The sequence below is a fragment of the Anabrus simplex genome, chromosome 12, assembly GCF_040414725.1.
Source record: "Anabrus simplex isolate iqAnaSimp1 chromosome 12, ASM4041472v1, whole genome shotgun sequence".
In the NCBI taxonomy this organism is placed as follows: Eukaryota; Metazoa; Arthropoda; class Insecta; order Orthoptera; family Tettigoniidae; genus Anabrus; species Anabrus simplex.
In genome coordinates, this window is record NC_090276.1 from 96,731,694 (window position 1) to 96,853,589 (window position 121,896).

The 121,896-nt window shown below is 39.0% G+C and overlaps 1 protein-coding gene across 1 annotated transcript; it reads right to left on the bottom strand.

The window, feature by feature from the left end:
• Nucleotides 1–5,279: 5,279 nt before the first annotated feature.
• Nucleotides 5,280–117,998, bottom strand: LOC136884542 (leucine-rich repeat and WD repeat-containing protein 1). The gene is made up of 6 exons (XM_067156793.2): nucleotides 117,598–117,998; nucleotides 99,636–99,778; nucleotides 94,155–94,372; nucleotides 68,462–68,687; nucleotides 22,560–22,810; nucleotides 5,280–9,415 (listed from the first exon to the last, which is right to left on the bottom strand). The coding sequence occupies exons 1-6, from the start codon at nucleotides 117,781–117,783 to the stop codon at nucleotides 9,126–9,128; spliced, it is 1,314 nt and encodes a 437-aa protein (XP_067012894.1). The 5' UTR covers nucleotides 117,784–117,998; the 3' UTR covers nucleotides 5,280–9,125.
• Between the last annotated feature and the right edge of the window lie 3,898 nt (nucleotides 117,999–121,896).

The following is a 121,896-nucleotide window of genomic DNA, read 5'->3' on the forward strand; positions in this document are numbered from 1 at the left end:
ATTCATCTTTCGGACTTGTAGTTAGACCCATTCCAGCCTGCACCTTCTTTCACCTCTGCTGTTCCACAGATACCTCAGAACATGTATAATTATAATCTTGCAAACACTCTTAACCCACCCGCTTACCTAACCATCAAATCGACGGGATGCGTGAGCCTGTGCCCGGCTTACCTAACCGTCGAATGTATGGAGTAATGCAGCGACCTGCTTTATTGATGTTAAAGGGAAGGCAGTACATTAAAAACTCAACAGATGGCATTACAATCATTCTTTATATCAGAAGGAAATTTCTTCAGCTGTATTTGAGGGGAGTAACTCCATAAATTGAAGATAGCATTGAGCTGATGTCACGGGTATTCAGTGACTAAAGATGAGCACGCACGAGGCTATTACCTGAATAGTGATTGTGAAGAAGATTATAATATATCTGAAAGTTCTTCCTGTGAATCTAGTGATGTGGATACGTTATCTGTGCTTAGTGAAGTTAATGATAGTAATACGAGTGAAGAAGCAGATGTAAATATTGCAAATGTAAATGTTCCGACGCACCGTAAGAAAAAACAAAGTTGAAGAGTGAAAATGGGAATCTGCTTGTCCATTGCAAGGTATTCCTACCAAAATACCATTCACTGGAATTCCGGGGGTAAATCCTGTTTTTCAAAATATCAAAATTATGCCTAAACATGGGAGTGCGAGGTCTGCAAAGTAGCTCTTCACATGCCTGAATCCTTCATGATATTCCACACTAACAAGAATTACTAGGTGAATGAATATTGAATTTTCATGACCGCATTGTAATCGAAACCGACTTTCAACCTATTAGGTCGTGTTACTGCAGTTCAGACATAGTTCAGGATATTTGCTAAATACTGTTTTGAATTGTTGTAGACCCCAACGAACAATGTAGATAGCGAGCGCGTGTTGTCTCATTACAACACAGTGGTTACAGACAGACGGTGAAATTTGAAAAAAAGCAATGCCAAAGTACTGACAATGCTTTCGTTGGAACAATGAATTTGTACTGTGAGTGAACAAAGGACAATAACTGCATTTCATAAACTTGGAATCGTTAAAGTTATTAATACTGTGCAATTATTTTAACTTTGTAAATACAGTAGATGCTAATTTTGAAACAAATAGATGCTAATTTTTCAGGTCCCTACCTATTGATCATTACTAAAGCTGCCAAGCGGAATACTTTATTTTAAAAAAATTTTTTTTTGCTAGTTGCTTTACGTCGCACCAACACAGATAGGTCTTATGGCGACGATGGGACAGGGAAGGGCTGGGAGTGGGAAGGAAGCGGCCGTGGCCTTAATTAAGGTACAGCCCCAGCATTTGCCTGGTGTGAAAATGGGAAACCACGGAAAACCATTTTCAGGGCTGCCGACAGTGAGGTTGGAACCTCAAGGGGAACACTACCGTCATTATGGAAAAATCTGAATACATTTCAAAAATTAAAAACTTTTTTAGATATGGTACATTTTCAATGATCAACCAAGACCCTACCCAATGTAACAACTGAAACAAACACTGAAAAACACATCTTTTCTTTTAACTAAAAGAGAAAAACAAAACTTATCAACATGAATCCAAGCTTACCGACCCTGAAGACACTGCCAAAAATCCATAAGACTGGTGCCCCTATACACCCCATAATAAATTATAGGCCAAGTTCCTTATACAAGCTGTCCCATTTTACACAACAATTCCTTAAAAAACATTATACATTCCTCTCGAACAAATCCATTCAGAATGCACTTCAGTTGTTAAGAAACTAGACAGTTTCAAACTCCTAACTTACCACACTTTACACTCATTTGACATAATTAATAAGTATCCTAGAATAAAAATCGGAAAGCTTTTTTCTGTTATCTAGAAGAATTTAAATTCCAATGCTCTTTTAAGTTAACTAGAAATATCTGATTTTATGTCCATTTTAAAATTGTTAGTTGACAATAACTATTTCATCTTTGATAATGTAATTTATGTCCGACTCGTTGGCTGAACGGTCAGCGTACTGGCCTTCGGTTCAGAGGGTCCCGGGTTCGATTCCCGGCCGGGTCGGGGATTTTAACCTTAACTGGTTAATTCCAGTGGCACGGGGGCTGGGTGTATGTGTTGTCTTCATCATCATTTCATCCTCATCACGACGCGCAGGTAGCCTACGGGAGTCAAATAGAAAGACCTGCACCTGGCGAGCCGAACCCATCCCGGGATATCCCGGCACTAAAAGCCATACGACATTTCATTTCATTTCAATGTAATTTATAAACAGAACGGTTTGGCTATAGGATCACCAGCCTCCGGCATTTTGGCCGAAATATACCTGGATTTCTTGGAACACACGGCAATTGATAATGATGTGAGATTCAACAATATTCAGATGTGGGCCAGATATGTGGATGACACATTTATCATCTTAGATGAACGCTCTACTGATGCGCTGATAACGCTAATAAATCTCAATAACACTGATTCTAATATTGGGCCCGATGACCTTCGATGTTAGGCCCCTTAAAACAAGCATCATCATCATCAACAGCAGATTCTAATATTAACTTTACATTGGAATCAGAAATTAATAGCTCCATCAATTTTTTAGATTTAACAATCACCAGACTTTTTTCTTCTTTCTTATATAGAATTTTTAGAAAACACACCCACACAACAAAAATAAAACAACTCAATGCATCCTCAGACTCAAAAATGCGCCACTTACAACACCTTAGTGGACCGCGCATTTGAAGTCCCCATGTCTGAAACAGATCTGAATAAGGAATTGAATATTATCCGTGCTATTGCCAAGTTCAATGGTTATAACAATACTTTTATTGAACGCATAATTAATAAATTTAAGCATCCCTCTAAATCAAACTTAACAAAGGATAAATCAAAATTGTTTTCCACTTTCACTTTTGATAAAACCATATATAACGTTACCAATATATTTAAAAGAAACATAATGTTAACATCTCTTTCGGAACTAAAAATAGAAATTCGGACGTTCTACACAATTCCAACCTGATCAATAGATCTAACCCTTTCTCAAAATCAGGTGTATACAGATTTCGAAGCAATGACGGCAGCAGCTAATAGACCCGTATTGAAATTTGCTATAATATGCTTACAATATAGTGGGTTTTTTTAATTCCACCTTTTCAATATAATTGATTTTATAAGGATGCTTGAAATCAAGTGAAACAAGTGTTGGAGCATTATGATTTTCTAACAACATAAAATCAATTGTATTGAAAAGATGGAATAAATCTTATAGCAGCTCATATCTCGGGCAAACTGGTCGGAGCATAAAAATCAGGTATACAGAACGTACGAATGCATTTAGGTATAATAGATTTTCCGCGGTAGGCCAGCATATACATGAAGTTGAGCACAAATTTTACGGAATAGACCAGGATATTGAAATCCTTGACAGGGTTAGCTTACTACTGAAAACTGCTACATTCACTTAGACCAACTTTTAATCCAAACTTTATTTTAAATGACATCTCTGAGAAACCGAAAATTCTGTTTGATGTCCTCATTGCAGTGTTTAATATGTTTAAAATTCAGGTAGGACTAACACTTTTGATGCTCCCTGACCCTCACCTCCCTAACACACTCCTTCCCTAGCCGGTCCACACAACTTCCTCTTCAGCTCTGCAGCACACGCAACCAGCCTACCGAGGCGAGTCTCTTCATAAGTTTTACTTTCTTGCCCCATTAGTCCACAGATGTTGAAACCGGTACAATAAATAAATGAGGTTGTAATTTTAACCAACAACACATCTTGTATTGATAAGGTGGATCTTGTACAATCTGATTCATTTCTTTGTAATCTCTATTCAATAATGAAATTCTCGACTTTAAATCTCAATGTTCTCGAATGCATTATATTCAATTCTGCCCGTCACTAATCACAATAAAATTGAAATAGCATCAAAACTTTAGAAATTACAGTTATTCGTGACTTTGAACTCAGCTGGAAAGCACACTCTTTGCACAAGTCGGTACTAGTGGGAAATGATACAAACTTTTTAAATGCAACACTGCGCAAATAAAATGACTGCGGTTTTTATGACATTTTAACACAAAAATGTAAAATTCCCAGTCTTATATTAGGACCTAAACAATAATACACAATCTCAAGACCTTCCATGACTTTATGTATGAAAGGTGCTACATCTGATCTGGTCTTGATAACATAATCGTATATGATAATATTAAAATACTACATTTGTGTTAAGAAGGAACAGTTTTGATTCTTGCCTGAAAGCCCAGTGAATATACAGTGCCCTGAGGAAAGTGCCGAAAACCTGTTCGGCAATACATCGAAAAAATTTTTAAAATTAACTCTAACCCTGGACATAATACAGGCGTTTTACAAGTACGAATATTTGATGAAACTCGTCCCGTGTTCAAGTAGAGCTGTCGAAATGTGTTCTATCTCCTTTCAAATGTTGTGGCCATACACTGCTTTGATTTCCGAGGACTCGCTAAACAACCTGAATGCGATGGTAAGATGGTGCCTTATATTGCTTTTCTAGTACAGTACTTGCTCGAATTATCACAATGACAGACGCCAACATCCACAGGTATGTCGTAGCCGTCCTTTTGTGAGATACAGTTTATCAAGGATTTATCATTGATGGGACAGAATTTCTCAACGGTTGATCAGGGAAATCGCTTCTTCGAGGAACGGACAATGCAGGATTTTAGAATATGTTTTAATTAGGATGCTCGCGAGACCACGTAATCCGAATTAATAATCCGGGAAAATGTAATTTCCGGGAGCGAATAATTAAGGTTCCACTGTACTTAGTGAAGAGACTTCGTTCATCCATGGTGCACACAAGTTGCCGGTTCACCATCCTATTGCCCTATAACTATCCAAAAAGCTTTGGATCTTTACTGGGCTTGGGAATTGGTATTACAGTTACAAGGAAAGAAATGGCACTACGAATCAGCCAGTTTGTGGAAATGTAACATCTGAATGGTAGGATATGATTAACATGAGTGCTATCGTGGGACACACACAGTCAATTCACAAAAATCTTCACTGATTAAAATTTAGGGCTGTCACCCAAGTGGCAGTTGTTATTACAATTCCTAATTCTTCTTCCTATAAATGAATATGAATCTTTCCTACCTTTTAAAGCTTCACTCAAGCTCATTCATGTCTCAGCTCAGCTGTTTGTCTCAAAGTCTTCCAAACGTGTATCAGATGATAAGCAGAGAGGATATCAAAGAATCAGGTTGAGAACTAACTTTTCAAGTGCTTGCAGTTACAACTAATTGTATTAACATGAAATAAATTAACACTGAATCTGTAACATGAACATAACATGTGAATACGTATGCCACACAGAAAGGAGAGCCAATCACGTTCTTTTATGTGAATCCAGGATCGTCCAAAATTATGGGTACAATCTGAAGAGGACAATGAAACAAAGATATGATGCGACTGTCACAGCACCTAACGGTGCACATATATGTAGCAGTTGTCATGGCACCTCACGGGATGGCCTAGAGCTCTACAGGGCAGACTTAACACTTTGAAGGTCAGGCTTTTGGCTCATATCAATATTCAGAATCCTAGGGCTGTTTCAAGATTTTGGAATTGATGGAGCTTATATTTACTAACAGATCCTTTTTACTCACTCTATGAGGAAAGGCAAAAAAGAAAAGATAGCACAGTTACCTGATGATTATGGATCTTACAATGAGGAGTGTTTTTCACATGGAAAACTTCTACATATAATTTTTTTTCAGAAGTAAGTTCAATTGTTGCAAAGTCAGGATAGTTTTATTTATAGGGACTTCACCCTTCGACATACAAGTGCTCCACCTAAAATACCTGCTTCACTAAGTGTGCGGCGGAAATTTTGGGAGAGGAACAACATCTAAGAGTTCGCTCGAAGATGTACGAACAATTACATATATACACCAAGACCAATCGGTACATAGCAGTTCTTTGATAAGTTGTACATTCATAATACACGTCGTTAACAAATTACTATGGAATTAAATCTGGCAGCCCGACTAACACTCGGGCATAGATTTCTAAATATTAATGGTTGTATGTATTTCCATTTTTCTACAACACGAGCTGCGTGACCTCCTGGGGAAAGGCAACGTTCCCAGTACATACACGACAGAGGACCGGCGCACTTCCAAGTCAATGTTTGATACTTCTTGCTCACCACAGGTGTATTCACCGTGGCTTACCAACACCATGGCTGCCTTCATGCGTTGCCATTAGAAATAACGTGTGAGGTGCCGCAACTCTTGACATCCTCCCCCCCTGTGGGCGGGGGCGGTAGAATAACACCCACGGTATCCCCTGCCTGTCGTAAGAGGCGACTAAAAGGGGCCCCAAGGGCTCTGAACTTTGGAGCGTGGGTTGGCAACCGCGGGGCCCTTAGCTGAGTCCTGGCATTGCTTCCACTTGCTTGTGCCAGGCTCCTCACTTTCATCTATCCTGTCTGACCTCTCTTGGTCAACTCTTGTTCTTTTCCGACCCCGACGCTATTAGGTTTGCGAGGGCTAGGGAGTCTTTCATTTTCACGCCCTTCGTGGCCCTTGTCTTTCTTTGGCCGATATCTTCATTTTTCGAAGTGTCGGACCCCTTCCATTTTTCCCTCTGATTAGTGTTATATAGAGGACGGTTGCCTAGTTGTACTTCCTCTTAAAACAATAATAATCACCACCTTGACATCCTACATGGAGCATAAAGCATCAACGACAACGTTCATTTCTCTCCTGGTTTTATTGCCCTCAACAGGTTGCACCTACAATTGAATCAGTCATTGTTAAAAGGAACCAAGTCCATTTTTTTTTTCTGTATCAAAATAAATTCTTTTTTAATTTGAAGATTTGTTACTATCCCGTGTGTAAGCTTATTCTAGAAAGTTCTATTTGTTGCATTGCTTCTTGAAAAAAATACTTAGTTCTTTGTAACAATGAATCACAAGTGGAAGGTTTATCCTTTTTGTCAAAATAAGAGTTGACGTTGAGGCTGACTTGACATCGCTGCCCATCGCATGAAATACATCAAGTAGAACTTGACACTAAATTCGTTTTTATCGTACTCATTTTATATGTGTACCTCTCATCTACCGGCTAATATATGAACTCTTGATCATTAGACAAGGTATCTTCAAAATTCTCTTGGACTAGATTAATGCTACCACTTAAAATCACTTGGACTGCAAAGGGTTAATACATGCAACGCCATACAACAATGGACATGTGGCAGACAGCACACTTAGTTCTTTGATAAGTATCAATCAAGAAAGCAACCTAGTGCCTTCTAACAATGACTGATTCAATTTTGCAAAACCCTGTATTATAATATTTCTGAGTTACGTATTGGCTGCACTCTTAAAGTCTACTATCTAATGAGACTCCGAGTTTGCAAGATATTACTTTCTTAGCTCTGTATATGCAGTTCTCAGCTGTTAGGAATTAACTTTCTTAGTGTTTATTTTAACATTTCACTGGTCACATAAACTATACTTTGTACTGAACTAACTTCAAACAAATCACTTCTACAAAACAAACGTCTCGATGAAACTTAACCCTCTCCTGTCCATAGTGTACGTCCAATGTTACTTCATTTTTACTTTTATGGCAACACACTTTTACCACCAGATAGGACAACTGCTGTGGGATGAGCAAGTACTGTCATGTATAGGTTGGAAACTATGAGCAGTAAAAGTACACCATGGTCCAGAAAACCAGGAAAGACACAATTAAGAACAACAACAAAAATTGAGAAGAGGTGGTAATAGATCCAGAAAGCAGAAAGGGAGTGTGTCAACAGGACTGCAAGAAGGGAATACAGATGAGAAATACAGAGAAGAACAGAAGGGCGTAGACAATACTGGGAGAGGGCTGTTGAAGAGACGGACAACAATAACAATGATGTGTAGGGCACTTCTTACATGTGTCATGTAATATGAAATATACAAGACAGTAACAAATGGTTGTGTGACATCAGCATGGGATGGAAATATTTTACTGATAAGACGAATGGTGAAAGAAAAATGAGGTTGTGTGAGTGTAAAAATTAGTTAAGTGCACTCAGCAAAGTGGAAAGTGACAGCACAGGTTATAACGAGACTAGTTTCATGACCCACATTACTCTCTTCTTGTGGATAGTATGGACTGGAGTGGGACATATGATGATGGATAGTATGGAATTATATTATTTCTCCCTTATATTTTTACAAGAAGAATCACTGATTACAAAACCCCAGTAAGACCCACCTGAAAAAAGGCAGCTGAGGGTAAACGACTGGTGCAGCATTTTTATTCTTTTTTTTTAAGTATTTGGGACTTACCCTCGACCGAGCTTTAACAAGCAAGAAGCTATGTGTCAACCCACATCCTTCATGAGCTAAGCACTACGAAACATCCAATTGTGCTCTTGCTCTTGGTTTCTCTGTGGCAGTCTGCAAGTCCTGCAGAGTGGTCCAATGAGAAACTTTACTGCATAACTGGTATTACTCCATCTGGCATAAGGCAAGGTACGAGGACATCGACATCACTTAAGAGACTGAAATCAATATCAGCACTGCCCTATTCACCAAGAAAGTTGTCGAGATCTGAGGCGAGCTAGAACAGAACGTCTCTCTGAATCTCCACCTCCTGGACATCACCTGGACTGGTGGTGATGATTGTTGTTTACATCATCAGCTCCACTGAGTAACATGGAGATGGCAATACAAACTGTCCCACACGTCAGCTCTACCCTGCCAACTGCACACTTGAAGACATTAAAGACAAAAGTGATGCCGCTCACTTTTGGGAGCAGAGTGTCATCTGAATGCTCTGACATGAAATAATCACTTAACGATAATACCTGGCCGACTGAAGTGGGACATTGATGATGATGATATTCAAACTAATTGCAGCATAAACGAATAATCAGCCAGCTGAAATGTTCTGGAGAGAACATCATTTAATTATATCAGGAGAGGGTTAACAGACAACCTTACTATGCTACACTGGACTGAACTTTTGATGATGTAGCCTATTCTGTCTTAGACATTCAAGTCCTGTAACCTTTTCTCTACCTATAACAGATTAACAACTGATGTCCACAATTCTCAACACATGCGTCAAACTGGTGATGAGGTTCTCTTCCAGATGCACACCATATTATTGCTGGTCACAGCTACAATATACTCGCCCTCGTGGTGGATGGCCACCTTGTCCACCACAATGTCGTACACGTCGAGGCTCAACTTCCGCTTCTTGTCGATGTAGGTGTCTGTGAGCGCAGGCCATGCCAGGATCAGGTCGGGGTCCACTTCTACGCCCTCGGAGCCCTCTCCTCCTCGCAACAGATCGTGGATGTTGTAAAGCCAGAGAGCACCTTTGTCATCACCACACGCCAGAAGACCAGCGCCTACAAAGTTAACATTGAGTCATTACATTTCACCTCGTTTAAAGGGCTGCTTCACACATAAAACATTGTTATTCAATCAAAAACCTTTTAAGCAAATTAAAAATAGGGAATTCAAGAACTACAAGGACAAGTAAATATGTATTTGCAATCAATTTTCATAATATATTACAAAGAGAGTACACACTTTTTATTGATATCATTTTTCAACATAGTCACCCTGCACATGGTCCACTGTTTCATAAGCGTTGATACCCTCTGTGCAAAAAAAAAGGTTGCGCAACAAGCCAAGTATGCACTGCTTCCTTCACCTGTTGATTGGAGCTGAATCGATGGCCTCTTAGAAAACCTTTAAGTGGACCAAACAGATGGTGATCCAACGGGGTGAGATCAGGACTGTACGCAGGATGCTTCAACATCTCGAAACGCAGTGTCTGAAGAGTTTGAGCGGTATGGGTGACGGTATGTGGACGCACATTGTCATGCAACTAAAGAACTCCTTCCGACAACAGACCTCTGCATTTGTTGCGAATTGCAGGTTTCAGCTTGTTTATCAGCGCATCACTGTAAGGCAGAGCACACACTAATTGGACAAGGGACATAACACATGGGATGCGACAAAAAGGACACATTCCAAGTGGATGCAGCAGGTGTAATAAAGAGGAAGCCAGCACACTTATCGGTCAAGGACTGTCCCATGTGTCAGCGGGCATGTTTCGTTGAGGTATAGCCAGTTGCATTTCGTAGGACATGTTACAACAGTTCGCATGTGAGTTTAGTATAGTGATTTAAATATATGCAGCTCAAGAGGAAACTACTATAAATTTTACAGCAGAAGTGGAGTATCTTTATCCCAAATTTAAAAAAGGACCTATACTAATGGGAAAACATGACAGAGTGAAGTTATTTTTTCTTGTAAGTTAACAATTTAATTAGGTAGCTAAATGAATGTTGAACGCTTCTTGGCATGGAAGTGCATTTTCTGGCTTCATGAAATATGTACAGAGTTGATCTCTTATTTCTTGAGCTCCTGTTGTTGTTGGACGAATGCAGGACGGCCAAGTCGGGAATAATGTTGTGCATCGATTTTCACCTTCTACTGACGCAGATGGATTGGTGAAATGTCCTCCTTTCAATCTGATGAAATTGTGTAAAATGGATGCAGCTTTAATGCAGAACTTTGGAGACTTTTATTGAAATTGGTGATTCAAAAAGCCTAAATTTTGACACTTGCATGCCAAAAGCACATTTGACACTGCGCCATGCTCTACTGAGTGTATAATTAAACACACTCCTTTCACCGTCAAAGATCCTAACTGCATAGGGTCGCTTGAGCTTAGTTTTGAGTGGGAATGCTTCATCACCCACCAGATATTAAGGACATGCAAATGATGCATCATTTTGGAGCCCAGAAGGTGGGGGTAACTTTAATTTATCATCTATCAGAAGTCTGCCTATGTCTGAATTATAATTTCGTGTGGCTGTTTCTAGCCGGGGCCAGCCCCAGACCCTCCGACGAGGGTGGGCGGCATCTGCCACGCGTAGATAACTGCGTGTTAATGTGGTGGAGGATAGCGTTATGTGTGGTGTGTTAGTTGCAGGGTTGTTGAGGACAGCACAAACACCCAGCCCCCGAGCCACTGGAATTAACCAATTAAGGTTAAAATCCCCGACCCTGCCAGGAATCGAACCCGGGACCCGCTGAACTGAAGTCCAGTACGCTGACCATTCAGCCAACGAGTCGGACATACGTTTGAATTATGAAACACGGACCCATCACTATTTCTTCCAAACTCTCTGAAGTCTATAGCATAACAAACCATCAGCATCACCGAGAGCTAGAAGTACAACTGAAAAATATCCTTTGTAATTTGTGTCAATACCGGCAACACAATCATAGAATCTAGCTGCTGTTTGTAACTGTATCTGGTGTAGGGCGTCCCAAATGGCAACGAGAGTTGTTGTTTCCCCTCGTTTAATCTGGAAGGCAAGTGATTTAAAACTGCCTCCGTTTCCAAGAAACCTGAAAAAGAAACAAACTAACCAATAATAATAATAATAATAATAATAATAATAATAATAATAATAATAATAATAATAATAATAATAATAATAATAATAATAATAATAATCTGCAGTAGAAGAAAGAGATGGAAAGAGCATATGGTATCACAAAGAATTTTTATAACAAAAAGTGTCTATCTAAAAATCTTAAAATAAGGCACTACACTACAGTGGTGAAACCAGAATGCTTATATGCAAGTGAATGCCTGGTACTAAACTATAGATTAGATAAACTTGAGGTACTAAAAAGGAGAATCATGAGAAAAATCTTAGGCCCTTTAAAAACAACATAAGTATGGAAATTAAGATCTAATGATGAAATATACAGGAGCATAGAAAACATAACAGAAACCATAAGAAAAAGGAGATTGCAATTTTTGGACATATTTACAGAATGGATGATTCCAGATTAACAAAAAGGATTTGCAAGTACCTTTGGGACAGAAAGGCAACAACTAGCTGGATTCAAGAAGTAAAGAAAGATTCAGAAAGAAATAACATAAGAGAAGAAGAAACTATGGACACAGAAATTTTAAGAAAGAGGGTAGTAAGTATGGAAGGATTCCAAGGAAGATTGAACAAGAAGCCTGGTGCGAAGTGGTCTGAGGACAGAAGGAAAGAGCATAGTGAAAGGATGAAAGAATATTGGAAGGAGCGGAAGAGAAAACAACAAAGTATGAAGAACTGAATTGAAATTGCCACGTGGTCCTCAGCACGCCTCATCGGAAATAATAATAATAATAATAATAATAATAATAATGGAGATCATTTTTCTTTCATGAAGCTAAGGATAAATGGAAGAACATGACATTTAAGGCAACTACCAACAAGTGGTTCTGAAGGTGGAAAAAGGAAGACTATCTTGCCGAGTATTTGCCATACTCAAGATCCAACATAAGAATAATAATGAAGCCTCCACCTTATCAATACATTTATTTATATACTATTAGTTACAGTAATCACAGTACCGGTTTCGACCCCTCGAGGGTCATCCTCAGCTGTCATATACAAATATAGTTATTAAAACATCACATAAAAAGGTGTTGTACATACATGAAAATTGACCAATTTGACAGGTCGTTTAAAATAAATTATATGTTAAAATGGTAAAATGAGTCCTTTCTTCTTCAATTATAAAAAGATTACGTAATGTAAAAGACAAGTCCTTATAATGTTCTTAAAGTGATCACTATTTTAAGTTAAATCTTATAATTAATTATTAAAAACATTTCGAAATTTTATTCTTCTGGTGATTATGTTGCTTATTTCACGATGTCCTTCAGTTGGTAGTATGTGTAACTTGAAGTGATCTGGACACTGTCTATGAAGAACTAGGTCGTGGTTTAGTGTTCGGTTCGATGCATTGTCTATGCTGAGTTAATAGTAATGCATATTGTACGTATAAAAATGTGTTTAGTTTGCGACGTGCACCTTAATATGACGTTATATACTATGTCAAATGGTTTACATTTTTTAATGTCTAAATGATAGCGTGTGGGCTGTGATGTGCATTGCACGGCAGCACATCGAGTTCTGTGGCTGCTGCTCGCGGCTGTTGGGGGAGTGCGATTAGAGTGGGAGGTATCTTTGGGCGGTTCTTTTGTATGTATCGGATGTTGTTTCTTAACCCTTTTTAGATAATTACTTTTTAGGAGGGGAATAACTGTGTCAAAAAGGATGTTGGTTTTTTCTGTAATTTCATTCAACTTAAAATTTAGATCGACGTATTGGTCTAGGTCTATGTAAAATTCTTCCATGATACTGAACAAGGGGCTCTTGGGGTTGGTACTTAGGATTTGCATGTCATTATCACTATTTGTAAATTTGTGTTTATGGTCTTCGATATGTTGTCCTATGGCTGAAAATTGTGTATGTTTTATTGCATTTATGTGTTCGTTGTATCGTATTTGGAAGTTCCTCCCAGTATGTCCTATGTAACTGGCCTCGCAGTCGTTACATTTCATGCGATAGACTCCTGAGTGGTTGTATCGATTTATATTGTTAACAGATTTAGAATTATGTAAGATATTGGCATTGCTGCATGTGGTTTTATAAGCTATTTTTAGGCCTCATTTTTTAAAGATGTTCGTTACGGGATGTATATAGCTGTTGTTATTGGTGAATATTACGTAGTCCTTTTTGGTTTTTTCAGTTCTGATTAATTTGGATTTGGGTTGATTTTTTATTTTTTTATATCCATTCTGTCTGGCTATTTCATGGATTAAATTAAGTTCTTTATTTAGTTCTTTTTTTTTTTTTTTGTTAGTGATATGTTGTAAGCTCTATATATCATACTATAATATTTAGCTTTCTTGTGTGCGTTAGGGTGGGTAGAGTTTATTTTTATTGTATTGGATGTGTGAGTGGGCTTTCTATATATTTTATATGTTAAATGGTCATCGTGCCTGGTTATAGATATGTCTAGATAGTTTATGGTGTAATTGTTTTCTGTTTCCATTGTGAATTTTATATGGGGGTCTATTCCATTTAATTGCTCTAAGATTTTGGTTTCATTAGTGTGTCTATTGTTTATTATAACAAATACATCATCTACAAATCTGCACCAGAAGAGGATATTATCTAGTTTTTGGATTTCTTGGTGTTCCATGTGATCTATATAGATTTCAGCTAATATACCTGATGTTGGGGATCCCATTGGTAAGCCTTTTTGGTGATATATAGTGTCATGAAATTTAAAAGAGTTGTTGATAGCAAAGTGAAGTAATTTTATGAACTCTTCTATTTCTCGAGTACTAATTTTGCTGTAGTTTTTAAGATTAGATTCTATAATTTTTATGGTTTTTTGTGTAGGTATGTTGGGGTACATGTTTATTATGTCATATGATGCTAGTCTATGGTGTTGTTCTATTTTTATTTCTTTAGTGATATTGCAGAATTCTATTTTCTTATTGTTTTTTTGGCTAAAAATATATAATGTTTTTTGAGAAATGTTTGAATAAATTGTGACAATTTATAGGTAGGACTTGGTTTATAGTTTATTATGGGCCTCATTGGAATGTTGTCTTTATGAATCTTTGGGTATGCTTTAGCAGTGGGTAGTCCTGGGTTCATTGTGATGAGTTTCATAGTTTCTTGTTCGTTTAAAAGAAAATGGGTGTTCTTTAGTAAAGTTTTTAGATTTCTTTGGATGTTGTTAGTAGGGTCTTTGTTTTTGACTTGAAAAGTTTCACCTTGGAAACAAGTTTTGGTTTTGGTTATGTATTCGTTTTTATCCATGATGACAGTTGTATTGCCTTTATCTGCTTTAGTTATTAGTAAATTGTTCTGTTTGATTTTGTTTTTGAGTTTTTTAAGTTGTGTATAGTTTTTGGTATCTTGATTGTTGTTCTCCTTACTGATACTATTCATGTACTGTAGTAATCTTTTCTTAATTTCATATCTGATTTTGTCGCGGTGTTCATGGGGTATTTTGTTTATGGCGTTCTCGGTTTCAGTAATGATAGTGGTGATATTTTGAAATACTGAATTATTTCCCCAATTATGTTTGGGTCCCTTACTCAGTATAATGGATTCTGTTTCACTGAATGTTGTGTTTGTTAGATTTTTCATTGGTGGATGAAATTCATGTTGATTGTTTCGTTAGGTTTGGTCAAATGTTGTCTGTTGAGTGCATTATTCTGCGTGTCCTGGCTATGTGATTGTTTTAATGCATTTAACTTCTTATTTAATGTGTTCTGCTTTTGGATGGCTATATTAGTTATTTTTTCATTAGTTATTTGCTGCAAGCTGTCCCAATAACTGTCTGGTAGGTCATTGTATTGTATTGTGTATTGAGGTGGTGTTTTTTCTTGTACAAGAATTTAATTTCTTCTTTTAGCCAAATTCGGTTTGTCCTTTTCTGTGTATTACGGGTTTGGTTAGTGTTCCTGCGTTTGTTGTTGTATTTTTTGAGAAATTTTGTATTAGATCGTTTAATAGGCATTCTTTTAAAAAGGTGATGCTTTTGACTACATTTGTGATTTTGATTTTTAAATTTTGATATTTATACACCGTTCTTTTTGCCTGGTTGGCTGTCCTATCATAATCATACAATCAATACGGAAATGAAGCTCATAGTATGGGACCGGGAATCAAACTCAGACTCCCGAGAATGGCAGCTAATTGTGCTAACCATTACACTGGCGGACATTCTGAACTACAAAAACAAAACAGACATATAGCACGACTGATGCATGCTTGCAATGCGCGGGTCAGACACAAAACTATTCACAAATGTGCGCGATGTCATCAGAGCTGTGATAAGACTTGTACTCACTTCACAGCTTCTTCTCTAATGAATTACGGTGGGGGGGGGTGTTTTATGTGAGATGTACCGTATTTACGCGAATAATCCCCGCATAATTTTAAAAAAAATTGAGGCTTGAAATTGGGGTGCGGGTTTTATTTGCGTCAAGGATGTCAATATGCTCCTGGTTCTCATAGTTTTTGATGTTGGGTGTACAGTTATGCTTTGTGTAACTGCAGGTGGATGAAAACTGCCCCTATGTGTTATAATTAAATGGTAAACAATTCACGCTTTTAATTTAAAACTGCCTTCACGTTTTTAGAAAGCAGTATTTTACATAGTAATTTCAATTCAAATTTTCTCGGCATCACGATAGAACGCGTCTTCCGGAACGTGCAGGGGTAGCTTTCCACACTTCGGTGTGTCTACAATGTGTTTCACAGTTGCTAAATTTGAGTGAAATCTTAATTCGTTTGTATTCAGTGTTTTAAGGGCGCCACAATATCACGTAATGACCGTGAACACTGGCGATGCCAACAGCTGGCGAAAAACCGTGGCTCATAATTAAAATAAATTTGTGTGCACCGAACAATAATGTCGATCTGATGAAACCACATTTTTTTTTCACACCGAGAACAACGTACTAATGGTTTTAAAGGAGATGGGGTCAATGTACTGTGTTGCAATGCAGACGGAAGCAAAAGGCACCCTCCCCTCGTCATACGAAAGTTCAATAAGCCACGAAGTTACGGTGCAAGTACAAGGCAGGTAAAAATGCAAACATTACAGTAATCCAAAAAATTAGGCACTTGCACAGGGGAGCCAACATAATTTGCCCTCGTCTTTGAATACTTTTCTTTTTCTTTTTTTTTTTTTTTTCTTTTCTTGTTTGCAGTTAAGTTTGCCGGTGATTTATCCAAGTGCTTTATTTGAATAATGTAAATTCACCTTGTTGGATACATTTCGGAAATAGCCTTTCCATGGCATTTAAAGGGTTTAAACTGTGAATCAATGTTAATTGCTTGCAGTAATGCGTCTTAGAATATTTTCTGACGCAGCAAGGGTTGGCATTTCTGCATTACAAGTTGACAATTAATTTGAAATCACGCAATTCAAAGTCACATTTTTGCGTCCTTACAACTTCGAATTAACAAGTTTTACTTCTATCGCAAAACTAACAAACGAGTTCGCAGGTGTGTCTGTTAAAAGTGTTTACAGTGCACGTAAAGAATTATCCACCACTGGCCGTGTTATTATCCGAGTAAAAGGAGATTGCGTGTGAGAAGTGTTTTAGACGTGGAGTGTGACAAATTTTTAAGTAATTTAGGAGAGGATTCTAGTGATGCAAGAGACAAAGTATCTTCTAATCTACAGAGAATCGAGCCTATTGCAAGTTCAGATTAATGAAATATCTGTCACGTAAGAAGGCCTACTACCTGCTAGGCAAATATATTTTATAGCAGTGATAATGCATTTTTATCATCTCAGATATGTTCAAGCAAAGTAGCTATATCCGTCGTGTTCATATTTGCGTAAATACCGCGTGGAGCTCGAGGAACGATGTGAAATGTTTGTTTGTGCCTACGTTACTGTTTCGATGGAAGGAATTCTGGTTCATTTCATTTTTCTCAAAATGGTGTTTCCTAAAGTTAGGGTGCGGGAAATATTCGCGTAAATACAGTATTTTTTCAGAAGCCAAGGAGATCTAATACGCGAGTAAATACGGAATTGCCCACACTGAACACAGTGTTGTAAAGGATCGCTGGAAAGCGCGGGGAGTTTTACACTACTCGACAGCCAGCGGAAGCGAGTGCACTCGTGCATGCAGGTGGGCGCATTTTACTTCTGCGATGACTAAAAGAGGCCTGAGTGACTATTGTAACACTGTACATGAATTAGGCTTATTGTATTTATGTGTATAACAAGTAACAACGTACATAAATTAGGCCTACTGTACTTACGCATTCAGCTGACATGTGTATGCTTAATTTTACATTCATAAGTGAACAAGTCCATAAATAATACTGTACTTACGCATTGTGGTTTGCAGGACATTGTTATGGAGAAGAAAGTTAGACAGTTTATAGATGTTGGAAAATTAATAAAGTTTAGTGAGAAAGTGGATGCTAATCTACACATAAAATATGTGCAAAAAGCTCAGATATTAGACTTACCTATGACAACTTTAAACAGACGCGACGTGTATAGTTCGCGTTTCTAAGAAAATTTCTCCTTGTTGGTGTTTTTAAAATGTAATTTTTTTTTTTTTACACCACAACCTCGATTATACGTTGCCACAAATTATGTTTTCCCGTATTATTCGTTGAAATTTCATGGTCCTGCGAGCATCCTAATTAAATCACGTTGTAAAAATCCCACATTATCCCTTCCTCGAAGAAACGATTTACCGGATCAACCGTCCAGAAATTTCACTCCCATCAAAGCTAAATCCTGCATCTCACGCAAGGACAGCTACGGCATTCTTACAAATCTTAGTGTTAATGTCCCGCCATTGCAGTCATTTGAGGAAGCGATCAGCGGTGAACTTGCATAAGGGACCATCTTAGCATTGCATTCGGGTGGTAATGTTCAGAGAATTATCAAAAATCATTAAGCAGAGAGTGGCCACAATTGGAAGGAGCCAGAACATTTTGACAGCTCTACTAGAACACAGAACGATTTTCATCAAATGTTCGTACTTGGAAAATGTATACTATGTCCAGAGTTAGATGTTTATTTTTTTTTTTACTTTTTTCGATGTCATCACCGATCAGGTTTATGGCATTTCCCTAAGGGCACTGTACAGTCACTGGGCTTTCAGGCAGAAATCAAAACTACTCCTTTGAACACAAATTTAGTATTTTAACATTATCATATATGATTATGCTATCAAGACCAGAACAGATGTTGCACCTTACATACATAAAGCCATGGAGCGTGGGTTGGCGACCACGGGCCCCTCAGCTGAGTCCTGGCATTGCTTCCACTTACTTGTGCCAGGCTCCTCACTTTCATCTATCCTATCCGACCTACCTTGGTCAACTTTTGTTCTTTTCCGACCCCGACGCTATTAGGTTTGCGAGGGCTAGGGAGTCTATCATTTTCACGCCCTTCGTGGCCCTTGTCTTTCTTTGACCGATATCTTCATTTTTCGAAGTGTCGGATCCCTTCCCTTTTTCCCTCTGATTAATGTTATATAGAGGATGGTTGCATAGTTGTACTTCCTCTTAAAACAATAATCACCACCAATCACCACCATCTGGCATTGCTTCCAGTTACTTGTGCCAGGCTCCTCACTTGCATCTATCCTATGTGGGATTGCCCACATAGCGAGCCTGCCATCTACTGGCAGAAGTACAGCGTACGTTGATAGTGGCAAATGTGAAATCTTTCCGCACAGCCTAGTCTTGTAACTAGTTCCTAAGTCGGCTTTGCTCAAGCCACTGTGACATCATTTGAGACGTGCCGCGTTGAATTTGCACTCGAAATATGCTTTTACATTATTCCCCAGAGATTTCAAAGAAATACACAGCAATTGAAGACATTTCAACTTGGGAATTGATGAAGAGCCAAACGTACAGATAATTAAAAAGAAAATGCACGATCAGGAATATGAAGCCTGGGCAACCCCACCCCATCGCAGCTTTCCTCGCAGTGGAAGAAATCTAACCAGTCCGATGTCCATAAAGAATGGACTATCTTCTTCCCAATGGACAAAGGTCATAAAGATGAATTATTGCAATGTTGTCGTAGTTCGAAGGGTTCATAGCAGAAGCCAAGATGACCGTTGCCATGAATGCAATGAAAGTGAAATCCTCACTGAAGTTCTTGTGGTTTCTCTCGGAAATAGGATCTCTTAAGAAACAATAGGCTAAGAACAAGCGTGGCTGACTGCTTTAAAAAACACAATACGAACTGTATGAAGACATAACAGGTACGTGTGTTCGATTGAACAAGTAGACAATTTAACTACTGATCCAAAAGTGCAAAGAAAACCAGTCCAAGGAGACTTAACACTAGAACGGCCAGAGCGGTCATTTTGACCGTTAGCGAATTTCAAGGTATTTCCACGCTCGTAATTTTTTACGCATGAGGTTGTTCTTTTGTGACTTTTAATCTTTTAGGGTTTCGTACATTCACATCAAAAATTACATCCATAGATAATAAGGGAACACCGATATTGTCCCTTATACCCAGGAAGGCCATAAGTGGTCATTTTGACCGCTTCACTTCCTTGATACGGAGAGCTCTATTCTGCTCACTGTTTGCTTGCTGTGATATATTTACAAGTGACGCTATAGGGGCGTATGATGTAACTAAATAGTATGCCTCTAGCAGTGGTTGCGAGTGGACGAGTTAGTGCCTGTCCCTTGTGTCGTATAGTGCGTAATAATGGCTCGGCGGCAAAAACTTACTCTTGTTCAATTATTAGCAGAACCGCGCATTGCAAGCTAGGAGAAGACAAATAAGGTGACGAAGATACATTATCAGATATAGACGCAATGAGTGACGATGAGGATTTTATACCTCAACAGTGTGATAATATGTCGGATAGTGATGGTGATTCGGATGATGAAAATATGCACACAGTGGACTTCGCACCTACGATAGACACAGTTACTCCTTCAACCAGTCGTGATCAATCTTGCAGCAAAGGACGATCTCTTAGCAGCAGGCATCCTGTTCGAAGTGGAAGGGGACGAGATGGGAGAGGTCATGAACTGGTAAAGTCTTCTTCATTTGCACCCGGGGATCAGTTATGTGGTAATGATGGAACAACTATTTGGACTGTTGTAGACAGTAGTGGGAACCCCCCTGGAAGGTTGGCTGCTCAGAATGTACTGAAAGAGGCAGCAGGGCCTACTCACGCTAAGCGTAACATAGAGACTAACAGCAACGTTAGTGCCTGGCGTTTATTCATTGACGCATCCATGTTGAAGCATATAAAGATGTGCACAGAGACCGAAGCTCGTAGACAGACAACGGATAATAATTGGTCTATATCTTTGAGAGAATTAGATGCTTTTATTGCTTTGTTATACGCCCGTGGAGCTTATAAACTCACTAGTCTAGCTGTAGATCATATGGGGTCTTTATGGGGTCCCCCTGTTTTCACTAACGCTCTGGCAAGAAACAGGTTCAAAGAAATTCTAAGGTATTTGCACTTTGATCTCTGTAAAACTAGATCCACTCGTTTGCAGACAGATAAATTTGCTTTGGATTCGGCTATTTGTAATAGATTTATTGAGAATTGTTATGCGTGCTATAAACCAGGAGCAAATGTCACAGCTGATGAACAACTCTTCCCCAGCAAAGCTCGGTGCAGGTTCACGCAGTACATGGCCAACAAGCCAGATAAATTTGGCATAAAATTCTGGCTACTGGTAGACGTTGATTCTAAGTATGTGTGCAATGGATTTCCTTATCTTGGGAAAGACTAAATTCGACCTGCGAATGAGTCACTGCCTGAAAATGTTGTCATGAAACTTATGGACCCATACCTCATGAAAGGACGTAAACTTCTTTACATCAGTAAAGTTGGCTGAGAGACTGAAAGAGAAGAAAACTAGTATTGTTGGAACAATCAATCGAGTGAGGAAGGAAATTCCGGTGTCAATCAAAGCACTACGTATGAATCTGTACGAGACTGTCGTTTGGAAGATCACACTACTCTCACAGTATATCAAGGAAAAGTGAACAAGAATGTGCTTCTGCTAAGCACTCTACACCCAAGCGTTCAAGTCAGTGAAGATAACAAGAAGCTCCCTAGTACTACCAAATTTTATAACGGAATTAAGTATGGTGTGGATGTAGCAGATCAAATGGCGTGTAAATACTCCACTAGAGCTGGATGCCGAAGGTGGCCTGTACATGTATTTTACAACGTACTTGATCTAGCAGCAATAAATTCATGGATAGTCTACAAGGAACTTAGGGACAGAGAATCTCTCGACATGATTATATTCTTAAAGTAATACAAGAACTAAGATCTGAATTTGTGAAGACAAGATCCCGGTTGATTGAACTCCTTACACTTCAGCCTGAGCCTCAGATTCAGGTTCAATGTGCCAGTCGTAAGCGACGACAATGTCAAGTGAACTCCAATTGTAAACAGAACAAAACCTCTGACACATGTTCTTCGTGCAACAAAGTAGTCTGTGGAAAATGTTCGTTTAAAGTAATAACTTGCATAAATTGCTTGTCAAGTGCCTAAATAGGCTTGTAAACAAACAGAGACTGTTATTTTTATCATAATTTTTCACAAAGGCATTCAATAGCAAGTCCGCCGAAATATTCCATTGTTACCTATTAGAAGTGAGAGAATATGAACAATTATTAATATTTAAGAATGGATTGATCTTTATACAATTCATCATAATGGTTAACTGTTGTTTTAAAATAAATTATTTAACATTCTCATGTTTCCCAGATCCTGCATCCTAGGTATATGTCAGTAAGCGGCAGCGGTCAAAATGACCGCCTGCGGCCTTTATAGGTATGAGGAATGTTTGGCCGTTCTAGTGTTAAGGAGATGTCCAAGTCTCATAGTGCAAGTGCTGTTTGGTGCATGTGGAGCAATTACAAACCTTCCGTAAATATTTTCAAATGGTTTGAACTCATACGAATATTCTGAAAGATATGCCAATTGCTATTCTAAACGATTCTCTCTAAATTGTTTATAACAAAGTCTTTGCTACTGAAATAAATAGAATTCATCTGCAGGATAGCTCCCAAAAATTTCAATGAAAATTAATTTAATTTATTTTAATTTCCATCAGAAGGCTGATAATAAGGGAAGCTATTTTCTCTCACTAGTAGCAAAGGACAGACACTTACTGCGGTGGTATCCCATGTACATGAAGTAGTTGTCCGTGTCGCTCCACCTCAACACGTGCGTGGGCTCCACGTTGTAATTCCCCTTGCTGAGGCTCTCCTTTATGTTCCAGATGTAGATGTTCCCACTCAGGGCGCACTTGGTAGCCACCAGCCCCTCCTCCAACACCTCCACAGAGTCTACCAGCTTCGTTGTTTGTTCTCCCATCGCTTTACTCTTGGTGTTAGGCATCGTAAACTCGACGAGTTCAAACCTGCCAACAGAGAGGACATATCATCATCATCATCATCATCATCATCATCACATTAAAATACAGCCTTCCATGTATTTAGGCTAACCTTCATGCTTTTATCTAGCGCACCATCTACTTGCAAACTCAAGAATTCCATGCTCCTGTGATTCGGACTGTTCCATCGGCTCCTCCAACACTGTACTGGATGCCATGTAATTGTGATTCTTGGAACCCTGTATCTGTTTTGATGGGTTGTTTTCGAGGCAGGTACACCTTTTCCTTGGACTATTAAGGTGGCAGTAATTTTGCCAAATCAGCAACCAGCTTACCACCTATAAAATGGGCAGCCAGTACCACAGTCTTCTTCACATGAAACAGAACCTTTAAATATCATGTGGCTCACTGCAGGTAAGGTAAAAGTAATACAGTAGGAGTCCGCTATAGCGAGTACAGCATATAACGAGAACCCCGTTATAGTGACAGTTTTTGCCTGTCCCTTCAAAATTCCTACATTAAAATGTGTATTATCCTTCGGTTATAGCGAGAGCCCTATTGCTCTCGCATCCGTTGTTACGTGCAATTAAGCGTGCGCAATTATTTCCGTCACCGATATATATGCACCCAATATAAATGGTTCGTTATTGGACATTATAAATTTTCCAGCTAACTCATTCCTGGTTGCCAGCGTTTCGCCCCCGTGTGCTAGGCTGGGCTCATCAGTTGGTACCTAGCACACCTACCAAGACGCATGGCTAGTGCATACCGTGGAGGCCACTGCGTAGGCTAATTGTAGCCACCGGCAGTGCCAATGCACTATGAAAGACTTCGTCTCACTACTAAAGATTGATGCCTGTTTGGCCATCAGATGCTATAGATGTTGATTCCCATAGGGAATCAGAAATATTTGTTCCGAATGAGTAAATTTATAATACCAATATAAATGGTCCGTTATTGGACATTATAAATTGGTAGGTGTGCTAGGTACCAACTGATGAGCCCAGCCTAGCACACGGGGGCGAAACGCTGGCAACCAGGAATGAGTTAGCTGGAAAATTTATAATGTCCAATAACGGACCATTTATATTGGTATTATAAATTTACTCATTCGGAACAAATATTTCTGATTCTCTATGGGAATCAACATCTATAGCACATATGCACCCAGCGATTATATTGCATGCGATCAATCATCTACAGTATCGTTCCTCACTATGTCCACTAGCGAGCTCTCTCGTCGACATTCGAAAGTGATAATGAAATTGAAATAATAAATAAGGTAGTTCAACCTATTCAATACAAATAAATACGAAATGTAGTGTTACATTCATATTTAATTATAAGTGGAAGCGGTACCGGTTTCGACCCCAATCCAAGTCATCATCAGCCGAATAAAACGCAAAAAACAATGCATTAGTAAGAAAGAAATTAAAGATCAAATCCCCACAAAAACAGTTGAAGAGGCATAATAAAACAACGGGGATAGGCACTGTAAAATTCAGAAGTAGAAGGTAAGTCACTTAAAAGAAGTAAGGCGCGATCTTCTGAACAGCAGCATAGCACACGCAAAGTTCGGCACTATCTCAAAATGTATACGAGAAGCGGAGAAGAGTTAAATGAGCCAGCTTTCATACAATATCAGGCGCGAAGTCACAACACAATCGAACAAATGTAAAGATGAAAAATCGTGCAGAAGCCGAAGACGAGTAGCTCAGTTGAAGTAAATTGCCAGCTCCCAAAGGTCAGCGCAACATATTCAACGTCAGGCACTATGCTTTCAAACGCCGACTGAACTTGATGAATAGCTTAATGATCCAGTATTTGCTTCAGTCGCGAAAATGTACATAAATTTACATATATATATACATACAGTACATACATTTAATACAATTCAATATAATTGAAATATGTAACTAGGATCTTGTAGATTTTTTAGAACAGTTGACGTAAAAAACAATTGTGAACAGAAAAATGGTAAAAAGCACAATACCGGAAACAAATGAAAAACTTATATGCACAGTGTGCTATTTCTTGAAGATAAAAATTCAGGTCGTAATTGAAGTAGTCAAAGTCAGCGCAAGGCACGAGTTTAAATTTGAATGTGAAAACCCAAAATGCAGGTGGCAATATAGTACATTAGTATACAGTTCAATTTGGAAAGTAGGATTTTTAATCACAGCAATAGAACCAGCTTTTGGGTGGTTAGATTTAAATTAGAAGGTGATGTCGGAGTCAATTAGTAACACCCATCGATTGCTGTTCTGTAAAGAAAAATCACAATGAAACAGGGGAACATGTTTTCGTAATAAATGCATAAATAACGTGTCCGACAGCAGTTTGATCTGCGGCCGTGAAAGCCTTTTTTGATGTAGGATTTTTAATTTATTTTTTTTTCTAGAGGAGGGGTGAAAAGAAAAGATGGGATAAGTTAATAAAGGAAGAAGGTTAGTAGATAAGAGAAGATTAAAAGGATTTGAAGTTAAAAGATGATGGGAAAGGATAAGATAGGGAAATAAAGGAGGGGTAGTTTAGGGTGGGTTAGGAGGGTGGGTTATTGGAAGTAGAAAATTTTTGAGAATTTTTGAGAAGAATTAGGAAGTCAAATAGGATATTGGGTTTTTCAGAAATGTCATTTAAATTGAAATTAGGGTTGAAGTATTGGTCAAGGTGAATAAAACAATTTTCAGTAGTGTTAACGATTTTAAGTATTTTTATATCTTTTTGAATGTTAGTGAAATTATGCTTGGAGTCCTGTGTGTATTGTCCTATAGCAGAGGATCTGTTGTATTTAATGGCGTTGACATGTTCGGAGTATCTGATGTTGAAGTTGCGGCCAGTTTGTCCGATGTACGAGGAGCTGCAGTTGTTACATTTGAATCTGTATACTCCAGATTTAGATTTAAATTAGAAGGTGATGTCGGAGTCAATTAGTAACACCCATCGATTGCTGTTCTGTAAAGAAAAATCAAAATGAAACAGGGGAACATGTTTTCGTAATAAATGCATAAATAACGTGTCCGACAGCAGTTTGAAATAAAGGCTAAAGTAAACAATCACTTAATTTTAATGCTATATACTGAAATAAAGTAAGAATGGGATACACCTCAAGATATGGCAGAGTGCATCATTGCTTTCTGAGGTTAGTTTATATTTTCTCGTGTCTGGTTAAATTTCGGAAAGGCTATTATGTAAATTTATAGCAAGCAGGTTATCTTTTCTCTACTTACCCCTGAAATATGTTTTCATGATACATATAGTATGATTAGGTTAGGTGATGCTGTTTGAATGATAAAACTCAAACATTTGCCACAAAATGTGACAGATCATCTTCGGTATCATTTTCTCGCTATGTGCACTTGTGAGCCCTCTCGCCGTCATTTCAAAGGCGATGTTGAAGTCGATTAGTAATACCCGTCAACTGCTGTTAGGTGAAGAAAATCAGAAATGAAAGAGGAGAACATGTTTCCGTAATAAATACATAAATAACGTGGTCGATAGCAGTTGTTAATTCGTTAGAAATAAAGGCTAAGTAAACGATCGCTTAATTTTAATTCTCTACATTGAAATTAAATAAGAATGCGATACCTCTCAAGTCATTCAAGTCACTCATGTCAATTGTGTGTTTTTACATTTGTTTACTTATTAGATGTATTACATTAAGGCTGAAGATGGCAAGCCAAGGCCGAAACTAGTCCCTAGTTTAGTAATGTAATTCAATTATCTTGCATAATATAGTATTGAAAAAGGTGGACCATACGATATTAATTTAATAATTATTATTGTGATCACAATTCAATATGGATCAAAAACATGTAGTTTATATCCTATGATTACGTAGCCGACCATGCAAAACAGAAAGCCCATTTATATTTAGGTCACAAAGTCAATATATTAAAATTGGGCAAAGATTTCAAATTTCTCAAACAGTGTATCGCTCACAATTTGACACTCAACTTCCTTAAAAGCAAGTTTAAGAATCATCGTTCTTATTTTCAAATTACTAAAAACCAAACTGGAACAAGTAAGATTTGGCTGAGAGAGGAGACCAAAAATTTTTGTACAAGATAGTCCTTTTTTAAATCATACATTATATGAGAGACATCTCGAAACTACACGTTTACTTTTGGGTGCTTAATGGAACCTATTTCCAGCCCAAGTTGATATATCAACTCTAGAGAAAAAGCTGCATACTTTAATGAACTCTAAACTAAACAATAACTATGCCAAAGAAACCAACAAAAACACTAGACCTACATGCCCAACCAATTTCCGATCATAAATTTGTCCAAAGTACCATTGAATTAAGACGAAAGTTCCATTTCAGCCAATTTGGCCTAATTTTAACACTCTGAACACAGCCATCACTACAACAGTAGAAGCAGAATTAGCCATTAGCAAATTGCCAGCAGATAAACAAGACGAAGTAAGAATTGAAGTAAAATGAAAATTAAACTCCATTCTTAACCCAAGAAACGATATTAACTCCCGTAATTCACCCCTTACTACTCATGACGACAATAGCTACAAGGATTCGATTCAATTCAAAAGCAAATACATGCTCTCAAAAAAAAAAATCAATGATAATAATCTTATAATTATGAAAGCAGATAAAGGTAACACTACTGTCATAATGGACAAAAACGAATACGGTATGCAAGCAAAAAAAAAAAATCAATTTTTTAAAGATAGCTGATTCTCTCCAGTAAAGAAGGGCCCTACCTGCAAAGATACTAGGACCTTCTTTACGAATAAACATCGAAGGCACATCCAGATCAAAGAGTGAACATCTTTCTAGAATCCTTCTTGAAAACAACTCATACTGCGGCTGAGGAACAGCTAAGATCCCTGGTTATATCGCTATTGGGGCAACTTACCACCAGACGTATGGGGCAGCAACCTATGCTCGTTCGAATCTACGAGACGTTCGGCTCATTTCAGCATCAAAGTGGTAAATGTGTATAAACCACCATCTGTGGCTTGGCCAAATGAAGTGCTCCTCACCCAGAATCATCCACCAATATATGTCGATAATCATCGTTCGAACTGGAAATATGATGATACAGATGAATGTGGCTCTCAACTAGTCACCTGGGCCGAAGCTAATAATCTACACTTGGTTTTCGATGTGAAAGATAGAGGAACCTTTAAGTCAGCCCGTTGGAAGAGAGAATATAATCCTGATCTTTACTTCGTCACTGAAGATGTAAATGGTATTGTCCTGCCTACTACAAGGAAAGTAACGGAAAACTTTCCCCACAGTCAACACAGACCTATCATGATAACTACAAGAATACAAATACCTTTGGTTAAAAGCACACCTTGACCACACTGGAATTACAAAAAAGCCAAGTGGGATTGCTTTTCAGAAGATCTTGACAAATGTGTCCGATTCATACTGCCTATTCAGTCTTAACTACGAACGTTTTCCTGGACTTATTATCTCAATTGCCAAGAAATATATTCCAAGAGGGCTACAGAAAGAGTATATCCCTGGATGGAATAAAACTTGTGAGACTCTATGAGGAGTATTTACAGGGTAGAGATCCTGAAATAGCAAGTGCTCTGTTACAGAGTTTAGATGAATCTCGCCAGCAGAAGTGGAACAATACAGTCGAGACTAAGGACTTCGAACTAGTGATGGGTCGAACTAGCTCGTTTGAGGGAGCTAGCTCATTCGCTCCCGCTCCTAACTGAGAGTCGTTCAAAAGAGTCGACTCTTGGAAGCGGGAAGGTAGGAGCGAGCCAGGAAGTCAGAGGCCGCTCTCCGCTCCAGGTTCGTTCATTCATTCATCCGGTTTAGGGCAGACGGCTCTTTATGACTTCCGGTCACTCTTCATGACTTCCGGTCGCTCTGTATGACTTCCGGGAACGAACGATATAGCGCAAATAGTTTATATTTTCCACAACAAATGGCAACACAATGTCCAGTTCAGAAAGCTACTCTTGAAATAAAACAAATAAACAACTCCTGGCAACATTGGCAAATAATCTAACGATAAAGCTTTATATACAGTGTAACCGTACGTATGTACGATCCCCGAGTTTTTAGGCTAGGAAATTTTCGTATATAGTTTGTTAGGTTAAAATCATGTAATTTTGTTTATTTACCATGTAAAAACGTAATATTATAAGAAGAATGTATAGTTAGGGAATATTGCATATGTTCATCATTATATTTTGTATAAATTTCCGTTTGGGTAAGAGTCGGTAAATATGGCCTAGCCGTAAGGATTGTGCAACTGGGAAAACTGCGACTATATCGGGAAGGACGGTTAAAGTCAGTTGGATGTGTTGCAACAGGTGGCTTGAAAACACGGGATACGGCAGGTTGTATCGGTTGAAGAATTGGAGTGAATCAATGTGGACATACATGAGTGGACGGTCTATGTCACATCATATACTCGATAGCCAATGCGAGGGCTTTGTTTTGAGCGAGGTTTGTGTTGACAGAGTGACGCGGGAAGAAGTGCCGGTGTGAGCGTTGCTACCACTAAACTTTTCAGGACGCGATTACCACGTGTAGCAAGCACATATAAGTGGGTACGCGTGTGCGGCGAGTCATTCTGATTCTGATTCTGATTCTCATTGTGTTTCTGACTCTGATGCTGATACTGTGTGTTTCTCATTTGTACTGGTCTGCGGGAGCGACGTATTTGCGCAGTTTGCTATACGATCTGCTATTGTTTGGAGTATCTGTTACGGAGTGAACATGGTATAATCTCAACGACTTACCGGCTTTGCAGTGGACTTTCTGTAAAAGAAAGTGTTTGTTTGGAACTTGTCACCCAAGTATGCAGCTTCAGTTGGTGGAGAATTTTGCTGTTTGCTTGCCTCCGGACATGTAACGCTTTCTGTCCAGCCAGCAATTGTAAAGAATTCAAGACGACGAAGAAGTGTAAATAAGGTTAGGGATGCTGTTAGTAAAGAAGGTTGCATCCATGTGTAGAGAAATAGTCGTCGTACTTTTCTTTACCAGATTAGGATTCACGGTAACAGTGGAGTGCAGTGGGGCTCTTACCTGGAGGTATGTTAAAAGTATTGTGTATATTAGCTCTATGTAAACGGCCAGCACTAAGTGGGTTGCATTAGTGTTGATTTTGTTGGTGTTTGTCACATATTAGTTCTTATTCGATGTTCGATTTTTAGTGATGATTTTAATGATGTGTAATTTGCCTTTGTAGACGGCAAACGAATAAATCTCGTGAAGAGATGATTTTGTTGGGTAGTATTGTGTATATTAGCTCTATGTAAACAGCAAGCACTACGTGGGTTGCATAAGTGTTTATTTTGTTGGTGTTTGTCACATATTAGTTCTTATTCTGGGAGTAAAGTCATAGAATCAAACTTTAAGTGAGTCTTTTGTCAGTGGAGTGAGGCTGAACCTGGCATGTTACCCAAATTTAATTTCAGGGGTTATATAGCAACAGGTAAGGTTACAAAGCAAGTCTGGAGCCTCGTCAGCCTGATGACCGTCGCCTTGGGAGAGGGAGGGGCTCGTTGCTCTACATAATTAGATATTCCTGCAATTGTTTTGCAGGTGGCGCCCATTATCCTTGTTATTTACACTTATTTGAGTCAACGTTTATCTGTTCAGTATTTCAATAAGCTTGCAGTAGTTACAATTGGCGCCGCCAACGTGAGGCAGAATGATATCCAGACTTGCTATATGACCTTGGTAGGCACATTTGGTCCAGTGTTTTAGTGGGCTTGTGTCAGGAGTTATGTATCGGTGTCGTCATGTTTGGAGTGCTATGTTTATCAGTGGAGCATGAATATTAGTGAGAATAATAGTAATCCTATAAATTTGAGAAGTGTAGTGCATAAAGGAAGCATGTCTGTTAATGATCAGGAGAGCAGCTCTGACACAAGCATACAAAGTTTTGATGAAAGTAGTTGTCTGAGTGAAAATATGTCTATGGAAAAAGTGTATGGAATTGTAATGGGGGGTGAAGGGGAAGTTAGTGAGCAAAATCAAAGTAACATGGGGGGTAATAATGAGTTTATGAAGTTAGTATTAGAGCAGTTGGCTAAATTAAGTGATCAAGCGGATAATTTGAGTAGTAAAATTAGTAATCAGGGGAAGGAATTAAGTGATAAAATTGAGAGTCAACAGAAGGAGTTGCATAGTTTTGGCAAGATGCTTACAGAGAAAATGGAAGAGAAATTTTCAAGCATTAACAGAGAACTGCAGAGTGTTAAGATTAATACAGAAAGGAGGTTTGAACTGGTGGAAGAGAAGTTTATGAAGGTGGATGAGATTAAAATGAGGCAGGATGTTATAGAGAGTAAAGTTGAAGGCCAAATCACTCAATTCCAAAACCAACATGTTCAGATGGAGAAGGACAAAAGTGAACTTAGATCTATTCTTGAGGAGAAAGTGGAGAGCGTGAAGTCTAGTTTTTTTTGCTAGTTGCTTTACGTCGCACCGACACAGATAGGTCTTACGGCGACGATGGGACAGGGAAGGGCTAGGAGTGGGAAGGAAGCGTCCGTGGCCTTAATTAAGGTACAGCCCCAGCATTTGCCTGGTGTGAAAATGGGAAACCACGGAAAACCATTTTCAGGGCTGCCGACAGTGGGATTCGAACCTACTATCTCCCGAATACTGGATACTGGCCGCAATTAAGCGACTGCAGCTATCGAGCTCGGTGTGAAGTCTAGTGTGACAGAAGAAATTCGAGGAATGAGAATTAATGTGGACACTAGAATTAAGGAAACAAAAGAGAAAACTGAAAAGTTAGAGTGGGAATTTACTAATTTAAAGTCGAAGGGGTTAAACATGATTGAGGTAGCACAGCAGATTGAGGTGGTCAAGGAAGTAGAGTTACCACGGTTCAATAATAGGCAATTAGGTCCTATGGAATTTCTCAAGGTAGTTAAACAAAGATTTGGGAAAGGGCTGTCAGATGGTATCACCCAGTGGGATACCATAGAGGTTAAGATTTCTGAGGCTCTTATGGGGGAGGCTAAACTCTGGTATGATGTATACAGGGAAACGATTACTTGCTTGAGTGAATTTGAGGTAGCCTTTAAAGCCAAATTTTGGAACAATAGTATTCAAGGGAAAGCTAAAGACAAAATTAATTTTGGCAGATATAGGACTCAGGGAGGGGGTAGCATGACTCAGTACTTCTTGGAGCATGTGTTACTAAATCAGAGCCTGAACTTAAATTCATCAGAACAGGATATAGTGAGAAGGATGTTGGGACATTTTTCTGAAGAGGTTCAGTTGGCAGCATGCATGCAGAGAATTGAAACTATTAAGGACATGGAACAGCTGTTAGAGAGGTTCGATTCCTTAAGTTCTGCTAGGAATAGTGACAGTCATTCCAATATCCGCCAGAATGGTGGACAGAGACAGAATGGTCCAGGAGAGTACCATCGGTACCCTGACCAAAACAATCGAGGTGGCAACCACAGAGGGCAAGACCCAGGGAGGAATAACCGTGGTTATGGCAGAGGTTCTGAGTCCCGCAGATATGTGGAAAATCGGGACAGGGATGAACAAGGATCGAATGGGAATCATAATCCAAATCAAGATGATCAGCCACCAAGAAGAAATTTAAACGCTTAAGGGGCGGGCGAGATAGGTCAGGCGACTTGTCCCTAAATGAAGATGCTGTTGTAACATGTGCTATGAAGGAAATTAACTATCAAATAGATGTTCAAGAGGATCTGATTAATGACCACATTGCTGACAAGGGTAATTTAAGTAACATGCCCATTAATCCTATTATTGAATTCTTTATTGTAGGGAGGGAAGGTGATGATTTGAGGGATTTTGGGGGTAAGGGGTGTGAAGAAAAGGAGGAGGATTTGTCGGAGGACCTACTATGTGCTAAAATTGATGGTGATAACACTGTGGTAATTGATGCTCTTTCGGAAGTTGCAGAAATTGAAAAGGAAGTTACTTGTAAAGGTGATGAAGATTATTTTGTGGAGGAGGAGTCTTTGAGGAAGACATATCATGTTGTAGAGGATGGTGTAATTGAGGAGATTAATGTTACGTCGATAATGTGTCAAAGTAGTGATGATTTTGAGATTAATGAAACTTCCGTTAAGAGGGTCAAGAGCAACAGTGTTGATGGCATGAATGATGTGCGAGTGGGAACAGCGATGAAAGATATGGAAGTGGGAGAATTTAGTAGTAATGGTCGGGATCTCGAGTTCAGTGATAGTAGTGATTTCAGGAAGAGAGAGAGTGTGAGTGAAGGAAAGTGTGAGAAGGGTTGTGTGAATGAGATTGAGGTGGTTGAAGCTGGTATGTCCGATAAGGATGAGTGGAGGAAAACTGTCGATGCTGTGGGTGAAATTCTTTGTGAAGTGGAGGTTAGGTCACATTTTGTGCATAATGAGAATCATAAGAGTGGTTGTGAATATTATGGGGATGCAGGGTTTGAAGATTTTATGAGGAGTAATTGTGTTGGAAAGCTTTTTGGTATTGGGAGAAAGTTCAAAGAAATTGAGAGTGACAATGTGTATGAGAGAACAGGAGGTCGATTCAAACGTATGTTGAGTGGAATATCTGATGCTGAAGATCGTACGAATGATTTCATTGAAGTGTGGAAGAGTATTGATGAAAGAGGTGCGATTGTGGTGTGTTTTCAGAACAGGAGGGATGTTTTGATTGTGAAATGTATATGTGTTCCGAATGAAAGTCTGTGTAAGTTGTGTGTGAAAGAATGGGAAGAGAGTTTTTGTGTGAGATTGGCAACCAGGGTAGATCTACCCTCAGCAGAAGTGGCATCTTCAATGGTGATTGATTTAGCAAGGCAGAATTTAAGGAAGTCAGCTGATAGGAGAATGATGCAGCAGGGGAGGCATCATGGAGATAGTTTTAAAGTAGGGGAGGAGGTGTTACTAAAGGTTCCACACATTTCATCTGCAGACAACGAAGAAATTCATAAGTTTTTTCAATTGTATCAGGGACCTTACACAGTAGGTAAGAAAGTTGGCAAATGTGCTTATCACCTGTTGAATAACAAAGGTGACATGATTGGTACACACAATATTCACAATCTTAAGAGGTATGTAAGGTGAAGTATTGTAAGTTCGGATGTTTTGTGTATGTTAAGAAGAATATGTGAATTTTCTTTAAATCCTGAGTGACTTTGACAGGCTGTGTAGGCTGCTGTACTGAAAAGACTGTGATTTGCTCAGATGTATTGTATATAATCTTCACAAATCAAGGGGAGGTATTGTAACCGTACGTATGTACGATCCCCGAGTTTTTAGGCTAGGAAATTTTCGTATATAGTTTGTTAGGTTAAAATCATGTAATTTTGTTTATTTACCATGTAAAAACGTAATATTATAAGAAGAATGTATAGTTAGGGAATATTGCATATGTTCATCATTATATTTTGTATAAATTTCCGTTTGGGTAAGAGTCGGTAAATATGGCCTAGCCGTAAGGATTGTGCAACTGGGAAAACTGCGACTATATCGGGAAGGACGGTTAAAGTCAGTTGGATGTGTTGCAACAGGTGGCTTGAAAACACGGGATACGGCAGGTTGTATCGGTTGAAGAATTGGAGTGAATCAATGTGGACATACATGAGTGGACGGTCTATGTCACATCATATACTCGATAGCCAATGCGAGGGCTTTGTTTTGAGCGAGGTTTGTGTTGACAGAGTGACGCGGGAAGAAGTGCCGGTGTGAGCGTTGCTACCACTAAACTTTTCAGGACGCGATTACCACGTGTAGCAAGCACATATAAGTGGGTACGCGTGTGCGGCGAGTCATTCTGATTCTGATTCTGATTCTCATTGTGTTTCTGACTCTGATGCTGATACTGTGTGTTTCTCATTTGTACTGGTCTGCGGGAGCGACGTATTTGCGCAGTTTGCTATACGATCTGCTATTGTTTGGAGTATCTGTTACGGAGTGAACATGGTATAATCTCAACGACTTACCGGCTTTGCAGTGGACTTTCTGTAAAAGAAAGTGTTTGTTTGGAACTTGTCACCCGAGTATGCAGCTTCAGTTGGTGGAGAATTTTGCTGTTTGCTTGCCTCCGGACATGTAACGCTTTCTGTCCAGCCAGCAATTGTAAAGAATTCAAGACGACGAAGAAGTGTAAATAAGGTTAGGGATGCTGTTAGTAAAGAAGGTTGCATCCATGTGTAGAGAAATAGTCGTCGTACTTTTCTTTACCAGATTAGGATTCACGGTAACAGTGGAGTGCAGTGGGGCTCTTACCTGGAGGTATGTTAAAAGTATTGTGTATATTAGCTCTATGTAAACGGCCAGCACTAAGTGGGTTGCATTAGTGTTGATTTTGTTGGTGTTTGTCACATATTAGTTCTTATTCGATGTTCGATTTTTAGTGATGATTTTAATGATGTGTAATTTGCCTTTGTAGACGGCAAACGAATAAATCTCGTGAAGAGATGATTTTGTTGGGTAGTATTGTGTATATTAGCTCTATGTAAACAGCAAGCACTACGTGGGTTGCATAAGTGTTTATTTTGTTGGTGTTTGTCACATATTAGTTCTTATTCTGGGAGTAAAGTCATAGAATCAAACTTTAAGTGAGTCTTTTGTCAGTGGAGTGAGGCTGAACCTGGCATGTTACCCAAATTTAATTTCAGGGGTTATATAGCAACAGGTAAGGTTACAAAGCAAGTCTGGAGCCTCGTCAGCCTGATGACCGTCGCCTTGGGAGAGGGAGGGGCTCGTTGCTCTACATAATTAGATATTCCTGCAATTGTTTTGCAGGTGGCGCCCATTATCCTTGTTATTTACACTTATTTGAGTCAACGTTTATCTGTTCAGTATTTCAATAAGCTTGCAGTAGTTGCAACAGTAATGAAGAAATGTTTAACAAATATGCAGTATTAATGGATAACATCTAATATTACTTTGCCCATGTTCCTTTCTTCTTAAAATGATGCTTTTCAAGACTGAATGCACCATGACGAGACGTATGTTCATGATATTGGCAATACTTACACGTTAATAAATAACTGTTTAAGAATAGTGTGATTTTACATTTTCTAGATTAATCATGACTCCCGTTTTTATTTGAAGGAGCGAGATGGCGCGAGATTGTTCACCTTTTCCACAACACATGGCAACATAATGTCCAGTTTGGTACGCTACTCTTGGAATAAAACAAATGTACACTGCTGGCAACGTTTGCAATTAATCCAATGATAAAGTTTTATACACAGTAACGAAGAAACGTGACACAAATATACAGTATTGATTGATGACATCTAATATTACTTTGCCTAAGTTCCATTCTCCTTAAGATGTCTTTCAAGATTGAATGCACCGTACGGGACGTATGTTCGAGATATTGGCAATACTTCCGTTCGACCCCGGCAATCTAGATAAGCATAAGAAGAATCTCTATTCCTGTGCACGTAGTTTACATTTCACTCAAAAGATGTCATCAGAATATCCTCTTTCGACTGGAGCTACAGAAAGTTTCTCACTTGACACTCCGCGTTGGAACAACAGATTCTTTCATTCATTAATGCAGCGTAGGAAACATAACTGATAAAACGTGATCTTTAACAAAAATAATGGAAACTACTATCAGCACAAATGTACATATAACCAAGTATACTACAGTACGCATAGAATTTTGCCTTTTTTTCGTGTACAGTATGGTCACACTCTCTTCTATTTTTTTTTCAAGAATGATTAAACCGTATGAGTCGTATATGTTCGATATATTGGCATTCCTTACACTATCTACTTCTTCTTCCGCTTCAACCACTTTTCCCACACTTGTGGGTTCGCGGGTGCGAACTGTTCTGCAAATGTGGATTTGGCCCTGTTTTATAATAAGTAATAATGTTATTGGCTTTACGTCCCACCAACTACATTTACGGTTTTCGGAGACGCCGAGGAGCCAGAATTTAGCCCTGCAGGAGTTCTTTTACGTGACAGTAAACCTACCGACACAAGGCTGACGTATTTGAGCCCCTTCAAATACCACCCGACTGAGCCAGGATCCCAAGTTGGTGTCAGTAGGCCAGCGCCTCAACCGATGGAGTCACTCAGCCCGGCTGGCCCTGTTTTATGGCCGGATGTCCTTCCTCACACTAACCTTATGCAGAGGGATGTAATCAATATTGCGTGTTTCTATGGTGGTTGGTATTGTGGTGTGTTGTCTGAATATGAAGAGGAAAGTGTTGGGACAAACACAAACACGCAGTTCCCGAGCCAGAAGAATTAAATTCCCGACTTGGCCGAGAATCCAGGACCCTCTGCAGCGAAGGCCTCAATGCTGACCATCCAGCTAAGGAGTCGGACTTCTTACACGTTAATAACTAATTATTTGAAAGTGTACTGCGGTATACACTTTGGTATGAGTTATTTAGCCTATATTTTAAAGCCAAAACTAGTGTTATTTTCTATTTGCCTTAATTCGATTTAAAACTACGGTATAACTTATTATTTTATCCACTGTACCGTGAAACCAAAAGATTTTGGCAATATGTTAATTCATAATTACGAACACATTTAAGAGTATTTCTTAATTATTTCAGACAGAATAAAACTACGCCGTTTCTACTTGCCGAGTGGTATATGCAGTATTCTGTTTGTTTGTGCTTAGTTGAGGTTAGTTAACCCGAACTTCGTGTCGTTTATTTGCTCCTAACCTAATGGATCTATACAAGGCCCTACATCCTTCATAGATTATGAGTGCAAACAGGAAGTGAACAGGTAAGTATTGCTCAATAACATGTTGTTTATTTCATTTCATTGTTTCGTTACGTTGCAAGTTGCCAGAACTATGGCACAAAAACGTACCTGACAGACCACAACCACTGGACTCAGAGCACTGACTGAATGCGGGAAGCGGCTAGACTGGGCAGCCTATAAAAAAGAAAGCGGCTTCTGTATGTCACGTGACTATCTGAGGCGTGGCATTGGCTAGAAATGAACGAGAGTCAATGTGACGAGCTAGTTCTTTCTTGGAGTCGTAGTTGATAAAAGAGTCGGCTCGTGCTAGCTCTCAGGGAGCAAGGAGGGAGCTAGCCCTTACAAGAGTCGACTCTCATTGAGCTAGCTCTCTCCAATGAGTCGTTTAAAAGAGTCAGTTCGTTCATGAACGACCCATCACTACTTCAAACAGTCCAGCAGAAAAGCCTGGAGTCTTCTCAGGAAACTTACTGGAAACAGAACCTGCCACAAGAGAAATGGTTGCATCACCCCCAACCTAGTAGCTGAACATATTGTTAATATGTCATGAGCGCCCCCTGATAAGAAACGTACCGTCCAAGTAAAGAAGTTGCTCAAACAACAGAAAAGCAACTTGCAGGAGAACTCTATATACTCGAAACTATTTTCATAACTGGAAGTAGATACTGCTATTAAAAGCCTCAAACCTGGTAAAGCTGTGGCCTTGATGGGAAATTTCCTGAGTTTCTGATACATAGTGGTCCAAACACAACACAAGGCTCTGGTTGACTAAATTCTACTCTAATATCTTATCGTCTGGACATCTGCTATATGAATTCCAGGTAAGCAAGATCATTGCAATTCTGAAACCCAGTAAAACCGGAAGACCAAGTCGATAGCTACCGACCAATAGCACTGCTGAGTGTTTGCTATAAACTCCTTGAGAGACTTGTGTACAATAGGATTAGTTCGGCCATTAATGAATTGATCCCAATAGATCAAGCTGGATTCAGGCAGAAACAAAGCTGTGTTGACCAGGTGCTAGCACTAACAACTCACATTGAGGCTGGTTTTCAAAGGAGTACTAAAACATCTGCAGTCTTTGTAGATCTAAAGGCTGCATATGATACTGTGTGGAGGCAAGGATTGATGTTGAGGCTGCAGCGAGTTATCCCTTGCAAAACTGTAACCACACTGATCAACAATATGCTAACCGAAAGGCTCCTCCGTGCCGTCATATATGATAACATTAGTTGTCTTAGAAAACTAAAAAATGGCCTTCCCCAGGAATCAGTATTGGCACCTCTTCTATTTAATCTCTACATATCAGATATTCCTGAGACAAAATCACTAAAATTCTCTTATGCAGACGACCTAGCCATTGGAAAATTCTACATTCCCATGGAGGGAATTAGATATTTTCACCAATAGAGCATGTCAAAAATGTAAAAAACATATCAGATGTAAGGCTTTTCAGGCGTTTGCTCTATTAACCAGCACCTGAAAAGCCTTACATCTGACATGTTTTTGACATTTTTGACATGCTCTATTGGTGAAAAATATCTAATTCCCTCCATGGGAATTTAGAATTTTCCATTCGGAATTGCTAGGCGGGCAATAATTCCATTGTGGAGATTTACCTCCCATATGCAGTTATCAGACTGTGCCTCTTATAAGGGCTTCTGATAAGTTCACCTGCATACACCCCAGCATCAGTGGGTAGGGTCTGACACATCCCACTCTGATGAGTCTAGTGTCAGACCTAAGACGAAACGCTGATATGTTTTTGACCTAGCCTTTGCCATTCAACATCCAGATTTCAGCCATACTGAGGCATCCTGACGCCTGACCTGAATACACTTAGCTCTTAATTCCGAAACTGCTTGCTTCCATCTCCACAACAAATTGGGTAATACAAAACTCCAAGTATGCTTCAATGGCTCAGTACTAAAGCACAATCCTAATCCAAAGTACCTTGGGGTAACGCTCGACCGAACCCTATCTTACAGAAAGCATCTTGAAAACCTCGGATCTAAGTTGAGATCACGTAATAATATTCTATTAAAATTGTGTGGAACTTCATGGGGTGCTTCAGCGGACACATTACGATGTAGTGCGTTTGGCCTTGTGTATTCTGCAGCTGAATACTGCTCTTCAGTATGGCTTAACAGTTGCCACATGAAGAAAGTCGATGTACAACTTAACACCACCATGCGTATCATCTCTGGTACTCTGAAGCCTACTGCAACGCACTGGCTGCCAGTCCTGTCCCACATTGCTCCACCAAGCCTGTGACATTCAAGAGCCCTTGTTCAAGAATATGATAAGATCATGTCCAATCCAACTCTACCCATCCATAGGGATGTTGTAGATCTCTGGAGACAAAGGCTGAAATCCCGTAAGCCACCAATGAAAACAGCTAAGAATCTAATGGATGCTGGTTTCAATTTAAAAGAGGAATGGAAAGAGCAATGGTTTCGTACAGCTCCGGGGTGGCCAAGCCTCTTTAATCCAAACCACGCCCCACCTGGTTTCAGTTTGCCAAGAAGAACATGGTCATCACTAAACAGGTTTCGCACTAATTGTGGAAGATCTGCATTCTCCCTTCTCCAGTGGGGCTTCAGGGACTCTCCAGCGTGTGATTGTGGTGCAGTGGTCCAGACCATGCATCATATAAGGGACGAATGCCCTCTGCGTGCTTACGGTGGAGACTGGAAAGACTTTGCTGATGTCTCAGTATCCCTAGAGCAGTGGATAAATAATTTAGACATCCATGTGTACTTGTTCCCTACTTGGCTACATCTAATGGATGCAACAGCTGAAAAAAATAATCAATAAGATAAGCAAAACAACTCCTCCCTTTCTATCTTTATGTTCAACGAACAAATTTATGAGGTCACCAACATCTTTAAAAGCATGATGTAAAAGTAGTTTTCAAAACCAACAATAGGAATGCACAAGTCTTACATAATGCCACATCCATAAACAAGTTCAATAGTTTTTCAAAATCAGGAGTATACAGGATTAATCGCAACAGTTGTAATTCTTCTTACGTCACACGGACCGGGAAGAATTTTAATATAAGGTGCTCAGAACACGTCAATGCTCTGAAGTACAATAAATTTTCAGCTGTAGGACAGCATATGCATGACTATGATCACAAATTCACAGACATAAAACAAGATATGGAAATTCTCAAAATCATCAACAAAGGACTCCTACTTAACATTACTGAAACCTGCTTCATACATATACAGTACATCAATATTTTAACCTGAATCATAATCTCAATAACATTTCAGCTAAGCCAAATATCCTACTTGACCTTCTAACTCCCATTTTTAGAAACGTCAAACCAACAAGTCATAATTCAGTTTTTCATAATATTCACAGTGCCATTCCTCAGCAGCCATCTCTTTTCCCACATCCTTCGGCCCCGCCTTAATTCCCCCCCCCCTTCCCGTCCACTCTCTCCTCACCTTTCCCCAACATTTCCCTTTGCCCCACCCCTTCCTTTTCCTTTGAATCTCACAACTGTTAGTATGAGGCACACAACAATACACCACGCACCACATGCCGCAACGAGAGGTAAGTCTCATCTAACCTACGCCATTTGACTAACACGCTCTCTCTCTCCCCCCTTCTATTCATTAATTTTATCTAATTTTTATCAAATTAAGAATGAGTCAGTTTTAACCATATCTTCATGTGCCGTCCTGACAATGTCCAAAAGCATTTCAGCATGTTTTTAACAAGCACTATGGGAACATTTCATTTTGCTTACGTTGCTCGATGTGGAAGCAACATCTAGCAGTTCTGCGTCAGCTGGCGGTTATTTACAGTGGTATTCAGTGGCTTGCATACTGCTAACATCACTCAAGTAGATTATCAATTTCAGAAATAATCTGTCCTATGAGGTATCTCAGTTCATTCACAAATTCCTCAAATCACACTAACGTTTTCAAGCCAATACATCAGTAAAGAATTCCATAGAATTTTGCAATAAAATTAAACACCTTAATTTATCAAAAGACAACACTCTTCATTCATCTGACATTACTAACATGTATGCTAATGTGCCCGTTAACAACACCATAAAAATGATCAAGAACAATCTTCCCAAATTCAACAATTTAAGTATAGGTGAAATGGATGAATTTATTCAGATTCTGAAGTTTACATTGAATAACAATTTCTTCACTTTCAATAATGTCATTTACCAACAGATAGGTCTTCCCATGGATCCTTGCGGATATTTACATCGATCATTCAGAACATTCTCACATCATTCGGAAGATTAACGGCATTCAACACTGGACTCACTTTGTAGATGACATGTTTTGTTATTTTAGACTCCCGCGTTACCAACAGCAACACAGTACTTGAAGTTCTCAACTCTACTGATCCACATATAAAATTCACCATAGAGTCAGAAAACAATAAAGCCCTCAATTACCTGGACTTAACCATTATGAGCAACTGCAACAACACTTTAATATATACAGGAAACCCACCCACACCATCAATACCATCCAACAAACTTCTGTGCACCCAGACATACATAAGAAAGCAGCAGAATAGCATGATACTCAGAAGATTAACCGTCTTACTAATAAACGCTGTATAACTTTTATACAAGCTTTATACCGTATTTCACGGCATAATCGTCGCACTTTTTATACCAAAATTTTCGAAAAAATTGTAGGGTGCGACCATTATACGATGTATATTTAATACAAGTATTTGTATTACTCAAAAAAATGTATTTATAACTAAATTGTATTTGATACAAATTTAAGATGCATGTAATACTCGCGTTTATACATCAAAATAATTAAAATGGTCTAAAACAAAATTCATAATTTTTCGCAACAATTCGGCGAACGTTTTTCCAACCTGAAAATAAAAATGAACGTATTAAGTTAATTGTCATTAATTTGAGTATTAAAGTTAAAATATTACACTTGCAAAAAGTTATCGCTTTGTTGTGAAATGCAGACTTACCGGTACGCAATTTATTCCAAATCTTCGGTGTCGCTATCGCAGGTTTCGCTATCTGATGCGCCATCCTCGCCTCTGTTAATACCAGTATCAGATTCTTCGTCTCCCTGCCACACTGCGTCATCTTCGGATTCGTCTAGTGCATTCGAAATCCCAGTCCTTTTGAAGCTCTTGGAGACTAGTTCAGGTGGTATAAGATCCCAACTCTTCTTCACCCACGAGCATAACAAGTCCAAGGGTGGATGCCTGATATTTCCGGCGGGCGTCAATTGCTGATCGCCGCTCATCATCCACTCGTTGTAAAATCGACGTAAGTGGTCTTTATAGGGTTTATTAACACATACGTCTAGTGGCTGCAAAGCAGATGTTAGGCCACCAGGAATGACTATCTGTCGTGTCTTATTTGTAGTGAGAATTTGCTTCACTTCGTTCACGAGGTGACCTCGGAAACTATCTAAAACAGGCAGAGCTGGTTGTTTTAGTAGTGCACCAGGTCTTCTATTCCACACAGTTTTAACCCAGTCCAGCATGAGTTCTACGTCCATCCAACCCTTTGGTTGCACTCGTACATGAATTCCACAGGGAAACTGTATATTCTTAGGCATCGTTTTCCTCTTGAAAATGATGTAAGGCGGCAACTTTCTCCCGTCAGCTGTAATGGCTAGCATTGCCGTGCATCGCAACTTCTCACTACCGCTGGTTTTCATTAATACACTCCGTGATTCTTTTAGCGCAATAGTGCTGTTGCGAGGCATATCAAAAAAGATTGGAGTCTGATCGGCATTACCAATTTGAGAAAGCAAGTACGAAGTTTCCTTGCGCAAACGTATGACAAATCGGTGAAAATTTACAATCTTGTCCGTGTAATCAGCAGGCAACTTTTGGCTTACTGTTGTTCTCCTTCGCACTGACAGATTGTGTCGTCGCATGAACCCCTTAATCCACCCACGAGTCGCCTTAAACTGAGTTACCGGTAAGTTGTGTTTGCTCGCTACCTCCTGTCCCTTAATTTGTAACATTTCATACGATACACTGCAGCCATTGTTACGTATTTCACTGACGTACCTAAACACTTCTTCGTCAATTATAGGAAACTTCCCTGTTTTAGGACCTCTAAACGCGCGTCTAGAAGGGTTTGTGCTTTTTAGCTTGTTTTTTTACTTTCTGCCAGTCACGCACCAACTTTTCACTCGCTGAAAATGTTCTTTCTGCAGCTCTGTTCCCGTGCTGTTCAGCGAAGGCAATTACGCTTTGCTTGAAGCCCGCGGAATAGTTTCTATATTTACCCATAATCGCTTATAAATGCTTCACACGTTAATGTTTTGCGATATAAATGACTTTCCGTAATTATTCACTATTAAAACAAATTCTTTCTGCAAACACCCCAAACACAAATTAAAAACTTAAATTCTCACGCACACATGTCTACAGTAATCACGTAAATCTGAAACAAATAAATGCATCGGTGATCTGTCCATTCCAGAGCAGCCAATACTGTTCGGCAGCAAGGAAGCATGCAGCAATTTATCAGTTTAGCTCGCTGGTTGCGACACACTACTGCGCTTGCGCAAAGCTCGCAAACCGGAGCTCTAGCTAGCGCGGTGTAGATCTACTGTATAGTTGACTGTATTCCGAGACGTCAGTAACAAACATTCATTTTTTTCAATTTCTTTTAAACATACGGTAATTAGGTTAATATTTCTTCCCAGTTATTGATGATTTTACATTACAGTACTGACGAGTTTATAAAATAAAACTTTAATAGCATTGGATAATAATTATCTTGACTGCTTGGATAAAAGTTTTCATCCCATGCCTGGACACTTATGACGTAGTAGTAAGATAAGAGTCTAGCGATGACAACTGAGACATCGTAAATAATTCGGCTGACCGTGAGCTGAATAATTCCGTGGAAATCTGCGTTATCATCTTGGATTTCACTTCGTGCGCAATAACACAGGAGCCGGCCCCATGGTGTAGGGGTAGCGTGCTTGCCTCTTACACGGAGGCCTCGTGTTCAATTCACGGCCGGGTCAGGGAATTTTACCTGTATCTGAGGGCTGGTTCGAGGTCCACTCAACCTACCTACCCGGTATTTCCTGGCGACGTTGCCGATAAGCGATAACTTACAGCCTTACGTATTTCAAATGGGAACTCATAATATGTAGGTGGTGAATAAATAGTACACTGTCTCGCGACCACATTGTCAAACTGCCGATAGCCAACCGCTAAGCCATGCGTCGTACATATACCGGTATTATTTATTTATATGTTGTGCAACATGTCGCAAACGTGACTGTGTTGCCAAATTGCCCATAAACCATACACGTATTTAAATTGCGCATTCATGTGCAACTTACGTTGCAGTTCCATTTACCTTTTAACCGGATTAGTGAACAAAATTTGGGCGTGCGACGATTATGTAATTAAAGGTTTAAAGTCCGATTTTTGTATTGTAAATAAAGGATGCGACGATTACGCGGTGGCGACGATTATGCCGTGAAATACGGCACACCGTTTATGTGAAATTCGTTACTAATAAACCGCGTATAAGCCTCCTGTGTATACATCTGTTATAGTTATTCATTGAATTGCTTATACAGAACAGGACCCTTGTATAACCGCTGTATAGCAGCGAGTAGCGGAAAAAGAAACGAGTGAGCAGTTTATTTTCATGGTATTTATTGTCCACAGTAATATAATTGTGGTGAAATATTCGATTTATACATTTAACATTGAACACACATTGAAAGAATGGACGATAACGTTGATGATCTTTACGATACTTTTAACATAGAAGACATACAGTACACCATTCAGAGGTAAAGTAAAACACTTTGAATAACTGTAAAAGAAATGATGGTTGGGCGTATTTTTGTGTAATAATGCGTTACTGTTTAATAGACTTTTGAAATTGCAAGTTTATTATACATTATCTGCCCCTACAAAGATCTTTCTCAAATTTGAGTACCTATAAAATGGGACATATTCCTCGAGATAATAAATGGCATAACATGAAAACCATACGTAATATGATTTCCATACTTTGTGGTTGAATACGCAGAAATATGATGTATAAATGCCTAATAGAAACTTTTTTGATCAAACCTTTCTTTTAAGCTACACAACAGTTTTTCCTTTCTCCTGAAAAGTAAGGATTTTGGAATGTGTACACTTTTCAACTCGCCGACTCAATTAAATTTGCTTACGTTTTCCGTACTACCCCAGTTAGGAGCTTTTGATCTTTTCTTAGCTTTCCCATTTCTTTTTTTGGCGTTCATTACACAAGCAAGCTGAAAAATATTGATATAAATATACGTCAATTTCCAACTGCCTAATGGAATGACAATGAATAACTAAGTTATAAAAGAAATCATAGTTGGGCGTATGTTTGTGTAATACTGTGTTACTGCTTAATAGACTTCTGAAACTGCGAGTTTATTATACATTATCTGCCTCTACAAAGATTTTAGATCTTTCTCAAATTTGAGTATAAAAAGGGACATATTCCTCGACATAAAAAATGGTATAACATGAAAACCGTATGTAATATGATTTCCATACTTTGTAGTTGAATACACAGAAATATGATGTATAAATGCCTAATAGAAACTTTTTTGATCAAACCATTCGTTTAGCTACAAAACAGGTTTTCCTTTCTCCTCAAAAGTAAGGATTTTGGAATGTGTACCATTTTCAACTCGCCGATTCAATTACAGTTGCTTACGTTTTACGTACTATCCCAGTTAGGAGCTATTGATCTTTTCTTACGCCTTTCCATTTCTTTTTTTGGCATTCATTACACAAGCAAGCTGAAGAAATTTTTATATCAGTATAAGCCAATTTCCAGCTGTCTCACTTAGTGTTGCAACTGCCTTTTCGATATGCCGTGCTACTGTGCAACTTTTCGGAAAGTTTTGCTCGTAGATAACCAGCAGAAGCGATCATAAAGGCGGTGAACGTGCGAAATACGTCAGTGAACTGCAGGAAGAGATTCCTACGCTTTGGAACAAGTGTATACGTGTTGTGCAGTAATACAATGCGTATACCTCGTTTATTAGTAAGAAAAATGTAAAACGCTTATACAGGGTTTATTCACTGTATAACTAAACAAGAGTTAAACAACTGTATGAGGACTTTTTATTAGTAAGACGGTAACTGTCCCTCTATCCCACAAGAATTACAAAAAAGAAATCTATATATATATATAAAATAAGAGTTTTGTCTGTACACTGCTCAGAATTTGAAAAGAATGGTATTTCTGCATCGAAAATCAGATCTAAAAATTAGATGTTGGCTTTTCAGGCGTTTGCTCTATTACCAGCATTTCGTCTTAGGTCTGACACTAGAGCAAACGCCTGAAAAGCCAACATCTAATTTTTGATCTGATTTTTGATATGCTCTATTGGTGGAAAAGTATCTAATTCCCTCCATGGGAATTTAGAATTACCATTTCTGCATCGGTCATGTCCACAGTAACAAGGAAATGCGTTTACTTTTCCATAATTTTTGTCTGTCTGTCTGTATGTATACGCATCACGAGAAAACGGTTGAAGAGAATTTAATAAAAATCGGTATGTATACAGTCGGGGGATGAGCCACTACAATCTAGGCTATAAATAATTTTATTCATGCTGAGTGAAATGATAGTTTAGAGGAAAGCCTAAAATTTAATTCTCAAATATTTATATTATTAGTGCTCATATCGCTAAATACTACATGACTTAAGTTATATAGAATTAAATTTCCGATCATTTATGTCTTATACATTTTTACCGCACCGAATATAACAACACAGATATTCATGAATTTGTATTTTTGTTGCTAAGTCCATATCAACACCGAACCCCGAGAAAATGGGTAAAGAGGATTTAATGAAAATCGGTATATAGAGTCGGGGAATAAGAAACTACAGTTTAGGTAATAAAAAATTTTATTCACCCTGGGTGAAATGGTAGTTTAGGGGAAGGCACCTGAAATTTAATTTTTATGTACCTATGTTATTGGTACTATGGAAAAATACTACATAACAAAAGTTATAGAGAATACAATTTCCGATCATTTATGTTTTATTCAGTTTTAACGTATGGACTATGAAAAGTGGTATTTCAGAGCCAGAAAAAAATTAATGTGAAGGCCTACAATATCGAAAGGACGCAATATTGATCAACAATAACATTACATTGACCGTTGTTTATTGTGATGTTCTTTGTCTCTTATGCTGATAATCAACTCCGATAGATGGGATTACTGCTGCGTACCGAGCATAACAGCCTAACTGAATATTGACGGGAAATAGTTGGGGAGTTAGATAACTTTCTTTTTTAGCATGCTATTGCTCTGGTTCTGGTACTGCTGATACGTACCACACTGGTTCTTCATAGTATTCCAGCTATTCGATCCCTACTCTGGCGCGCTGTTTTGAATGAGCAGTGTGCACAGAGGCTCACTTCAGTAGTAGTAGTATGAACTGGTCTAGAATTACAATTTAAGCCTATTCCAAATTATAGTACCACAATTCAATAAATAACTCAAAATTCAACCCTGAAAAGAGCCATTTCTTAAGAAACGCTTCTTCCTCTTCACTTTTATTACATCTACATTAATTTTATTAGAAATTAGCAGCTAAGATGTGGTTTCTCCTCTGGCCTGGCGGAAAAATTTGCCTCCACGTCAGATAGTTTTCCCCCCGCCAGTGTAGTGAATTGAGATTTTCTGACTTATCAGGTACTCCCAAGAAACTTATAAGTAAATGGGCATAGTTTTTGCCCTGAGACTATCCACTATTCGAACCACCCCACCGATAAAAAACCAAGAGTGTTCACGGATCACGGATGTCTGCGTCCTGGTTATTCCAGTCCTGTAACTTTGGACTGTTAGTTCGGCAGTGTAGTACTGTTCATTAAAAGTGAGAAAAGTGTGGTTTTTCATTGGATTGAGTATTTCTTACGAAAGCATGCTTTTAATTGTGCCATTCCTACTAACGTTATTACCAGCATAATAATTTATACCCTCTCCGTAAACATTTTTCGACTGGCTGCATCGCTATTGAAATTTGTGTTCTTATAGTGGTTTGCCGCTACGTATTCAACAAGTAATTCATGGTCGCAGATAACGTAGTTTTCAATGTTAATAAACTGAAACTTCGACTGGCTTAAAAGGTTAAGATACACATCTGTTGTGTGTGCCCGGATGGTGCTTTTTCTCTGTATTCTCCTGCATTCTAGTGTCAAAGGTATGAATTACGTCGGCACATGATCCCCCTCCACTGGGCGTGTATGCGCGCGCCATCATTGTGGCTATGAACTGACTGGAGACTCCTGGGTAATCGCGATTATTCTTCTGAAAATGAAGCAGGATGTTTGAGCGGCGTTCCTCTCTGCCTGCCGGCATGGGTTTTGAGCTTTAAAACGGAACCTGGTAGAAGTGAATTCGATTGGGCTTACACCCTGGTGAAAATTCTGAGTGCTTTTTAAGGATACCCTCTGCCATATGTAAGAAAAGATTGGAGGTTGGAACTACTTCCCTGCCGCAGCAAGCTGATACCATGTAAGTGTTTTTACTACGCTCATTTTATCGGATTCCGTGTGGTGAACTGAAAATTTTGAAAAGTGGTGTGCACTCCGGAACATAATGAAGCTTTGCGTCATATAAATTCTGTAACTTAACCTTGTGGTTTTCGAACACTTCTCCTTTTTTGTTCCAAGAAGTTATTGTGTGTCAACAAGTTATGTTCACTGAGGACTTGCATCTTAAATTGTAAAATTAAATATTTAACATTTGGTGGTGCCCTTTCTAGGCCCGATTGGTAGTGATTAACACAATGTTTTGGCAAAGTTACTGACCAAACGAGTTACTACAAGGCTGTGGGGTTTGAGTTTGTTTTCTATTTTCATTCAAACTTCTTTTGGGGCTTCTTAACCTAATTTTATTATTTATTTGGGTCGCATTTTCGTGGTATTTCAGCGCCCTGTTTTTCCCTTGTCTCTAAAAATGTTTTCGGCCTATTGTTGATTGGCGACCTGTGATTGGATCATTCCCTGAACTGACCTAGCGTGTGTTCGTTGCTATGGGAACGCTAATGTTATGGAGAATGCTGATAGTTGATGAATGTTGATGAATGTGGATGGAAATGAATTGATGTTCCTGTTATAAAAATTGGTTTTGTGGGTGGTTTCTCGTGTTCCCTTACATTATATTTTGGCACTTTTCTCTCCCGGCTGGCATGTGTTCCCTCCTGTACCGTTGACCTTATTATTATTATTATTATTATTATTATTATTATTATTATTATTTTTGTAGAAAACTTTTCTTAACACTCAATTGTAACATTACTCCTTTCCTTGTAGGAATTACTTGGGATGTACCTCAAGTGACATTCTGCTTAAAAAAAAAAGAAAAGGCAATTAAGTGAATTCAATTCTTAAAATTTCAAAACTATATTTTAGGGGTATACCACATTTGGAGTGAGGTATTGGTTTTACACTACATGTAAATGGTGGAAGAAGTAATTTTAAAATGGCATATGGCCTTAATTAATTTTTTAAATTTGCCTGGTGTGAAAATGGGAAACCACGGAAAACCATTTTGTCGGCAGCCCTGAAAATGGTTTTCCGTGGTTTCCCATTTTCACACCAGGCAAATGCTGGGGCTGTACCTTAATTAAGGCCACGGCCGCTTCCTTCCCACTCCTAGCCCTTCCCTGTCCCATCGTCGCCATAAGACCTATCTGTGTCGGTGCGACATAAAGCAAAAAAAATAAAAAATAATTAAATGATCAATTTATTTTATTTATCGTATTGATTTCTAACAAATCGGTCAACCGTAGGTTTTTCCTAAAATAACTTTTAACTTTAAGGTTATGTTGACTGTTAGTGAAAACGTAAATCTTGTCATTCGGGAGTGCAATATGTTCTGGGAAAAGGCTATAATACCTACCAGAGCTGTGCCTATTTGTGTTAAGAAGTTAGTGGATCTTTATCAGGTCTGGCGAAAACTGCAAAAAAAAAAAATAGCAAGAAGATTCAGGATTTACATAGGCGCTGCGAAGAGAACTGTCAACTTGAATTAGATAATTTATTCCATATCGCACATGCTGATGCTCTTGAAAGAATAGAAATCGAAGAAGATAAAATGTTCTTGCAAAAGCAAAGAGAGTCAGGGCGTCCAGGGTGCCTAGAAGGTATTGACAAAAAGTTGGCTGAGAAAACTCGCAGAAGAAGCAAATGCCTTCCACGAGCTCATTGGAATCTCACACTTTATAGACTTTTGATACACATGAAGACATAGAAGAAAAGTCCACAAGCTCTGACGAAAGCCTGGAAGAATCTCTGCCACCCACATCTTAATCTGCAAGTTCTTTAGCTATGTCGACAAGAAGAGGAAGAAAAGATTTTATCACATCTAAATTAGTTGCAACTTTAGACAGATGTCAACTAAGCATCAGAGATTCTGTTTATATAATACAGTCTGTAGTAGAGACACTTGGTCTTAGTTCTGACATTTACCCGATCAACAAATCTTCTATTCAATGCATTCGAACACAAATGAGAAAAGATAGAGCGAGATCCATTAAATACGATTTTCAGAATAACGTGCCCAAAGTAGTTACTGTTCATTGGGATGGAAAATTGTTACCTGCTCTGGACGTAAGAAATTCTAAAGCAAAATGCCTACCAATTATTATTTCATATGACGAGGAAGAACAACTTCTTGCTGTGCCAAAGTTAAACAACTCTTCCGGCAAAGAGCAAGCGAAAGCAGTGTCAAATGCCCTGCATGACTGGAACCTGGACAATAAGGTACAAATAATGTGCTGTGATACAACAGCATCTAATACAGGACGTTTGAAAGGAGCTTGTGTGCTTTTAGAGCAGAGAGTTGTTACTCTTTCCTTGCCGCCATCATATTTACGAACTGGTGCTCAAAAGTGTGTTTGAATCAAAGATCCAACAAATCACTGACAGTCCTGATATTCCACTGTTCAAAAAGTTTAGAGACAACTGGAAGAATATTAATCCTAGTGCCATCGAACCGTGCACTGATTTTGTCCAACAACATCTCTGTGAGGCAAATAATATTGAATTGGTGACGTTTCTTAACAATGAGCTGGCAAAATCGACGGAATGAGATGATCATGGAGCTCGCTATTGTTTTTCTGGGTGGAGATATTAAAAATAAAATAAAAATCAGACCTGGTGCAATGGATCAAGCACGATGAATGGCAAGAGCTATTTACTCCTGTTTACTGAAGTCCCAGTTTAAAATGAGCACTAAGGACAAACAAGCTTTACAAGATGTTTGTTTATTCATTGTGGCAGTTTACGTGAAGCCCTGGCTTGGATGTAGTTTGGCGGTAAAAGCGCCAAATCAAGATTTTTGTTTTTTAACGACCTTAAATGATTACGAGAAAGTTGACAAGTTGATTTCCAATGCGGCTTTAAACAAGTTCAGTCAACACTTGTGGTACTTGTCAGAGGAAATAGCCATCCTTTCAATTTTTGATGATGAAGTTGATGAGCAGACCAAAGGAAACATTGTAGAAAACTTACAAATAGAAAGCTTTGGTGATCCCGGAAAGAGATATGTTCCATCGAAAGAAGAGATGTCTGGCTCTCTATATGGTACGTAGTAGACTAGTAGTGTTTAATCTGGTATTTAATTTAGAACTTATTTGTTTTATTTATATGCACTACAAGTATTTTTTTATCTTGTTTCAGGGAAATCTGAGAGATTTTGTTTCTGTCAAGAGTAAAGTTTTATTTTCACGACTGAATCTGTTGGTTTCCTTCAAGAAACTGTATCTTCATGTAAAGACGTGGCATTTGTGGAAGCTAAAAAGAAGGTTTGAGCCTTAAAAGTAGTTAATGACACAGCTGCAACAGCTGTTAAACTAATGACAGACTTTCATGGTTTGATTACCGCAGATGAAGAACAGATGCAGTTCTTATTACATTGTATGCAAGAACTGTAAAAAAGAGACTTTGAAGAGGAAATATCCAAATGAATATCTATAAAAATTGTATCTTTTTTTGTTACTTACAAGAAGAGCATTATATAAATTTCTGTTTTCATTTTTATTTCTCTAAAATAATTGTTTTGAGTGATCATCTACAACTACATACATTTAAGAGACCCTTTAAGCAGCTATTTTCTAAAACTTTTAGGCCCCGTCGGCACGTGTTAAAATTAATGTAGGAAGTTGAAATTCTGTGCTGGAGAAATTAATAGACTAATAAACGCAATAATGGGGTATGAGTTTCAATAAATGAAAAAAAAAATGTTTGCCCTTTTAAGGGACACTCTAATGTGCATACATACAGACAGACAGGCAGACAGACAGACAGAAATTACGGAAAATTAAAAAGTGCATTTCCTTGTTACTGTGGACATGACTGATTCAGAAATAAAATCCTTTTTAAATTCTCGTACAGACAAAACTCTTATTTTATATAATATTGTGCCATTTCACTGTTCCCAAGCAGGTCTAATTGGAACAAAAATGGAATTTGAGCCATGGAAACGTCATTGGTACAGCGTCAGAATATTCCTACATGTCAAAGGAGTACTGTTTTCGTCAAGTACTTGATGAGAAGGAGCATAGAAGATGGTGGTAAAGAAAAACACAAGAAGATTGTTAAAATTTATTATTGGAATATAACATTCGATTCGCACTAAAAGCACAGAAGGAGGACCTCATCCAGAACTACTCGAGAGGAAGAACAATATCGTCTAGACAAAGTTTAAGACATTAGATAAGGGTTACTGTCTACGAACTATTTTCCGAGATATCGGTGCTGAATAATATTTCACTTCGGAAATTGAAACTGTCCCTACAGAGTAAAAAGACTTCCGTACTACTACGTCATGATATCTTTATAAAACGACGTGTTAGCCGGTATAATTGACTTTGAGAGGTGATAGCAGTGATATCAGCATAGCGAAAGAGAGAAGAAAAACGTTTACTACCAGAGCTCAATTGAAATATTACAAGTCTTAGAATAACCCAACAAGCGGTATTCCCATATGATATATAGATTATAGGAGGCTATATGCCTTTGCTGACGGGACCTAGTGTTTACAGTGCACTATGTCTTCTGGCATGGGCTAGAGCAATTTTGTTACTTTCATTGATCTGTCTCTGTCTTATCCTTGGCTTTGACAAAATGAAAGTGACTGAGGTATGAGCGATGCTAGTAATGCCATTCTTTATGCAGCCAGTCCCTGCTATGAATGTTGTGAAAATATTGCTCATAGGGTCGGTTGGTGCATGCATTTCAGTGGGCTTGGCAGACTGATATGTAATAGCAACTTCTGGCTGTGAGGAAAGCAATGGGAAACTACCTCACTCCTCATTTCCCTAGTACGCCTCTTCAGTGATGCCTAGACCATCTATGACAGCTCATGGCGGAACTGTTGAGGATCCAACCAGCCTTCGGGCTGATGACTAAACATACATACAGGAGGCTATATGTGTAAGATGACGAAATTAACCATGCTGATGTATTGTTCTGTTTGGATTGCGCAAGAGATCAAGAACATCATGCACTAAGGAAGAGGAGGCACAGCTACCTAGATTATGGCGACAAGAGATGACGGATCCAACCCATGATGACCGGTAACCGACCGAGACTGCCCCAGGAGTTCCCAAATAGATGAGGGAAATGCAGTGAACCGAGCCTGCATGTCTAATCACCGAGACGTGATGACGAGGGAATACAGAGCAAGATAAGTCATTAGAGTTATTATTGTAAATGAAATTCATTTCTTTTGAAAGTGCTATCTTAATTAATATCGTAGGAGTAATAACATATGAGAAGACGACTTCTATAAATAGGTTAGAGGTTGGTAGGTAATCATCAGACATAGCCGTCAAATCCATGTATAGGAGGCAGTTAACCAGTGATAATTAGGTATTCCGTTCGTAATGCTGTCAATATTAAGTGAAAAGAGATTAAGTTTCTCCTTTAGGTGAATGATATGCGACGTTGTGGTAGTCACTAGGTTTGTAGAAGAACATGTGACATGAAACTGAATGGAAATGAGATCGTATATAAGATTTTGAGGGCTTAATAGTAAAATGTGGTGATATTTATGAATTTATTCAAGACTGAGAATACAACGGAATAATCAGGCAAATGGTCAATGATGGCATAATAATATACGTCAGGTTGAAATGAATTGATGTGTTTAAGGTAATGTAGAATGTTATATGAGATGAATAATGTGAAGTGATGGTTTTATATGCGAGTAATGGTAAGAGATTGTGATGAATAATGTTGGTCATATTTATTGTTTCATCGCAAGTGAAGTTTTAGTTTATGTTAGCGATGATATTGTTTCAATTTGCGTATTTTTGAGATGATGAATGATTACAATCTGTTTTCAATCGACCGCTGATACAGTAGAAGTCCGTTATAGCAAGAATTCATAACAGCGAAAAAAATTACTCGCCATAACGGATTGTTGTTATATCCGATTTTTGTATAAAAGTCGGAAAACCCTTCATGCACTTTAAAATCGGTATGAAGCGGTAATCAGTTTGTTAAAACTTGCGTTTCCGCAGATGATATCCACACTACGGCTTACTTGTTTGTTATTTTTCGTAATCCGATACTATGTGATAGTGTATGTTTAATTTCATTCTGAAAAAATATATAGTTCCGTATTTCTCCGAATCCAAGATGAACTCCACTTTTCCCTTCAAAATATTTAAAAATCAGGCTCAGAAAGAAGTTTGTAAAATCGTACAGGCCTACGCATTTTTAGACTATTTTTAGACGCCGAACATTGACTTTTGTCACGCCAATTTCATTCTTTTTTGCGGCTGCACAATTATTCTTTATTTCCGCGGGTTTAAGGACCATTAACTTAACATTGGCATCATAATACCGAAGAGAACTCGTTGAAAATTTTCCGGCAATACCTATTCCATGCGTCTCTACAATACAACGATCCATCTTGCTGTCTATAAAACTGTTACTTTTACGCAGCGTCAGATATAACCGGCTACCGCTACACTGACGTCTCGCTTGTCGGGTGCAGCCAAACTCGATAGCTAGCGATGTATAGGCCTAATCGCGAACGTTAAAAGTCAACGAACGAGTTTATTATGCCACGGTATGGCCAGCCGCCCTTGCGTTTTTCGTGCACATACCTCACAATTTTATCATCGACTTCTTTAAAGCGTCCTTGTTGTAGACCACTGAATGCATTTTTTGTACAGTACGCATTTTTTTAGCTCTTTGTCTTCACGCTAACGCCAAATATTGGCTTTAGTTAGGACTATGCCGTATTTTCTTGCGGCTGCACAATTATTCTACATTTCCGAGTGTTTAAAAAATATTAACTTAAAATTGGCATCATAATATCGACTAGAACCCGTTGAAAATTTCCCGGCAGTACCTTTTCCACGTATCTTTACAAGACGACTATCCATCACGAAAATATTCCTGCTATCTATAAACCTTAATTTTACTAAGCGTCAAGTACAATAGACGCGTTATGACTCTGCCACTGAGTAGCCATGGCTTTTCTAAGAATTCGAAGGGTCACATGTTTTGATGCCATTCTGCAGATTTGAAAAACACACAGGCACTGTACACTGTACAACCGGTAGCGATGTGTAGTAAAGGAGTGGTCGTCAATGAGTTCTGTGCGCGTGTGAAAAGAAGCAGCGTGGTTACCGCGGTAAACTTACTGTTAGGCCGCGAATGCAACAACCCTAGAGTTTTCGCATGAGATTCTGAGAAAAAAAGTCTTGGATTCGGAGAAATACGGTATCACTCCCGAGATTTCTGTGGCAAACACCTCAGCTTTCTTCTTCAAACAGCGTCACCTAACCTAACCGTATATGTAGCCTATCATGAAAACATATTTGAAACGCATGTAGAGAAATAACCTCCTCGCGAAAAATTTACGTGTAAATAGCCGTAACTAGACGAGAGAAGATATGAAATATCCTCTGAAATCAGTGATGCACTCTGCCATATCTTGAGGTGTATGACATTCTTACGTAATTTCCGTATATAACATTAAAATTAAGATATCGTTTATTCAGTCTTTATTTTTACAAGTTAACAACTGCTATCGGCCACATTATTTATGCATTTATTACGAAAACGTGTTATCCTCTTTCATTTCGAATTTTCTTTAGAGAACAGCAGTCGATGGGTATTATTAATCAACTCCAACATCGCCTTTGAATGTCAACGAGAGAGCTCGCAAATGCACAAAGTGAGAAAACTATACTGTACCGAAGATGATTGATCGCATTTTGTTGCAAACGTTTCAGTTTTCTTATTCAAACAGTGTCACGTATCCTAACTTATACCGTACTGTACATATGATGAAAACACACTTAAAGCGCCGGTAGAGAAATTATACCTTTCTCACTATAAATTTTCATAATAGCCTTTCCGTAATTTAACCAGACGCGACAAAATACAAACTAACCTATGAAATCAATTAAGCACGCGCGCGTGAAACCAAATCATCGCGATCCGCTGCCGTTGCCGTGCCGAGTTTAAAATTTAGACCTAGAATTCAGATTCAAGACCCAGTTAAGCCTAAATCAGCGAAGATAGCTGTGTTTGGTGATAGCCAAGGAAGGGGAATTGCGGGAGTGATTAACAACGAGAATATAGCAGCAACCGGAGAAATATATCCAGGAGCTTCTATCAGCAGTGTTGTGGAAAATGTAGAAGCAGCAACTAGGAACTTCGGGAGTGGCGATGCAGTGCTTATCATCGGTGGGACGAACGACGTAGCTCACGACGACGCCAAGAATGTAAGATCACAACTTAAACATACACTAGGGAAGCTGACCCACACTAACGTTTTTGTAGTGAACGTGCCCCACAGGCATGATTTGAGTAGAGACTCGTGTGTGAACATTGAAGTGGACAAGGTCAATACAGATATTGTTAAAATTTGTAAAACTGGGCGAGTTGGCCCTGCGCGTAGAGGCGCGCGGCTGTGAGCTTGCATCTGGGAGATAGTAGGTTCGAATCCCACTATCGGCAGCCCTGAAGATGGTTTTCCGTGGTTTCCCATTTTCACACCAGGCAAATGCTGGGGCTGTACCTTAATTAAGGCCACGGCCGCTTCCTTCCAACTCCTAGGCCTTGACTATCCCATCGTCGCCATAAGACCTATCTGTGCCGGTGCGACGTAAAGCCCCTAGCAAAAAAAAATAAATTTGTAAACATTTTCGGAATACTCAGGCTATTGAATGCAGCAGTTTTGAGAGATACTGTTATACAAAACATGGCCTCCATCTAAACAATTCAGGTAAACGAAAGATATCAAATATTGTTCTAGATTTTATTAATCTTAAGATATGTACAGTAAAACAGGCAACTCCCTTGAGTTATAATACTGACCAGGAAAACTAGTAGAAAGAGCCAGCTGTACTTAAGCTGGCTCAGTCAACTAGAAAAAGAAACTCAGAATAGTAAGGAATTTCAAGTTACCCAATTGCAACAGTCAAGTTTTAGGGAGGAAGGGGGTCTGAGATTGCTCTTGGTAAACTGTCAAAGTGTAGTAAATAAACAATTAAAATTCGGTACATTGATGGAATCTTATGAGACTGATGTGGTGATAGGAGTGGAATCGTGGTTGAAAGAAGGGGTGGGTAATAGAGAAGTATTTCCAGAAGGGTACACAGTCTATCGTAGAGACCGAGGAGATAAAAAGGGAGGGGAGGGGTGTTTATTCTGGTGAAGGAAACTTACTTTTCACATGAATGGTTTACCGATGAAAGGGATGAAATATTAGGGATAAAATTAGTTTGTGATAATATGAAGGAGGTGGGAATTATAGGAACATACAGGCCTGGAATAGAGGAAAGAGACATGGAAATCTTTGAGAAAATAATAGATTATACTCGTAAAAACAATAATAATGATATGGTAATAATTGGGGGAGATCTAAATTTGCCTGAAGTTGAATGGAATAGAGCTGCAAGTGAAGCCAATGAACAGAAACTGGCAAATAGGTTAATTTGGGAGGGAGGATTTACACAAGTAGTACAAGAACCGACTCGTCTCAATAACTTACTAGATGTATTCTTGGTTAAACCATGGGAAATTGTTGATAAAACTGAGGTAATTGAAGGAATAGGTGAACATTAGGCTGTAATAATGGATGTAGGACTTGTACCAAACAGGCTTAATAAGAGGGTCACACAAGACAAGAAATTGTACAGAAAAACTAAAGTTGATGAATTTGGGACTTACCTTAAATCACAATTCAGTTGTTGGATAAGTGAAGGGAGTAACATGGATACACTTTGGGCTAAATTTAAAGGAATCATTTGAGAAGGAGAGAAGAGATTTGTACCTGTTAAGAAGGGTAAAATGACCTCAGACCCTGTTTATTATACAAGGGAAATAAGAAAATTAAAAAGAAAATGTAGAATAGTAAACAGGAAAATCAAAGAGGGTAGGGAGAGTAGAGAAACTAGAAAACAGCTAATGAGGGAACTGAATAGAGTGAAAAAGGAAGCAAAAGAGAATTATATGAATGGCATACTTCAAGAGGGTAATAACCACAAAGGGAAATGGAAAAAGCTGTATTCATATATCAGGAATCAAAAAAGAAAAGGAATCCAAATTCCTATAATGGTGGAAGAAGGGGGTGAACACTATTTAACAGATACTGAGAAAGCAAACCTATTTAGTAGGAAATTTAGAGATTCAGTAGATGATTGTCAAGAGTTGGAAACCGAAACAGAAGATAGAGAGGGAGAGAGACAGAGGGAAACAAGAAGCTTCTCATTCACAAACGAAGATATTTTCAGAGAAATCCAACTGCTTCAGCATGGAAAAGCAGCAGGAAGTGATCAAATTACTGGGGAAGTATTAAAGACAATGGGGTGGTACATAGTGCCTTATTTAAAATTTCTCTTTGACTATGTCATAAATAATAGTGTAATACCAAAGGAATGGAAGGAATCTATAATAATACCAATTTATAAAGGAAAGGGTGATAAAAGGAAACCAGAGAACTACAGACCAATCAGCCTGACCAGTAGAGTTTGTAAAATACTGGAGAGTTTAATATTAAAGTACATCAGAGGGATATGTGATGATAAAAATTGGTTCATGAGGAGCCAGTATGGATTTAGAAAGAAATTTTCTTGTGAGGCACAACTGGTGGGATTTCAGCAAGACATATCAGATCAGTTGGATTCAGGAGGTCAGTTAGATTGCATAGCCATAGATCTTTCCAAAGCCTTTGATAGAGTGGAACATGGAGTATTATTAAAGAAATTGGAGGGAATAGGATTGGACGTAAGGGTTACACGTTGGATAAAAACTTTTCTAAATTCAAGGGTTCAGAAAGTCAAAGTAGGAAATAATGTATCTCAGGAAGAGAAAGTTTGGAAGGGAATTGCACAGGGTTTTGATTTGTTTTGCTTTGATGTTTTAGACGCAATGTATGTCTCGGAGCTTAAATGTAAATAAAAATGTTAATTAAAGTCAGGAAGGACTAGAGTAAAGTACTAAGGGGGGCTCAAAGCGTATGGAAACATGCCGTCACATTTTCTGGGATTTATTGCATGATGTGTGAATGAGAGTGTGTGAGGGTGGAATTTGGATCCACAAATTTTGATAGTGCCATCTTCACAACTATTTGAATATCAAGATGAGAGTAAATTAGTCATTGATTCAAGAGTTCCTTGAACCCAGTTTCGTATCCAGAGTTTGAATAGTCAGAATTGGTTTTTCTGTAAAATTTATTATTATTATTAATAATACGAGTTTCTCGAGTTGTAAGATTGAGACATGTCAGTAACTTTCAGATGTTCAGACATGATCGATTGTCTATGTGGCAATTTCCTAGTTTCAGATTATGATATTTATTACAGAGTTGGCCACTTTATTATTCAATTTAGCTTTACGAGTGCAAGTGCTTTAATTTGTGACCAGCGCGGTCGTATTTCTTTTCATGCGAGCGAATGTTAGACGACATAATTTCATATACTTATTCAGTTTTGGCAACTTTGGGACAAGTTATATGGCTTAGTATGATTATGAGTAAGAGGACACGTTCCTCATTTGAAAGGCTTGCATCTTCATGTTTTTGTGACTTGCCTCGGGTAGACTGTTGAGCAGCATATGTAAAAGGGTTGGACCCTGTGAGTTTGGCATTTGCTGCTTTATTTTATGAGTCATTCCGCCGCGTGTTGGCGAGGGTGATATGTGCGTCTACCGAGAGGAGTTTATTTTAACGGCCTATGCTTCGTGATGATTTCATTGGTTTTGGTCCATGTCACTACGTGTTGCAGTAGACAAGATTTTTATATCGCGACGTTTCATTTGGTTTTCCTTTTGTGATATAACCGCGCTGAGAAACATTTGTGTCATGTGATTTATTTCAGGAACCAATGTTGAATTATGTGTTGAAAGTTAAAGCCTCCTCTGTTATTTTTTATGAATTTGTGTCATGAAATTTATTTCAAGAATCCACGATTTGCGCGTGTCATTATAAAGTCCACCAGTTGATTGATTTTGTGTCAAGTAATTTGTTTCAGGAACCTACGCTGAATAGGATGTGTTGCTTGAAGTTTAAAATTATGTTTCCTTATATTTTCCATCGAGGCTTAGAGTGAATGACAGTTGCGTGAATGTTGCATGCTTTCTTGGTGAGCCCTGGAAAATATGGCATCGTGTTTTTGTTTCTTTGATTGTGTATATTTGCCATTATTGTGTGTGGTTCCACTCCACAGTGTTTTGTTGCGCTCATGATTCGAGGTGTATATTTTTTTGGGTAGGATGTTTTACAACTCAGCATGTTATATTTTGTACAGTTAGATTAGTTTTTGTCTCCCTTTTTGCACATTAAATCATGGCCTTTCTTAAGGTTAGGGATCCCCACTGCAATGTCAAGTATGCAGGAAAGGGAAATGTACTCATCTACGGTTGAAGGTATTAACAAATATAAAGCCAGGTACATGGTGCGAGCACGCAAGTCAATGTGTTAAAATTAAATTTTTTTTTTGTTATTTTCCTTTACGTCACACTGACACCGATAGGTCTTATGGCGGTGATGGGACAGGAAAGGCCTAGAAATGAGAAGGAAGTGTCCGTGGCCTTAATTATCGTACAGCCCCAGCATTTGCCTGGTGTGAAAATGGGAAAGCACGGATAACCATCTTCAAGGCTGCCGCCAGTGGGATTCTAACCCACTATCTCCCGGATGCGAGCTCATAGCTGCGCGCCCCTAACCGCACGGCCAACTCGCCCATTTAAAATTAATTAAACTTCAAAATTTGATTTGATTTATGTTAAGTATGTGTGTCGGCATACATTGTACATTTTTTTTTATATTTTTGTATCTCAAAATGGACTGTATCAAGCTGAAAGAAAAATTCTGAGTCATGTAAAAATTTGGATCATTTGAGACTTTTGCTATTTTTTAATATATTTTTGTTTATTTAAAAAAAAAAACAGATTTTCCTCGAAAACTGACGTCATGCTTCACCTTGCTTTATTTGTAGCTATCAGTTGACCTCACCGTGTCCATATTAGTTATATGTTCCCCATCAAAATCAGGGGGGTATGTATTTTTAGGGCATTTTTCTATCATAGTTCGAACTGAGCACCCCTGGGAGCGGCTGACCAGTCTGGGGCAAATTAGCTTGATGGTAGAAACAGGGGATTATAAGGGGCGCAGCCAACGCGTGGCTTTTGTTTTGCTTCTCACACCTCTTCGGTATTTTGGACACGGTGGTTATACGAATTGCTTGCCCAATGTATGAGGTTATTGTGTTTTGTATTTCGATTAAGTCGAAGTATCCATTTTTATCGGATGCAAACGACGCGAGGAACGTGGTACTTAATTAAAGTTAAATTAGGTTTGAAAGTGGAATCCACGATATCCAAAATATGGATAAGCAAAAGGTGAAAGTAAAATGTAAATTCATATAAGCAAAGTAAATAAAACCATTTTACCTTTACCATTTTTTTTTTTTTTTTTTTGCTAGTTGCTTTACGTCGCACCGACACAGATAGGTCTTATGGCGACGATGGGACAGGGAAGGGCTAGGAGTGGGAAGGAAGTGGCCGTGGCCTTAATCAAGGTACAGCCCCAGCATTTGCCTGGTGTGAAAATGGGAAACCACGGAAAACCATTTTCAGGGCTGCCGACAGTGGGGTTCGAACCTACTATCTCCCGAATACTGGATACTGGCCGCACTTAAGCGACTGCAGCTATCGAGCTCGGTACCTTTACCATACGGAAGGCTATGCCTAGTATGAGTGTTTTTAAGTCTTATTAGAGCGAGGCTACAATGTCAAAATTTGACAATAGGATGGTCGACATGACACGGTAAATTCAGACCGGTTATATGTCCCAAAGCGTGTTGAAGCATATAAAGTATGTGAGGTAACCGAATAGCAGAGTAGAGATTTGATATTTTCACCCACCAGGGTAAGTTTTTATTTGCTCCAAGTATATTTTGAAGTAAGAAAACCTGTCGGGAGGTATTCCTTTTCATTTTTGTTCAAGTTAGGCTGTAGAATTAAGGGCATGACGCATGGCGCCCGAGATAGAAGTGACCAGATTATTATTGTTATTATTATTATTATTATTTTCAAGAGACGTCAAGATTTGAGGAAATTTTTTTTTATAACAGTGAGATAGAGTTCATCGTTTTCTTTATATTCAGCTCTGCTAAAACCTATGCGGCACAGGTTATTTATTTTTCCAAATTGTATGCGATTATCGTTAAGTGAGCTGAATATTTTACGTGAGGGCACTAGCTATTTGTTGACTCTTTCGACTGAATGACTAGGTCTCTATGTCTCAAGGACAGCCATTCCCATATGTCTCTATACAAGTGTTTAATAGTGGCTACATTAGAGGAGGTTAGCAAGTTGTTGGAGGAGAACAACAGGAAGATAAGTGAAAACATTAGGCAGGCACAGGAAAAGACTGATGAGAATATTAGGCAAGCACAGGAAAAGACAGACGAAAACAATAGGCAGGTACGAGAAAACATAAAACAGGTGAAAGAAAATATTAGGCAGGCACAAGAAGGAATTAAAGAGGAGAATAGGCATGCATAAGAGAAACTGTTAGAACAGATATGAACCTTGAAACTAGAGCGTAACGCCGGTAGGAACGAGCTAACCCAACAGCTTGCGCAAGGTCAAGTGTACAGGAAAGGGAAATGTACTCATGTACAGTTGAAGGTGTTAACAAATATAAAGCCAGGTGTGTAATGCGAGCTCGCAAGCCAATATGTTAAAATGAATTAACTTCAAGATTTGATTTGATATGTTAAGTATGTGTTGGCATACATTGTACATTTTTTATATATTTATGATCCTCAAGATGGACTGTATCAAGCTGAAAGAAAAATTCTGACTCATGTAAAAATTTGGATCATTTGATATTTGCTATTTTTTAAAATATTTTTCTTGTTTACTTTAATAAACAGATTTTCCTCCAAAACTGACGTCATGCTTCGCCTTGCTTTATTTGTAGCTGTTAGCTGACCTCACCATGTCCATATAATTATATGTTCCCCATCAAAATCCAGGGTGTATGTATTTATAGGGCATTTTTTTATCATAGTTCAAACTGAGCACTGCTGGGAGCGGCTGACTAGTCTGGGGCAAATTACCCTGATGGTAGAAACGGGGACAGTGTACCCTTGAAAATATGTCAACTGGAGTGTCATCTCTTGCTCACTGTTTTTACTAACATTACGAGGCATAAACCCCCTGATGTCCAGACCCGCAGAAATACTGCTTAGCAAAATAACATTTGATTAAATGAGCCATCGCATAGAAAATACGAGTTTGGCAATTTTCGGGAAAGCACGATCCCTAAAATCTACGAGCTTGGCAATTTTCGGGAAAGCACGATCCTAAAATCTACGAACATGGTAGCAAGAGTGTTAAAAGTTATTACTTATTTCAAGGTCCACATTATCAATACAACTCAAAATCTAGAATATTTACTATACGTCAAATACATAAATACATATAAGTACATGTTTCGAGAGTTAATATTATCTTCTTCAGCTTACAGATTAAAACCACATCCTTGAAAAAGACCTTATATAAAGCTTTTTATGTCCTCACAAAAAACTGGTTAAAAACAATACAATAACATTTAAGTTCAAACATGAATATCATTTAAGATATGTCCAATATCCTGTAAAAAGTGTGTATGAAAATCCACAGTCTGTTTCCAGTCATTCGACCGGGTCAGGAATGGAATGACTGAAGCCCCCATCTAGTGACAAAGATGGGAATTGTGCCAGCTGCTGAAGCCTGTCGCACTCCTCCGGGGCAATGATTAATGAATGACCGATGAAATGTTATTGGAGAGTATTGCTGGAATGAAATATGACAGGGAAAACCGGAGTACTTGGAGAGAAACCTGTCCCGCCTCCGCTTTGTCCAGCACAAATCTCACGTGGAGTGACCACGGTATCCAGCGGTGAGAGGCCGGCGCGCTGCCGCCTGAACCACGGACTGGTTAACAATTATCTAATGTTGTTGTGGTGGGGCATTTCTATGCCCTTCATGGGTTTCAAGTTGTTATACTTAATAAAGTTAAAACAGTACGGGTCTGCTTAAACCAAATCAATTATCTCGACGTATCCAACGGAAATGATTCTACAGTGGAACCTCGATTATCCGTCCCCGGAAACTACAGTTTCCTGGACTATTCATTCAACTTGTGTGATCCCGCATGCATCCTAATTAAATCACGTTGTATAAATCCCGCATTATCCATTCCTCGAAGAAACTATTTCCCGGATCAACCGTCCAGAAATTTCAGTCTCATCAACGCTAAATGCTCGATGAAGAGTATTTCAAGAAACTGTATCTCATGAAAGGACTTCTACGGCATACTTATAGATCTTGGCGTTAATGCCCCATCATTGCGATAATTAGACTGGAAAAACGAACGGCGGTGAACTTTCATAATGGATCATCTTAGCACTGCATTTTGATCCTTGGAAATCATAAAGCAGAGAGTGGCCACAACAACTGGAAGGAGTCGCAGTTCATTTGAACAGCTCTACTTGAAGAAGGAAATGGTCATACTTGTAATATGTCCACATTATGTCCAGGGTTCAATGTTTATATTTTTACTTTTTTTTACTGCATCGCCGAACAGGTTTATCGCCACTTCCCTCAGGGCAATGTATAGTCACTGGGCTTTCTTAACACAAATCTAGTGAAATGAAATGGCATATGGCCATTAGTGCTGGGAGTGTGCAAGGACAAGTTCAGTTCGCCAGATGCAAGTCTTTTCATCTGACGCCCGCAGGCGACCCGCGCGTCGTGATGAGGACAAAATGATGATGAAGACAACAACACATACACCCAGTCCCTATGCCAGCAAAATTAAGCAATTATGGTTAAAATTCCCGACCCTGCCGGGAATCGAACCCGGGACCCCTGTGACCAAAGGCCAGCATGGAGCCGGACACAAATCTAGTACTTTAATATTTTTGTATACAATTATGTTTTTGAGACCAGAACAGATGTTGCACCTTACATAAAAAAAGCCATGAGAGGTCTTGGGATTGCCTATTATTGTTTTGGTCTTAATATAAGACTGGGAATTGTATGTTTTTGTGTTAAAATGTCATAAAAACCAGTCGTTTTATTTGTGCACGTTACATTTAAAAAGTTTGTATCATTTCCCACAAGTACTGACTTGTGCAGTGAGCGCGCTTTCCAGCTGAGCTCAAGGACACTAATAACTGTAATTTCTGAAGATTTGATTATATTTTTTCTTTTTCCAATTTGATTGTGATTAGTGACAGGCCTAATTTACCCGGCAGGAGATTTCAGAAACTGACTACAAACAGTACACCGGTAACCAAATTACAATGGAAGATTAAGAAAGGAAGGAATTTTGCCATCATGTTGGGCGCTTTTGTATCTAATGTGCTTTATTTTATTAGATTAGAGAATTAAAAACTATTTGTGGTCGATTGTTGTTTAGCTTGGCGTTATTAGATTTTCTGAAGAGTTTGGCTGATAATAATAATAATAATAATAATAATAATAATAATAATAATAATAATAATAATAATAATAATCGTATGGCCTCAGCTACCGTGTGCAGACATTTCGATTTGACGCCATCTGACTGTCTGCTCGTCAATTTCGACGTTCCGTTTTACTCTAGGTCCGCTAGATGGCAGACAGAGTAAACCGGATCTCTCTTGGGCTTCTATGGCTGAGATTGAATTAATTTTGTCGGGTAAATACCAAATGTATCACCAGAGATCTTTTACATGCCGACATCGTACAACATGGAGTGCCGAATGGACTTTTTTCCGCCCTTCAAAAATCCGAAATCAAAAATCAAAGTTACTGAACTGAAAGAAGTATCAAGGAAAACTGACTAAGTCTGCCCAGTAAAACTGAATATCTTGTAATGAATATAACATTAGCCAACGGCCGTAACCATGTTGAAACACCGGATCCCGTTAGATCTCCGAAGTTAAGCAACATTGGGCATGGTCAAGATCTGGATGGGTTGCCACGCACTGTTGGTGGGGGGTAAGGGAATGGAGTAGTGGAAAGGAACTGGCCACCCTACCGCACGTAAACTCCAGCTCAGGCACACCTCTGCGGAGGTTCAGACCTTCCTTCGGGCAGAATCCACCCTTACCCTTACCTTAATATAACATTAGTACAATTTACGAAGTTCTTAGTTTCTTATGAATATAACATATCGAGATTTTTAACTCACGTACCGGTATTTAATGTTTGAAGCCAGTCCCGCGGTCTAACTTGCCTGGCTCTCACCCAGAGGGCCGGGTTGGATTCCCGGCTAGATCAGGCATTTTTACCTGGATATGAGGGCTGGTTCCAGGTGCACTCAGCCTACTTTATTACCTTTAACTGAGGAGCATTTAATGGTGAGATGGCGACCCCGGTCTGGAAAGCCAGGAATAACGGCTGAGAGGATTCGTCACACTGATCTTGTAATCTGCAGGGCTTCGGGCTGAGCAGCAGTCACTTGGCAGACAAGGGCCCATTGGGGCTGTAGTTTGGTTTGGTTTAGGAGTGTTTGTAAGATTATAATTATACACATTTCATTTTTGTGATGTTTAGCCAAATTGTTGATGGTTTTCATTCATTCCCAGATTTTCTGTGCTCATGTGTTGTGCGTTTTTTTTTTTTTTTTTTTTCTTTTTCTTTCTTCATTGTCCCTCCATAAATGGAGAATCGAGGTTCCACTGTATTCCTATTTGAAGATGAAGCCTGCCAGGTTAAATTGAACATTGTATTGGATGCAAAGGCCTACAGGTGTGCTAGCTTACTCGATCAAATATGGCTTATTCTTTTCTTCCTTTTCTTTCCTTCTCCTTTTTCTTCTTTAGGAAAGGCTGTGGAAAATGAAAGAAAACTAACAGTACCCGAGGGCTTATTTGGTTCTTCTTCTTCTCCTCCTCCTCCTCCTTGTCTTTTAAGAAAAGTAATGGAAAAGAACAATGGCTGAGGGCTTACTGAATCAAATATGACCTATTAGTTTTCCTCCTTCTTCTTCATCTTATTCTCCTTTAGGAAAAAGACAGGAAAAAAACAGTTAATGAGGGCTTACTCGATCAAATATGGCTCCTTATTGTTCTATTCTTCTCCTTCTTTATTCTTTAGGAAAAGAAGTGGAGAAAGAAAGAAAGAAAGAAGGAAAGAAGAGTTGTCGAGGGCTAACTCTATCAAATAAGGCTTCTTTTCTTCTTCTCATTATTATTACACTACCTTATTCGTTGCAGATAGGCAATTTCAGACTTGTGGCATTTTGGAACAGTCCTGCTGAAGCCATTTTGACTACAATCTACAACACCAATGCTGCATACTAGAAAGTTGGTGGATTCCTATCAGTGTCAGTAAACATGGCAGCTGAGTGCATATGGGTTAAATGCACAACACTAATCTCAGGAGAGAGAGTTCTAAGAACAATGGTATCAAGAAAAAAGAAAGAAAGTTACATGAAATTAGGGTTCACAAGAGTTAGCAAAAAAAAAAAGTATCAACATACTTGTCTGACGTGTTCTTGAGTTTCTTAAGCTCCTTGCTTCCGACTTTCCACCCAGCCAGCCCTTCACTACAGGCAGCCAGTAACATCCCAGTCTCTATGGAGAAGGCCAGACTTATCACCTCAGACTTGTGAGACAACATGTACAATTGAGAAGACTTGGGACTGTAGTCTGGAGGTAGCGGGGTGCCTATGTCCAGAACAACGATATCACCCTCACTGTTAGCACCTGGAACACACACACATATCTGTCAAAGTAAACTCCAAGAAACAAAAGTTTTTCCTAATTATGCATTCTAGCTGAGGGTAACTGTACAAGGAGATGAATGCCCAAATTATTAATTTTTGAAAAATTATGTTTTTCAGTAATAAGTCGTATTACAGTAGAAATGATGATACTCAAACCATATTTTTCAAGGGTGGAATCTCAAGTTCCAGAAATACAGGGTGTTACATAAATATAATGATATATGCCCATGTTGTCAAAACTCTTGCAGTTTATTCAGGATGGTGATAATAACTGTGCCATTTTCATGTTTGATGTTATATACTTATATTGATAATATTATACTATGATAAGTAATTAACAAGTATTTTGAGCCCTTTGAGTCTTTGATCATATGCTCATATGAATGAGTCATGTGAATGCTCCAGAGGTGCCAACCTTTGATGTGGATTATCAGTAATCGCCCTTCGCCCCCGAGAAAAATTTCGAGTCAAATTCAAAGCATGCTCCTCCCTTCTTGATAATGACACCCATTTTGCCCTTCCCTCTAGCAATCTACCCGAAAGTATATCATATTACACAACAACATTTGCACACAACCTGTTAGTTATGTGATAAAACATTCCTTGTAGCTTGTTTCTCATGCAACAGCAGCTTTTCAGAGTAGGTTTTCTTGAAGCATCCTTCCCACTCTGATGGCATTTTTGTCTTCTGAACCATAAGCAATTCCAGTGCAGATGTGCTTAACCTTTAGAATACCAGAGAGCGCAAAAGCGTTCCTCGGCGAGCGAGCGAAAATTGCCGGGAACGCAATAGCGCTCCTTACGCAAGCAGTTTTGTATTTGCTTGTAGTTCTTAGTTTCCGGACATATAGCAGCACAATGAAGGTGATCTAGACTCTTCGGAACCTGTAGTTTCTAAATCTACAACAACTATCGCGCCAATCGCTTTATTTACGGAGATATGATTTTATCAATGCGACCTATATTCCGTACACCGTAAAAGTTTGTGAGTAGGAACATGGCCGCCTCTGCCGCGCGCGATGTGTTCGAGAATGATGACGATTTAGCTGAATATATTAACAGACTCTATGCCAATGACGACTATATTGAGTCTGATGAAGATGTAACTAACTATATCACGGTCATGTAATAATGATGTTGGTGATGTTATTTCAGAGACAGGAAGTGAGTGTAGCGATGACATTCCACAGTATAATAAACCTCGTGGTATTGTCATTAGTGAAAGTGACAGTGATGCTGATTCGGAAAGTGACGGAAATGAAGACAGTGTAGGCCGTGATGCAGGCAGTAATGACAACAGTGCCTACATGCGTAACACAGTGTTCAGTGAAGATTCAGTTGGAAATGACACACGGTTCGATCCCTCCCCGCTGTATCTCGAAACATCCGGTCATAAAATATTTTTTAAATTAGAAACTTTAGTGCCTAGGTTATTGAAATTTTGCAAATAGTGAACAAGAGCACGCATCTGCAGACAATAATATTTTTCAGTGCATAATTTTAATTTTGATTTGTGTTTCTTTATCTCAATTATGACTTTTCAATTTTCATTTTTATAATTGTTAAACTAATAATTTTTTAGTTCTTATAGTGTTAATATAACATAGCTTGTGAATTTAAAAACATGTAAAGAACCTCCTTTTCTATGATAAGTTAAAATGTCGGAGGCATACCTTCAATAAGAAAGTTATAATGAATTTACTGAAACATTGCAATTTCTTAAAGATAAGCCTGGTATTCTTCGCATACACCACCTACAAGCGACTGGTACTTAAAGGGTTAATGTAGGCCTCACTTCTTTCTCAATCTTTCTGTCAACTGTCAGTGCACTTAACACAGCAAATACAACATTACTGAAGGATTTATGGTGGAGAAGAACAGCGCTTGAGCTCCTTCATTCACAATGAATTTTACAACGCTTATGGGTAGCAAAAGGAAATCACAATCGAATAAGTATCATTGTCAACTCACAAGCATTGAAATGAGGACGATTTAGGAGAAATGTTCAATCCTTTCGAGCCTTTTTCCTTTTTCTTTTTTCCCGTTGAAAATTATTTTTCATGATAATGTCAGCTTTCCGTAATAATTTCCCCTTTGACCGTAATTCCGTAATCGTGAGGTGAAATCCGTACTAATTACGGACAATCCGTAATAGTTGGCACCACTGATGCTCGAACAGTTACTTGTTGTGAAACGACAATAAGCATGGTATGGACAGTTCAACAATTCATTTACATCTTGTACGAGAAACGTGTCCATCCACCTTTGTTCTTGGATACGAACGTGGATCCCTCACGGAAATTTTACTCCAGGCACTGGTTTTCGTTTTTGAACAACACACGGTGCAAGCTTTCCACCATCACCTGTTAGAGCAAGCATTGTCAAAGTGAATAGCACAGCAGTACATCATTCTTTTTTGCTTCCGGTAGCGTGTACGATAATACTCAATGATCTTTCTTATCAACTGTTCGACTTTGTGGCATTCGGAAACTGATTGGTGTCTGATCTGTGGTTCCTATTTGTGTGAGCAAATATTCCTTCACTTTACAATTCTCAATCACAAAGCAATGAAAATCAATTACTTTTCGGTTGAAATCATTCGGCATTATGTGGCAAAATGGTGTTCTTCGTCGAAGAGAATTTTCATTTGTCTGCATACAATTAATCATCAAGCCTTGGATAGCCTTCAAATCCAAGACACTGATTCCATGTGCAACAGCTATTTCTTGTTCTTTAAAATACAGCATTTCGTGAGAAACGGCATATCCAACGCTGCATAACGAAATCACATATTTAAGCAGATCCTCCCCTACTTTCGCAAACTTGCAGCTTTTTTGTCTGCGATATGCTTTGCAAGACATGTTGGTCGCTTGACGTGCATTTGTCTGTTACGTGGTAGCACATGTTGCATTCAGACAATGAATACTTACGGCCCACTGCCCTATTCATGTATGTTTCAACGTAGGCGATTACCGCGAGTTTATATGATGCAGTATTAGTCGAATACCATAAACCTGTTCAATGAGTCCGGGAATACACTTATCTCAGCACCATCGTTAATGATCAAAGGGATAATTCGACTGAAGTGAAGTTAACCAATAAAGAGAGGAATAAAGAACTAACTTTCATTCGACAACAAGCCCTCCTAAACGGCTTTAATTTAAAAATGATCAACGGGCTAATCACCAAACGCAAATATAAACAGCAAACGAGTTTAACTATACAAACAGAACGAACCAAAAAATATGTGAGGTACACTTTTAATAATCCGAACATTTATGCAATCACTAACTTGTTTAGGAAGCACAACACTGAGATAGCGTTTTCAACAAACAACAATACTAGACACCGGTTCTTTAATCATAACAAAGTCAATGAGAATAGTGAAGGAAAGTTTCAAAATTCAGGAATTTACAAGTTAACATGTAAACAGTGTCAGGCCACATATGTCGGGCAATCCGGACGCAACTTCGCAATAAGATACCAAGAACCCGTTAATGCAGAAAAACACAGGAGGTTTTCAGCAATGGGCGAACATATGAAAGAGACAGGCCACAAATTTACAAATATCAATCAGGATCTCGCCATCATCAAAAGACTAAACAAAGGAAGACTAATGAATAATTTGGGAAGTATACATATATTTCTGGATAAGTTGTTTAATAAGGAAAAAAATTTAAATGAAACGAACGAACAAAGAAACCCCTTGTTTGAACACATATTGAGATACATGGAGTTATTAGAAGGCAATCGAACCTGCCCAGCGAAAGTAGGAAGCAATCACAAAGCAGCTACGTCACAAATAGAAGCCAACTCCCTGCACATGACAACAAATGACAACACGCCGTCACTTCCCCTTCCCCCTCCAAACCAAGCCTGCAAAACGTCCTCGCCACACAGCTACTACACAAGGTCGAGGACGGCGGAGACAAATACAAGCACGTAAATATCGGAACAAGAACGAATTGGACAGGGGTAAGTTTAAATAAGTTTTTCACAGTATAAATAATTCCTTTAGAAAACACATTTCCAGGTATTCTCAATTAACAAACACGTTTTCTCTACCGGTTACAGGTAGTTCACCAAACTTCCTGACTTAATGATTCCAAATAAAATTTGTACAACGAATAATTGGATAGGGGTAAGTTTTTAATCTTTACAGTTTCATTTTTTTAAATGCAAATAATTTCTTTAGACAACATACCCTCAAACAATTTTTAATTAATAGTTACATTTTCCTGCCGGTTACAGATCGTACTCCAAACTATCCAACTAAATGAAAACTGAACAATTCGACCAACAATCTACATAATCTTCTCCACCGAACAGTAAGAAAGGTCTAGAAAAAGAAAGAACACTATACCATCAAGACAAGTGTGCAAGAGCATTAACGGAAAACTGTCGAACTTAATAATGAACCAGTGCAAGTGACAACGAATGAAATCAAAGATGTTTTAGTTTAGAATAGTTTTTAATTTGTATAATTTTAATCTTAACTAACAAACACAACCCCCCCATCCATCCTCCCGCACCACTTAAACGTCCCTTACTAACCCATTTTAATTTTAATTATGAAATGTTTTATGCTTCTTCACCTAAGCCTTAAGCGAAACGGCTGATGATGATTGCTAAGCAATCGAAACATGTTCTGTAAGTTTTTAATGGCATAAATTTAGCCAAAGGCTAAATAAAAAAAAAAAAATCGATCAGGTGGAACCTTTTACTTAATTGTTATCTTGATTACAATATCGATATGGAATGAAGTGGATAGTATGTAATAATATGCGGGGATGTAGTGTTCATTAGAATAAGAGGTGTAGTAACCTGTTTTCAGATACATAGCTCATTCTCAGTCTATATCAATGCTGAAAAACATGCTAGTTTATATTAGACTTCCATGTTGAGGTTTATGTTACTGTGTGCGACATATTGAAATCAATGAAAGTGGGTTGTGGGTGCTCCCCTCTTCATACTTGCGTTCCCTCAGGTAAATTTAAAAAATCTGAGAAAGAAGAAAATGAAGATAGGTATTAGAATAACTGATAGAGAGTGCCTGTTTAATAGGTTGTGTACATGATGTGTGTGCTTGTTACTTACATGTGAGCTGGATATGTCCTTGAGCATGGTTAGGAGCATGCTGCACATTGTTGCGTGCACGTCTTGTGGCTGTCGTAGCATTAAGAAAGAGAGGTGGTGGGGAGGGGGAAGCAGCTTGTGGAGTGGATGGTGTGGAGTGGAGTGTGTCTTTTGGGGTGTGTGTGGATTTGTGTTTGCTGATTTTTTTTAAATATGTGTCTTTTAGAATGGGTATGGCTGTGTTGAAAAGAATGTTTGTTTTATCTGTTATTTCGTTTAAGTTGAAGTTAGGATTAGCGTATTGGTCCATGTTGACGTAAAAATCTTCCATTATATTGTGGCGGCCTCTAGTATTAATATATGTGTATAAACTCATATATGTTTTATAAACTCCTTGAACTTTGTTTATGTTTCGAAGACTTTTATATATTGATGTTCTGTGCTTCTAATATTATCTTTATTCTCTCTGATTATTATTCATGTTTTTACTTTCATCCCCACGATAGTTGGAGTGTTAATTAAACACATTAATACACCATCCCTGTTCTATTATTCAAGTACATAATCATCATCAATAACTACATTGGTGACCGGAGCTGATATTTCTGTGATTCCGCCTTCGGATAGTGATCGCCCCAAAAAAACAGATCGTAAACTTTATGCAGCAAACGGCACTGGTATTAATATTTATGGAGAGCGTCTCCTAGTACTCAGATTGGGCTTACGGCGCAATTTCACATGGAATTTCGTAGTTGCAGATGTGCAATCATCGATTATTGGAGCCGACTTCATTCACCATTACAACCTTATAGTAGATCTAAAGAACAGGCATATCATTGACCCATTAACGTCAGCAGAGACACCTGGCACACTGATTAAAGTTTCGGGCATAGAAACAGTTTATGTAATGCCACCAGACCAAAAACATGCTGACATTCTAAAGAAACTTCCCAACTTGCTCCATGAAAACGTCCATTTTGACATACCAGATACCTCTGTTTATCATACCATTGTCACAGAAGGACATCCTGTAGCAGCAAAGGCATGACGACTACCACCAGATAAACTCAAAGCAGCTAAAGCAGAGTTCCAACAAATGATCGATATGAAAATCTGCCAGCCGTCAAAGAGCGCCTGGGCAAGTCCCCTCCACTTAGTTCCCAAGAAAGACGGATCCTAGAGACCTTGCAGAGAGTACCGTGCTCTCAACAACATCACCAAGCCTGACAGGTATCCTATTCCTAACCTTCAAGATTTTAACAGCCAACTACATGGAAAACGAATATTTTCAAAAAGAGAACTGATCAGAGCTTATCATCACATCCCTGTACATCCGGACGATGTACCTAAGACAGCAGTGATAACTCCATTTGGTTTGTTCGAATTTTTGCACACCCCATTTGGACTCCGTAATGCAGCTCAAACTTTTCAAAGATATATTGACAGTATACTCAGAGACCTCGATTTTGTGTACTATTATACAGATGACATCCTAGTGGCATCACAAGATGAAGAAGAGCACAAGAAGCATCTTCAAATACTTTTCGAACGCCTCAGTAAGTTCAACATCAGAATCAATATGAACAAGTGCATTTTCAGTTCAACAGAAGTACCTTTCCTGGGGTATATGATAACTGAAGAAGGAATCAGACCGCTACCAGAGCGAGTACAAACCATTGTTGACTATCCGTTACCTAACACAATAAAAGAACTGCGCCGGTTTCTTGGCCTCATTAACTTTTACCGAAGAGCACTGCCAAATTCAGCCAGTAAACAAGCAGAGCTTTTGAACCTTCTCCACGGGACTAAGAAAAATGACAACAGAAAAATTAATTGGACAGAAAATCTTCGACAAGCCTTTAATGACCTAAAAAAATAGCTTGGCCGATTCAGCACTTCTATCTCATCCATCTTCAAATTTACCTCTAATTTTAATGGTAGATGCCTCAGAATTATGCTATTGGTGCATCACTGCAACAAATCAAAGACAATAATCTGCAACCATTAGCATTCTTCTCCAAGAAACTGACAAATGCAGAGAGGAATTACTCAACCAATGACAGAACTCCTCGCTGCCTACTCAGCTGTGATGCACTTTCAGTACATGCTTGAAGGACGTGATTTTCCGATTTACACCGACCACAAGCCACTCACTTTCATGTTCAAGCAACGTTCAGACAAAGCTTCTCCACGTCAGATACGACACATTAGTTTCATCGGACAGTTCACCACAAACATACGTTACACTACTGGAAAGGAGAACATCGCAGCTGATGTTTGTTCACGAATTGCTTCAATCATTATACCTCCAATTGTTACCATGGAAGAAATAGCAGAAAGCCAACAATGTGACGAAGAACTTCCACACATTAAGAATACGTCACTTGCACTTCGAACAATAATGTTGCCCAATGGTAAAGAACTCGTTTGCGACATGACTGAAGATATGATTTGCCCACATGTGCCTCAACAACTACGACAGGCAATTTTCAACTCGCTACACAATCTAGCTCACCCTGGTGTTCAAGCAACCATTAATTTAGTAAAAAAAGCACTTCATTTGGCCATCACTAAGAAAGGACGTAAAGACCTGGACATCAGCATGTATTCCTTGCCAACGAAGTAAAGTCTAGAGACACACTAACAGTGCAGTGGGACATTACCTCCAACGGCAGCAAGATTCAGTCACATTAACGTGGACGTAGTTGGACCATTACCTCCATCACAAGGATACCGCTATTTACTAACAATTATTGATCGTTTCTCCCGATGGCCAGAAGCAGTTCCATTAACTGACATCACAGCAGAAGCAGTTTCATTTGCCATAGTCTCAACATGGATATCTCGTTTTGGCGTGCCTCATATCATAACTACTGATCAACTTTTCAAATGCCTCACAAGCACACTGGGCATTGTCCACATTAAACGACAGCATATCATCCGGCAGCAAATGGAAAAATTGAACGCTGGCACCGTCAATTAAAATCTGCTTTGAAGGCACAGATGTCTGATGATTGGGTTTCGAAGCTTCCTCTGGTCTTGTTAGGACTTTGTTCCTACATAATTCCGCAAGTCAACACCTCGCCAGTGGAAATGACTTACGGTTCAATAATTAGGTTACCAGGAGTATTTCTCAATGAACAGAAATTAGTAACTGACATCCCAACCTTCGTTTTCAAATTGAAGGAACAGTTAACGAACCTAAGACCAGTCCCAACAGAACATCACGACCACAAAAAGATCTTTGTTCACCCACGGCTGATGACGAGCAAGTTCGTTTTCGTTCGACATGATGCTGTCAGAACACCTCTTCAATCACCATATGACGGGCCATACCCAGTCCTGTCTCGGAGTGACTAACACTTCGAGGTGGAGATGCCAACAGGGAAACAAACTGTTAGCATTGACAGATTGAAACCTGCCTTCCTTCTGGCAGACCAATCATCGGACAACAAGGAGGACACATCTGGAGAAACTACTCTGGACATTCCGTCGAGTTCCATTCCAAAGACTGTCAACCTTCAGAAGAAGACAGGCAGCACTCAACCCAATACACCCACACCACGGATCACCAGATCAGGTCGAAGGGTCACCTTCCCTCGAAAATACATGGACGCTGTCACTGCGGAGGGAGTGTGTGGCGGCCTCTAGTATTAATATATGTTTTATAAACTCCTTGAACTTTGTTTGTTTCAAAGACTTTTATATATTGATGTTCTGTGCTTCTAATATTATCTTTATTCTCTCTGATTATTATTCATGTTTTTACTTTCGTCCCCACGATAGTTGGAGTGTTAATTAAACACATTAATACACCATCCCTGTTCTATTATTCAAGTACATAATCATCATCAATAACTACAATATTGAGCAATGGGCCTGCGGGGTTCATATTTAAAATTTCCATGTCATTCTTGATATTAGTGAATTTATGCTTATGTTCCTCAACATGTTGCCCTATGGATGAAAAGTTATTATATTTAGTGGCGTTGATGTGTTCGTTGTATCGAATATATGTAGCTGGCTTCACAATCGTTGCATTTTATGCGGTATACTCCTGAGCGGCTGTATTTGTTTTTCTCATTGACAGATTTAGTGTTGTGTAAAATAGAAGCATCATTACGTATAGTCCTGTAAGCTATTCTTAGATTGTGTTTCTTGAAAATATTGGTTATGGGGTGGATGTGGGTGGATGTATTGTCCTTCTATGTAAATAATGTAGACACTATGTAAAAGGATACAAACTACACTGGAGTGGAAACAAAACAGAAGCCAAAAATGGTGTAGGTCTTATATTAAGAGAGGACATTGATGTCATCAGTGAGGTAATATATGTTAATGAAAGAATTATTAAGTTGAACATCTCTCTTAACAAGAGTGTGCTGACAGTAGTCCAGGTGTATGCCCCACAGACTGGCTGTAACGAAGAGGAAAAAGAACAATTCCGAACTGATTTAGAAGAAGCTATCGAAAGAGAGGAAAATATCATAGTAATGGGAGATCTAAATGCTTAAGTTGGATCAGACAGGCTTGGATATGAAAATGTAACTAGGTCCACATGGTTATGGAGACAGGAACCCAGAAGGAGAAAGTTTTCTAGATCTATGTGTAAGGAATGGCTTGAGAATAAACAACAGTTGGTTTCAGAAGCAGCTAAGTCATAAACTAACAAGATACAGTTGGAATGGAGATACTAAAACTCTGATAGATTATTTTATATCAGACAATGAAGCAGGAAAGACCACATGTGATGTCAGAGTTAGACCAAGTGAAAGCCTGGACAGTGACCACAGACTTCTCCTCGCAACAATAAAGTACATTAAAATTTACAGACCTCAGAAATACAGGAAACCAAAAATCAAGACATGGGAGCTAAAGAAGGCAGAGAAACAAGCTGAATACACAAAAAAAGTGACCAATAAATTACCATCAGATGCATTAAAAGAAGGCAACATCGAGTGGACTAGATTCAAAGAAAGCATTGTCGGAGTTGCAGTAGAAGTTTGTGGTAAAACTAATAGCAAAATGAAGGCAAAAGAAACTCCTTGGTGGAACGATCGGGTGAAGATTGCTGTGAAAGCGAAAAATGAAGCCAGGAAAGCCAGAGACAAAGAAATGCAAAAAGGAAGTCAAAGGAATGAATCTAGAGTAAACGAACTGCAGCAGAAATACAGAGATCAGAAGCTACGAGTAAAGAAAATTGTGGCCGAAGAAAAACAGAAAGCTTGGACTGATTTCACAGATAAACTAGAGCAAGACAGCAAAGTTAATTCTAAACTACTTTACCGAACAATACAAAATATAAGAAGAGACAATGAATACATAACAGCAATAGAGGAACCAGATGGTAACATAGTCAGGGAAGAGACAGAAATAAGGAAGATCATGATATCCTATTTTGATAATTTATACAACTGTACTGGGAAAGACTCCAATGATGTAACCATGCAGGTCAGTTTAAGCTGCAATGATGAGCCTGACCAAGAGAGCCTGCCAACATGGAAGGAAGTAAAGACTGCCCTTAATAGTATGCCCAAAGAAAGATCAACAGGATTTGATGAAGTCAGTGCAGATATGATCAAAGCAACTGGTGCAATAGGAATACAGTGGCTTCCTAGAGTAATTAATGCAATATGGAAGGATAGGAAAGTCCCAGATGATTGGAAAAAGGGAATAATAATACCTCTCTTCAAACAAAGAAGCCGGAAAAAATGTAGCAATTATAGAGGGATCACTTTATTGTCTCATGGTTTGAAAATATTTGAGAAAATACTTGAAAAAAGGTTAAGGAAAATAACAGAACCACAACTACAGGAAGAACAATATGGATTCAGAGAACACCGATCAGCTACCTATCTCATATTTGCACTTAGAATACTGTTAGAAAAGCATTGGGAGAAGGGCAAAGACTTAACACTTGTGTTTTTGGATCTCGAAAAAGTATTTGATAGTGTTCCAAGGAAGACTAAATGGGAATGCTTAAGAAAGAAAAATGTACCCAAAGGTCTTATCCAGAAAGTTAAAATGCTTTATGAAGACTGCTGCAGTTGCGTACAGATAGGAAACGGTAATTCTGATTGGTTCCAAACCACTAAAGGAGTGCAACAAGGCAGTACCCTTTCACCATTACTTTTTATCACTGTCATGGATGAAGTCATGAAAGAAATTAAGCAGAAGAACAATATGGACATCAATGCATTTGCAGATGATGTAGTAATTTGGGGAAATACAAAGAAGGAAGTCCAAGAGAGGCTGAACACCTGGAATGAATATTTGAAAGCACACGGATTAACAATAAATAAATCGAAAAATGTTACTATGTCTGTCAACAGGCAGAAGAAGAAAGGAAAAATAATGCTAGAAGGTACACAGCTGGAAACAGTAGACCAATATAAATATCTTGGGTGCATCATTTCAAGTGATAATAGAATACAGCATGAGATTAACAACTGCATTCAAAAATCAGCTCAGTTTTACCATCAAGTTCGGAACCTCCTCTGGAACGAACAAGCTCCCTTAAGATCAAAGCAGATTCTATTCCAATCATACTTCACCCCCATAACAACATATGGCCTAGAAACCTGCACAACAACCCAACAAGTGGATAGCAAATTACAAGCCGCAGAAATGAAGTCCCTACGTACTATGGTACAGAAGACAAAAAGGGACAGGGTAAGGAATGAAAGAATAAGGGAGGAAGCTGGTGTGTACCCATCCCTGAATGAAAAAGTGACAAGGGCCCGTTTGAAATGGTTTGGCCATGTCAAACGATTGGACGATGGAAGGACAGCAAAACAATGGCTACACACAGTCGTGGCCGGAAAACGACCGGTAGGAAGACCTAGGAAGAGATGGCTGGACCAAGTGAAAGAGGACATAGGAACAAGAGGAGTCAGCTGGGATGTTGTCTTGAGAGAAGAGTGGTAGGTACATGGACAGACAGAAGTGGAGAGTGCTCGTAAACCACACCCGGGCAACTGGAGTGGAAAACTGATGATGATGATGACTATGTAAAATAAAGTATTGATTAGGTGGAGAACTCATCCTTCAAACTTGTGTGTTTAAACTATCAATACGGACTATGAAGCTGACAGATTATAGTATCCCAGTCAACCAGGCAAAAAACATTGCGTTTACATATCATACATACATACATACATACATACATACATTATCATTATAGACTGTTATGCCTTTCAGCGTTCAGTCTGCAAGCCTCTGAGAATTTACTAAACGTCGCCACAATCCACGATTTGCAACTAGTGTTGTGGCCTCATTTAGTTCTATACCTCTTATCTTTAAATCGTTAGAAACCGAGTCTAACCATCGTCGTCTTGGTCTCCCTCTACTTCTCTTACCCTCCATAACAGAATCCATTATTCTCCTAGGTAACCTATCCTCCTCCATTCGTCTCACATGACCCCACCACCGAAGCCGGTTTATGCGTACAGCTTCATCCATCGAGTTCATTCCTTAATTAGCCTTTATCTCCTCATTCCGAGTAGCCTCCTGCCATTGTTCCCACCTGTTTGTACCAGCAATCATTCTTGCTACTTTCATGTCTGTTACTTCTAACTTAAGAATAAGATATCCTGAGTCCACCCAGCTTTCGCTCCCATAAAGCAAAGTTGGTCTGAAAACAGACCGATGTAAAGATAGTTTCATCTGGGAGGTGACTTCCTTCTTACAGAATACTGCTGATCGCAACTGCGAGCTCACTGCATTAGCTTTACTACACCTTGATTGAATCTCACTTACTATATTACCATCCTGGGAGAACACACAACCTAAATACTTGAAATTATCGACCTGTTTTAGCTTTGTATCACCAATCTGACATTCAATTCTGTTGAATTTCTTACCTACTGACATCAATTTAGTCTTTGAGAGGCTAATTTTCATACCATACTCATTGCACCTATTTTCAAGTTCCAAGATATTAGACTGCAGGCTTTCGGCACAGTCTGCCATTAAGACCAAGTCGTCAGCATAGGCCAAACTGCTTACTACATTTCCACCTAACTGAATCCTTCCCTGCCATTTTATACCTTTCAGCAGATGATCCACGTAAACTATGAACAGCAAAGGTGAAAGATTACAGCCTTGTCTAACTCCTGTAAGTACCCTGAACCAAGAACTCATTCTACCATCAATTCTCACTGAAGCCCAATTGTCAACATAAATGCCTTTGATTGATTTTAATAATCTACCTTTAATTCCATAGTCCCCCAGTATGGCGAACATCTTTGCCCTCGGTACCCTGTCATATGCTTTCTCTAGATCTACGAAACATAAACACAACTGCCTATTCCTCTCGTAGCATTTTTCAATTACCTGGCGCATACTGAAAATCTGATCCTGACAGCCTCTCTGTGGTCTGAAACCACACTGGTTTTCATCCAACTTCCTCTCAACGACTGATCGCACCCTCCCTTCCAAGATGCCAGTGAATACTTTGCCCGGTATACCAATCAATGAGATACCTCGATAGTTGTTGCAATCCTTCCTGTTTCCATGCTTGTAGATAGGTGCAATTACTGCTTTTGTCCAATCTGAAGGTACCTTACCAACACTCCACGCTAATTTTACTACTCTATGAAGCCATTTCATCCCTGCCTTCCCACTATACTTCACCATTTCAGGTCTAATTTCATCTATTCCTGCTACCTTATGACAATGGAGTTTATTTACTATCCTTTCCACTTCCTCAAGCATAATTTCACCAACATCATTTTCCTCCTCCCCATGAGCTTGGCTGTTTGCAACACCACCATGATGATTTCCTTTTACATTGAGAAGATGTTCAAAATATTCCCTCCACCTCTCCAGTGATTCCCTGGGGTCTATTATGAGTTCACCTGAATTACTCAAAACACTGTGCATTTCCTTTTTCCCTCCCTTCCTAAGATTCTTTATTACTGTCCAGAAAGGTTTCCCTGCTGCTTGACCTAGCCTTTCCAGGTTATTACCAAAATCTTCCCATGACTTCTTTTTGGATTCAACAACTATTTGTTTCGCTCTGTTTCTTTCATCTACGTACCAATCCCTGTCTGCCTGGGCCCTTGTTTGGAGCCATTTCTGATAAGCCTTCTTTTTACGTTTACAGGCTGCTCTCACTTCATCATTCCACCAAGATGTTCGCCTTTTCCCATCTTTACACACAGTTGTTCCTAGGCATTCCCTTGCTGTTTCTAACTACAGCATCCCTGTATGCCACCCATTCACTTTCTATATCCTGAACCTGCTTACTGTCTACTGTTCGAAACTTCTCACTAATCATATCCATGTACTTGTGTCTAATTCCCTCGTCCTGGAGATTTTCTACCCTTATTCGTTTGCAGACAGATTTCACTTTCTCTACCCTAGGCCTAGAGATACTTAATTCACTACAGATCAGATAGTGGTCTGTATCATCGAAAAATCCCCGAAAAACTCTTACATTCCTAACAGATTTCCTGAATTCAAAGTCTGTTAAGATATAGTCTGTTATGGATCTGGTACCCCTAGCCTCCCATGTGTAGCGATGAATAACCTTATGCTTGAAGAATGTATTCGTAACAGCTAAACCCATACTAGCACAGAAGTCCAGCAAACGCTTCCCATTCCCATTAGCTTCCATATCTTCCCCACATTTACCAATCACCCTTTCGTATCCTTCAGTTCTATTCCCAACTCTCGCATTGAAATCGCCCATTAGCACTATTCTATCCTTGCTGTTGACCCTGACCACGATGTCACTCAATGCTTCATAAAAGTTGTCAACTTCATCCTCATCTGCACCCTCATATGGTGAATACACGGACACAATTCTTGTCTTAATTCCTCCCACTGACAAATCTACCCACATCATACGCTCATTTACGTGCCTAACAGAAACTATGTTGCGTGCAATGGTATTCCTGATAAAGAGCCCTACCCCAGACTCTGCCCTTCTCTTTCTAACACCCCTCAAGTACACCTTATAATCTCCTATCTCTTCCTCATTATCTCCCCTTCCCCGAATATCACTTACTCCTAGCACATCCAGATGCATCCTCTTTGCTGACTCAGCCAGTTCTACCTTCTTTCTTCCATAAGCCCCATTAATATTGATAGCTCCCCATCGAATTCCATTTCGTTCGCCAAGTTGTTTCCAAGGAGTCCCTCGCCTGTCAAATGGGAGTGGGACTCCATTACTCCCATAGGTCCGAGGCTTGCTTAAAGTGTTCTGAGCTCGGTTAATTCATGAAGCAGGATGCTGCCCTACTTGCACATAGTCCAAGTGAGGATCTCTCCTCTAACGGGTTATGGACCACCGGTGAATTGTATAGTCCTAGCCGCCTGAGCACAAGGAGGGCCACGACTCAGAATATGTCCGAGATGCCCACTCCCATTCCATAGCAACTGGTATCCCGACTCTCAGGACCACTTATTAGGCCACTCAGCCGTTGCCCATGGTTCACGAACTAGGACGTGACTACAGTAACCCACAAGTTTACATATCAGAACCTGAAAATTAAAATAGCAATTGTGATCAAGAACATTGGCTTTTTAAGAGAATGCCTGTCTAGGAACTTAGTACCGAATTTCCTTAACAGACACAATAATAAACACAAGAACACCAACCAGACATGGAACACACAGAAAAAAACTAACAAATTATGGTTAACAGAAGAAATTAAATTATTCTACAGGAAGAATTTAAAAACAATACCTCAATACCAAACTCTATGAAACACACCTAGAAGCTTCCCATATTTTACCACACAGCTTTTGGGACAACTTCCAACAAATAACCCAAAACAAAATAACTAACCTAGCAATCCGCAAACAGAACACATTGGATAGAAAGCTTAATGCACTTAAATGGTCACAAATCCAAAACAAACAAGACAGTAACACGCCCTTCAAATGCAACAAAGAGAATGAACACACTTTTCACCCACCCATCATGAATAACAGACACGCACTTTGATGAAACAGAAACTAATATATTGAGCAAAGGACCTAAACTCAATTGGGTAAACACGTCAACCTTCCATAACCTCACAGCCATCATCGCCAAAACCGAAAATGCCCTAAGTAAAGTATCTCATGATTTACGCGACGAGATCAAACACGAGGTTAAGAAGAAATTACCACAAGACATAAACAAGATTAAAAACAACAGCAGCTATAAAAGCAAAACTGACAACGCTCAACTCAGGAAACTCAAAGACAAAATTAAGCATAACAAAGGTAATTCTCAGTCATCATCAACAGAAACAAATACATCACTAAAACTAAACAATGTTTCCTAGACGACACCTTTCAAATCAAACGAAAAGATCCAACTGCCAGTATTCAAAGAAATCTAAAAACTTGACTGAAAAACACCCACTTCCTTCTTAAGGAACAAGAAACCACGAAGGTGACCATAATGAATCCACAACTGCCAACTGTGAAAGCCTACCCAAGATCCACAAAGATGATGTACCCATGAGGCCGATCATAAATTATAGATCAAGCCCAATCTACAAATTACCATGCTTCATACAACATTTCTCAAAAAACACTACACATTCATAGCCAAGAAATCAGTACGAAACTCAATAGAATTCTGTAACATCACCAAAGAGCTGAAGATCGAACAACACCATGTCCTAGCATCATATGATATCATTAACATGTACCCTAACATACCCACACAGAAAACAATAGACTAATAGAATCGAATTTGAAAAATCACAGTAATCTAAGCATCCTCGAAATAGGTGAATTCATTAATTTACCTGAATTTGCCCTAAACAATAACTACTTTAGATTCCACGACACTATCTACAAACAGCAAGGTCTTCCCATGGGTTCACCAGCTTCAGGAATACTAGCTGAGATCTATACATACCACTTAGACCTCGCAGAAATTAGCAAAATTAACAATATATCATTCTGGTGCAGATTTGTAGACGATATCTTCGTTGTTATAGAATGCAGGTCCACAAACGAAAACAACATACTTGAACAGCTAAACAAAATAGATCCACATATAAAATTTACTATGGAAACTGAGAAATATCGCACTTTGAACTATCTTGACTTATCTGTCACTAAAACTGAAGACCACTTAACATACAAAATCTATAAGAAACCTGCACAAACGTCCAACACAATAAAAATTTATTCCACTCACCCGAACGCACACAAAAAAGCGGCATACTACAGCATGATTTACAGAGCTTTCAACGTACCTCTCTCTCAGGAAGAATTGAAAAAAGAGCTGAACATAATTCACGAAATAGCGGAGTATGATGGATACAACAGAAACATGATAAACAAAATCATTCACAAAATAAAACATCAACTTAAATCCAAATTAAGCAGAAACAGCAAAATTAAGAAAGACTACGCACTTCTTACATTTAACAACATCCACATCCACCCCATAACCAATATTTTCAAGAAACACAATCAAAGAATACCTTATAGAACCACATGTAATAATGCTTCTATTTTACACAACACTAACTCTGTCAATGAGAATAACAAATACAGCCACTCAGGAGTATACCGCATAAAATGCAATGATTCTGATTCGGGCGCACCAGCAGATGTTTTTCAATTCGATACAACAAACATATCAACACCACTAAATATAATCACTTTTCATCCATAGGGCAACATGTTGAGGAATGCAAGCATAAATTCACTAATTTTAAATATGAACCCCACAAGCCCATTGCTCAATATTGTTACAAGTGAACTATGTAATGCGAGTGGAATGTATTTTTTTGAAGACTTTATTTGTAAAATACGATATGATGTTTTATTTTTATTGACCTAACCTGTACTGTATAATGTAACATAGGCATTTGTAAATTGTAGAATTCTGTCTATAGCTCCTGGAAAGATCCAGAAAGTTACATAACTTTTGTACAGGGTGTGTTACTTTGTTGGTATGTGTTCTAGAAAGTGTGTTCTGTCTATTCTGGAAAAATACGACTTTCGCGATCATGCGTATTCTAGAATGTTAGTCAAAGTTCGCGATCGAAAGTAAGGTTGTGATTGGTGAGTCTAGGTGGCGATAGGGAACTCGTGCACGCTGATTGGCTGCCTCCAAGGCCGGAATTTCCTATATATAGTGAGCAAGGCAGTGTTCGAATCAATTCTGTATCCTGAATTCTGTCGGTCTTGGTCTATCTGTCTGCGAGCAGCCTATCTGGTTGACGTCCCCCGGTTTCCGGGATGGCACTCTCCTCGGGTAAGCACTCTTGAATTCCGTTCCTGATAAAATTTCGGTAATGTTCCGATTTGCTCTTCATACAGGAGTCTGCCCTAACCTCGCCTAGATTCACCAAATTAGTTACTTATGACGCTTTAGTTTTTCAGCTAGACTTACCTGTTCATTTCCGAGGCATTCCCATTTCTTGTTTCACTAAGATACGTAGATTGTAATTTAATTTTATTTCCCTAGGGGTTTGCCTCTGGTAGTTCTGTATCACTTGAGGTACGCTAGATTTTGGAGAAACTCTTCCACTTCACTGTATATTGCATTGTACAACTGCATTGGGGTAAATAGATGTATAGTTGAGGATTTGAAATTGGAATTTACACTGCCACGAAAAGGCTACGTATATCACTGAACTTATAGCTCGTAACTTGGAATTGTATTTGAAATGTATTTGTAAAATTATTTTGTAATAATATTTTTTTAAATCTAAGGATCACGGGGATTTATTTCGGAATCCGCTATCTAAGCCATGTCCATGCTTTTGGTAGGTTCCCAGCCTTTTTATCTTCCCAGTTTGTTGTTCACTAGTTGGCCCTACTGATATTTACGTACATGTTTTGTTGGAGATCCGCGTAATGTCACCTACTGTTTTTTTACCAAGTGTGTAGTGACCTTTTATATTGTGTAGTTTGCTCTTAACTTCCCCTTTTAACTCTGTTTGTGCCTTGTTTGGTGTTACCACTATAGTAGCGGTAACAAATATAATGGAAGATTTTTACATTAGCATGGACCAATACGCTAATCCTACTTTCAACTTAAACGAAATCACAGATAAAACAAATATTCTTTTCAACACAGCCATACCCATTCTAAAAGGCACATTTAAAAAAAAAAAAAATCAGCAAACACAAACCAACACACACCCCAAAAGAGACACCCCACTCCACACCACGCCCTACACAAGCCGCTTCCCCCTCCCCGCCACCTCTCTTTCTTAATGCTACGACAGCCACAAGACATACACGCAACAATGTGCAGCACGCTCCTAACAATGCTCAAGGACATATCCAGTTCACACGTAACACACACACACACACACACACACACATCATGTACACAACCTATTAAACAGGCACTCTCTATCAGTTATTCTAATACCTACCTTCCTTTTCTTCTTTCTCAGATTTTTTAAAATTCACCTGAGGGAACCCAAGTTGGCAAAGAAAGACTAGCTTGTGAAAACATCATTAGCCCCCATGGCAATGGTAACAGAAACTCTGAAGGAGAGAACCTGATTGATTTCTGTGTGCGAAACATCTTAATCATACAGAACACATGGTATCAGAAGAGGGACAGTCATAAAATAACGAGATACAGCTGGGATGGAAAGCTCAAGACTATGATCGACTTCATCATCACTGATAGAAAAGCGGGTCAGTATGTTACAGATGTTAGAGTCATACCCAGCGAGTGCCTAGATAGCGACCATCAATTATTAATCTCTGACCTAAAAGTTCATGGGCCCAAAATTAAACAAAAGAAAATGCCAAAGATCAAGACATGGCTGTTGAAGGACATAGAGAAGAAAGGAAACTATGAAGTGATGATAACAGCTAAATTACCCAAAACTGAGAAAGAGGGAATAGAAGAAGAATGGTCCTTATTCAAAGAAACCCTTGTAATAGAAGCCACGGAAATTTGTGGAAAAACAAGTGCCACACCAAAAGAGAAGGAAACACCTTGGTGGAATGACCGAGTGAAGACAGCAGTAAAAGAAGTAGACTGAAGAAAAAATTAGACCTCGAAAAACAGAAAACAGATGATAGACGAAATGAATTAGAAATTGAACATCTAGCACAGGAACACCGGAAAAAGAAACTGGCTGTAAAAAGACTGATCCAGGAAGGAAAGGAAAAGTGCTGGGATGACTTTACTACAAGGATAGAGTAAGACTGTCAAGGAAAAAGGAAACTACTATACAAAATAGTAAACAGTAAAAGAAATGAATACAGTAGAACCTCAATAATTCGAAATCGGTTAATTCAAAATCCCGCCTAATTCGAAGAAGGTCTCGTTCCCGGAAACATGAGATACAGTTTTGCATGTTATTTAAATTGTTTAATACGGATAATTCGTAATTCGAAGTACAATGTCGGCCCCATTACCGAAATTTAGACTTTTAATTCGAAACAGCCTTTACATTTTAAAACAGTAGTATGTTACAGAGTAATTTCAACTCTGAATCTATCCGCGTCATAATACAACGCGCGTTTCGGAATGTGGAGTGGTACCATAGCTTTCCGCATTTACACCCACTTCGGTGGATTACAGTGCGCTTCATGATTACGAAGTTGAATGAAATCGGAATTCTTTTGTATTCAAAATTTTAAGGAATGCCGTAATATCACACAACAGGCAGTGTGCGGGAAAACAGAATCCGCGAACACTGGCGATGCCGACAGTTGACGGAAAAAGAAAAAAAAAACGTGGCTCATATAATAAATTCGTAGGCACCGAACAATATTGTCATTACAAGTTATAAATCTCATTTTTCAACCGTATTGGAGTTCAGAGTATCAAATTATTATAATTAATGAACCACCTTTCCAATACATAAAATCCTTATATTTAGGATGAAACCATTTAATCACAAATTGGACATGTTTCACTCAACTTTGTGAGCATCATCAGCAATAGTTAACATGAATCATTGGTGGGTCAGGGCCCTGATCCTGGTGTATATCACAAAAGAATGTCTAATATACATTGATAAAAATATATAAATTTAACAAATTTAAAAATAATCAATAAGATTATTTATGTCTATTAAAACAAAAATTTTTTTTAAAAAAATCATTCAGATTGTTTAAAATGTAAAACGGAACGGATGGCTTAAATGTTAAAAATAGTATATGGTAATTAGATGTTCTTAAAAATCGTTGTCCAACATATCTACGCTCGATTACATTAAGACTGTTTATGATAAAATCAGTTTTTCAAATCAGGGTGAGTTCTTATTATATATTCATATAATAGATCAGCATTTTTTCCGTTAGAAGAACAATTTCAACATATTACTGCATAAAATAATGGCAGAAATTACAACGCAAGGAGTCCCATAAAGGCTAAATTACGCCGATCTAGACGACATTTTATCACCAGTGATATAATAGATCAGCATTTTTTCGTTAGAAGAACAATTTCAACATATTACTGCATAAAATAATGGCAGAAATTACAACGCAAGGAGTCCCATAAAGGCTAAATTACGCCGATCTAGACGACATTTTATCACCAGTGAACTCGTTTTTCAACCATCATGTGCGATTTTAGCGTTTCTCATCATGTTTATTCTTAAAAACAGCAACATAGTCTATAATAAGAACTCACCCTGATTTGAAAAACTGATTTTATCATAAACAGTCTTAATATAATCGAGTGTAGATATGTTGGACAACGATTTTTAAGAACATCTAATTACCATATACTATTTTTAACATTTAAGCCATCCGTTCCGTTTTACATTTTAAACAATCTGAATGATTTTAAAAAAAAAAAAAATTGTTTTAATAGACATAAATAATCTTATTGATTATTTTTAAATTTGTTAAATTTATATATTTTTATCAATGTATATTAGACATTCTTTTGTGATATACACCAGGATCAGGGCCCTGACCCACCAATGATTTATGTTAACTATTGCTGATGATGCTCACAAAGTTGAGTGAAACATGTCCAATTTGTGATTAAATGGTTTCATCCTAAATATAAGGATTTTATGTATTGGAAAGGTGGTTCATTAATTATAATAATTTGATAATATTGTCATTGCCGATGAAACTGCATTACTTTATTTTAATGCGAGCCCAAACGATCATATGGTTTTAAAGGAGAAAGTGGCAGCGGGGGAATCGTACAAGTGTGAGGGATGGGGGTCATTGTAGTGCGTTGCAATGCACATGGAAGCAAGAAACTTTATCCCCTCGTCATAGGAAAGATCGATAAGCCACAATGTTATGGGCGTCGGGCACTTTCCATGCCAGTACAAAGCATCTAAAAATGCAAACAGTACAGAAATCCAAAAAATAATGCATTTGCACAGGAGAACCAGCATTATTTATCCTCGTCTTTGAATTGTGATATTTTTCTTTCGTTGCGTGAGGTTATGTTTGTAAGTTATTAACTCAAGTGCATTATTTGAACATTGTAAATGCACCTTGTTGGATACATGTTGGAAATAATATTTTCCCATGGCATTTGAAAGGTTTAAACCGTGAATCGAGGTGACTGCATGTCACTTTGTGACGCGGCAAGTATTTACATTTCTGAAGTAGCCTACAAGAGAAGTGCCATGGCGGGAAATCGTACAAGGATAGTCATAGGAAAGTTTGATTTTAAGGACATCGGGCACTTTCTGTGTAAATACAAGGCATCTAAAACGCTTACAGTACAGTAATTTAATGAATAAAGTACTTGCACATGGGAGCCAGCATAGATTTCTCGTCTTTGAATCGTGCTTTTTCTTCTTTCTTTCGTTGCGTGAGGTTATGTTTGCCAGTGAGATATCCAAGTGCATTATTTGAATACTGTAAATGCACCTTCTTGGATACATTTTGGAAATAAGTTCTTTTTTCATGGCATTTGAAAGGTATAAACTGTGAATCAAGATTAACTGCATGCAGTAATGGGCCTTAGAATATTTTATAACGCAGCGAGGGTTGGTACTTCTGAATTGCGAACTGGCGGTTAATTCGAAATCATGTAATTCGAAGTCCGATTTTTTTAGTCCCAACGACTTCGAATTAACGAGATTTTACTGTATATAAACATCCTCGCACTGGAAACAGATGATAGTAGCTTAATACAAACAGAGGAAGGGATCAGGGGTGAAATGAAGTAGTACTTCAACATGCTGTTAAATGGAGATGGGGCAACATCACCACCAATGACTGTAGTGTAGATGAAGCCAAAAACAACAAATAACCATTAACATGGATTGAGGGAGAAACAGCACTAAAGAGCACACGAAATGGGAAGTCCGCAGGCTTTGATGATCTCAGCTCAGACATAATAAAGGCAACTGGAATACCAGCCTTGAATTGGCTATATAGAGTGTTATCAGTGATTTGGGATAGAAACAAAATTCCAGAAGATTGGAGATAAAGGAGTCAAAAAGGACAATCGACGGAATTGTGGAAATTACAGAGGCATCACGCTGTTGTCACACTCACTGAAGCTGCTGAAAAAGATCATAGAAATGAGACTTAGGAAGATAGTGGAACCTTTGCTTGAGGAAGAACACACGGGTTCAGGAAAGGTCGAAGTACTGTGGATCTGATCTTTGCAGTAAAGATGCTGACAGAAAATTACTGGGAATACGGAAGAAATCTTGTGATTGCATTTATGGACATTGAAAAAGCATATGATAGTGTTCCTCGAAACAAGATATGGGAATGTCTGGAAGACCTAAAGGTGCCAAAGTACTTAATTGACAAAGTCAAGATGCTATTCCAGAAGTGTTGAGATAGGCAACGGATGATCAAAATGGTTTGAAACAAAGAGAGGTGTCCAAGAAGGAAGTGCTTTGTCACCACTCCTGTTCGTAATAGTAATGGACAAGGTCATCAAATCTATCAAGAAAATGGACAGTGAACCAAACGCCCTGATATTTGCTGACGATGTGCTTTTATGGTGAGAGACAGAAGCTGTAGTTCAGAAGAAACTTAATGAATGGAACAACACATTCAAAAATTTTGGACTGAAGATGAGCAAAACAAAGACAGTGGAAATGACCATCAAGAGGGAAGGAACAACTTCAAATATATTTCTGGAAAGAGCAAAAGTGGAATCAGCTTCCCACTTCAAGTACCTCAGAAGCACAATCTCAAAAGACAACACTGTTAGGCAGGAAGTACTCAGCAGGACACAGAAAGCATCTAACTTCTACAGTCAAGTCAGAAATCTTCTCTGGGACTGCAAAATACCACAAAAAGCAAAAACAATCATGTACCACACTTACTTCGTACCAATCCTCATGTACGGTTTAGAGACATGTACCCTACTAAACAAAAACCTTAGCAGAATCCAAGCAACTGAAATGAGATTCATTAGAACCATGAACCAAACTACCAGAAAGGACAAGATCAGAAATGAAGTGAATAGGAAAGTAGCTGGTATTGAAGTTCCTATTACCAGTGTCATAAAGAAATGCAGACTTCAGTGGTATGGGCACATGATGGAAATGAACAGGGAAAGACCTGCCAGGAAATATTTTGACCTTAATCTTGTAGGAAGAAGACCACAGGGTAGACTAAGAAAACGTTGGATAGAGACTGTAAGATCAGATGTGGAGGAGACAGGACACAAAAGGGAGGACGTACCAGAACAGGAAATGTATGAAGACAGAAGAAGATGGCGAACGATAGTACACAACACCCGGGAAACTGGAGTTGGGAAATGATGATGATGTCGCACACAGCAACATAAACCTCAACATGGAAGTCTAATATAAACTAGCATGTTTTTCAGCATTGATATAGACTGAGAATGAGCTATGTATCTGTAAACAGGTTACTACACCTTTTATTCTAATGAACACGACGTCCCCACATATTTGCGGCCCATCAATGCACTTTGTATCATCTCATAAAACCGTTGGACATAATGTTGGCATATAACATTAGGTATCCGAGCCTGACACCAGAATGTCCGTGATTCTTCATAAACTCTAAGAACTGTATCCAATATCAACCTCAACAAATATCATTTTTGAAATATGTAGAAAGCCTGGGGCCACGATAAGAGCCTTTTAACCCCAAAACTGTACCACATGTATATATCTTAATGTTAAGTATTTTTTTTGAATAGTGACATTCATGTTTATTTTAATGGCATTCCTGTTCAATTTTAATAGTATTTATTCTGTACAGTCGCTATTAAGCAGGTTCTTCAACAGCTGAAGATGACCTATTTACAGGTCGAAACCGGTACTGTCCTGTTATGTAAATAATATTGACACTATATAAAATATTGATTAGGTGGAGAACTCATCCTTCATACTTGTGTGTTTGAACTATCAATACGGACTATGAAGCTAATAGATTATAAGATCAAGTCAAACTACTTACCACATTACATGTACAAATAATTTTTAAACAATAAAAGTAATGGAATGTTACTCACAAAAAAGAATGTTGGCCAGCAGAGGGTGGAAGAGCAGGCTGTTAATCACCAGTTTCTTGCCCTTCTTCAAGGTCATCTTGAGGAAGGCCACGGAGTTGGCGTGATGGATCAAGTGAATGGTGCTCTTGGCTCCTCCGACAGCCAGAATGTTAGCTCTCACGCCTTCATTCATCCAGGAATTGCGCAGAGTTGTCCAAGCCAATGAATAGAACATCTCCCTGAAACATGCAGAGTATCTTATCTACACGCTCCCAACAACACTTCCAAATTATGTGGGCTTGCCAAAGTACATAGAAAGAAAGTGCCATTCAAGTTATGACCCGCTCAGGCAACCGCAAGGCCGCAGTATTTCGTCACATTTCTAGTCTTGTATCAAGAGACAGGAACAGGGAGTAACAGAAAAAGAGACAAGAACAAACGCTAAAACAAATGGACAAGGACAATCTCCGCATCTTCAAATACCGTTATTTACCCTCTCCTCACATAATTTTCCTACCCTTAAGTTTCAAACTGGAAATTTGGCAGAAATTTAAAATGTTTGTGATTGAGTACATTTTTTCTTTCAGTGGGTTTTTTTCTTCTTCTTCTTCTTCTTCGAAAAATGGGCAGTAGTAAGATTATGACTAGATGGTCTATTTTAATGTTATATTGTCATGCAAGGGAGGCTTGTCTCTACGGCACACGAGCCACTGCCACACTGGGGCGAGACGCTGGCAATTTCAGGATTGAAAGGACCTAGGGAACTTGAAAGTTTTTACATTCGCAATCGAATGATTTCCTTCTAAAAACTTAAGTTGTGACATAAAACCCAAAGGCAAGTGTAGTGCACCATCACCACTGTCCTGCTTTTCGATAATCTGTTATACCATTAAATCTTCAGGAGGGTTTTTTCTCGTTGAAATTGCAATACTGTTCAATACTGTTGTAGCAACTATTATATTTAGAGCTTTATGCACTTCAAACCTTTAACCATCGGAGAGAGCAGAAAACCTCCGCTGTCTTTCTACAGCATTTCTGCTCCTAGTATGATCCCTCTTGTACATATGCTCCTCCTTGGTTTGTAAATTCAGCAAACATGTTAAGAGAAATGGCTTGCAATGATAGGCCCGATAAATAGCCTTCTTGTATTTCAACTCATTTGGATTGTGCAGCCTTAAATATTGTATTGTCATGGACAGAACCGGGCCACCAAACAACAATATCGCTAATAAATAAATTACTGTCACTTATTGTCTTGCAGTTTATGGAAAAATAACATCACGTATTTTGAAATATCCCTGCATTTTCTGCACCTGGAGATCTGATGCAAATGTGAGTACACTCAATGGTTCCATCTGACGAGAAGTCGCGGCACGAGTAACAGACTCTACACTCTTAGCTACAAACATTAGTTGTGACAGACAATGCGAGCTCCTGCATATTCCTTATTAAACTGTTCATTATGAAGTACTAATTAATTATAGTAAATGTGCAACTAAAGCATAATTGCACTACCGCTCGGAAACTTCACGACACCACCTCGAGTTACCGACTAGAGACTTGCTCCTCGCACCACCGCGACATCTCGTTAAATGACTAGAATCCCTATTAGACCAGCAAATCTAGCAATATTTAAAAAGCTGTGACGCCGGCAATTATATAAAGTGTTGACACAATGAGGCTACCAGTCGCAGCTGCAGCTGCTCTGTGTATATTAGCAGTATCACCTCCAACGATGCTAAATGAACCAGCGGTAAGTCAGCAAAAAGAGGAAATTGTACATTATTTTGCATTGTTTCCAGAAGAAATGAAACTGTTTCTTTAGATAAACGGAACCTTTCAACAAATTTTCTCTCGCTAATTTCTTGCAATCATTTTCATTCTGTTCCAGATATAACAGTTCACCTTCAAATCTGGCAGCCATTTTACCTTCGCTTCTAATCACCGTTTATGTTTGGTAACCACTAGAACTTGACTGTTTAATCTAAGATATTCAGGGATTTAAATAATAACCAGAAATGATGCTTTGCTACTTTTTTTAAGAATCTTAAACGCTGAACACACTAAACAGGGTTCGTGTACTTGGCCCTTACATTATCTTCATGCACAAGCTAGTTGTTTGGTATTTTCGTACATGAAGACAATGCAGGAACATCAAGGAAGATAAGTCGCCAAGGTTAAATTCCCACTGCGACTTAAGGTATGGTTTTGTTAGGCTCACAACCTGTTTCCAAGGTTCATTTGAAGACTTTTCCTTAATCGAAACAGACTTTCAACGTATTAGGTCGTGTTACGTACATGTAGTACGTGTTGAAGAGATGTTAAGTACAGAACAAAAATGGCCAGCCGGACACCAGTGGGATCCGAACGCACAACCTCCCTGTACTTAACATCTCTTCAACACGTAGTACATGTATATAACACGACCTAATATGTTGAAAGTCTGTTTCGATTACAATGTGGTCGTGAAAAATTCAATATTCATTGACATGCCCCACAACGGGCGACTTAAACCCACTCTACAGTGTGCTTGCAGCAGTGCCAGACCTGTAGCTCAGATCCTTTCAAACAGAACAAAGATGGCCTAGGCCACCATAGCTCAATTGGTAGAGCAACCGACGCGAAATCGGGAGGTTGTGGGTTCGGATCCCACTGGTGTCCGGCTGGCCATTTTTGTTCTGTACTTAACATCTCTTCAACACGTACTACATGTACGTAACACGACCTAATACGTTGAAAGTCTGTTTCGATTACAATGTGGTCGTGAAAAATTCAATATTCATTGACATGCCCCACAACGGGCGACTTAAACGCACTCTACAGTGTGCTAGCAGCAGTGCCAGACCTGTAGCTCAGATCCTTTCAAACAGAACAAAGATGGCCTAGGCCACCATAGCTCAATTGGTAGAGCAACCGACGCGAAATCGGGAGGTTGTGGGTTCGGATCCCACTGGTGTCCGGCTGGCCATTTTTGTTCTGTACTTAACATCTCTTCAACACGTACTACATGTACTTAACACGACCTAATACGTTGAAAGTCTGTTTCGATTACAATGTGGTCGTGAAAAATTCAATATTCATTGACATGCCCCACAACGGGCGACTTAAACGCACTCTACAGTGTGCTTGCAGCAGTGCCAGACCTGTAGCTCAGATCCTTTCATACAGAACAAAGATGGCCTAGGCCACCATAGCTCAATTGGTAGAGCAACCGACGCGAAATCGGGAGGTTGTGGGTTCGGATCCCACTGGTGTCCGGCTGGCCATTTTTGTTCTGTACTTAACATCTCTTCAACACGTACTACATGTACGTAACACGACCTAATACGTTGAAAGTCTGTTTCGATTACAATGTGGTCGTAAAAATTCAATATTCACTTTTCCTTAAGGTGACATCACTGCTTTCATAATTCAGTTCAGGGACGAGCCTAACAGATGTCGATAAAATTTAAAAATCAATATTTCTCACCCTTCTCAACTTTTTCCTTCATAACGTAAAATTTTGTCATGTGACTGAGGGTAAATTTCCTGGAGAGCATCGCATACTCTCTTTGAACAGAAAAATTAATGGTTATTTTATACAAAGTTTCAAAAACTGCTTTTATCATATATCCAGTCCTTAAAGATGAGAGACTAAGTCCTACACAGGTGGTACAAAACAGTTTTTAATGAGTGTACCTGCACCTTGATCCTTCTAATTTGGTCAGAGTGCTGACTATCCAGTACCTTCTCATCTCTGTCTACCATATTCAACAACTGTTTCACCATAACATTACTTAAGAATATAGGTACTTACATCTTCCTACCCGTAACTTTGACATCAGTCATAATTAAAGAAGGCCCCCTTTTCTATTTTCCTTTTCCTTCCCCCTCAACCCCCACAAATGACTTGGTCTTTCCTTCACAGACAAAAGCTGTTACAAAACTGTGCTAAATCTTGAAGAAATGCATGACTTTGAGTTGTTCATTGTCAATATTAGGGAGGCACCAACCCACCCCTAGAAATATATTTAATTATGCTGATCTGGACGTTGACGGGGAGCCGAGCTTCCGCTGCAGCGAGACATACAGTGAACCATGGCACACCGAAAGAATCATGAACGAGCACAGCTCAGTGAGACACAAGATACACACGGCTCCTTATCGGCTTACTGGACAGCGGACACTGGCGGAGAGCCGGGCTTCCTCTGAAGCAATACATACAGAGCCATGGAACACTGAAAGAATCGTACGCTAAATGGACTCCCGAGCTCAGTTCATTTGAAAATAATACCCACTCGCATTCAATGTCCTCTTCTTACAGGGAGGTTTAAATAATAGATGGATTTATTTTCAGTGTTAAAAAGGTAGTCAAAACATAATTCTAAAGTAGCTAGTAAGTAGATAGGCTATTAGGTTATACTATTTATTAGTTTAACGAATCTTAGTATTATAACTTAGTTGACATTTCACAATTAATTAAACTTGACTCTAGCCTGCCCTATAAGTCATGCTCATGACCACTCAAAAGTACCTGTTTTATATTGGGAAGAACGGCTCAGTATTGTCTCAGTTCGTATGTCACATCGTTGCACAAGACTTCAATAAAATGTGGACAGTGAGTGAGCCGACTGATGCAATAACTTAACCAACAGTATGTTGAATCAGAAAACCAGTGGGCTACTGTACATCTCGGGTAGGCTATACAAAATATGACGATTTAAAAAAAATTCCTCTGCTGATAGAAAAATATAGTACATATTTTCAAAAATGACTTGGCGAGTTGGACGTGCAGTTAGTATCACATAGCTATGCGCTTGCATTTGGGGGATGGTGGGTTCGAATCCCACCATCGGTAGCCGTTAAGATGGTTTTCTGTAGTTTCCCCATTTTTACACCAGGAAATCCTGGGACTGTACCTTAATTAAGGCCATGGCTGCTACCTTCCTAATCCAGGACCTTTCCCATCCTGCGTCGCCAGAAACCTTCGATGTATTAGAGTGACTAGCATTTTTTTCTAAGAAAGGAGTTCATAGTATGAAGACCAGATGGCAGCAGCGAACAATGAATGCTGTTGCTGCTGTCTTGCCATTACATGCTACACAGATGCAGTAGAAGCGGTGACTCTAATGTGCCGCGAATCGGATCACTGTATCGATACAGTAACGTGAACAGAATCAAATGAATCGATTCAGTAAAATGAATCGAATATCCCATCACTAATTGGGTGAAATTTAGAAAATATGGCATCACTCACAGAATTCAATACAGACAGATTTAATTACTAACTGTGACACGATAAAAAATCTTATTCCTAACAATCCTCTCATTCTGTAAAGAAACCAATCGTGATAAACAGTTGACACGAAATAGCAACAAACGAGCACCATGCAGCGGTAAGCGCGGAGCCTCCGAATGTTTCCTAGATATCTACCGGCCTCCAGCAATCACTTGTTCTTTGCTGCACACAAAAAAAGATGTCGCCAAACTTTTTGTTACCATGAAATGTATTTTTGTACTTACGTCTTATCTTCAGCATAATACTTTCCCACGACTTCACCTTCCTTCACATTGATGAAACAGACACTGTTCCCTCCACATGTTGCAACAATGTCTGTTGTCCGATATTGTCTGTATGGATCAGGCTCGAATGCACACTGCCACACCTGAACAAAGAAACACACTGGATTATAATACCAAGGGTCTTGGATTTACCTCAACCAACTGGCTCAGGTTGTGAGTTTCAGAAATAGGAAAAATCCTCTCAGTTTTAATTATTGCGTTGATGGGGTGAAAGTTCCCTTTGGGGATGATTGTAAATACCTTGGTATTAATATAAGTAAAGATCTTCATTGGGGTAATCACATAAACATGATTGTAAATAAAGGGTACAGATCTCTGCACATGGTTGAGGATATTTAGAGGTTGTAGTAAGGATGTAAAGGAGAGGGCATATAAGTCTCTGGTAAGACCCCAACTAGAATGTGGTTCCAGTGTATGGGACCCTCACCAGGATTACTTGATTCAAGAACTGGAAAAAATTCCAAAGAAACGCAGCTTGATTTGTTCTGGGTGATTTCCGACAAAAGAGTAGCGTTACAAAAATGATGCAAAGTTTGAGCTGGGAAGACTTGGGAGAAAGGAGACGAGCTGCTCGACCACGTGGTATGTTAAAAGGAGAAAAATAAAACTTCCCTAGCGTTCTGTTGCAGAATTGTTCCTAATACACTGACTTACTTTTACTCTAGCACTAACTAGTCCCACACTAGGTCATTTAGGTCTTCAGTTTCTTCATCACTATGGGTGGGTATGAACCGCAATGGTACAAGTTATAGGGAGACATTCAGGCAGCAGTGATGAGAGTATAGGGAGCGTGCACGGTACTAGCAACAGAGCGCTCTGGCGGAGTTCCGAGAATTAATACGGTGAGAGCGCGTTCCGCTGGAAGACTTGCTTCATAGTTACGGCAAAAAATATCGTTGCATCTTGTCGTCGAGATAAATATGAAGTAATGCTATGGAAGTTGTATTGCTGTGCACATAAAAATACATTTAAACCTGATATTATTATTGTCACTAACTCATATCCACGAATCTCTGAAAACTCAAATTTCGCGAGTGAGATTTCCGGTGAAATAGACAGCTTTTGACAAGCTATTGACAGGCAGCATCCAGTAAGCAAATAAACAGGAATTCAGTTGGAATAAGTAGATAACACGTCATGTTGCCAAGCGAAGTTCTGATAAGATAGATTTATACGAGTAGATTATATGCAGGGGTTACAGTTCTACGTTCTTTATTATTGGTGGTAAGAAATTTGCTAACACAAGCTACGTAAACAATGTTGCTGATATACGGAATATTTTTCAAGATTTTGAAAATTTTCACCCTCTGTATGCATCTTTCAACATGTATTCGCACGCTTGCTACACTCCGAGTTTGTAACACTTCATCTTCCGTAAATCTCCCATTATGAAGAAAAGGCGGCATAACAAGTAAAGAATGAGGTGACTGTGTTTTAAAATCTGGGAATCCCTTGTCGGCTAATATAACGTCCCCTTCACTCAAATTTAGGAAGCCTGAATTGTTAACAATAAAAGTATCCCTAGTTCTTCCACCATAACAAGGGGAAGCAAAAAGAATAGTTCCGTTTGGGGCCACAGCTAATAAAATTTTTACCTGTACGAAAAATACAGGTAACATCTCTCATCTATTCTTGCTGGCGTTTCTGATTTAATTTCTGTGCAATCTATTATAACTCGTGCGTCAGGATATGTTTTAAAAGCGCGAGGCAAAGTATTTTGCACGGATAGTTTGCTAGGCCAGAAAATAAAATTACAAGTGCGTTTCCTGACTACTCCGAGAGCAGTAAAAAATATTCGCTCATCCGACATACACCAAATATAACTGCCAAAGAAGCAAAGGTCCAATTTCATTTTCATTAAAAAGAGTAAACAATCATCGTTATTACTTATATTTATAGACACTTTAGAAACAAAGAAGGAAAGTAAAAAACTGAATGTTTCGTATGAAACACTTGTAAAATCCTTCAACTGTGCCTCATTTTTTATGCTCTGGTATCCATGAAATCCTCTGCATATGTCCAGGGAGTGGGGAGGGTGTTTAGACCACAACTTTGATCCATCTTTTCCAAAATACTTGAAGGTACTGTGCTTGAGTAGCACTGTGTGCCTACATCATTCCCACTAAAAACACTAGTGATTTCGAAAGTCGTTGCTTCCATCTCAAATGCTGCTTGCACCGACTTATGTAGTTCTTTTATTAAGTTGCTTTACGTCGCACCAACACAGTTAGGTCGTATGGCGACGATGGGTCAGGAAAGGTCTAGGAATGGGAAGGAAGCGGCCGTGGCCTTAATTAAGGTACAGCCCCAGCATTTGCCTAGTGTGAAAATGAGAAACCACGGAAAACCATCTTCAGGGCTGCCGACAGTGGGGGTTCGAACCTATGTAAGTTTTCACACACTCATTTTTAACAATAAATTCATGAGTTTCCTGAAATAGAAGACATGTGTATATTTTTTTTTGCTAGGGGCTTTACGTCGCACCGACACAGATAGGTCTTATGGCGACGATGGGATAGGAAAGGCCTAGGAGTTGGAAGGAAGCGGCCGTGGCCTTCAGATACAGCCCCAACATTTGCCTGGTGTGAAAATGGGAAACCACAGAAAACCATTTTCAGGGCTGCCGATGGCGGGATTCGAACCTACTATCTCCCGTATGTATATTTGAGCATTTCATTCGTTTACTCGCTCTTAAAACCGGGATACATCACATTCTCTTTTTGGTTTCTTCTTATAGCTCTCATAAAACACAGATGGTATATATGATGGATGATTTTCAATATCACTTGACTTTCCTCCAACAAAATATTCACTGGAAATGACGGAGCACTTGGTGGGTTCCGATGGAGTTCCATCTGCATTGAAATGCAGGGAAATATTTATTATTATTATTATTATTATTATTATTATTATTATTATTATTATTATTCGGCGTAGTCAAGACACGTGCACATGGAAGGACATGAATGTAAACATACGAACCTGCTGCAGTGCCTAATTGAAATGTACTATTTCAATGTGTACTTAAATGAACGTGTTCTTGACTTGGCATACCTGGTATGTTTAAAATGTGTGATACATGTGTGATTTACATCACAAATGAAATAAGGTAGCCTACTGTACTTACTTTATCCTTCCCACAGCCGAAATCCACTTCCTGTATCTGCCCGATTCCTAAGGACGACCAGGAAATGTGTGAAATGTAATTCCTTTTCCATGCGTGTTTCTTTGTGTGTTGTGACAGTTCACTGCACAACAGTTTCTATTTGATTTAGGCATTTTGATACACTACTACTACCACCACAATTTCACACCCACAGTTACACAGCCTGGACTGACCGCTCAAAACAAGATCACCAAAATGTTACTGACTTCTTCCGCTAGAGGCGCTAAGAGCGGCCGTGCACGCTCCCTATAGGCAGTCAAGTAAGGGTGATGTTCCATTGTTAAACTGTAGTGCATGAGAGTCCAGATCCCAAGACTGCGTGTTCAAACCCAGAAGAAATAACGACACTTTTGAAGGGTGGATGACACTCCATGTTGTGTGATAGGCAAGAGAGATTCACTTTACTCTGCCATCTAGTACGGAACGAACAGGCAGCTGAAGCCACAAGATTATTATTATTGTTGTTGTAGAAGAGCAGCCAGAAAATGTTGATAGGGAAAAGAAGCCGATCTAAAACCCAACAATACCTTAAACAACTTTGGACTGAAGAACATTAAAGTACACAAGGGAATATTCCTTGATTCATAGTAAATATCCGGAAGCATTTTTACTTATAGACTTTCCACTACTGTTAACTATATCATTGTTCGCATTACAAGGTTCAATTTCATCGTTTAGAAATCTTTGCTAAATGTCATAATTTGTGCACTTTAATGACATAAGAATAATGTAAGGAACAAAATTATCATTGTAACCTGAAATTATAAATCTAATTGTCATTGTGGCAACCTTCAACTGAGAGAAGTTTCTATGAAATGAAAAAAAATGAAAAAAACAAACTAGAATTAATATTTACTTATTCATCAGATATTGTAACATGAGTTGAATCATGGCTGAGAAGTGATATTATGAATACAGAAATTTTCTCACAGAGCTGGAGTGTTTACTGATGAGACAGGTTACAGATGACAGGAGGGGGAGTACCATATCGTAATGGTGAAAGAAGAATTTGTAAGCTACAATAAAGTAAGCTACAATTTCAGTGATGTATTGTCTTGTCATAACTTCTTCAGCTCATCATCATTTTCTTGATGCTTTGCTATGACTTCATAATCAATTACTGAATTTCATCAAGTCTTGACAAAGTATCGGCTACAGCTACCACATTATCTCTGCCACTGACATGACGTATGTCGGTCGTGAACTGCGAGATGTACTGCAGGTGCCATAGTTGCCGAGGGGATGCCTTCTCATTCTTTTGTTGGAATGCGTAGGTGATCTATTTGTGGTCCATAAAAATGGTAAATTCTCTACCTTCAATGAGATGCCTGAATTGTTTCACAGACAGGTATATTCCAAGCAATTTTTTTATCATCTGCACTGTAATTCTTCTGCGCAATGCTTAGCTTTTTGGAGTAGAAAGCTATGGGTTTCCAACCAGCATCTTCATACTCCTGTAATGCTGCTCCAACGGCCTGATCAGAAGCATCTGTGAAAAGGGCTATAGGCAGATCTCGAACTGGAAAATTCAGAAATGTAGCATTAATCAGGTCTTCTTTACATTTCTCAAATTGCTTCTTGGCTTCGTCGGTCCAGTCAATTTTTCTGCTGTCATTTTTCTTAGCTCCTTTCAAATACAGTGAAACCTCAGAATGCGAGTAACTTGGTCTACGAGTGTTTTGCAAGACGAGCAAACATTTTAAATAAATTGTAACTTGATAAGCGAGTGACGTTCCGCAATACGAGCGTCACGTGTGCCTACGTTTTCCCCTCCCTTGTTCGTTTGTTGAATGGATGGACGAGGTCTTTGGTCCTGTAGTGAAGAAATACCTTTCGGAAAATAATCTGCCGCTCAAAGTCTTGCTGGTTATGGACAATGCTCCTGCTCATCCTCGAGGCCTTGAGGACGACTTACTGGAGGAATTCAAGTTCGTTAAGGTTAAGTTTCTACCTCCCAACACTACTCCAGCCTATGGATCAGCAAGTCGTTTTGAACTTCAAGAAGCTATACACCAAAGCACTACTTCAGCGATGCTTCAAAGTGACCGAAGGAACAAACCTTACCCTCCGAGAGTTTGGGAGAAATCATTTCTCCATCGTGAACTGCCTAAAGATTATCAATAAAGCCTGGGATGGAGTCACCAAGAAAACTCTCACTTCTGCTTGGGGAAAGCTGTGGCCTGAATGTGTTCTTGGATGTGACTTTGAGGGGATTGTTGGTGACAATGAGCCGCCGACTGTCGATGAAATTGTGTCCTTAGGGAAGACTATGGGACTGAAGGTGAATAACGTGGACATTCCAAGAGCTGGTGGAAAAACATAGCCAGGAACTGACCACCAACGAACTGATGGATCTGCATCGCGACCAACAGGAAGAGGTTATGGAAATCTCGTCCGGACAAGAGGAGGAGAAAAAGTCAATGAAATCTCTCACTTCAACTGAGATTCGGGAGGAGTGCAAAATGTGGGAAACGGTGCAAAATTTTGTAGAAAATCACCACCCGAATAAGGCTGTAGCAGTGCGAGCGATGAATCAGTTCATTGACAATGCAATGTCACATTTTCATGAAATCCTCAAAAAGAGGCAAAAGCAACAATCATTGGACAGGTTCCTCGTTAAAGTTGCATCAAAATAAAACAATTCCAGTGAGCCAACAGGTAGCAGTGATTCCGTTAATGAAATTCGTGCTACACAGTAACTCTTCTCATGTCATCTCTCGTCTCCCTCACACCAACAATGATTCTATTGTAAAGAAAAGTGCACTTTAATTTGTTTTACGTTATATTTTGTTTTAGAAATGGTATGCTAATAAATATTTTTGTGTTGTGTACGAATCATCCACGTTTCAATTGTTTCTTATGGGAAAACTTGCTTTGATATACGAGCGCTTTGGATTACAAGCATGTTGCCGGAACAAATTATACTCGCAATCCAAGGTTCCACTGTATTCGTGTAGAATAGCTTGAGTTTCTGCTGTATCTGGCAGATAACGACGATAAAAGTTGATCAAACCGAGGAACGTGCATAAGTCTCGCACGGTCTCAGGTAACTTATAATCCTTCATTGCTTGTAACTTCTCAGGAAGTGGTCTCGTACTATTTGGTATAATCAGGTACCCTAGAAATTAAAGTTCTTTTGCAGCTATTACAGATTTAGTCATGTTGATATGGCTGTTTTTTGCTTGTCTTCCTCTGCTATTGGGATCTGAAAATACGCCCTGAATAAATAGATTTTGGAAAAAATTGTTGTACAATCCAAGATGTGATCAAAGTCTTCAAGTCTCGGAACAGGATACCTGTCTGGAACTGTTCATTCATTCAGTCTCCTATAGTCTCCACATGGATGAAGAGATCCATCCTTCTTGTTTAACAAGTGAAGAGGACTAGCCCATTCTGACTGTGATGGCCTGATGATTCCACAGTCCAGCATAAATTGGAATTTTTGTTTATATGACATAAATTTTCTTTCGGACATGCATATGCTCGAATTTTCTTAACAAGAGGATCCACTTCAGTGTCAGACATGTACTGTTTTTACAATTTTATATGACACAAATTTTCTTTCGGACAAAGATTTTAAATTTGTTTACAATGATTTTAACATGTGTTGTATATGTTATGTCTCAACATCATACTTTATAACTACCATTCCTTAGTGTTATTACCTTAAGAAATCACAGTTCAATTTTTATAAATTATGTCAATGTCTTTAAAGATAAAAATTTCATTGTTCCGTATTGAAATTATTAATATTAAAAATTAAATAATTGAAGTTCAACCAATTCAATACATAAAAGAAAGAAATGTAGTAATTACATTCTTATTTAAATGGGACCGGTTTCGACCTTAGTCCAGGTCATCGTCAGCCGTAAAAACAAGTAGGCGAAATCACACAATGTTTATGAATATTGGAGAAATGGGTCAGTTTCACACTCTGTCAGGCACAAAGTCACAACACTATCAAATAATATATGAAGATGATAAATAAACTTGAAGTCGCGACACATTTCCATCCCCCATTAGACATCCGGATGTCTAATACAATAACAACTTGTGAATTGTCTAATGGCTGGAAACAAACCATGTACTAGCTGATGATGGCCGTTAAAGAGCCGAAACCGGTACTAGTTTAATCTATTTAAAATAAATTGTGTATTGATTGGTGGAAAAACACTTTTCTTATCTATACTTCTACTCACATAACCGTCGGGGTCACCAATGTTACAGCTGGTCACTAATCAGTATTTAATACATTTATTTACTCTGCTATATGTACAAAAATAACACTTTACCAGCAAAAACACATCTTAATCAATTCTCGACATCGGGTTCCTCCTTTCTTTTTTTTTTAAATATTATTTCTTTGTGTTTTGCTCACTGCCTTCTAAAATCTGCTACAAGTGCGTTATTGGACTTTATAAATTTTCAGGCTAACTCATTCCTGTTGCCAATATGCAAATTGAGGAGTAAGATATAGATCCTAGTATTGATGTTCAACTGGCTAACATGTTGTCTCAAACAACAACAAAAAATAAGGTCAAGGACAATTAAGTGTCTACAAGAGAATATTATAGACATGATACTGTATAGACTTTTGGGCTTATGCTTATGCCGTGTCAAGAAAATTAGGTGAAATTCTTTACATTTTGCAGAGAACTGTGATAGCGGCATAAGCCCAAAAGTCTATACAGTATCGTGTCCACAAGTACGGGCCGTGAAAGCATCAATGGCAAAAAGAGAATATTAATTTATTGTGGAGTGAGAAAGGAAGTGTTAGAGGATAGATGGTTATATACAGAAGTAGCCGCAACATTTAGCCGAAGTGAACTCTGGGTTGAAATATTTCAGTCATATTTAAAATATGCAGATTTCAATAAATTGATTTGTAGATAATAGACATTTTAATAAGATTGTAAATAGAAGAGTGTAGTTTTGAGTTTGTTTATGCCACATATATTACTTACGAGATGTTTAGAATTAAATATGTTGTAACCTACAGGTTATAAGAGGGTGTGATTGGTGTTTAATAATAATTAAAAATAAATAGGTACAAGAGATATTTGGTAGTTTGAGTAAACCGCTGAGGAAGAGGACACTAAGGTTGTCAAAACATGTACGGTGTAGTATGTGATCATATATAATGGGTTACCGTAGTCACGTCCTAGTTCGTGAACCATGGGCAACGGCTGAGTGGCCTAGTAAGTGGTCCTGAGAGTTGGGATAATAGTTGCTATGGAATGGGAGTGGGCATCTCGGACATATTCTGAGTCATGGTCCTCCTTGTGTTTAGGCAGCTAGGACTATACAATCCACCGGTGGTCCATAACCCGTTAGAGGAGAGATCCTCACTTGGACTATGTGTAAGTAGGGTAGCATGTTGCTTCATGAATTTACATTTTAAGCAAGCCTCAGACCTATGGGAGTAACAGAGTCCCACTCCAATTTGACAGGCAAGGGACTCCTTGGAAACAACTTGGCGAACGAAATGGAATTCGATGGGGAGCTATCAATATTAATGGGGCTTATGGAAGAAAGAAAATAGAACTGGCTGAGTCAGCAAAGAGGATGCATTTGGATGTGCTAGGAGTAAGTGATATTCGGGTAAGGGGAGATAACAAGGAAGAACTAGGAGATTATAAAGTGTACATGACGGGTGTTAGAAAGGGAAGGGCAGAGTATCGGGTAGGGCTGTTGATCAGGAATACCACTGCACGCAACATAGTTTCTGTTAGGCACGTAAATGAGCGTATGATGTGGTTAGATTTGTCAGTTGGAGGAATTAGGACGAGAATTGTCTCAGTGTATTCACCATGTGAGGGTGCAGATGAGGATGAAGTTGACAGTTTTATGAAGCATTGAGTGACATTGAGGTCAGGGTCAACAGCAAGAATAGAATAGTGCTAATGGGCGATTTCAATGCGAGAGTTGGAAATAGAACTGAAGGATACGAAAGGGTGATTGGTAAATGTGGGGAAAATATGCAAGCTAATGGGAATGGGAAGCGTTTGCTGGACTTCTGTGCTAGTATGGGTTTAGCTGTTATGAATACATTCTTCAAGCATAAGGCTATTCACCGCTACACATTGGAGGCTAGGGGTACCAGATCCATAACAGACTATATCTTAACTGGCTTTGAATACAGGAAATCTGTTAGGAATGTATGAGTTTTTCGCAAATTTTTCAATGATACAGACCACTATCTGATCTGTAGTGAACTAAGTATCTCTAGGCCTAGGGTAGAGAAAGTGAAATCTGTCTGCAAACGAATAAGGGTAGAAAATCTCCAGGACGAGGAAATTAGACGGAAGTACATGGAGATGATTAGTGAGAAGTTTCGAACCGTAGACAGTAAGCAGGTTCAGGATATAGAAAGAGAATGGGTGGCATACAGGGATGCTGTAGTAGAAACAGCAAGGGAATTCCTAGGAACAACTGTGTGTAAAGATGGGAAAAGGCGAACATCTTGGTGGAACGATGAAGTGAGAGCAGCTTGTAAACGTAAAAAGAAGGCTTATCAGAAATGGCTCCAAACAAGGACCGAGGCACACAGGGATTTGTACGTAGATGAAAGAAACAGAGCGAAACAAATAGTTGTCGAATCCAAAAAGAAGTCGTGGGAAGATTTTGGTAATAACCTGGAAAGGCTAGGTCAAGCAGCAGGGAAACCTTTCTGGACAGTAATAAAGAATCTTAGGAAGGGAGGGAAAAAGGAAATGAACAGTGTTTTGAGTAATTCAGGTGAACTCATAATAGATCCCAGGGAATCACTGGAGAGGTGGAGGGAACACTTTGAGCATCTTCTCAACGTAAACAGAAATTTTCCTGGTGGTGTTGCGAACAGCCAAGCTCACGGAGAGGAGGAAAATGACGTTGGTAAATTACCCTTGAGGAAGTGGAAAGGATTGTAAATAAACTCCATTGTCATAAAGCAGCAGGAATAGATGAAATTAGACTTGAAATGGTGACGTATAGTGGGAAGGCAGGGATGAAATGGCTTCATAGAGTAGCGAGATTAGCATGGAGTGTTGGTAAGGTTTCTTCAGATTGGACAAAAGCAGAAATTGCACTTATCTATAAGCAAGGGAACAGGAAGGATTGCAACAACTATCGAGGTATCTCATTGATTAGTATACCAGGCAAAGTATTCACTGACATTTTGGAAGGGAGGGTGCAATCTGTAGTTGAGAGGAAGTTGGATGGAAACCAGTGTGGTTTCCGACCACAGAGGGGCAGCCAGGATCAGATTTGCAGTATGCGCCAGGTAACTGAAAAATGCTACGAGAAGAATAGGCAGTTGTGTTTATGTTTCGTAAATCTAGAGAAAGCATATGATAGGGTACCAAGGGAAAAGATGTTTGCTATACTGGGGGACTACGGAATAGGGAACATGCATGATCCGGGGTTTTAATTAAAAATATGCTAATCTGATTCAAAATTGCATGCAGAATTCAAATATGTGATCAGAATGTACAAATAATAACTCCAAACATGATAAAAATCTACGAAAATGTCACGTCACGCAAGTACGCGATCTCATTGGCCTGACGTCATCGTACAGGTTGACTGAATTAGCAGACGAAATAACACATAGTGTGCTGTGAGAAGCAGGATACACTTCGCGTATTTCTACTTTACGTTAGTGTCTAGTATGGTTAAATTCGAGGTCTATACATTGGATAATAATCTCAGAGGTGTATTTTAGACTTAAAATGAATCCTGCGCAGACAGTGAGGCAGAAAACTTATAAATGGTGTAGAGTTCAGATGTGCAATAGCACATCGCATACCATACCAAACAAATTGTTTATAAACGTTCCAAAGACGCTAAAACTAGGGAGAAATGAATTTTGGCGAGCTGGAGAAATGCTGGTGATATATCGGAAAAGTCTACAGTTTATTTTTTTGAAGATTTTAACGTAAGATGAATTTGTTTGAATTTTCAAATCACTTTTCCATGTCAGCTGTTCTAGTGGTAAAACTTTAAATTTTAATGTATGATGCTTTATTTAAATGCTTCAATTACATCTTGGAATATTAAAGTAATAAACAGTGCACTAAATAATGCTGATTATTAAAGTATTCTCCAAACCTAACCTATGTTTTGGGTGATCCATGTCAAGATAATAAATCAAAGGGGTTATGAACCATTTTGACAGCTCTAATTCTACCAATATATCTTGGCATGGGACAGTTATGTATGTCTTTATTGAAGAGCTTAATTGGTAAAGAAATTTAGGCTATGTCTAAATACTCTATAATGTAACAAAGAATAGGCGTGTACAATTGAAAGGAAACAAATGTATAACTCTGCACAAAACCAATGCTTGTCTGTTGGGGTCTTATAAGTTAACAATGCTCAATTATAATAATTATCATAATATTAATGAAATAAATAACATAATTGCACACAAGTGAAAATAGTGATGTAGGTGTTTAAAATATTATCCAACTTAGCCTAAGTTTTAGGTTATACAAGCCAAGTCAATAAACCGAAGGGTAAAAATACCGCGCGAGTTGGCCGTGCGGTTAGGAGCGCGCAGCTGTGAGCTCGCATCCGGGAGATAGTGCGTTTTGAACCCCACTGCCGGCAGCCCTGAAGATGGTTTTCCGTGGTTTCCCATTTTCACACCAGGCAAATGCTGAGGCTGCACCTAAGGCCACGGCCGCTTTGTTCCAATTCCTAGGCCTTTCCTGTCCCATCGTCGCCATAAGACCTATATGTGACGGTGTGACGCAAAAAAAAAGTCACAGCACCCAAAGACATTCCTGTATTGACCGACTAAAATGTCACCAGGACACTTTTCTTTTCTGATATGCTCAGCTTGTTAAAAGCCAAATGTAATTAATGTTACTGGCTTCACGCCCCGCCAACTACTTCTATGATTTTTGGAGACGCCGATGTGCAGGAATTTAGTCCTGCAGGAGTTATTTTACGTGCCAGTAAATCTACCGACACGAGGCTGACGTATTTGAGCACCTTCAACTACCACCGGACTGAACCAGGATCGAACCTGCCAAGTTGGGGTCAGAAGGCCAGCACCTCAACAGTCTGAACCACTCAGCCCGACTTGTGAAAACTAGATGAAGTCATATTTATCTTTATCATGTTTAACTTTTTCCCTCCACAAAGATATTTAATTCTCTTTCATGGGCCCCGGAAGTGGGTAGGCCAGTTGTCCCAACCATAAATACATATTTTTTTGGGAATGATAGATTATAGCCCTATAGTACTATGATCTTTCTTTCTTTCCTTCTTTCTTTATCAGTTTATCCTTCAGGGTTGGTTTTCTCTCGGACTCAGCGAGGGATTTCACCTCTACCACTTCAAGGGCAGTGTCCTGGAACGTGAGACTTTGAGTATGGTGATGAAACTGGTGAGGAGGGCCATTACCTCGCCCAGGCGGCCTCACCTGTTATGCTCAACAGGGGCCTTGTTGAAGGATGGGAGGATCGGAAGGGATAGACAAGGAAGAGGGAAGGAAACGGCCGTGGCCTTAGGTGCCTGGAGGAGAAGTAGGAAAATACGAAAAGCCACTTCGAGGATGGCTGAGGTAGGATTCGAAACCCTTCTACTCAGTTGACCTCCCGAGGCTGAGTAGACCCCGTTCCAGCCCTCGTACTATTTGTTTTCAACTTTCATGGCAGAGCCGGGAATCGAAACCGGGCCGCCGGGAGTGGCACACATTAACCACTACACCACAGAAGCGGACTAGTACTATAATTCTACCTATATGTTTATGTTAGTGCTGAAATCCGATTTCTTAATTTACTAATGCTGAAAGCCCGAAAATTTAATGTTATTCTTTAATAGGGGAATCAGTCTAGAAGGAAATGTTGAAAGTAGTGTGATTTCTATCCAGGTTCGTTGTTATCCTAATACTATGGGTTACAGTACATTGCACGTATATAAAAGACGCCACTTACAAACTTGCTTGTTATCCGCGAATTTCTGCGGCCACAAACGTCACTATTTTTCAAGAATGGTGACATTTACACATGATAGATTGTCTGATTGTGCTGTTTTGAACCTTTCTTCTGTCATTTTGAAGTTATTCGCGATCATGAATAATAAACAATCGGCTTTTAGCAACGGCTGATGCACAACGGCTGGTAGAGCTCCATGCGGTACTGGATCGTGACGTCACAGCGCGCCGCTTACGTCAGAGGCCGTTTCACTCGCCTTGCGGAAAGGCACTATTAAATATTTTTTTAATGGTAGAAAACAAGGCAGCATACCACAATGTAATACGTTTACGTACTATTTCATTGGTGTGCTTTTCAAAAAAAATATTTTTGAAAATGATGCATGTTCCCAATTGAAGGTAGATTATTAAAATCAATCAAAGGCATTTATGTTCACAATTGGGCTTCAGTGAGAATTGATGGTAAAATGAGTTCTTGGTTCAGAGTACTTACAGGGGTTAGACCTTTGCTGTTCGTAGTTTACATGGATCATCTGCTGAAAGGCATAAAATGGCAAGGAGGGATTCAGTTAGGTGGAAATGTAGGGAGCAGTCCGGCCTACGCTGACGACTTGGTCATAATGGCTGATTGTGCCGAAAGCCTGCAGTCTAATATCGTGGAACTTGAAAATAGGTGCAATGAGTATGGTATGAAAATTAGCCTTTCGAAGACTAAATTTATTTATTATTTAGCGTATGGCTTTACAGATACAACACACAATGGTTTTGAAAAACAAACTATATATTTATATCCAGGTTATTTATATAGCTAACTGTCTCTGGAAGCACATGAGCAAAGTCACTGATATCACCACTGTACTTTCTTTTTGGGCATTCGCTGATAATGTGCAGGATGGTCTGTTTGGAGGCACCACAGTCGCAGTTAGGCGCAGGAAATCTTTTCCACTTGTAGTGGAAATCTGCGCAGTTACCATGGCCCGATCGTATCCTATTAAGAGTAGACCAGGTTTTCTGAGGAAGCTCAAATCCAGGTGGCAGTGACGGTCCTAGGTGTGGCAAAGTTGACTCAGGCCTAGTATCTTGTCTTCCCTGCCATTCCTTAGTAATATTGAAGCTGGTATTCTTCAGTTCTATTGCAGTTCTTATTGGTGGATTTCGGGACCTTAGACGATTCAGATGAACATCGGCAATGTCATCAAGTATTGGTAATTGAGGATTATTTATTAATTTCTTAAATTCCCTGAGGGAAGACTAAATTGATGTCAGTAAGTAAGAAATCCAAGAGAAGTGAATGAATGTCAGATTGGGGATACAAAGCTAGAACAGGTCGATAATTTCAAGTATTTAGGTTGTGTGTTCTCCCAGGATGGTAATGTAGTAAGTGAGATTAAATCAAGGTGTCGTAAAGCTAATGCAGTGAGCTCGCAGTTGCGATCAACAGTATTCTGTAAGAAGGAAGTCAGCTCCCGGATGAAACAATCTTTACATCGGTCTGTTTTCAGACCAACTTTGCTTTACGGAAGCTGGCTGGACTCAGGATATCTTACTCATAAGTTAGAAGTAACAGACATGAAAGTAGTGAGAATGACTGCTGGTACAAACACATGGGAACAATGGCAGGAGGCTACTCGGAATGAGGAGATAAAGGCTAATTTAGGAATGAACTCTATGGATGAAGTTGTACCCATAAACCGGCATCGGTGGTGGGGTCATGTGAGGCGAATGGAGGACGATAGGTTACCTAGGAGAATAATGGACTCGTCATGGAGGGTAAAAGAAGTAGAGTAAGACCAAGACGACAATGTTTAGACTCAGTTTCTAACGATTTAAAGATAAGAAGTGTAGAACTAAATGAGGCCACAGCACTAGCTGCAAATAGAGGATTGTGGCGACATTTAGTAAATTCACAGGGGCTTGCAGACTGAACGCTGAAAGGCATAACAGTCTTTAATGATAATGTATGTATGTATATAATTAAGTAACTTTAAGTAGGCTATTGACAAGGCTGATTTCAAATATAACAGTGAATATTTTTTATTGCTATTTGTTTTACGTTGCAACGATAGGTCTTATGGCGACGATGGGATAGGCCTAGGAATTGGAAGGAAATGTCCGTGGCCTTAATTAAGGTACAGCCCCAGCATTTGCCTGGTGTGAAAATGGGAAACCACGGAAAACCATCTTCAGGGCTGCCAACAATGGGATTCGAACCCACTATCTCCCGGATGCGAGCTCACAGCTGCGCGCTCCTAACCGCACGGCCAACTCGCCCGGTAGTGAATTTATTGGGACAGAGATTGTAGTCAATATGGACCAATACAAAATCAAACCACTATGACCGTCTTTTGTCGATAGTTCTTAAATGATCCACCTACAACGCTCAATTGCAACAAACAGTTGACACGGCACATTCTGCCTTTCTTTATTGGTTTGCGCACTTCCTGGTTAGAGACAAGAAACCATTAGTCTGACATGTCACAGATGTTTACTAAACAGCCACACAGAAAATTTTTGACTGGGGCATTCAAATTCAAAAGGTCTAAATCCCCTTACTCATAGACAGTGTTGTTTATTAAGGAGCAAAACAAACCCTTAGATCATCATTTAGACGGTATGGGCACGTAAGACAAACGGAGGAAGAATGAACGAGATGGAAATCGGAGAGGAAGCTGAAAGCAGTGAAGGAGCGTCAGCCATTGGCCCACCCTCTTTAGGATCCTAAGACAAAGATGAGGTGAGCACTGGTTTCAGATAGGATTAAAGCTGTTCCTTGCTTAAAAATTACTACACTAATTGACAGAATGTTAAGCAACCGACTATTTCAAGTTCACTCAGAACACAACATAAGCAAATTCCACAAAGTCAACAATGGTCTGCCTCAAGGGTCGGTTCTATCTCCTACTCTCTTCAACTTATACATCCATGACCTGCCTGAAACAGTGTCCCGAAAGTTCATATATGCAGACAATATTTGCCTTACAATTCAACGACCCAACTTCGAAGAAGCTGAAATACTTCTTAACCAAGAACTGTTGGATGACTACTTTCAAAGATGGTATCTTCATCCCAACCCACAGAAAACAGTGACATCTACATTCCATCTGAACAACGCAGAAGCAAACTACCATCCAAGGGTCTTCTTCAAGGGTCATGAACTACAATATTGTGCCAATCCCAGTTACTTAGGAGTAACATTGGACAGGTCTCTTACGTACAAAAATCACCTGCAGAAAACCGCCAACATAATAAAAAGTCGTAATATCATTCTCCAACGACTGGCTGGAACTTCTTGGGGAGCGGATGGAAACACATTAAGGACAACATCTCTGGCTTTGGTCTATTCTGCAGCAGAATACTGCTCTGGTGTCTGGCTTAACAGTGCTCACACACAGCTAGTAGATTCACAACTTCGTCAAACCATGGGGATCATAACTGGTACACTTCGTGCTACACCAACCCAAAGGTTACCAGTTCTCAGCAATATACTACCTCCACATATCAGGAGACAGAAGGCCCTTTTTCAGCTATGGACCAGAATGCTGAAGAATGAACACCTACCTGTTCATGAGTATATCAGACAGAAATGCACATGCCTTAAGTCTCGCCAGCCTGCTTGGAAGACTGCCGTGAAGATAACATCCAGTGACTTCAACCCCACCTCTAAATGGTTAACAGAGTGGTCTTTATCCCCACCTCGGGCAATAGTGGATATTAATAACCCATCCACAAAACTGGCAGGCTTCGATCTGCCACGCTGCACCTGGAGTAGACTAAATCACATGAGATGTGGAGTAAGTAGAACAGCATCTACTTTACACACCTGGGGCTGGTCAGTTTCTCAATACTGTGATTGTGGCGAGGTTCGACAAACAATGAAACATGTAGTGCAGGAATGTCCACTCCGTGCTTTTACTGGCACCATGGAAGATCTCAACTCAGCAACACCTGAAGCAGTGAAGTGGGTGGCAGGTTTGGACATTCACATTTAGTGAGATGTACATCACTCACACTCAATGTGTATATACGAACTGTCAGAGTTGATAGGTGGATAGTGATGTAAATATATTGTGTTTTCTTCCTGTTCTTTCAAACTGTAAATTGTTTTCTTTGACTGTATAGATATGATAATTTGTATCTGCTTTGTACTCATATTTCACTGGTTGTGTAAATAGTTTATAGGTTGTTATTATCCATCATACGCCAAATAAATAAATAATAAGCGCAGCAAAATTGTCTATTACATCTAATTGCATTCAACTAGCAAAAGTCATCCCACGGAAGTTGGTGGTCAGTGAAGGGTCTCAGTGTTTGGTTACAATTAAGTTTCTTTTGGGGATGGGCTCGTCGGGGGTGGGGGGTGGGGGTGGTGGGCATATTTCCCTTCACAAGTATATTAAGGTATGTCTACCTCTTAGTCCTGTTTCCTGACATGGAGTCAAGGATGAGGTGAAATGAAATGGCATATTTTTACAACCAGATGCCCTTCCTAACACCAACCTCAGTTAAAGAACTAACTACGATGAAATGAATGATGAATGAAATGCGTAAAGAAGTGGAAGGAATTTATTGTGGCCTATGAATAGGAGCTGTCTCAGCATTTGCCTATGAAAAAGGAGAATTTCGGATTGGCGCATTCAAAGTATAGAGGAAAATGTTTTACAGGTCTAGTTCCCCTCACCCATAGACATAGTTAATTTTTAAGGTGCAACAATCCCTCATGTCTGAGAGGATACAGCATTAAAACCTTTACGATAAAGAGGTGATTGGGAGTAAATATAAACAAGGTGAAAAATCAAGCTAAATACATGGGTTACCTGTGTCTGTACATCGGCAACATCATTGTTCCGAGAGTGGCAGCGGAGGAAATGTACTGGGTCGTAATCGAGTTGACTGGTAGACGACGATTCGCTGTGACCATTTCCATTCAGTTCGACACTGTCATTTAAACACTTCTTCTTACATGCAACTTCATCGTCGTCGTACTTCAATTTCCGTTTCATTGTAAATCATAAATAGAGCTTTCACAAAAATTACAACCAAGACAATAAATAAACAAACTTTGCTACATTTACAAAATATCTATAAATTCACCAATGATAATACGTCTGCAGAACAAGGATATAAACTACAAATTTAACTTTAAAACTTCCAAAAACAGTTAAAAATATTGCACAGTAAAATACAAAACCTTCACCCGCAAAATCTGACGCTTACGAGAAAGATTTGGTGATGTTTAAGAACGATTTTCCCGCCTTAAAGCCGCGTAACCAACATGCCAAACTTAAATGCTTCATTTGATAGCTACACTTCACGATATTATATCTTAATATCGAACAGATAAAAAATATCAATGCTTAAAGATTAAAAGTTAATAGAGGCTAGATATGTGTCACAAACGAAAAACTAGACCATACACCAATCTCATCAGATAGCTCTATTCCTGATTGCAACGGATCATGGCTGCAATGCTTTCACACACACAGTAACATTTGATTGGTTGATTCTTCTTCCGCGCGCAGTTCGTAGTTATTCAAACAACGATCAGAAAATACACTTTCATTTCTTGTATCCCCACTTGAACACCACCGAACAAGTTAGCTCAGTGCGTTGCGGCACGCAGTTATCGTTGCTAGCTCCGTACTCCGAAGACAGGCGAGTTCGATCCCCTGACGGCAAACCTCGGAGTGGTTTCCCACTTCAACTCCAGGCCATGGCCATTTCCTTTCCATTCGTAGCTCTACAATCATGCCTACACCCACAAGACAAGACCTTCACGTAGTTCACTCTCATGGAGTGTACTAATAAAAATAGCTACTGTACACACTGGCAAGCCGAACATGTCCTCAGCCTTACATGGACCAGTGAGTGGAGAGGAAACCATAAGTTAACATTTCAACAATCATTAGAAGAGTGGACACATGTTATAACATAAACGCTCTTACTCTTTATTTAAGTTAACCCTGACTATCATATTACTCAGTGCTTCATAAAACTTGTCAACTTCATCCTCATCTGTACCCTTACTTGATGAGACTGAAACAGTTCTCGTCTTAATTCCTCCAATTGCTAAATCTACGTGCATAATTCGCTCATTTATGTGCCTGACAGAAATTACGTTAAATGCAATAGTATTCCTGATGGACAGTTCTACCCAACACTCAGTACTTTGCTTTTTAATACCTGTTAAGAGCACTTTATTAATCATTCTTAATTTTTGAAGTGTGGTTTGATAGAAGCTGATGATAATATTTTAAAAGTGTGATTTGATAGAATCTGATGATGTTCTTTCACGAATGAAATGTGTAGGTATTCTAATTGGTTCTTTTTTGGGTAAAATCTGTTGTTTTTCAAGTATTTTCTCAATTTTATTTAATAATAAATTAGTTTTGACAGACTGTATACCCTAACCATTAACTAAGACAAAACTGAGAAGAAATGGTTTCCACTATATCAAAATACCAGTGGTTCTTAACAATTGAGAAATCACAGCCTGATAAATTCTTTTTCTATAATATGAGGGCTCTGTCCCAAAAAATGTACTTGTAAAAGAAGTTCCCTTTTTTAAAAATACTTTTGACTAACAAAAGTAAATCTTTGCTGCTGTGGGTTACTCTTGTCACTTCCTAGTTCGTGAACCATGAACAAAGGCTCTATGGCCTAGTAAATGGTCCTGAGAGTCAAAATACCAGTTGCTATGGAATAGGAATGGAGCTCTCGAACATATTTTGAGGTGTAGCCCTCCTTGTACTCAGGCGGCTAGGACTTTACAATCCACCAGTGGTCTGTAACCCATTAGAGGGGAGATCCTTGCTGGGACTATGTGAGTAGGGTAGCATCCTGCATTTTATGCAAGTCTCAGATGTATGGGAGTAATGGTGTCCCACTTCCATTTGAGAGACAAAGGACTCCCTGCAAACAACTTGGCGAACTAAATGGAATTTGATGGGGAGCTCTCAATATAAATGGGGCTTATAGAATGAAATAGAACTGGCTGGGCTGGCAAAGAGGATGCATCTGGATGTGTTAGGAGTAAATGATATTCAGCAAAGAGGAGATGATGAGGAAGAGATAGGAGTTTATAAATTACTCTTAACATTTGATAAAAAGCAAACAACTGAGTGTGGGGTAGGACTGTTCATCAGGAATACGGTTGGATGCAACACAGTTTCTGTTAGGCACATAAATGAGCAAATGATGTGCATAGATTTAGCAGTTGGAGGAATTTGGACGAGTATTGTCTCAGTGTCTCTGAGGTTGCAGATGAGGAGGAAGTTGACAAGTTTTATGAAGCACCAAGTGACATCATAGTGAGGGTCAGCAGTAAGGATAGGATAGTACTAATGGGCAATTTCAATGCAAAAGTTGAAAATAGAAGTGAAGGATATGAGAAGGTGGTGGGTAAATGTTGGGAAGATATGGAAGTCATTAGGAATGGGAAGTGTTCACTGTATTTCAGTGCTAGTGTGGGATTAGCAGTTACGAATACATCCTTCAAGCATAAGGCTATTCACTACTACACAAGGAAGAATAGGGGCACTAGATCCATAATACACTAAATTGTAACTGACTTTGATTTCAGGAAAGATTATAACAACTATCGAGTTATTCCACTGATGTGTGTACCAAGCAAGGTGTTCTGTGGCATTTTAGAAGGGATTCCCCTGTGAGTGGGGGCAGTAGAATAAGACCCACAGCACCCCTGCCTGTCGTAAGAGGTGACTAAAAGGGGCCCCATGGGCTCTGAACTTTGGAGCATGGGTTGGTGACCATGGGCCTCTTAGCTGAGTCCTGGCTTTGCTTCCACTTACTTGTGCCAGGCTCTTCACTTTCATCTATCCTATCTGACCTCTCTTGGTCAACTCTTGTTCTTTTACGACCCCGACGCTATTAGTTTTGCGAGGGCTAGGGAGTCCTTAAGTTTCCCGCCCTCCGTGGCCCTTGCCTTCCTTTGGCTGGTATCATTTTTAGAAGTGTCGGATCACTTACATTTTTTCGCTCTGATTAATGTTACATACAGGATGGTTGCCTAGTTGTACTTCCTCTTAAAACAATAATCACCACCACCTTTTGGAAGGGAGAGTGCAATCAATGGTTGAGAATAAGTTGGATGAAAACCAGAGCGGTTTCAGACCACAGAGTGAGTGTCAGGATTAGATTTTTAGTTTGCGTCAAGTAACAGAAAAATGCTATGGGAGGGATAGGCAGCTAAGTTATGTACATTTTGTAGATTTAGAAAGGCATGTGATAGTGTACCAATGGAAAAGATGTTAGCTGTACAGAGGAATTATTGTATTAAGAGTAGATTTATTGAAAGCAATTACAGGCATTTATGTTGGCAATTGGACTACAGTGAAAATTGTTGGCAGAGTGAGTGTTTCAAGGCCTTACAGGGGTTAAACAAGGCTGTAATCTTCCATCCTTGTTGTTCATAGTTTACATGGACAATTTAGTGAAAGGTATAAAGTGAAGGGAGGAACTGAGTCGGGGGGAAATGTAGTAAGCAGTGTGGCATATGCCAACGGCGTGATCTTAATGGCAGACTGTGTTGAAAGCCTGTGATTTATATCTTAGAACTTAAAAATCAGCATTTACAAGACTAAAGTGATGTCAGAGAACTGAATGTCAGGTTTGGAATTCAAAACTGTTTTGAATGTATTCACCCAAGATGGTAATATAGAACAATCAAGGTGCAGCAAAGTGTCGCCCAAGTGACCAATTCCCTATCTGTTATTTACCTAGTCTTTTCGAAAATGGTTTAAAAGAACTTGGAAATCCATTGAACATTTCAATTGATAAATTATTCCAAACCCTAACCCCCCTTCCTGTAAATAATATTTGCCCCAATTTGTCTTCTTGAATTTCGACTTTGTCTTCATATTCTGATCTTTCCTAGTTTTAAAAGCTCCGCTCAAGTTTATTCGACTACTAATACCGCTCCATGCCAACTCTCCACTGACAGCTCAGAACGTATGGCTTAGTCAAGCAGCTTGTCTCCTTACTCCCAGATATTCCCAGCCCAAACTTTGCAACATTTTTGTAACGCTACTCTTTTGTTGGAAATCACCCAGAACAAATCAAGCTGAGTTTCTTTGGGCTTTTCTCAGTTCTTTAAT

Coding starts and splice junctions, on each gene's coding strand:
- LOC136884542 (XM_067156793.2), bottom strand. CDS start 117,783: ATGAAACGGAAATTGAAGTACGACGACGATGAAGTTGCATGTAAGAAG. Junction 94,373..99,635: donor TATTATGCTGAAGATAAGAC/GTAAGTACAAAA, acceptor TGCATGTTTCAG/GGAGATGTTCTATTCATTGG. Junction 68,688..94,154: donor GCTGGCCAACATTCTTTTTT/GTGAGTAACATT, acceptor TGTGTGTTCCAG/GTGCTAACAGTGAGGGTGAT.